Here is a 144,179-nt window from a genome sequence, read left to right as displayed (position 1 = left end):
GTTCGAGCGTAGCTTTAAAATGCGCGCATTATGTAGAGTACTGGCCACCGAGCGTTCATGCCGCGTACGAGGCCTCTATAGCGAGCGGGAAATTTACTACAGAAGCCACGTAGCTTGCGGAAAAGTCCAGCAGTTCATCAGCTAAGGTTTTGAAGAGGCTAACCTAACTGTCGAGTCGAGTCAGAATGGATCTTTCAATACAAGTCTAAGCTGAAAAACAATGCAAGTTTACTGATTCAAGCAGCAAGCTTCCATACGTTCACAGTTTAGCACATTAGTACCCTTATCCGTCAACCTATATACGCAAAATATATCAACGGAACGCTTGCCTTTACGCCGTTCGGATTAGGAGTAATGAAGATCAGTAAAGAAGGTCTTAGGCGGTAAGCTGCCTCCCGGAGGCATCTGCATAGTAGTGTTTGAATTTTGAACGTCACCAGCATGCTAATGAAAAAAGTAAACAAATTATCTCATGGATACTCATTACTCAAGCTCACGTCAATGCAAAACGCCAGTGGTCCATAACAAGAGACCCATCATATTTATATCGAAAGAGTGCATCGCCCACAACGCGGGTTAGAGCTGGAGCGGGCTGAATGTTTTGCCATTTCGCTAAGCGTGTGTGTTTTGTTCAAACAAAGCAAGGCTCTGCACTAATCGCAAGATCTCAGAGCAGGCAACCTACAACGCTGGCATAGCCTCAAAAAGCGGGCGAGGAGATCTATGCGGTTGATGGATGGGGGGGCTAAGGTTACCCAGGGGCAGCCCGCCCAATACCGGGGTTGCGTATGGCGACAAGCACGAGGACAGGGGCCGAGCGTCCCCATCAGCAATGGCCATCGAGGACACAGCCGATCACACAAGGTCCTCCCAAACGACAGAGTATTGGTTCCCGGACAAGCAAGCGACAGGATGGCCTGCAGCGGCGACAGAATGTGGCAGATGTCCCGAAGGGTCGTGTACACCGCGGAATTGCCTCTGTGTCATGATCCCTTCGTGCGCATATGCACATAAACTTGAGCGGGAATACAGTTGAGGAGGAGGAGGAAGAGGAAGAAGAGGAAAGGCTTTATTGAACATAGTGGAGGCTTGATTAGCATCAGATGAGTGGTTTCCCCATTTCAGCATCCCGTTGGCCTTTGTGCCTCTCGGACTTGAACTCACCTCTTCCACGCAAACAGCCAATGATATTACTCTGCGCCACGTGGCGATACTTTGCGCTGCTTTGGAAAGTAAATTTGACGGAGTCTTGTGGGAACTTCCTACGTTTCTCTCCTGTCACCCCAACAGGATGAGCGGAAGAAGGAAAACTTGTGGCAAGGAGTGAATGCCCCCCCCCCCCCCCCCCTCCCCACCGACATGTTTAATTCACCGACCAGGAGAGCTGCAAATAAATGGCTGTAAGAAAAGAAACACCCGCTAAGGAGGTGTGTAACGGCCACTATAATCCTCAAAAGCAGCTATTAATCCCTCAGTCACATGTCACATACATTAGTCACATACGCGCGTCGTGTGCAAACTCAGTAGATTAACAGCTGAGAAAGAGAGAAACGTGGGGATGAACCACGGCATTGCAGCGCACGAAAATGGTGCGAAAGGAACGCAAGTGCAATGTGACTTGTTTTATAGAGTGCAGGGTGTTATTTAAAGCCATTAAGAGCGCCGCCACTATCTGTTTTGCAGCGAATAAACTGTTCTGCATAATGAAAACGGCTTAGTGAAATAAGAGTGATCGGCAGCTGAGAAACGCATAAGAATGTACGACGTGCATCAATAAAACAAATTAGGGTTTAACCTCCCGGAGTGACCCATGGGCTACGAGGGAGGCCGCAGCGGAGGACTCCGGATTAATTTATACCACCTGGTTGTCTTCACCCTGCGCACTGACATCGCACAGTACAGGGGCGCGGCGCTGATCGAACCCGTGACCTTGGGATCAGCAGACGAACGACAAAGCCACTGAGCCACCGTGGGAGGTGCTGTTCTGTTGTGTTGACTGTGGAGTTGAAAGGGTAAACGTTAAGGAAGTAGGTAATTTCCTTTCATTACGAAATTTTGACGAGCTTATATGATCGTTTGTGAGCATCATAGACACTTAGCGAAATGGTGAAAATATCAAGCATACAATTTCCCGTCGCTTGTGCTCAGCAGTAACGAAACACGAAGGAAGCACGGAGTGCGATCTCTGTTTACGAAAGGTGGTAATCTGCAGCTGCCAGTTACTGCAAATAAGATCAACTTATGCGAAAAAAAAAACGAAAAAGAAACGTCAATTCGTGGTTGCGAAGTGCTTCATTTGTGGCTAAGAACACCATTTCAACCTTTGTACTTCAGCCGTATAGCATATATCAGCTCATTGGAAAAAGGCATGACACCGAAACCACCATGTTGTCATCTAAACAGCAATGCTATTCATAAAAATGCGAGCGGGCTATACCAAAACAACATACGGGCTTCGTATCCTATAGGAATTTGTTTTCTACGCCGAATTGGCCGCAGCGGTGAATCAGCGAGATGCGCTCGGTTCCCATTCCAGAGATCGTGAGTACGAATCCTGCAGTATTCATGCTTGGCAATTCCTCTTTCGTTTACAGCCAGAGTCACGCACAGAGCTGCCCTAGCAATTCAAAAATCAGGAGAGGAGAGACGGGCAGTCCTGATCGACTGTTTGAGGAAAGCCCATGTTCGAATAACCCGCTGCTTCAGTGATTGCGTTTCCATGCGTTTCCACGACTGCCGTACTCGGCCTCGCGAATGAAATGACATGCATGAAAAGCCTTACGCATCGCTCTTTCTTTGTTAGCGTTACGCGCAGCGAACGAAGGCGAACGGGTGTGGAGCGGACGGCTCGCGCTTCGCCAAGCGCCGCCATATTTCACACTGCGAGAGGGGCAGGCTGGGGACCGCTAGGGAGCTAGAGGGAAGTAGCACTAGACTAGCGAAAATTCTGCCACTTTTTCGTCATTTCGCTGCTTGAAGGCCGAGTCACACTGCGGAAGCAGACAGCCAACGCGTCCGACAAAACAGTGTTTTCGTCGGGTTGGCGATCCTGTCACACCGCGTCAACACGAACAGAGGGTAAACGTGTCGCTGTCTCCCGCCAGCCTGTGTTGGCCACATGTGCGCCGCTTGTTCAGAAACTCTATGTCACACCGGAAAAACCACCTCAATCGCGTTCCCCGGCGCTTCTCTGCTCTTGCTCGCGCGCTCTCCTCCGTGAGTGTGCACAACCGCGGAAGTTGGAGACACCTTGCGCTGTAGTAGCCACTGGCGGTTTTGCAGGATATCGGACGAACTATGACCGTGCGCGGCGGTTGAGGTGCAGCCTTGCTCGATTCTGACTCGGACGACCAGCCGCCACCGCAGAGAAACCACGCTGGATGATCGACTGGCTGAGAAGGGCGCCTGAGCGAGGCGTTTTCGAAAACTCCATGCGAAAGAATTAAACACGGGCTACATGCGTCTACCTTCTGTGCCCTGTGTCTACTTCTACACATTTTGTGTTTTGTGCTGCTGTTCCACAATGCATTATCAACCCGGCCGGTCACTACAAATCACGCCACAATCTCGGCAGATTCATTGAGTTTGTTCCACGCTGTCAGAGTACTAAAAAAAAGATATAATTGTACGCATCATTCTTGAAATCAAATGGGAACCCAGTAAAGTTATTCTGATTGCTATCTCAAAGAAAAAAATGCAGCACTGCTTTCTTCATCTCAAGTTCAAAAATAGCAGGACAGTTAACTGGTAACTCGCGCTCACCTGTGAAATACAGTCCCAACTAGCGATCTATTGAAACACATATTCCTTCAGATCACACCGTTGATATTTTGGGTCTGTTATATCCCATGGAAAACGCCTCTCTTCAATCATCGCGATCAGGTCACTTTCCTGGCAGCACGAGTACGACGGCGGCATGTTCACGCGAGCAACTGGCACGCTCGTATGCCGGCTCCTGCTCGGGTGGTTCTAGCGCACAAACCCGTCAAGAAACTTCTGGAACCCGCAGCCGAGGCAGTCCCTGGAACAGGACATTCCTTTTGGCTCCCTACAGAACCGCGTTCGTCAGAAGTGTACGCTTGCTCACAAGAATGCGACGGGGATCGAACGTGCTTCTCCACGGTGGCCGCACCCGCCAGCCGATGGTGGCCGCGGCAGCCTTCCCGTCTGTATGCACCCGCCTGCAAGACGCCGTACCGCAGCAGACAGCATTACCACGAAAGGAAACGCTCGTTTTTGCACTTTGCAAACGACGTTTCCAAGCACGAAAGGCACAAAAGCGGTAAATCACCGCAAAGTGCTTGGTTCGGTTGGTGCGGTGTCTCCAGGAAATTCGTCCGGCCGGCGAACAGCGCCAACGAGCTAATGCAGCCGACGGCAACGAGGCTACTCGAAGGCTGGAAGGCGAATACTGCTGCCGAAAGCAGCGCGCTGCGACGTTCGCCTTTCACCCGGCTCGGCGGTGCCCCACGCTTTGCAACTGAGTGGATCCTGAGGTGAGCCGAACTCTTGACATTTTTGCATGTCTGCGTACACTTTAGACGAGCCCATGGAAACATCGCAGTTCTTTCGTAGTCAGCACGTTGAAAACGGTAGAATCCTGTGTCACTATCACCATCCTGTTTTTTGACACTTGCGTAAAGTGCCAGTTTTGTGTAACAAAGTATGCAGAAGTTATACCTGCTCTCGGTACGGGGTAAAAACTTGGAGGCTAATGAAGAGACGAAATTGAGGTGAGGGCAGCCGCCGCGGTGGCTCAGTGGCTATGGCGCTCGTCTGCTGACCCGAACGACGCGCGTTCGATCCCGGCGCGGCGGCGGTCGAATTTCGATGAAGGCGAAATTCTAGAGGCCCGTTTACTGTGCGATATCAGTCCATGTCAATGGTCCTACAGTAGTCGAAATTTCCAGAGCCCTTCACTACGGCGTCCCTCATAGCCCGAGTCGCTTTGGGACGTTAAACCCACATAAAGCAAACCAATGGGTTGAGGATAGCGCAGTAATGCAGAACGTCGTGGGCCACGGCCCATTATTTCCAATTGTTGTTTTCAAAACATGTATCCTACTGTAGAAGGGATACCTTAATGCGATGGTGGGCAAAGAAGCAATCGCCTGCGTTCAGTAAAATTCTGTTTTATTCGCTGAATTGACGGCTTTTTAAAGTTTTAAATAAATTTTGTGGTTCCGGTACTATTTTTGGTAACGGTTGAAAAAATCGCTAGCGTTGAAGGGTACGTGTTGCGCATGGATTACGAAGTACCGTTCCAGATAAATTGTCCTGTGCCGGGTAGAGCCGCAGAAGCGAACACGAGCCATCCAGAATCATCGCCTTGTTCTCTCATCGCTTACAAGGCTGAATACTGTGTGCCCGCGGACAGGCCGCGTTGCCGTTTTGCGCGCTGTCGTTGTGCCATGGTTTGAGTTGTGTGTCATGTATTTTCGCACTGCGGCCACACGCAACCTGTTTGCTCCTGTTCACTGTAAGGGTATCCGCCCTGCAAGCAAGGGCTTCCTAACCGCGTGTCAGGCAAATATACTCACCCGTGTGATCCTGACTACAGTGCTCGCGTTTATGGCGGGCGCTGGGGAGAGTAGGAACTTCCTCCTGGTTAACCCTTTCCTTCCTCCTCTCTCGCCTTATTAGGACCATGGACGCTTCCTCTGCTCCAGACCCCTCGAGTTTGGAGAGGCAGCGCGATGTCCGCGAAGTGGGAGCCCAGGCTGTGTGGTCGCTGTCGTCCTGCAACCTTGGTAAGCTATGAATCACCTCCTGACCGTCATGAACGGGGAATCCTGGCTGCCGATTCTGGTGTATCTTGTCAGCGCACGTTTTCGCAGTATTTGGCGTCGATCAGCTGCTAGACAACTGTCTTGATACATACTGGCAATCGGACGGGGTCCTACCGCACGAAATCAATATACAGTTTCACCGCAAAACGGCAATACAGGCGATTTATGTCTACGTCGACTACAATCGCGACGAGAGCTACACACCTAAAAGGTACTACTTGGCTTTTGTCACTCTCAGCGGCATATAACTAGTTCATGCTGTTCTACAGAACGCAGAAAAAGCCGCCGCGCTGGCTCAGCGGCGATGGCACTCGCCTGCTGACCCGAAAGACGCGGTTTACATACCTGCCGAGGCGATCGCATTTCGATAGAGGCGAAATTCTAGAGACCGGTGTACTGTGCGATATCAGTGCACGTTAAAGAACTGCAGGTGGTAGAAATTTCTGAAGCCTGTCACTACCGCGTCCCTCATAGACTGAGGCGCTTTAGGACGTTATGCCCCCATAAGCCATAAACCAGAATGCAGACTTTTTTTTCGTACCACGTGGGAGTCGAGATGGGCCACGTAATTGCCGGGCTGTTTGGTGTCAAGGTCATGTTTGCCACGCCTGATCGAGACTGTGTTTTCTTCTCGAATTACTGCGCCTCTGCGTTGCATGCCATATCGGTGCCTGAAATCATATTCAGGGGAAGAAAAGCCTCTATGTGTTGATATTCAGGCTAGCACCTGCAGGTACGGACGGACGCTCCACAATGCAAGAGGTGTGCAGTTCGGTGAACGCTCATGTGGCCCGGAAATTTTCGAACTAAGTTCCAGCTACCTTAATGCTGCCGCATCCTACAATGTCTGTCGGCATAATTTTTCGAAGGAAACTCCTCGGGGTCTGGCATCCGCATTCAGCGTGGGTGAAGGTGCTCGGCCGCGACGTGCGGTGACAGAGCTGCGTGCACTTGCTCTCAAGGCTCTCCATTGGCGTGAAAATAAGTCTTTTTACGCGATGTTTAGATAGGGGAGCATGCGTACAACTGTACAAGAGACGATTCGTCCTACAGTGTCTGGAAATGGAAAGAAAATGTTTACCGCTTTGGGTGGGGTAAGATTTATATATGAAACGCATCGTAATGTCTGCTGCCCCTGTATTCATTTGGCCCACCGCGGTGGCTCAGTCGTTTTGATGTTCGGCTGCTGATATCGAGGTCGCGCTACGGAATCCCGCGGCCGCATTTCGCTCGAGTAGGAACTGAAATCCGGCTGTGTGCTGTTCATGTCAATTCATGTTGAAGAAGGCGGTACTAATTATTGGGGAGCCCTCCACTACGGCATCTCGCGATGATCACGTGAGGCTGTGGGACGTGAGACACCACATATTATTCCATTAGTCAAATGTTTACGGGAATCCCCCAAGGTGGAGTAAATTTGTAATAAGGGAGTAATTACTCATTGGCATCCACCCAAGCGCAGCCATACGGCTACAAAGGAAAGCTATACAACTTTCTCAGAAACTTCGTAGTTAAAGAAAAATTCGTCCTGGTCCGGGGTTCGAACCCGGGACCACCGCTTCACCGGAGCAGTCGCTCTACCAACTGAGCTAACCGGGACGGCAAGCTTATGGTAGGGCGAGAGCGAATTGATCAATAACTCGAAGTGGGAACAGTGTTGGTCAAATGTTTAGGGGAATGCCCCATGGTGGAGTAAATTGGTGGAGTAAATCCTGGAGGTGGAGTAAATCCTGGTCCGGGGGAGTAAATCGCAGAACACACTGGCGTTGGTGCATTTCACCCGCATGGAAATGCGGCCGTCGCGGACAAGATTTCATCCCGCGATCTTGGGATCTGTAGCCGAGAGTCAAAGCCACTGATCTAGCGCTGTGCGCTCAACGTAATTAACGAAAAAGGGAGTTGCAGGAAGGATGAACAGAAGCCAAAGGTGCACTGTTAGACTTCAACAGCGAGAGCCATTTTACAGAGCCCGCCTAGAGCTGGGCTCCAGTCTAACCCGACACGGCTGGCGCGACGCCCGAGCTATGGCCCAAGATAGGCTCGAACTCTGAAGCAGATGAGTAAGATAAGACAGAACTAACAAGAATGCGATAGTGGGGGCCATAATTAGCGTTACACAAGACTCGCCTGGCAAGGTTGCGAAGCTACCGCGCAGTTTAAGATAAGAAAAAGCGGATAGCGGGAGCCAAACCTAGCGCGATCCCAGTGCCAATACGCGGCAGATGTTAGAGGCATGGGATGGTGCTGTGGTGAGGTTGCGATGTTTCAGGTAAGAGGATTACGTGGGTTCGTATTTTTATTAGTGCTATGGCCGACGAAGGAGCTTTCGACCGCCGGCACGCACGGCGGCGTGAGTCGTCGCCGCCGCAGAGGGCGCCCTGTCGAGCGCGCTGCCGACTGGGAAGTCGATCGGCGCCGGAACCAGTCGGAACCAGCGTGGGCGTCATGCGAAGAGTGCCAGTGAAACATTTCAGGAATGTGTGCCAGTAAGATGCCTTGTGGTTCCGGTTGAGTTAGTTCATTCTCAGGTCTTCAGAATTCTCGTCCATTTTGTGTCGTATTTGTGTGCGCGAAAAAGTTTTGTGGAACGTGCGCTGTGGGCTCGCGTGAAGGCGAAACCTCGCTGACCTGTGAGCGGAATTCAACCGGGACCATCTTCAGCCGTACGTGGACAACCCGCAAGTGCTTGTGGGCGACTTTGACATAGAAGCGACGCATGAAGACTCTGTAGAACGAAGGAGCGACTTCAGCCGGCCGCTTGTTTCGGACGCAGCAGATCCAACGACAAAGAAGACATGTATTGACTTTCACTCACAGCGTACATGGAGCCGATTAGGTCGCACTTCAGCGACCACAAGGTCGTACTTATGGGCTGTGAAAAGCAGCGAAGATAGAAGGTACAAAATACCGACTATCTTTTTGTACGTTCTGACCACAGCACAGCGCGCCTGTTTTTTTTTTTTTATTGTAACCGTTCTGCGCTGTGTATACGCAAAGCACCAATGCAGAATAGCATAGCGTCCAGGAAACCGGATTTCGGTGGAAATTTATGCCCTAATCAACGAAGGTTCCCAGTGCCTTCCTTTATTCGCAAATGAGGCAATTGTACGTGCAACTGAAGACCAGTGGCTGATATCCGAATTCAACTGCGTGAAAGTCCCAAAGTTTCGACCATTCCTCGTGGGGAAGTGACAACTGCTGTAATAATTGGCGTGCACAGGTCTCTATAAAGGGGGGGGACGAAATTCTTGGTAGTCCCTTTCTGGGTAGAAGAGGACAGTTGATGGTAAAACTGCCGCCCTCATGTTAGGACACCTACTGGCTGCCCTCTTTTGTGCACGCCTATGGCTGTGTTGCGCCTCTCTCTCACCCATGTGTGTCCACACGCGCTTTGACGCACGACCCAAACTGCGCGACGAATAACGCCCCTGAATAGCGAGAGGAAAACTCGCCGAGTTTGTTGCCACCGTTCGCTGGCAACTCCGCGGCCCAGCGGCACGCCATATCGTGCGCAAGTCAATCGCAAAGGTAAAAAAATGCGCTATAAAAATATAACTTAGAATTTCGCACCAAACTTTGGCCGAAATGTGACTGCATAGGTTCCCAATAATTTCACGACCCGCGCATAAAGGACAAATGCATCGCGCATCTTCCTCGCGTACTGGAAGTACATTGTCTTTGCCACGTGTTGCCTCTATCGGTGCTTAGCAGAGATGGCGCCAACAGCGAGAGGCGTTGTATGCGCATTTCGGAAAAACTTAGCGGACGACGTTCGTGCTGGCGTGAGCTCTCGGCGCACGCGCCTATTCTCATTGGTTCTGGAGGCCCATGCCGTGATAAGGCGTAGATATACCACCCGGTCTGCGGTCCCACTATACTCGGTTGAACGTGACTGTCGCAATGCCGCGCTGAAGCCGTATTGTCTCTCACACGCGTCGCACACATGATTAAACCCATCCGCTGCAAATAGTCGGCATTGGCAGCCTTGTTGATAAGCCGCTGCCTCGCTGTTACATTCAATGCATCGCGGACGTGCCTTCGGGATCGCTTAGGTGCGCTGCCTGTGCAGCGTGCCATTCTCGGTGGCGCCTTTGTTCGGACTATATACGTCCCTCGCCAATACACACTGCGGCTCACAGTTGCCTTAGCGTGCTGCAGTGTTTTTGTGGTTAGGCGATGGCGTTAAACATGGTAACTGCGTGCTCTTTAAGCTTGCCATTAATGTTCCGTTCGCGCAATCCACCGCGAGCACTGACCTTCGCGCCTTGGGTGCGCGCAGCCCACAGCACACGCTGCGCCTCGGCGCGTTTGTTTCCTGCAGCCGTTGGTGCTCTTCAGACAGGACGCACTCGGGTGGAATTGTCCGTTTTCTTTTATTCACCCCACACTACGTACTAAGTCGATCACATTTGTCTAAGCGCTCGAGCGGTGTGCTGGGGAGCAGATTAAGTTAAATCTTACCGCAGCTGTTTTGCTGGGGGTACGGTGCTGGTGCCTGTGTGGTGCACATGTCTATTAGGCTTCTCGCCAGCGCAAGTATCACCAGCGAAAGTCAATGCCTACTTTAGAATTTCACTTTATTTCCACCATAGGGCACCGCTCGAGCGCTCTAAACAAGTGTGATCGACTCTGTATTTCATTCTCGGTTCTCTTGCTCAGCAGAGCACGCACAGAAGCATGAAGACTAGACACAGAGCAATACAATGCACCTCGTCGCTAGAAGTTCTCTCCTCCATTGCTGTGGAATCTGCTCCGGTCTACTTACGCCTCCGTTGTCTCCGCTACTCACGTCACATGCGGCTTCCGCAGTTCGCCCTGCCGCACTCCTGCGTAGCTGTTATGCCCAAGAGTGCAGTGTGGTTCAGGTGGTCGCTGCGTGATCTCCACAGTCAGGTCACTCCTCTGCCCCCCCCCCTCCCGACACTCCTCCGCAACTGCGCGGAATGCTCCACATTCGTACCACGAACGCATCTTCTAGGCTGAAGAGGGCGGCCGCGGTGGCTCAGTGGTTATGGCGCTCGGCTGCTGACCCGAAAGACGCGGGTTCGATCCCGGCCGCCGGCGGTCGAAATTTGATGGAGGTGAAATTCTAGAGGCCCATGTACTGTGCGATGTCAGGGCACGTTAAAGAACCCCAGGTGGTCGAAATTTCCGGAGCCCTTCACTATGGCATCCCTCATAGCCTGAGTTGCTTTGGGACGTTAAACCTCAATCACGAATGACAAGGAAGCGATTCTTGGTTTCAACGAGAACAGCGGTCACTACGCCCGCAGCTTATTTTGTTGATTGCATTCGTCGACGGCAGTCACATGAGGCACCACTAATGCGCATGAATTATAAGCATCGGCAATATAAGCCAGCGCACTGAGCTGCAATCCAGTGTTGGGTATCCGAGACAGGAAATAAGTGGTTCTGCTAGCGTTCGTAGGACATTCTTGCTTGCATTAAGTAGCCGACGTATTGATCCCTCTTCGCAGCCATAGCTTTGGAATTAAGCTAAGAAATGGAAGAACTGAGGTAAGCTACAAAAGGAGCGGCTGGCTTTTCCCGAATGGTTTCGTTTCTTTAGCCTGAAATGACAGCCGACTTCAATGATGCCATCGCTGGGTGTAAGAAAGGCCATAATGAGCGATTTATTAAACTTGTGATACTGTACCGAAATTCCATGCTGGTTAAACGCTGTCCAATGTTTCCAACGGCCTTAACCCCGAAGGGTCTCTGTTCATAACTCGCTGCTTTTTCTGAGAGAATGCTGCTCTTAGCAGTGACTTATTTGTTTCAGGAGAATTTAGCCTTTTTCGGGGGAAAAAATTATGGGACCGCATAATTCGATACCTTAAGAGGGAAACTCGAAAGCTGTGTGTGCTGGTCCCATTGCGCACGGATTGAAGTTTATGAATACGACGACATCTAAAGCACAGAGCAAGAGACTGGCAGAGTAGTATTGATGCAATGGCAATGGCGCAGAAGTCTAATGGCGTGGCCGGTGAAGCTGATCTTTTCGCGCCGCCGCGGATTCGAAATCCACTCGCGGCCACGAAGTTCTCATTTATTAGTGCGAGAGCACTCGTACGCTCACTAACCATAACCATGAATCTTGTCCTCCGATCTTACGGTTCTGAGCCGTTGCGTAGCAACTGCGACACCACTTCAATGTTCTTGCGTGACAAATATAAATAAATATATACACAAACGCAAGATATCGCCGCGACTGGGATTTGAACCCGCGGCGGCGAGAACAGATCAGCTCGGCTGTTCCGTGCACTGGAGCAGTATGCTATCGCTGCAGCCGATCACGCCTCGTGTGAAACTGCAACATACTCTCACGCTGTGCTTTGCACATCGTGGTCTTCATCAGCTTCCACATGCGGCGCGAACCGATCATATCAGCTGAACCTCGCCAGGGCTTAACCCAACGTTAGTAGATTACCTCGTCAGTTTGCAAACTCCACTGCAGTTCGGCGGCCAAACGTGGCCCCATTTGGCTCCCTCTCGTGAGGTGGCGCTTTCGACGCTGTTGGCCCGCTCCGGCCGGTCTCTCGCCACACGAACTATTATCGCTATGAGACGAGCGCACCGTGTTTCACGCCACTTTACGCTGGTAATTCCTGTATAACGGAGATATTTCCAAGATAGTGCACAAATATTATTCTGAATGTGCAACTACAGTGGCATTCAGGCGGCGCGAACGGTCCTGTGCGGCAGAGGTACGATCGGGATTTCTGAATCAGCCCCGCCGCGGTGGCTCAGTGGTTACGGCGCTCGGCTGCTGGCCCGAACGACACGGGTTCGATCCGGGCCGCTGCGGCTGAATTTCGATGACGGCGAAATTCTAGAGGCCCGTGTACTGTGCGATGTCAGTGCACGTTAAAGAACCCCAGGTGGTCGAAATTTCCGGAGTCCTTCATTACGGCGTCCCTCATAGCCTGAGTTGCTTTGGGACGTTAAACCCCAATAAACCAAACCATTTCTGAATCATTATCTATTTCGATCAGACATCTAGTTCTTGGTCGGGTATAGTTTTTTGTTTCATTTACTTCCGAAGAAACTAAATGACTTCTTTGCTTGCGGCGACCCACGACACGGTAAATGAGTCGCATGTTGCCGAAAATATCGAAACCTAAGGCCAAGTACCATCGGTTTGAAGCAAGACAGTCAACGATGCATACGTGCTTTTTAAAGGGAAATGCGCAACTACCACCGTGAAACTTTGACGTTATTGAGGTCATAAAACGCGAAAAATTACGGGAATAGCACAGGTCAGAATGAAAGCAGTTTATTTAATTTATATAGGAAAAAAACATATACATCGTAATGGGAGCCACTTATAATAGGCCAAATAGTTACAAGAGACGTGCTTTCAAAACAGAGAATAGACGTGCTAGAGAAAAAGTGCGTTCTTGTAGCGATAACAAAGTTCAGTGTCTGACAAGTGAATGCCGACACATGCTCAGCACAACCCAAGCCAGCAAGGCTGCACTTCTCTAGCTCTTCTAGCACTTTCCAGAAAATTTTTGCAGCCTTGGCGATGGTCAGTGTGAATTGCGGTCGCACATTACGTAGAACGCTGGTCTTGCCTTGGTTTCGGAGCAGACAGGTCGACAGCTCGGCCCCACCGACTCACCGACTCACGGACGCATAGCTCGGGTGCACCGACGCTGTTGCGCTTGTGTGCAACGCCGCACGAGCTGCGTCGCTCGAAACGCACTGATATAAATCTGGCAAGGACACGCAGGAGCTGCGATCAACTTGCAGCGCAGTTTAACCCAACAAAGGAACGCTTGGCACAAAAACGCTTCGCTGTACTCTTCGCTGACGTGGTCAGCGCGGCTACTCTGCCGAGAAGCCGGTCAAACAGCGACGAGAGCGCCCCCGCTCGGCGGTACAGGCAAGGGCGACATCCGCGGCGTCGGAGTTTTGCAAACTGAAAAAGTAATCTAGTAACGTTGGCTTAACCTCAGCCTAATATTGTCGCCAGGCGTACTGACGTCCGAGCCAAGCAAAGCCATGAGCAAAGCAGGCAGAACACATGCTTTCGCACACCTACGCGGTTGAACTAGGTTAAAACCGTGCCATTTTTTTATTTGTCATGTCCTCCGCCCACCTAGCACTCCCTTGCTGCGCTAGCCTTCTCCGTCCTCGCCCAAGTGGTGGCGGCAGACAGCCGTGAGGATACCGGCGCACCGACGTAAACCGCCTGCACCTGGAGTGGATGGCGCAACCAGTCTTGCCTCGCGGGATGTCAGCGAACGAGGCTGCCAGTTAAGAAAGGGATACGGCGTTTCCTGTGGTAGCGTGGTGCTACGTAATCTACAGTTGGCGCTGAGCTCCCCTTGCGCCCAGTTCCCGTCAGGGTGGGCGTCATGAAAGAAGGCACGATATCTCCACTTGTATTCTCAGCGCGTTCACACCAGGTATTCGCAGAATTGGACTGAGAAGACTTAGCGATGGAATTTAATGGAGAGCACCTGGGAGTATCTTCTGGTTTGATGACTACATTCCCATGCCAAGAAATCGTACAGAGGCAACTCAGACTAATGATCAATATCAACAAAACTATAGTAATGCGCAACAGTCTGAGAAGAAACAAGCAGTTCACGATAGGTTGAGAAGATTCGGATGTGGTAAGGGAGTACATATTGCCGCGAATCTTTGTAATGTTTTGTAGTGTTTGTTTGTTCGTGCTTCAAGGCTGCCGACACGCCGCTTTATCGCTCCGTTTGTGACGCAAGACGCGCCTAGATTTATCTAGATTGATCTCATCCAGACGGAGCCGATTCTACTTTGCGCCACAATGTTCCCAAGCTTTATCTCGAATGTTCGCTATCAGCTTTAAAAAGAGGACGGTCGACAGCGGCGGGTTTCTGTTCGACGACCGCCGAGCACGCTAGTTGCTACGCCGCCGCCGAGTGATTCAGTTCTTTGCGGGCGCAAGTCAGCCAAAATAAAGAGTTCCGTTTTGAAGACATTCTCGCTGTGTTTCTGTTCGCCCTACTGTAGTCACCACTACGGGACAATATATACCCAGAGTAAGTATTCGCCGCAGATTTAGACCATTAGAGAAGTAGACGGGAGAACAAGAGTTGGGTGGATACATTTTGCAGTCACTCTGACGTTAAAACTGGAAACGTAGCCGTGTTCCTCAGGAGGAAAGTGTACGTAGTTGTGTCGCTTGTGGTCCAGAAAGTTGGAGGTTAACAAAAGGGCTACAAATCAAATTGTCATACGATAACGCAGCAAACTTCGGAAAGGAAAATGATAGCAGGGCGGCAAAAAAAAAAGAAACATGGAGAGCAGAGTTGGTCAGTGAACAAACGCGACTTAATGACTAGCTTAAATCAAAAACGTTTATGGAGATTGGCAGGACTTGTAATGCGAAGAGGAGATATCCCAAAGTCCCTCAAAGTAACGGAATGTATTTCAGGGGAATGCAAACGTAGCAGGCGGCTGCAGACAGTCAGGGAGGAAGATAAGACTAGGAAGTTTGCGGTGATAAGGTGGCTGTAGTTAGCGCGGAACAGGGTCATTTGGGGTCAGTTTGAAAGAGTTGTGTCCTGCATTGTACGAAGTTCGGTTCGTAGTGATGTAATGATGATGATGATGACCCCCGCAAATAGCGCAAAAACGAGATTCCCAAAGGGCTAACCTGCGCTGAAGTCACAGCGAAAACAGCTCCAGCCTCTTCCTTTCCGTCGCCAGCATTTCCACATGGCTCTTGCCCAACAGGAGGACATGACCGAATGTTGAAGCATGATAGAAACGTTGGTTTGTCTGTGGTGAAACTTAGGCTTTCAAAGAAGTACTTGCAGCTGGGCTTGGTGCGTATTCGTTAAAGGCATGAGAGCGCAAAAATGGCTACACGGACAACTAAGGGAACAGGACGAGCGCTGAAGCGCTCGTCCTGTTCCCTTAGTTGTCCGTGTAGCCATTTTTGCGCTCGAAGCGCTCGTCCTGTTCCCTTACTCGTTCATGTTGCCAGTTTTGCGCTCTAATGTCTTTCACGATTATGCTTTCAAATATCGGTTTTTATTTGGCGTAGTGAACGCCTCGCGTTTGACTGTTAAACTAGTGCTTAGCCAGCCCGTAGCTGCAGTAATGAATGCGTGAAGGATTAAATTTATTTCAGAAAAAAGATGAGACTGAGTCCGGTTAGGACACAGTTCATCGTGAACCTTGACATAGACCATAGGAGCAAGAACAGAGAGTGCCAGCAAACAGTCGTCCTCGCAGCTCATTCTGCGAACACGAGAGTCCATGGGCGTCCCACGGCTTTGCTGTCGACGTGCTTGCTCCTCGGCCCTTTTAGTTGTGCTTAGATGTACGCCCACTTAACGTTGGTTCGCTCGTTGAGCGCCACAGAGCTGTTCTTTCGCATTGAACTGCAGACCGGGCTGGCATGCATAACAGTTACTCCTGCTTGTTCGGAGCATAGGTAGACCGGTTCTTCTCTGCATTTATCAGCCAATCAAAAAAAAAGATTAATTTCACTCTATAATACGCAACACGTCCGCCGCGTGGTTGAAAACCGAGTAGTGCTGCAAACTACGTGACAGCAGCTAACATCCCAGGATCGGCAACACAGGCTGCTTGCGCTGTGCAAACATGTCAGGGCATCGCGTGGACTTCTCTCAGTGCTCTGCCTGTGCAGAGTGTCACCGATTTCACTGTTATAAATCTCGCGGCCTGGCACGGAAGGAGACAATACTGTCATGTGTGCACCAAATCATACCGCTTCGTTTCTTTGAGGCACCGCGGACAGTTCATACCTCGCTCGGCCCGCTAATCTCCTGCCCGCATTGCATCCTGCCCGCATTGAAAACGAAACTGCCCGCTCCCTGGCACTGATGCACTGAATGCAGCGTTTTGTCAGCATGGTTCTTCCCTCTGGCAGCAGAAGAAAATAATGACAGGTGCAATGAAAGTGGTGGCTCCCTTGCAGTTCTGTGGGACAGGTGGCGCATGTCGCGAGTCGACAATCTTCACTGAACAACGGAGGATGTGGCCGATTTTATTTATAATTCCCATGAATAGTTACGGCCATAAACGAGGACTGTCGTACCAGCGGGCACAAACGCGGTCTCGGCGTCATATTGACAGGCATCTATGGAGCACATCAATGTTATTCGATCGACGCTGGTTTGCTACCGAATGCTTTTCTCTGGAGAGTTACACATGTCAACAGGACCCGCACGAATTGCGTACCGCCTAAGGACGTAGCTTAAGGGGTCACTCCGCGTCCAGCCGGGGTCACTCCGGCGTCCAGCTTCCGAGCTGGCTACACGGAGGCGTTTACCCGTACGCGACACGTTTTCCCAACCCGTGGCGCAGAGTCGCAGCCACGGCAGGTTCGGACGAAATAGGCAACGGCAGAGCACGCTAGGAAATAGTTTATTGCCCTAACGCGAGGTAAAGCACACTGCGGAAGAATGTTCTATCCGATAAAATAAGGTTCAGTAGCTCACCAAGTCGTCGTCGACCGGCGTTAGGTCGTTCGGGGGGTCGCTGGCAGGAAGGGGTCCGTCGGGGCAGTTCGGCCGGAGGACCGGGGCAAGAGGGAGTGTTCCCGCCGCGAGCGCCTTCTTTTAACCCCTCGGGCATTCCTCGCTTGGGACAACCGGTTGAGCTCAAGGTAAGGCATTCACCCCTTCCCTAGGGAGCCAGTGCGTTGTCGTGACGCCACGTCATTGTTGGGAACGTGGAGAGTAGCCGTGTGCCTTCTCTCCACATTCCCGGTGGCGCGCACGCTCGTCTCATGGCTCCACGCGTTCGCCTCTGGCGTGGGGACAATGAAGGACACCAGTGTATCCCACAAACTATAGTCGTACTTGTCGACATAAACATACATCCCCCTGATAGTCCCCTGCAGTGAATCCAGCCTAGTAGACGGCCAGTGAGCTTCGAGGCAGTTGTCTCGCAGGTGGTCGACGTCAAACTCTTAGAGGGCGTGCGTCGAGGATAACAGACCTCAGAACCGGCAGCTAGTATAGGATGCTGGTAGCGGCCATGTCGCTCCGTAGCTTGCCTGGCTTACACGATGAAACCAATCACTCTAGTTGAGGTTCCACTTTCCGGCCATTTCCCTCCTTCCCCGAAGTCGAGGGGTCAGGGTCGTGGACAGATTGGGCAAATGCCCTCATTTTTGCCTTCCCTCCCTCACCCTCACCGTGAAATCCTTTGCCCTACCTCGCCCTCACTCTCACTTCGTAAAATTATCTGGCCCTCCGTCGCCCTCAATTCGCTGGCATTCCTTCATCCTCACCCTCAAATCAGCTCTGCTGACATTCGGGTTATTTTTCCTTATTACAGATATGTGTCAATGAACCGAATCGCACACTAGGGTACCTGAGTTCTGATCCGCAGCGGCTTCAGCGTTTCGATGGAGGTGAAATGGAAAATGCCCCGTGCGATGTGCGATGTCGGTGCATGTTAATGATCCCCACGTCATCCTCATCATCAACATCACCAGCCTGACTATGCCCACTGCAGGGCAAAGGACTCGAGCATTTCTTTATAATTAACCCTGTCCTTTGCCAGCTGCGGCCACCGTATCCCTACAAACTTCTTGATCTCATCAGCCCACCTGAATTTCCGCCGCCCCCTGTATTCCCAAATGGTCGGAATTATTCCGCAGCCCTCCACTGCAGCACCTCTTTCTCTCATCCTCCTTTCACTCACATCTTTCTTCCTTCCCTTAAGTCGCGGTTGGGGCGTCCATCAAGCAGTGAGACAGTTTCTGCGCCATTTAATTTCCTTTAAACAACTTTCGCATTAGCCGCAAATTATTGTTCGCTGTGTCCTCTTTCCCCTGTGTCAAGCCATGTGGATCTTGCTTAGCACTTCGTAGTTTGCAGCAGCCAATGATGGCCTCAAGAAATAACACAGGGACTATATGTCAGGCTGTAGCCTATCACCCGTAAGAGCCGGTTCAGTCTGGTACTTGTGGCAGCGGTTAAATGAACTGTGCCGGGAGATCGGGGCTGGGAAAAGCGCAGAAAAGTTCGCACAACACCCTCAGTAGCAAATCGGAGGAGAATTCCGGGAAAACTTCAGCCAGGAAATTCTCATACTGAGGTATAATGGACACTGCCATAATTAATAGGGCCGACCTACCCACCGCTGCCCACTCCATAAGTTTTGAGCGAACGTAGCCAGGGGTCGGAAACTCAGGCTAGTTTCGGGCTCAACTATTTCAGCGCACTTGGTAAAAAGGCGAACTGATGTTTTAAAACGAATCATTCGCGTACATGTCACGCACGTGCACGCAGTGCGACAGGCTGCGGCGACGGCTGAATTAGTTGAGAAACCAGGATGCTAAGCCGATTTGTCCTCGCCAGCGGAGGTTCGAATCCCGCTCGAGTGTGAAGTTCTTGAGTAAAACATTGCCATGACAATGACGCGACGCTCGAAGTGGCTTTCCTCCGGTCGCTATGGCAGCGATTGCCTCCGGCTTCTGCCCACACTGGAGAATGTTATGTATAGGAGGTTTCTTACCCCTCACATAGCGACGGGCTACTACAGGCCACTTGCGGAAGAAGGGGGATTCTGACTGCTGACAGGCGGCAGGGGCCATGCCTGATAATCCGCTCACAGGTGTAATGGGGCACACACGGCAAATTGGGGAACAAAAAAACGTACTCCGAATCCAGCTGCATAAAAACTGTCAGGAACTGCGCTTAAAAATAACAACGTGATTTCCAAAGCGTGGGGAATGCAGCACACAAGACTGAGGAATTATATTCACATGAATAGGACAAAGGAGGGGGCATAGTGGAATTAACAGACTTGTAATACCGTTGTAAAAACTGAAAAATAACGCATGAACGCACACAATGTTACGCGATTGAACGAAGCTAGCCAAAAGTGGAATCCGAGATGCAGTGATCGAACTACACGGACAAAGATTTCGGAAGAGCGGGGGCAACGGTGGCTTATCTGCGGCAACGGTGGCTTATCTGCGGAGTGGAAAGGACCGGGCACAAGAAACACCGCCGGGCTGCAGACGATCGCTGCAGGGCCGGTGTGGTGTCGCTGATGCCGGTGGGCTTCGGCCGCGCATCGTCGCCGTCACAGCATTCGACGTATCAGACCCCGGCGGGAGAAAGGCTTGTCCCGCCACATCACTGGCTGGCTTCACTGTCGTCGCAAGCATCCACTTCCGATATGCAATGTGCCCGGTTCGAGTTTTTTCTGCAGCCGCGTCCTCGTAGTAGACAAAAGACGATATACAGGAACGGTGCGCAAAAGCTAAAGCTACATCTCTAAAGGAAAGCATTATGAGATCACGCGAGAGACGGACACAGAGACACGCGTACGGACGAGGGCTGATTTGCAGCTGAAGATTTATTTCGCTGACCGAGGAGCGGAAATGGGGGAGGTGACGAAGGACACAGGACTGCTCAGGAGAGCGGGAACTACCAACAACTAAAAAAAAACACAGAATGAAGCCCCAAACGAGTGGCATTTCTCAAAACCCAGCCGTGAAAAAACGACACCTGCCCACCCGCGGAGGGCAGGTATGGGGTGAGATATGGCTGAAAAAAAAAAAAACTAAAAAATTATGGGCAGACAATCGCGAAATAACACAACCCTTGAAACGCCAGAACAGGGGCTGCTGAAAAAATTAAGGCGATAAATTTGATTGGCGCACGGGAAATGGAGTAGCTTTCTTCTTTCGTCGCTAATCTGTTCCACTTCTGATTTTATTCGGAGTTTCATTTCTGGTATAGAAATTCGTCTTGTCCCTTAGCGGTTCCCTTTTACTTTCACCATTCTGTCAGATCTGGTTGTTAACTCCGCCTGTGGTATACCTGGCTGGGGCTACTGCAGTACGGCGTCCAGATGTGGCTTGTTCGTAATTCACGCACCCACTCGCTGCTTGTCGAAGGGGTAGCGTGGTAGGCGGGCACAGTGGGTTGCCTCGGGGCACGGAGGGTTAGTGCAGATCGCGCGCGCGCTGGAGGAATGCGCACCGCTTAGTGGTTTCCCTGGCCTACCTCAAATATCTTGTTTTTTAACTCTTGGCTAAAGTTAGCCTGGTCACCCTGTATATTAGGGAGATATGATTCTCGACTATACCTGGGTTTCTTTAACGTGAGTTGACATCGCGCAGTTTACACGTGGCTCTTACATTTCGCCTCCAACGAAGTTCGGCGAAATGCAGGAGCCTCGTGTACTGTGCATGTCTGTGCGCATTATATTAACACTGCATATTCTCTTGAAGTAATTTATATAAAGAAGCATCGCATAGAAATTCTGAAATGCGGCTGCCAAGTCTGGCAGAACGGCGCCCGGAGAGCACGGGAGACGACCGATGTGAAGAGGACTGCAGAGCCATCTATGAGCGTCTGGGAAAACAGCCTCACCTGGGGTGCGATTACGAGTCGCTCGAAATCGTCTCAATCGGAAAGTGTCTCAAAAAGCGTCTCATTTGCCCCTTTCCTATTGGTCGGTCGTGACCAGCGGCCATATTGTTTTTTTGCGTCACCGGCCGACGTCATAAAACGGGCAGAAGTGTTGACGTTGCTTACCTAATTATGCGAGCCGATTGAGACGATTTTTCGGGATTGGAACGAGCGGTCTCAAACCGCTCGAGACAGAAAATGGCGGTTGTTTACATGGCCGGTGGCCGCGCGAGCAGCGGTGTAAGAGGGTGCATGAAGACGGTTTTGACGTGCGGGACGAGTTGTTTCGACGTTTTGACATAGGAAGGAGCACAATGGCTGTGCGACGAACTCGCCGTTGAACTTGGAGGTGTGCGGGTGAGTGCGCGGTCAGTGGAGCGGCAAGTGCTGTGCGCGCCTTCGCCGCCGGTGGGTTTCAAGACACCGTCGGAAATGAAGTAAACGTTGGCGTAGCCCAACCGACTGTGAGCAAGTGTTTGCGGTGAGTTGCGGAGACCACTGTCAAAGTTAAGTCGCAGAAGGTGCGCGCTTTCCGGCGAGACCCCCAAGACAAGGCGGCGGCGAAGGAGGACTTCCTTCGCATAAACTTTCGCCACCGCAGTATCCCCGGCGGCGTCAACCGAGCATCATCCGAACGGAACGGCAACAACACCAACACGAATGTGAATTGCTTAACCCGAAGCGGGCGGCATGAGTTGGTTACGAGGCGTCGTGAGTGACTGTTGGCGCAGTGACCGGGCGCGTGCCGGCTCCTAATTCCCGCAGGAGATTGCAAGCTCCCAGCAGCTGCACCGGTCTGCTCCCGTGTGACGGCAGTTGCTGCAGTGTGATTATTCATGGTCGCCTGGTATTTTCTGAACAAAAATAAATAGAACCACGCATCGCCCTTAGAGCTCATTTGCCGTCGATAGCATGCAGCTAGGTGAGTTCACACTGGCGAGTCGCGGAGGTCGCCCGACAGGCTTAAATCGATTTATTACGCTCCCTCCCCGCTTTACATGTACTTCGGAAACCGTAACTAATTGACCGAAATCGGTCGCCTAGAATACTAGCGCGACGTTTGCGACTCGCCAGTGTGAACTTGCCTTGAAGCTGCCTTCGCCGGTTTTCGAGCCAAGCGCTCCTTCCAAATTGATCTCGGCAGACTCGTAGCAATCACTGCCTTTAAACAGATTTTTCCGCGCACTTAATACGTCTGCGCAGTACTTTGATTCTACGTAATGTGTAAAAATAGAGGACAACCGTCAAATCAGCTGATTTTTTTTTCTGGCTTCCATGTTTACGATGGGTGAATATGTGCGTGGAGGGATGAGGCTGAATCCTTTGAATCAGGGGGCAGCTGACGCCACCTAGCCGACGCTACCGACGCTTTTCCAGCGTCAGCGTACCCTCGCGGCAGCAAAAGTGACTGAAGAGCAAACTTAATTGCAAAATTGAGGACACTTCTTCTTTTGCTTCATGTCGTTGAGTTTTAAACACAGTTTGTTAGCGAAATAAAATATTCTTCAAATTATTAACGGCGTGTTTACAGCAAAACTTTAGCAAACGGTCTCTTATTGCGCAACTAAATGCTTCCTGGGTGGAACCCTACTATTAGACACCACAACCTCGCTGCTAATTGGTTGATTCCGCGGTCAACGACTCGCGTTGTCGTCATTTTGACGTCAGAGTCTCAAAATTGAGACAAAAACTCGTAATCGCGCCCCAGTTCTCACTACACCTAATTTAGTACAGTGTACTAGAGACCACTACGCCATCGCCGCTGCTTTTTGGTATTTATTACACTGAAAATGTATTCTATTCACATGAACTGTTTACAAAGCTTTTAGGAAACGCCACGGAAGACACCTCAAAAAGAGAGAGCAACAGAGCACAAGACGGGAGGTAAGGCTGAGCACATCAGGAAAAGGGAGTGCCACTACAGTTTAAATTCGGTCCGTAGATACACTTCCCTCGGACGAACAAAAATTTGGCAGAAATCTTAACATCCTGCCTGTCCAACTGCCAGGCTATGCAGCTCTGCTCGCAATGTCGTCGTCTCCGTCACCTACCCGCGTTCACTATTTTAAACTGCCAGTCTCTCGCACTGTAGTTTGAAAAGGTGGGCTTCATCATCTTCCATCCGTGCGGGTGGAAGCGCCATCAGACCAGCATGTAGCAAGCCACGCGAAATGGCAGGAGCTTATAAGCAGTGAAATTCAGTTAGAAGACAATGCTGTCACAATGTCATCGGGTAATGGCAATTAAGCGACCTACAAACGTTCCCTGTTCTGAGTCGAGTCTGTGCTTAGCACTTATTGTAACTGCTATGGTAAGGGTTACCGCATCGTTTTCTGAATTTTCTTGGCGTATATTAGTTTCCGTACACCGACACGACAAGAGCTGACTCATTTTAGCAGTGCATATAGATAACAATGGAATGTTATTAGTGTAGTGCACATGTATGAATGAAGTGCGTGCCATAAGTGAAGGCAGAGTGATGTTGGGGTGGTCAACTCGCAACTGTCTCGGTTTTGTCTTGCGTATTAGCTCAAACAACTCACACAGACCCATACAATAATAGAAGCATCTAGCCTCTCGTCCAACTGTGCCTTGAGAGCTTCTATATTTTTATTACTCAGTAATATCTCCAGAAGCTGCGACTAGAAAAAAAAGGAAGAGAAAAACTATTAGTGAGGGTGAGGGAGGGTCGACGATGTGTGGTTAAAGGGCGAGGGATGGCCAGCAAATCGTGTGGAGTGAGGGTGAGGGAGGGCCGGGCAATTTCTCATAATGAGGGCGAGGATGAACGAGGGCTATGTATTCAAATGTGACGGCGAGGGAGGAAAACAAAAATGAGGGCATTTGCCACCCGTGGTCAAAAAACAATTATCGCTATAAAGGTAAAGTGTTGTCTCCATGGGTGCTGGAAAAGTGTGGATGGGCTGGGAGCCCCTTCACACGCGTTGCGTGCCGCACGTGACACATGGTATTGTATGTGTGAGTGTCATTGTCACGGGTTCGGTGACTAGGCGACATCATCACCGAGTCCGGACAATGAGGGGGTGGCCGTTCGATGCCCGGCGTAGCCGGTAAGCAAAAAGCAAACGTAGTGACTGAGACCGAGGCGTGTCAAGAGGTAACAACAACAAAAAAAACCTTTTATAGCTTCGATTGAACAATGCGGCAGCTTTCACAGAGACGTAATTTACATTCTACAAAACAATTGCGGAAAGCAACTAGCAGTAAACACACTGAATTAAGTTATACATTGAATATTTATACACAGGTCAGAACACAAGTGAGAGGCCAATTAGATACAGTCGATCAAAAGTCAGAAGGTGAACAAACATGCAGTCAACCGGGAAGCGCGGCTGCAGTCCATCCACAAACACGCAGTCAGTGCGGCCCCCGAAGGCGACGTCCGTCCAGGGCAGCTTGCGGTTTCGAGGATGCGGTGCGGCGGCTCGGAGACCCGGGAGTTCGCGGCGGCAGCGTTTCCACCGACGAGCGGATTGAAGTTAGTTTCCATACGGTCCCCTTTTAAAGCCCTCGGGCGCTAGCCGGCGAGCACTCGCGGCGCCACAGCGTCGGCGTCGAAAAAACAAAACACCAAAAAGCGCAACAAGAGCACGTAGGCACCTACACTTTGACTCTGCATGGCCGCCATCTTGGAGGAGAAAAAAAATTAACGCACAACTAAAAAGAAGCCCTAGGCTTCGACTCTCGATTCGGTGACCTTGGAAACGCAAAAAAGTAAAACACAACCAAAAAGCCAGTCACGCACGCCGCAACTTCTTTCCTGCTAACGGTCAGCTCCAGACTTCGGCAGTATAGGGGTCGACCTTGAGCAGCCTCCGCTTTCGCAATGCAAGGGGGTTGTCTAAATAACTGAAAAAAGCGTGCATGCCTTCTTGCTCTTCCCGAGACACATACAAAGAAAGACTCAGATTTCTTTTATGCGCACAGAAAGACGACACAATAAGACAAGGTAGACAGGTCTTATTGTGTCGTCTTTCTGTGCGCATAAAAGAAATCTGAGCATGAACCAACTAGCCCCACAACGCATATTACTGGAATACAAAGAAACGCGGACGCATCAGTTTTATACAAACAAAAGTAATTTACAGGCTGCCGCCACTTCTGTGACAGTCATGTATCTCTAACGGAGCCCCAATAAAGGGAAGTATTTTTCCACGCTTGCCGGGGCCAGACGTTGGGTCTCGTCTCTCTACCGAGCACGGGATGCACGGTGTAGGTTCGCGTCAAAGGAACTGCACCCAAGCGGCGCCGCGACTACGACAGAAAGGGTGTGGTTGTGTACCTTAGGGTGCCTCGATGCGTGCGCGCTAGGGTACCTTAAATATATGGGCTGGTTCTGAAACCGCGAAGGCACGCTTTAGAGAGAAAAACGAAAAAAAAGACTGCATTGCCGAAATGAGTACATGAAAGCTCCTTACAGGATGGCCAACAACTGTTTTCGGAGTCGACGCTTGGAAGCCGTCTTGCTCCTTTTCATCTTGCCGTCGGCGCCAGCCTCGTCCGCTCAGGTCGTCTAGCGCCGGAGCCCATCTCGTATTCGCAGCGGACGTGCCATGTGTGGCAGTGTGGCGTCTATGCGGAGTCTCGCTTTTGTTCCCTCCATGGAAGGGGACACCCTTCGCGTTAGAGGCCACTTCTCACAAGGCTGCAATCCCGTGACGCGGGGGGAGAAGACAGCCGAGCGATGTGTTTGTATCTGGCTTTTTTCTCCCTTTTCCTTCACAGGTGTATCGCTCCGGCCGGACCGCACCGGAGCGCTCAGCTAAGGAACGTCGAGGGAACCCTGTTGAAAAAACTCTGCATGAGTTTACACGAGAACAGTGATTTTTGTACGATCACGTTCATTTTGCACACGAATGCGCAGAAATTGTGCGTTACCTGTACGCATTCTGTGCGTCCTGTGTGTACATATGCGCGTACTGTGAGCTGATAGACGTCCACGCACACTCTTTGCGTGTACAAAATCGTGGACTCTCGTGGACAACTCTCTGTGCGTGGACATATGCGTGCTGAGAGGGGGCTTGCCGAAGCTGTGCGTGCTTATGTGCATACTGAGCAAGCTCAGTGAGGCTGCGTGTGGCCATGTGTGCGTTTGCTTGCTTAGTAGCAACTTGTCGAGACTGTAAAGGCCCATTTAGGGTGAAAGCAAACAAAGTTCGAGCATTCAGTTAATGATTACTTCTCAATAATGAGCAATAAGCTCACGTTTTGCTGTTTTATAATTTTCGTCTTGGCGTAAGTACCCTTAATCATTTTCAACTTCAGCAAACAAATAACCAAAAAATTATCTTTTAGTGCAAAATGGTTCCCTTCGATACTGCAGGGACCTGTACATGACAACATGCACACTGAGCAAGAACTTGTCAACATTGCAAGTTCATTGTAAAATAATGTAAAAAACAAGCTGCTAATGACTCTTACAGCATCCTTCAGTTCTTCCTTTAACCAATTCTGAAAGTTACAGATATCTTATAGATGCATGATGAAAGCCATCCAGAGCACTTATGTTGTTGCCCGTCATGCAGACAGCCATATTTCGAAATCAGAAGCAACACAACCATTTGTTGCTTGCACACGAAAGGAGTCAATCAATGGAATAACTCTGAAAGGGCAACAGTGTTTGTTAGGTGCAACAAACAAGCTTGGGGATATAATCAGGTTCAATCAAACATGACGTGCAGAAAGCGAATTGTGAGCTGTAACAGGAATGTTACGAGGCAATTTCCAAAACCATTTCCAAAGCAATTTCCAAAGTCATTAACATAAATTTACATACACGTAAAAAGGCCATGTAAGCCTACATGAAAAGACAGTTTTGAATTCACAGTTGGTGTCAAAAGTTCAGAAATTAGTGCCCTCTCTCAATTTCAGTGACAAATCACAGATCGATTAATTAATTCCCAGTATGGCTCCAGAACAAAGCCAATGAATCTCAAATGTGCAAAGTATATATACCACACACGTTGCCTGATTAGCACCAGCATTGCATGATGCGTGACGAAGTATCACACTCTTCATTCTTCTTCAATCTCTTTTGAAATTTGCACTACCACAAAGACCATCTGGATGGGCTATGATTCCATCATATTGCTGAGAGTCACATTCGGAGACCAAGAGCAACACAACAGTGTGCTGCACATGAGTGGATATAATGCACTGGGACAACTGTGCAGAGTAAGGAACGCTTGTAAGGCGTCAGGTATTTGCTTGGGGAATGAAATCAAGTTCAGTCATGTTTCATGTGTAGAAAGGAAGATAAAAGTTGTAGCAGAACTATGAAATCCAACATCCAATACTGAACTTCCCCAGGTGATCTACACACACATAAAAAGCACGAAAGGATAAGCTCAGCGGTACTGTTAAGTTTGATGCCCTTTGAGGTTTGACTTGCGCGTCTGTATGCAACCATCAGATACCATCTTGAAGTTACCAGAATGCCCAAAACAACTTTGTTGAACTGTTCTACTCTAAACTGAAATACTTTTCCTTAAAACATTTTTTTTGCAACATGCTCTGTAGCTAATTATAAAATAAAGAAAACAAGCTGATAAAATTTTCTCATCTGAAACGTACTGATAAGTACACAAATCTGAGTGCTTTCAAGAGAGGTGACGCACCCGGTATTCAGTGTCCAGAAGCATACATAATGCTGCAGAATCCTATAGCAAGAAAATTTCTTTTAGTTGACAGATGGCTATGTCTGGTCACAAAGTCAATACCAAGTAAGGCGCATATCCTAACCTGCAATTACATGAAGCTGCACGTGCTTCATAGGCTGTAACTCCGCCAATAACTGCTACATATTTCCCACCTCTAGCACGAGTGCGGAATCAATATACAGCATGGAAACAGCAGTTTTGTTGCTTTAGCTTCTTTACTATGCTGTTTAGGCAAGAGACGAGTTGAAATATTTGCATGGGCAGTTCTCGATTGAAGTAACGTAAAAAACATCCGCACTCCTTTCTGCTGAAGCGACTGGTGGACCACTTTTGCATGTCGCATCTCGTATGACTTGCTAAGGGTTCAGACTGACACACGCACTTCGTCAAACCTTCACAGAAAACACTCTTCGCTTTTGCTATAAGCTCCGGCCACAGGCAGTAAGTGTCCCGTCACCGTTCACATCGCAAAAGAAGGCAGCGCTCGCAGGCGGTCAGTTTGAGCTGACAGCGACAGGCGTTGCAGGCACACCGCCGACTAAGTTTCCAAGGAAGCCACACTGTAGAAGGGCGCCGTCTTGTAATCGAAACACACCACAGAAACAATGGCCACTGTCGCTGCTTATGAGCCAGGCATTTTTGCAACGAAGTTAGCAGTGCAATAGGCCGAAAGGTTCGACTCATCAAACGATGGCACCGCACTGCTGACCTCATTATCGTTGTCGACCAGACATCCATAACACATATGCCCCGACGAATCGCTTAATTGGGAGCTGCTACTACTCTTGGATGAGAGCGCGCACACCGGCAGCACACACCGGTAATCCTTCTTCTTTTGCGATTCCAGCACAGTAACAGCGGCGCGCAAGACCGCCAGCAGCAGCAAGAGAAAACAAGCGACGCTCACGGCGCTGATCTCAGAAACCATGCAGCATGTCGGATAAGCTTTGGATTTGACGCGCTAGACCATGCCCACTCACGCACGCACGCACGCATGTACCGACACGCATATTCTTGCGTCCACGCGTCACAAATTTCTCAAGTTTTTAATGCTAATATGTGCACAAGAACTTAATTGTTTTTGTAACGAAAGTTTCATTTGGTTTTAGTCCTTTGCTATCGCACTGCCCAAAAGCATAGAGCCCGAAAGAGACGACCTGGAGGAATGCCTGGAGACGATGCCTTTCTAAACGGGCCGAAGGAAGCCGGAACTGGCCGAAGCGCTAGCCAACGAACGAAGCGTCTGGGGAGGGACAGCATGGCGGTCAGCGTTAATACGTTTGACGTGGTCCTCCTTTGTGGTACCGAGGGCATGAACCATCGCTGGCATGAGCATTTGTCACTCTTCCGATATGTGATGTGCCGAGAGCAGTGAAATTCGCTGGTGCGATGTACGAAAACGTGGTAAGGTGCTGAGTAAACCTGTGTTTATAGCGTGCGTCAGCGGGCTCGACGCATAGCGCGTCGTCCTTTGCGCGCCTTCACTGGAAACGCTATGCTGACGGCGGAGCTCATTTCCTCCATGGCGGAGCAGCTGGTGGGAGACCACTACCCGGGTGACATCTCGCATCTTGGGGGTAAGTTAATTTTCTTCGAACCTGTTCATTATTTCAAAGCCTTTGCGCACAACTGGCCACGTCAACACAGCTAGTACAGAGACGCGAAGACGCAGTGCCTATCGCGGCAGCACGCAGCGCTGAAAGGTTGTTTGCTGGCGGCACACGGGCATGAATGCGCGTGTAGTGTCAGTGGTCACACGGTCATGGTCAGTATGCCATGAAAATATGCACAGCTGATCCGATCGCGGGGTGCACGATATCGGCGCCGTACTGCCGCCGTACTGCCATTCATCTCTCGCCGAGAATGGAATATGTGCCCGCCAATAGATCTTCGGCCCGGGCTTTACATTCTCGCCGCATGTTACGCTGTAAGTGAAGTAACAGCGCTCGAGCAGTTTAACTACGTAGACTGCGATTCAGCTGTATGCGTTAGGATTGAGCTTCCTCCTCTTTCACTTGTATTTCACTTGTACTTTTACAAATTGTGTATTTAAGGCACGAAGCTCCGTATGATCCAGCTGCGTTCGTACTTATAGCCGAGCCAGTGTAGTCGAGCCTTGAATAGCAGAACGGTGAGATAAAAACAAATTGCTCTGAAGTTTTTCGCCTCTATTTTGGCATGCGCTTTTTCATACTTTGGCTCGGAGCTGAAATGGTACAAACAACTGCAAAATGCACACAGGTGCCCTAGCTCCATTTGCCCTAAATCCCGAAGTTGCAGTGAAATTTAAGGGTAATTGAGCCTTTAATATGTACGAAGAATAAACTTGATTGTTTCATGATTATAACCAATGGCGCAAATAAATCTGACTTTGACTTAAATATGCTGAGGTACCTCTCCAATACCTTAGTTGATGTTAAAGGAAAAAGTGTGGTTTTTCTGCAATTGGCGCTATTAATTCATCATACCTGTGAGAATGTGAAATCAGTGCTAATCATGCCAGATTTCAAATTGAGGGACGCATGCAGAATTTGAAGCAAACCAGCCTTCTACTGAAAATATCGTTCTGCTGTGGTCTGTTCTTTTGAATGGTGGCATGTATTGTAGAAACGATGCTGGATATCGATATGCAAGTGATGTCTCGTCTGAGGCTAGCTTGTGAATGATTGCCGTGGTTATGAATTTCTTGTTGCCAGGCCCACTTCGAAATGTGGTTAAACAGTCGTGTGCCTTGCATTTTGCCTTACATGCTTGATTCTAGTCCATTTTTTGCACTGTGCTGCTGTTAAATGTGTCTTTTTAACTTGCAGCAAGCTCCACATAGCTTTACCAGCAATGCCTCTTCCAAGCTCTCCAGTATAGCTGTGCCAGCCTTTCACTTGGTGCTAGGATGCCCAGCAAGCAAGCAGGCTTTTGAGGTAAGCACTGAAGACATCTTCCGACACAAGTAGCTTTTATTTTCCTAGCCCACTGCTACTTGTGTGACCCCTCGTTATGTTGATTTTGGCAAGTTAGGTTGCCTATTAAGGGCTCTCTTTTGTTTTTCACCTGCTGCTGTGGCCTACTGCATTGGTGTTCTGCTACTGAGCCCAAAGACGCGGGATTGAATTGTGGGGGCTTCGTTTCGACAAGGCGAAATGCATATTTGCTCGTGTGTTATGCAATGTCAGTGCATGTTAAAGAATCTTTGGTGGTCGAAATTTATGCACAGCCCTCCTCTATGAATGGAGCTATTGTTCAACTTTGAGGCATTAAAGGGACACTGATGGCAAGCTGAAGTTGACCTGTGATGATGAAGTTCCGCATCCTAACCACAAAGACGACACTTTTTCTGAAAGTGGAGCTTTATAAGCCAGAGAAAGCAAAACATACAATTGTCATCAGCACCGGCTGATTTCGGAAGTAAATTGCGATCCGCTGACTCCGTTTTTTTTTTGGCACAGATTCCAGAGGCTAGGCTGAACTGCCATTCACTTCAGAACGGTTATCACGGAGTCCTTTGTGTAGACTTCATGAGTTCAAATCGAGTGTCAGGAAAATTTTTAAATGTAATTTTTGCTCCAATCATTGTGTTGATGGCCTTTGCGCTGCTGTTAAAACCCGAGATAGCAGTATGGTATCCCATAAAACTAGGTTCAGGACTTGCAGGAAGTGGTTTATCACATTCCGCTAGCTTGTGCAAGAAACTACTTCAGGGATATGTGCAGGTGTCTTTAATGTGTTCCTGAGTGAGCACTAACTCGTTAGAGGGAAGGCAGCTTCTAATCTGGCACTACAGTGCCAATGTCGTGAGTGTAAAACATAAGATGACCCATCAGTGTGTACGCCTGATTTCTGTGACACTTCACTTTTAAATGTTACTGACAGCGACGCCAGAAGTCTTTGGCGTTAAATTCCACGTAAGCAGCCCAAATGCTCCCTAGCTAAGGTGTGGTCAGGCTCCGCAATCACACAGCTCAGTATGTGTGACGTCATACCAGCTGTGGAAAAGCGGGGCCCCAACTCTGCTCGTCGCATGGAGAAAAAATACATATCTCCAAGGCAACGGCTGTATGAGTAGCGAAGCCATTAGTCAATCTTCAGCGGAAAGAATTTTCTCTTTTAGATGACGTGCTTGTATATCAGTGACAGTTATTTGTTGTCCTGCCTTTCGCTGGTGTGGGTCATGTGTGTGCGCATCTTCATGCGAGCCTTGTTTTCCTTCACAAAAAATTCAATTGATAGTCCAACCTGTTTTCTTCTCTTTTCCTGTGCTGCATCTTTTGGCTGGTTTTAAATCTGTAACTGAGCTCAGACCGTGATAATTACAGCCGGAAAACAGGGCTACTGAATGTGAGCTTGGCATACATGCGTACTGTATGTGTGAAAGTGCAGTTTCCAATATTCAGAAATGCTTGATAGCCTTACAAGAATCTAAAATTTTGTTGGAATTCCTATTTGTTCTCTGTTCAAGTGTCGAGAGTTTTTCCGCTTCATCGTGTGATTAGAGCCACTTTGGTACTTAAGCTGAAATCTTTTCTTTAGCCTGCATGTTTCTCACTTTTGGGACAGAAACGTGGAGGCTAATTAAAAGAGTTCAGCTTAAAAGAGTATAGACACCTAATCTTGGTGGCATGTTTTCTTCTCTATAATGATGCGGAAGACACTACTATGCATGAATCACCATCTGGTATTCGCGTGAGACCGCTAAATAATTTATAATCAACTTTTTCTGCCATCCTGTTTCGGTGAACAATTTGACTATGGCTATGACATCAAAGAGAGGTTATAGGTCACGTGAGGCATGGAAAAACTGCACTTATAATCGCTGCTTCATCATTTTAATTCGCTACAGCGCTGACGCCAGCATTCCTTAAGAGCCAGAAGTACCAATTGTATTGCAGTTTTTCATGCCTCACGTGACCAATAACCTCGCTTTGACGTCACAGCCATCATTCAGCTGTCGAAACCGAAACAAATACAGCAGGAGAAAGAAATTTGATTATAAATTATTTAGCGGTCATAGGAGGATGCCATGTGGTAATGCAGTTTTACTTTATGCCTTATTACAAAGAAAAAAACACGTGCCAAACGATAAGGACAGCAAAGTGAGCTATGGAAAGAAAAATGATAAGTCTAACATTAAGAGACCAAAAGGGGGCGGAGTGGGTGAGGGAACAAACGCGGGTTAATGACACGCTACTTGAAATTAAGAGGAAGAAATGGGCCTGGGCGGGGCTTGTAATGGGAAGACAACATAACCGCTGGTCCTTAAGGGTAATGGAGTGGATTCCAAAAGAATGCAAGCATAGCAGGGGGCAGCAGAAAGTTAGATGGGTGGATGAGATTAAGAAGTTTGCGGGGATATGGTGGCCACATCTAGCAAAGGACAGGGTTAATGTGGAGACATGGGTGAGTCCTTTGCCCTGCAGTGGGCCTAGTCAGGCTGATGATGATCGTATGTGTCGCACCTGCTGCTTCGTGCTATCAGCTGGCCCATGCTTGGCCGACCAGACTAGCCAAATTTGTGATGTGGGTTTTCTATTGCACCTGCATTTGTGTACACAGAGGACTTGAATGGTAGCAGGCGATCCTGTGCATGTGTTCACGCCACAGCACACATGACCCACACTGAAAGCTTCTCTGCCTTTAGTAAGACAGCTGCATCAGTCTGGGGCATAACGTATCCCAGTGCTAGAGTATGAGTAAATTGCTCTGGAATTTTAATCTGGTATCAGGTAGCATAGCGCAAAAGAAGGCTAGCGCGGCTGCCTAATATTCTCTTGGGCAGCTGTGTTGGATTTTCAGTGCCTGTTAGTGTAATCCGTGAAAGTTCACTGTAACCCATTCGTTTCGATGTAAATTGGGAAGTCCTTAGAGCCCTGTACTTTTTAATGATAATAACAAGGTAATGCAGTAATTCAATTGTACCTGTTCTCTTTCAACACAGTAAAGTGCTGCTGGGTCGAGTTCACAGTTTTACTTTTTAGGTGTGCTCAGGCTGTCATCATCATCATCATCATCAGCAGCAGCAGCCTGACTACACCCACTGCAGGGCAAAGCCTCTCCTATGTCTCTCCAATTAACCCTGTCTTCTGCCAATTGTGGCCACCGTATCCCCGCAAACTTCTTAATCTCATCCGCCCACCTAATTTTCTGCCGCCCCCTGCTACATTTACCGTCTCATGGAATCCACTCTGTTACCCTTAAGGACCAGCGGTTGTCTTGCCTTTGCCTTACATTCCCTGCCCGAGCCCATTTCTTCCTCTTGATTTCAAATAGGATTTCATTAACCCGCGTTTTTTCCCTCACCCACTCCGCCCGCTTCCGGTCTCTTAACGTTACACCTATCATTTTTCTTTCCATAGCTCGCTGCGTTGTCCTTGAATTAAGCTGAACCCTCATTGTTAGCCTCCACATTTCTGCCCCATAGGTGAGTACCAGTAAGATACAGCTGTGTTAGACTTTTCTCTTGGGGGATATTGGCAACTGGCTTTCACGATCTGAGAGAACCTGCCATATGCGCTCCACCCCGTTATTTTTCTAGTTATTTCCCTCTCATGATCCGGATCAGCGGTCACTACCTGCACTAAGTATACATATCCTCTTACTACTTCTAGCACCTCGCTACCAATTGTGAACTGCTGTTCCCTTGCTAGACTGTTGAGCATTACTTTGGTTTTCTGCGTGTTCATTTCTAGCCCCACAATTCTGCTCTGCCTGTCTAACTCATTCATCATGCTTTGCAGTTCATATCCTGAGTGGCTTAGCCAGGCAATGCCATCAGGGAGTCTCAAATTACTTAGGTATTCTCCAGTGACTCTTCTCTCCAACTGTTCCCATTTCAGGCCCTGGAACACCTCGTGTAAACAGGCGGTGAATAGCATTGGTGAAATTGTGTCTCCCTGCCTGACACCTTGCCTTATTGGAATTTTATTGCTTACCTTATGGAGAACTATGGTAGCTCTGCAGTCGTTATAAATATCTTCCAATATTTTCACATAACACTCTTCTACACCCTGATTCCACAATGCCTGCATGACAGCTGTGGTTCCACCGAGTCAATTGCTGTCTGGTAGTCAATGAAGGCTATATATTGGGGTTGGTTGTATTCTGCCCATTTCTCTATCACCTGATTGATTGCATGAATGTGGTCTCTTGTTGAGTATCCTTTATGAAAGCCTGCCTGATCATTTGATTGATTGAATTCGAAGGTTGTCCTGAGTGTATTCGTGATTACCTTAGTAAATACCTTGTAGACAATGGATAGTAAGCTGATCGGTCTGTAAATCTTCAAGTCCTTGACATCTTCTTTCTTATGAATTTAAATAATGTTCGCATTCTTTCAAGCTCCTGATACGCTCGTGGTCACGAGGCAAGCGTATGCATGGTGGCTAGTTTCTCTAGCATAATCTCTCCTCCATCCTTCAACAAATCTGCTGTTACCTGATCCTCACCAGCTGCTTTACCCCTTTGCATTGTTCCTGAGGCTTTTTTAACTTCCTCCCTCGTTACTGGTGGGTGTCCCATTGCTGTGCTCTACTGCCTCTCTCTGTAACGTTCTGATTACATTCACTACTGTAGAGATTTGTGTAGAACTCTGCGGCTACTTTAACTATCTTATCCATATTGCTTATGACATTGCCCTCTTTGTCTTTTAGCGCATACATCTGGTTTTTACCTGTGATTAGTTTTCTCTTCACTGATTTTAGGCTACCTCCAAGCTTTAGAGCATGCTAGGTTTTCTCCATGTTAAACTTTCTTATGTTGGCTACCTTGCACTTATAAATAACTTCGATAGCTCTCCTAGTCCTATTCTATCTCTGAAGTTAGACGTCCTCATGCTTTGGCGTTTCTTCATCAGATCTTTCGTCTCCTGAGATAGCTTGCAGGTATCCTCTCGAATGATCTGACCACTTACTTCTGCAGCACGCTGCAATGAATTTAAATATGTATTTAAAGATAACAGTTAAGGTGGGAGATTGAGCTTTGAGATTTGCACTTCAACTCAGGAGTTATGCCGCTGCTACACAGAATACTTGATCGCCGTAGAGATATTTCATCATCTCGCACCAAACTGCTGTGGCGCCACTGTCACAGTTGATAATTTTGCTGGGAAGCTGTTGTAGCACTCACGCAGTTTTGAAAAGGTGGTATTCATTGTTTTTGTGCTATTGGCAACAGTGATAATACGCTTGCTGTAGTGTTTTGTGGCCAGCCTTCTTTTTTTTCAGTGAAATAAGTTGTACATTTCATGCTGAGTATTCTTTCAGCGATTAAATTGCTTTGATTTTATTCCTTAGTGTAAGTTGCGAGTGCTCCATGTCTGAGTGCAAATTTCTACCACTGAAAAGCCTTCAAAATCTTGATAGATGTCCACACTATTCTAGGGACTCTGTGGCCATTGGAAATGCCCATTTAGCTGCATTCAAGTGCCACTGAGTTGATGGCCATTTGAAAGCCTTCAAAATGCCTGTGTGACATGGTTATTAGATTTTGTGCAGGTTTGATGCTGAGCAGCCTGCGTGCTTGAGTCGGGTTTTCCAATGTCTGTATTTCAAACCTGATACTTTTCGAAATCATCATTAGTTCATTAATGGAAGAACTACTTGTGCCCTTTTCTGGAATTTCCAGAAAACAAATTAACTGAATTTTGTTTTGCATATACTGCTACCTTTTTGCAGGTGCTGCATAGTGAGAACCTGGATCAAGACGCCAACCTGCTGGACTTGGAGAAGCTGAAGAAATTGTTTAGCCACTGTGTGGCACCCATCATGAGGGATGTGGCATTAATAAAGCCAGTTAAGGTGACCTTATCTATGTCCTTTTGCAAGCATGCTACACACATGAGAGCCATCCCACGAAGCACCATTGCTGCAAAGCTTGTTATCTCACAACATGCATGCTGAATGAGGCAGTGACAGACAGATGAGGAGGCCTTAAGGTAGGCCATTGGCGTAACGTGTTGAGCAGTGATGTAGGAGCCTTGCAGCCATGCAAGCTATTATCGGTATCATGATGGTAACTCCATTTGACACTGTCTAGTGCTCTGTGAGCCAGACAAGGCTCTTAAACATTCTGGGACTCACCCTTGGCTCTCGGACATTCTGAAAGCCCCACCCGGCTTGCGCATATCACGCGAGGATGTCTCCTGCTGTACGAGCCTTACGCGGCTTGCGCACTTTATGTGACAGATGTCTCGCATTTGCGAGCTTGCTCGGCTTGCGCAAATTGTGTGAAATATGTCTCGCGTTCTGCGACCTCGCTCAATCGTCACAATGTGCGTGGCAATAAACACGCAAAGATAGGCACGCAGAATCCACGTTCAACATTTTCAATAGGGAAGTGCGACCTGCCAGGCTCTCTTCAAAGCATCCTCGACCGTGGAGTCGGCTGGACACGTGGAGAAGAGCACCGTGACGTCGAAGGAAACAGTAAGACCTACTGCGTTTATGGCCTTGCGGCGTTATCTGTCATAAAGCTTGAGAGTTACCAACGTGCTTACGCGATCAAAAGTTTCCGATACGCGAGTGTCCCGAAAGAAATGATTTTTCGGACCGCTCACGTAATCATGTCGCCTTAAATGCGCATAACAATGCCACGTAGCTGAGTTGCGAGGCAAAGCTACGATATTTTTTTTTCTTTCGGGGAACGCGTGTCCCGTAATCATTTGATCGCGATAGCACCTGCTGGTCCTTCCGAAAACAGGATAAAGGCGTCGTCGCGTTCTCTGTCCGTCAGATGTTCGTTCGTAGGCTGATGTAGGCAGTCATTATTTTCAGCGATGCCAGAAGTCAGGGCTCAGATATGTTTTTTTTTTCGGGCACCAGTGGCGGAAATCAACTGCCACGTTTATTCGCCGGTACTAGACAAACCCGGGCTACCTTTTTCGTAGCATTGCTAGAAATATCTGTGGCGTCCGAGTGCAGCTCACGGCCCACTGTGCTCACTGTCATGGGTGTGATCCCCAAAGATCGTACTTCGGTTCCGTCTCCGAACCGTTCCTTTACGGAGTGACTTTAGAATGACGACAGCGAACTACGAGTGGAGAAAGAAGGGAAAGCCAACGGCCAATCGGCGAGGGCCCGACCTCGCGGGAGCCCGGCCCACGACTGCCTGGCTTTTTGGGGGGCCGTGCACTAAAGTATAGGTCGTTTTAAAAAGAAATCAAATATAACAAACAAATGGTAATATATATTATTTATGAAGAAGTCGCAATACATGCACGAGTGCGCAGTAAACAATTATTTGGACGTTTCATTTGGTACATATTTCTCTCATGTCGGTGGATGGTGTCGCCCTTTCTGGTCATGAATGCCTGCGTTTCACCAGGGCTGAGACCTTTGGGCTGACTGATGGCAACGAGGGTTCCATCGATGCAGCCAACAACACCAGGAATTCGGCCGCGGTGCAAAAATTCGGCCACTTCCCGCTGCTTTTCCGCTGGCGTGGACGGAAAGATTACCCACCCTTTTCGCTTGCCTACGCTAGTTTAGCTAGCGCTACTGCGCCGATGCTGTGGCTCATTGAGGATTGCGAGAGTTGGATGGTTACCTCACTGCTGACAGAAGCCTTAAAGCTCCCGGTTGCAAAAAACCGAAGCGCACACAGAACTTTCGGTTCTGTCGGCAGTCCGGCCGGCCCCTTCGTCCCGATTTCGTCCTCAAGATCAGCACACGGCCTACGCACCAGCGCCTTACTCATTCTGAAATGGCGGCGGAAATCCTCCTTCGGTAGATCGAAGGCATCTTCCCTGTTTCTTGGTCTTCCCTGCCCAGTGCGGCCGCAAAGAGCCGCGAAAAGAAGCGGGGTCATGGGCGCCGCCATGTTTGTTTAACAGAGTGCGGCAGCGGTTGCCGCGAAGAGGAACTACTCGCCGCGGTTCCTGTGGCGGAACGGTTCCTTTCGGCGCCGTGGCCGCGCCCCGTGACGTAGACGAAAAACGCGGAGCTGCCTCCGGAAGTTTTTCGTCACGCCGGACAGGACGACGGTCGGCCAATGAGAGGAGGCGAAAGGAACTGGTTACCGAGCGGAACCGCAGTGGGCTCTGGCCCAGGCTGATGGGGCCGAAACTAAAACAGCCTGTACTATCGCTCAGTATGAGCTGCAACACACAAACTGTGGCCAGGGCCCAATTCTCGAACCACTGCCAGCCCAGAGCGGCTGAAAATTCTTGCATATAGCCGTTAATGCAAGAAAAATTGTGGATGGAATGTTTGCGCGAGTTGGGTGCCCTGTGTGCAAGTCGTCGCAGGCTGCGCGTGTAAGCACTAGCCACCAGTTGTTGTGTGCTGCACGCCCAGGTTCACTGCAGTAAATATTTCTAACGATTTGGCTAAGCCCAGAATTGGCTGCGGTTCTAATTTTCAAAATTCTTACTTTAACTACCGCAGTGCATCCGTTTTCTCTTGGGAATCGATAAATACATGCGCATGCAGCCCAGGGGAGGAAAGCGCGAGCCACTTACGTTCCGGCTAATTCGAAGAACCTCCTCACACTAGGTGGATGAATACACAACGACAGGGTTCTGATAGGAGGAAAGGTCCCTCCACCTCTACCCCTTTTGAATTTTCGAATTGCGCTGCCGTAACAATCGCCGTGCGTCCTTGTTTCCGGAACGTCGTCAGTCGTGTTATTTCGGGCGCTATCACCTGCTTTGTCACGCCGGCCACTTTGGCGCCGTGTTATTTCGTGTGTTATACTGATGTCGGTGCAGCGACAGACCGCTACGGTGGTGTTTGGTTCTGTGCTCGCGACCGTCTAAATTGCGAACAGCGCAACGAGACCCTCGAGAATGCAGCGAGCACTGCTACCTCGGAACGCTTTCTCGGGAGCCTCCGCTAGTAGCAGCGATTAACTATCATTTAGTCACTGCTGTTGATGAAACGGTAATCGTCTTTGACCCGAAGACGCGTCGACACATTGTGCGAACCGATTATGCAAATGTATATTAGCTGATTTCTACTGGTTTCGCCTATTATTATCGTGGGAAGCGAAGGCCTTGCATGGTATTAGTTTGTTTCCATGTATCTGCATAAATACTAAACAATTTTGGAATTATCTACGATTTCAAGGAACATCGAGCATGCATTAAATTGCGTAAACTCAGTATATGGGCAGTGTGATCGTTCATTTAGTTCTCTGGAAGTCAGTGTGCGCGAAAGGATGTTACGGAAATGTCAGCTGCAGCATTTCAGAATGACTTCACACCACGGCCGCGTTCGCGCAGGTTTATATCTGCATTGCACCGAATGCTCCAGCATAGACATGTAGCGACGGATTCGTCCTCGCTGCGGGATATAAAGAGACTTGCTGACAGCGTGCAGATTCCGAGCAGACTGATTTTATTCTTCACAAAACAGAAACGAATTCGAAAGGAGAGCGCGGAGTAGAGGGAGAGAGGGAGCAGAGCGCCTGGAAGTTTCGATGATGCCACGCCGCGCAGGTGTGAGGCATCTCAAGTTATCGACGAGCTTCGCTGATGCGCGAGGCATCTCGTGTGTCCGACCCTGTCCTGAGAAGTTCGTCTTTTCTTCTAGCGGTTCCTTTTTTTCTACCCCCCTTTTGGCATCTTCGCTGTTTGTTAACCCCGGCTGTGGTAATTACGTAAAGAATGTCACAAATATCATAGCGGCGAGCCCTCGTACCCTTACCGGCGCAGAGTTGGAGCTGACAAGCAATGCGCCACTGCCCCGGCAGGTGGCGCTGTTTCAGGCACAGCCACCGCCGGGCCTGTGAGACCCAGGTGGCTCTTTTCGAGCAATTCGGAAAAGAAATAGCTCCCGCAAGAGTCATTTTTGCTCAGATAGTTGTTCGGGAGGGTGCCTATTCTTTACGTTAGCTGCTGTCAATCATTTTCTTCTAAGTGATTTCTATCTTGGCCGGGTCATTCTTATTCCAGCGTCTCCCTCCTCTGTCCTAAATGTGGAGGCGGGGACAGTTAGCAGGTGACAGGAGAAAAGGGGGAAATCCCCCTGAACACTACCTGCCCCTTACCACAGTTGGTAGGTGGAGGCTTCACACAGACGCCACCGCCGCCATCAACGTAGTGCAGTTTTCGCATTCAGGGCCCTCCTAATGCTATCTGCATTTAAAGGTACAGGTATGCCGAACTATAACTGTTCGCCCCCTCAGTTCTATTTTTTCGTATGACGAAGCACTTGGAATATTATTGCGTGCACTTCTCACCCTAAATTTGAAAACTCATGGGAGAGTTCAGATGGAAACAACACACTCCAAACAAGATAAATTACGCAAGTACAGCCATAAAATTTATGAGCTTGAACACGGCAGGGCGTGGCAGATAGCCTCGACCCTACTCGTGACGATACGCAGCGGCCGCTTTCGTAAACAAAGTGGAAATGGAGGTCTGTCCTTCTGCTCTCCGGAAGCAGGCAACGCGGCATAACCCTTTCCACCACGTTGCGGAAAGCAGCCGCCGCGTATCGCCACAAGTAGGGCTGGAGGCTATTTGCCACGCGCTGCCGTGTTCACGCTCATAAATTTCATGACTGTACCTTGTAAAACGCCCAAAACGAAGCACAACATAAAACATTAAGCATTAGAAAGAAATGACCGCTTTCTTAAAAATTGAAGTTGGGCCCAAACTAGCTATGGCTATGGCCCAACAGATTCATATGTGTGATTTATGTGTTTTGTTGAATAAATGTCTGACTCACTGACAAAGTTTTAATTCTAGAAGCATTCATCTTGCCCAATTAGGCCGACAAGCAAAGCTCGAACAAAGTATAGAAGCTAATGCACATTTTAAAAGGGGAAATAATATGCCAACTGACACAGTTTTCGTAACTGAATTAAAAGAATAAAAAGGATAAATCACTGAAGAACGGGCTTAATGATTGTAAGGAAAAACAATGTTGAGATTGAAGTTCACATTGAAGTTCAAAGTTTACATGTTGAAACGACAATACATACAAGAAAAAACTCTTTTTAAAAGTTTGAAGCGAAGCCCTTTCCATAGTCATGTGCAAATCAATAGCATGATTCTAAAATAACTGACAGCACGATCATGAATCCCGAGGCGAGACAGCTGCCATAGAAGTTGGATATGCCATCGATGATTCTCAGAAGCTTTTCTTTTAACATCAATGCTTTTACAGGGCGAATGGAGGTGGGTTGAGGGTGGCGGTGGGTGGGAAGTGGTGGGGAGGCGACTTCTGGAGGGCAGCTTAACTGCCAACTGAATCTTCGTTGCTTTTTCGTTCCACTTCTGCGAGGGCTTCTGGTTTGTGGAAGCATTGTCGGTGGTGGGATAGGTGGGTTGCTAGTGGGTGGAGCTTCTGGAGGATGAAAATGGGTGGTGGGGGGGTGGAGGGTGGATCGAGGATGTCGGTGGTTCGGTGGGTGTCCCCTCTCTAGCTAAGTGGGTGCTACGTGCAGGTGCCTGGTGCTTCTGAAGGGTGGACGCTTCATTCAGCACTGCTTCACCCTGATAACGCCGGCACTTTCGCGAAGTGTCGCTCTTAGTGCTCTCGCAGTAAAATGATCGAAAACTGCTCGAACTGCGATGAAACCCGAGGACGGTGTTATTCTCCGGGGCAGTAGTTGAGTATCAAGCGCAGCTGGAGTGTACAGAGGGCAAAACGCTTGTCTGGAATACGCTCTGGGCGTGTTTCGAGCTGAACACGCGATATCTATAGATACCATTTGGCTAAAAATGGTCTGCATGCAAGCATGTGCAGTTAAACTTCTAGGATTTCGTTGTCATTTTTTGACTTCCTGGTCGCAGCGGCTGTGGGAGGTGCGGTACAGACAGTTCGCTCCTTCTAGACATGCGTTTTTCCCTCTCTATATCGGGAGAAAACCTTGTCATTCTTTTGTAATGATGCGATTTTGGACAGAGGCGCGGTTTAATGAGATCTTTTAGTACGATCATTCATTATTGCAAGGTTGGCGGTGTTCCATTCCACAGTGTGCTGTGCAACTCGGTCCAGTGCAGCGGGACCATTTAACTGTGCGATGAGTGGTGATCGAGGAGAACCGGTAGCCTGACGGCACTCCTTGAACAGGGCTGATTCCGCGGGTTTCCACATTTAGACCTGAGTACCTGAACAGATTTTCCGCTTTCGAGTGGAGAAGTACTGCAGCGTGAGGCTGGCCATCGGTTCACATTGGGAATCTTTTCCAAATAAACCACTTTTATAAAATATCATGCGGCGGGGACCAAAGTTAGGGAGAGGTAGTGAGGCACACAAGAAGTCAGGCCGGTGAGCCGCTGAACTGGAAACTGTTCATTCTGACAATTTGCTGCAGTAAAAACCGATAATGGTGCACAACTTTCTAATCCTCGAGCTGCAGTTTGTTCTGGATGTCGATCACCTGCGTTTTGTTCAAACATGTCATAGAAGTTTTCTGATAACATGGCCGAATCGTCCTGAGGGATCGTGTACACCGTGGAATTACCTCTGCTTTGTGAACCCTTCGTGCGCATACACTCGAACTTGAGAGGCAATACAGTTGAGGAGAAGCATACGAGGAAATCCTTTATTGAACGTAATGGAGGTTTGATTCAAATCAGACCGGTGGTTTCCCTATTCCAGGATCCCATTGGCCTTTGCTGCCTCGCGGACTTGAACTCACCTCTTCCACGCAAAGAGCCAGTGATAGTACTCTGCGCCACGTGGCGATAGCGAGTGCTGCTTTGGAAAGTAAATTTGATGGAGTCATGTAAGAACCTCAAACGTTTCTCTCCAGCCACCTCAACAGGATCAGCGGAAGAAGCAAAGCTTGTAGCAAGGAATGAATGCACGCCCCTGCGACATGCTTAATTTACCGAACAATCTGTAGCTGCAAATAAATGCCGTTAAGACAAAAAAAAAGGGTTGAGGAGAGGACCAACACCAACTATAGTCTTCAAGAGCTCCTTAAATTTGCGCACGGCACGCCTCTTAACACATATGCGTGTCGTGTGCAAATTAAGTGGACTATAACCGCTGAGAAAGAGACAAACGTGGGGACAAACCGCGTAATTGCAGCGCCGTGCGACATCAACGCAAGCGCAATATGACTTGTTTTTTGGAGTGCAGGGTGTTATTTAAAGCCACTGAGAGCTCCGCCACAGTACGTGACGCCGCGAAAAGACTGCTCTGCATAATGAAAAAGGCTTTGTGGAATAGGAGTGATCGGCAGCTGAGAAACACATAAGAATGTACGACGTGCTTCGATTAAACAAATTGGGGTTTAACGTCCTGAAGCGACGCATGGGCTATGAGAGAGGCCGCCGCAGCCGCGGTCTCCGGATTAATTTATCCAACCTACTGCCCTTCATCATGCGCGCTGACATTGCACAGTACACGGGCGTCTTTGTAGTTTGTATTTCGCCTTCACCGAAATACGACTGGCGCGGCGCGGATCGAACCCGTGACCTTGGGATCACCAGCCGAACGACAAAGCCACTGAGCCACCGTGGGAAGTGCTGTTCTGTTGTGTTGACTGTGGAGTTGAAGGAGTGAACGCTAAGGAAGTAGGTAATTTCCTTTCATTGCGAAAAGTTAACGAGCTTATATCTTTTGTGAACATCGGAGACACTAAGCAAAAGCTGATAGTGGCAAACAGACAATTTTCCCATCGCTAGTGCACCAGTAACGAAAAACTAAGGGAAGCACGGAATGCGATCTCTGTTTCCAACAGGTGGCACTCTGCAGCTGCCAGTTACTGCAAATAAGATGAACTTATGCGCAAAAAAAAAAACGAAAAACAACCGTCGATTCGTGGTTGCGAAGTGCTTCATTTTTTGCTAAGAACGCCATTTCAGCCTTTGTACTTCAGCTTTGAAGCTTATATCAGCTCATTGGAAAAAGGCATGACAGCAAAATCATCATGTTGTGCTCTAAACAGCAATGCTAATCATAAAAATGCGAGCGGGCTATACCCAAACAACATACCGGCTTCGTATCCTATAAGACTTTGTTTTCTGCGCCGAATTGGCCGCAGCTATGAACTAGCGAGATGCGCTTGGTTCCCATTCCAGTGGTTGTGAGTAAGAATCCTGCAGTATAGTCATGCACGGAGCTGCCCAGGCAAATCAAACATCAGGACAGGAGTGACGGGCAGTCTTGAATTACTGTTTGAAGAAAGCCCATGTTTGAATATCCCGCTTCTTCAGTGATTGCGTTTCCACGACTACCATACTCGGCCTCGCGAACGAAATGACATGCATAAAAAGCCTTACGCATAGCTCTTTCTTTGTTAGCGTTACGCGCAGTGAACGAAGGCGAATCAGTTGTGGAGCGGGTGGCTCTCGCTTCGCCAAACGCCGCCATGTTCCACGCTGCGAGGGGGGCAGGCTGGGGACCGCTAGGGATCTAGGGGGAAGTCGCACTAGACTAGCGAAGATTCTGCCGCTTTTCCGTCATTTCTCTGCAAAACTGATTTGACCCACGCTTTGTGCAACCAGCAGAAAGGTTTTTCGGCCCCATCGACAGCGGAGGGCTCCTCGTCCACTCGAAAACGCGTCGTCATTGTGAACGGCTTGGCAGCGACCAGCGCCGAACCCGCGTGCGCTGAACTGACGAACTAGTTGAGACGGCGACGAGCGGCGCTCAGCCGACGCACAAATGCAGCGAGCGACAACGAGGCTATGCTCGGAGGCTGGAAGAGGAACACTGGTGCCGAAAGCAGCGCGCTCCGACGTTCGCCTTTCATTCCGGCTCGGCGGTGCCCCACGCTTTGCAACTGAGTGGAGAGGTGAGCAGAACTCTTGACATTTTTGCATGTCGGCGTAGACTTTACACGAGCCCATGGAAACATCGTAGTTCTTTCGGAGTCTGCACGTTGAGAAGGTTAGAATCCTGTACCACTATCACCGTCCTGTACTTTTACACTTGCACAAAGTGTCAGTTTTGTATAACAAAGTATGCAGCAGTTATACCTGCTCTCAGTATGGGGCACAAACTTGGAGGCTAATGAGGAGACGAAATTGAGGTGAGGGCAGCCGCCGCGGTGGCTCAGTGGTTATGGTGCTCGTCTGGTGACCCCAAAGGACGCGGGTTCGATCCCGGCTCCGGCGGTCGAATTTCGATGGAAGCGAAATTCTAGAGGCCCGTGTACTATGCGATGTCAGTGCACGTTAAAGATTCCATGAGGTCGAAATTTCCGGAGCCCTTCACTACGGCGTCCCTCATAGCCCGAGTCGTTTTGGGACGTTAAACCCAATAAACCAAGCCAATGAATGAGGTGAGGACAGCGCATCGAACTATGGCAGGAAAAATGACAGCTGTAAGGTTCGACAGTAAAAGAGCACAGTGGGTCAGGGAACAAACGCGAGTTTAGTGATATCCTAGTCGATATCGAAAAAAGAAATGAGCAAGGGCAGGCCATGTCTTACGAAGGCAAGGTAACCGTTGGTTCTTCAGGTGACGGAGTGGAATCCAAGAGAGGGCAAGCATGGCAGGGGGCTGCGCAGTGTGTGGTTGGGGGGGGGGGGGGGGGGGTGAGATTAGGAAGTCTGCGCGGTAAGACGGCCGCAGCTGTTATAGGAGATCGTTAATGGAAGGCTATGGGAGAGTCCCTTCAGTGGACGCAGTTAAGCAGATGATGTTGAGCGAAATTTATGGACTTCTCAGTTTTTTAAAACGTTAAATGCTTGCGCCAGCGCGTTTACTCTGAGCGATAGTTTAATTCCTTCGCGAACAAGTTGAATCATAGCAGCACAAGCGCATTTAATTTGTGTGCTGCAGCCAAATTAATTTTTTAGGTGTATTTAGTATTTTAAAATATTTAGTATTTTCTGAAGTATTAAGTATTTTAAGGGTCGCTTCTAAAAACGTTCTTACTATACCTTTCAAGCCATGTTGTTAATTCCTGAGCGAAATTTTTTACCTGTTTTGATTTTTGAGAATGACAATTTCTTCGAAATGTGTTTTCCAAAGATCGCTGCTCTACTCAGTGGTCTCAGGCTGAAGGGCTAGCTAGCGGCAAAAAAGGAAAAAAAAAACGCTTTATAGGCGTGACACGATGGAAGCCGTTTGCACACGCAAAATGTGATCTTCTGCATGAACTTCTGATGCATATGCAGTTATGTGCTGCATTTTTATGACTACCCGATTATGAATCATCACTCCTCAGATGGTGAAGAGAGAGAGACTTTAATGAATAAGCCTCAGATGGTGAAGGTGTATTCGTGCTGTTTATTTGTTGTGCTTTGAGTCTCTTTGCTGAAATATCAGGGGATAGCGTTTCGACGTGAATAGCGGTTCTGACGATGTGGGAGCAGTCGGATACAAATTAACATCACCACTGACCGCCACACATAATTTATTCATTGCTAAAGGTAGTCGGGCTGTTGAAGGTTCTTGAAAACTAAAGAAAAGGTACACCACCAGATGAAATTATCAGCTCAAGAATATTAATGCCTGTGCTTTGTTTGATATAGTGAAACATAAAAAAAAAACAGTTTTCGTTTACTGTTGTGATTGGTCAGCGGAGTAATGCACGGCGCCGTTGCCCATCGTTGCCAACTGCTGTTTTCTGTAAAATTAGGTTTTATTCGCTGAATTGACGGCGTTTTTAAGTTCTAAATAAATTGTATGGTTCCAGCGCTGTTTATGCTAACGGTTGAAAAAATCGCCAGCGTTGAAGGGCATGTGTTGCGCATGGATTAAGAAGTACCGTCCCAGAATAAAGTGTCCTGCGCCGGGAAGAGCCGCAGAAGCGAACACGAGTCATCCAGAATCATCGCCTTGTTGTCTCATTGGTTACCAGGCTGAATATTGTGGGGCCGCGGACAGGCCGTGTTGCCGTTTCGCGCGCTATCGTTGTGTCGTGGCTTGAGTTGTGTGTCATGTATTTTCGCACTGCGGCCGCGCGCAACCCGTTTGTTTCTGTTCGCTGTAATGGTAGCCGCCCTGCAAGCAAGGGCTTCCGAACCGTGCCTGAGGCAAATCTACTCACCCGTTTGATCTTGACTATAGTTCCGATGTTAAGGCGGCGTCTAAGGAGAATAGAAGCTTTCTCCTTGTTAATTGTAAGGCGACTAACCTTCCCCCTTTCCTTCCCCCTTTCCTTCCTCCTCTCTCGTGTAATTAGGACCATGGACGCTTCCTCTGCTCCAGACCCCTCGAGTTTGGAGAGGCAGGACGATGTCCGCGAAGTGGGAGCCCAGGCTGTGTGGTCGCTGTCGTCCTGCAAGCCTGGTAAGCTATGAGGCACCTCCCGACCGTCACGAACGGCGACTCCTGGTCGGGGATTCTGATGTGTCTTGTCAACGCACGTTTTCGCAGGATATGGCGTCGATCAGCTGCTAGACAACTGTCTTGATACATACTGGCAATCGGACGGGGTCCTACCGCACGAAGTCAATATTCAGTTTCACCGCAAAACGGCAATACACGCGATCTATATCTACGTCCACTACTATCGCGACGAGAGCTACATACCCCAAAGGTACTTGGCTATTGTGACTCTCATCGGCATAACTAGCTTACGCTGTTGCAGAGAGCGGAGAATATTTTTCGGACGGGATGGGTCACGTGGTTTTCCGGCCCATTGGTGTCAAGTTTGCAGACGTCTATTTTGGCCCGCAAGGGTTCTCGTCCAGGAGTGCTCGCGCGGCTGTATTTGTCATCGACTTGAGTCCAAACGCATTGCCGCTCTGAATCATCACCACGATGCGCCGTTTCAGTGAAAGTGGTTTAGTGCACGAAAGGGCCTCGTCGAAGCGGCGTTTTCTTCTCGTATTAAAAGCCGCCATGTGCTAAATTTAGGGATAGCACCTGGTGTCACGGACTGATGCGCCACAGTGCAAGAGATGTGCAGTTCGGTGAACGCGCATGCGGCCAGAAAATTTTCAACCCCTTCTGCACGTGCGCTGTCCCACGTTCCAAGTTCTAGTTAATTTAATGCTGTCACATCTTTCAATGTCTGCCGGCATAGCTTTTACGAGGAAACTGGGGGGGGGGGGGGGGGGGGGGGGGGGGGGTGTTACACCCGCATCCAGCGTGTGTCAAGGTGTTCGGCCGCGACTCGCGGGGACAGAGCTGCGTGTACTTGCTCCCATGGCTCTCCACTGGCGTGAAAATGAGGAGTTTTTTACCGCGATGTTTAGATAGGCGAGCATGGGTACCACTGTACAAGAGAGGATGCGTGTCACTGTGTGTGGGAAAGAAAAAAGTGTTTGCCGCTGTGGGTGGATTTAAACATGTACCGTGTGCTGTCCCTCTTTTTTTTTTGTTTTTGCTCGCCGCAGCGGCTCAGTCGCTTTTACGTTTGGCTGCTTTTATCAAGGTCGCGCTATGGATTCCTGCGGCCGCTTTTCGCTCGAGCTGGAGTGGAAATCCGGCTCGAGCGAAATGCGGCCGTGTGCTATTTATGTCAGTCCATGTTGAAGAAGCCAGGCGGTAGAAATTACTCGAGAGTCCTCCACTACAGCGTGTCGCGATGGCCACGTGCAGCTGCGCGACGTGAGACAGCACATATTGTGCCATTGTTGAGGCAGTTCAGTGGCGCAGTCGTGTGCGGCTCACACGGCTGATACGCAGTCGTATGCGGCTTCGTGACCTCTTGGTCACGTAGCATGCTCACCTATACTGCGTTTCATACATCGCAGGCAACGCTGCGGAGGTTGCTGAAGTAGTGCGTCCACGAAACTATCTTGCTCCGTCACACATTCGTTCTTCTCGAAACTCCAGTCATTGTTTGGACGAATACAAAGAGCGGTATAAAACGATGTGGTAGCATTGAAAATGACGGTCGAAGCTGTGAGGCGCGCAGTGTTCGGGCCCTCTGGCCATAATTTTTACGGAGAGTGTACTACTTTCAGGGCGCGTATTTAGTAGAAGCGATTCGCCCAACCAACCGCGTATCATACCGCCACGTGTACTTTTTGCTTCTAGAAATCTCGATGAGTCGCAGGACGAAAATGTGGCAAGAGGTAAATCGAATTCCAGGAGGTACCAGTCACGGCACTTAAGATTTGTCGCTACCAAATATGTTTGTGTTCGCTTTGGTTGTGGGGCGAACTACTTTTTGCGTGCGGACTTAGCCTGCGGGAACAGGCGCGCTAGCTTTGGCAGCGTTGCCTGCTATGTATGAAACGGAGTATAGGCACGTGTTGTTTGCTTCCCTCACTCTGTCAATCCATCTGATCGTTTGCTTTCCCCGTCTCCCCTTGGCTTCCACCTCTCCCGGATCAATGCCTTTTCTAAAGAATCCTGCCCTCTCATTGTGAGGCCAAGGTACTGGTGCTCTGTCCCAGGATTTCACGTTGCAATGAACGCTTAGCGGTAGAGAGATGGATTAGAGGCCTGCTGTGATAGATATGAAAGGAGCCAGCACCCACTGAATTCAATTGGAAAGCACAGGGGATTTTTTTCTGGTTGTGCTACACTCAGAAACAAAAGGTTGAACCGCTGGCTTGGTTGAAGGGTAACGAACGGACGTGGTTCCTCTTCCTCAGCCTGTTCCCCATATCTCAGTATGTCAACTTCCCCGCTGCAGTAGCAATGAATTAACTGTTCAGCAGCACACTTTGTTAATCCTATTAACCGGGAATATGAAAGGTCTTCGTATTTGCGCCTTTTGGTCTTTTTCACTAGTGCCTTTACCTCCCATATTCATTCACCGTACGCGGCGTGCGTACGTTGCTGGTTCGTATCCCTCCGGCAACATATGCTCTTTTTTTCTACTAAGTTATCGCTCACGTAACGCTTTAAATTTCCCACTTTGATCAAAGCGAGCATTTAAAAAAATTCCCATGGTTTGCTTAGTATGAGTGATTATTTTTTTGTTGTGCGATGTCGGTGCGTTTATGTCTATTTTCGCACCGTGGGTTCTCCGGAAAGCATCAGATAAGGTCGAAGGGTACAGCGCACTTAAAAACGAATATTGTATGGTATCAGGGACTCAGCAGTGGACGGCTTTAAGTTAGTTCGGACCACCTGATATTCTTTAATGGACAACGACATCGCACAACACACCGCTGTTTTTGCATTTCACCCGCATGGAAATGCGGCCGTCGCGGAAAAGATTTCATACAGAGATCTTGAGATCAGTAGCCAAAAGTCAAAACCATCGATCCACCGCGGTTGTTCAACGTTATTTATGAAGAAGGGAGTTGCGGGAAGGATGGAACGAAGCGAAAGGTCCATTGTGACACTTTTACGATGAGGGCCATTTTTCAGAGCCCGGCCAGAGCCGAGCTCCATTGTAACCCTACACAGCTGGCGCGACGCCCGAGCTATAGAGCGAGATAAGCTCAAACCGCGCATAAGCAGGCGGCTTGAGATAAGACAGAACTAAGTAGAATGCAATAGTGGGACAAAACAAGAAAAAGTAGATAGCGGGAGCCAGAGCCAGCGCCATCCGGGAGCCATCACACGGCCAATGTTAGAGGTATGGTGTGGTGCTCTGAGGAGTCCGCGATGTTTCGGATAGGATAAAGCAGTGGTTTCGTAATCCTGCTGATGCTATGGCCGGCGCAGAAGCTGTCGACCGCCGCCACGCGCAGCAGCGTAAAAGCCGTCGCCGCAGCAGAGGACACCCTGTCGAGCGCGCTGCCGAGTGGGAAGTCGATCGGCGCCGGAACCAGACTGTGCATCAGCGTCATATGGAGAGTGCCCGCTAAACACTGGAGAAATGTGTGCTGTGTGCTCGCTTGAAGAGGGAACCTGGCTGAACTGTCGGAGCAGTTCAACCGGGTCTATCAGCAGCTGTACGTGAACGACGCGCTAGTAGTTGTGGGCGACTTCAATATGGAAGCGACGCACGAACACTTCGCAGATGATATGCGAGACTTCGGCTTGCAACTCGCTTCGGACGCAGAAAAACCAACGAAAAAGACGTATATTGACTTGAGCTTACAGCGTTTACATGGAGCTTAATAGCACGCACTTTAGCGACCACAAGACCGTACTTATGCGCCGTGAAAAGCGGCAAATAAAAGATGGGCGTTATGAAATATCGTCCGTCTTTTGCACTACCTTACCACAGCATAGCGCGTCTGTTGTTTATTCTAGCCGTTCTAAGCTGTGTAAGCAAAACACCAAAGCAGCACAACGCTCAGTAAACTGGCTTTCGCAGGAAATTTAGGCGCTGAGCAATAAAGCTTAGCAATGGCTGCTTTTTTATTCGCAGATTAGACTGTATTATGTGAAACTGAAAAGCAGTGACTGATATGCATATTCAATAATGTGAAAGTCCCAGCGTTCCGACTATGTCTCACGGCGAAGTAACAGCTGTTGTATTCATGGGCCTGCGCAGGTCTCTCTATAAAGCGGGGACGAAGTTCATGGTAGTGCCTTTTCATGAGTTATTGGTAGAAGAGAACAATATGAGGTAAACTGCTGCCCCCCTATTAGGACGCCCACTGCCTCACTTGCTCCCCTTGTTTGTGCACTCCTGTGTTGCGCCGCTTTCTCAGCCATATGTGTACTCACGCGCTTTGACGTACGACCCAAACTTTTCGGTGAATAACGTTCCTAATGACGCGAGCAAAACTCCCGAGACACCGCCCGCTTACAACCTGCTGGCTCAGCTCCATCTCATATTGTGCGCAAGTTAACAGAAAACTTGAATAACACATCGAGGGCTAGTTGGTTCATCGCAAGGCACCACTATGAGAGTTTTGCCTACTCTCTTGTCCGTGTGTAGCTTGCGCTGTTCTGCCTTGTAATAGCAAACGTAAAAAATGCGATATCGATATGCAGGGTGTTCGGATTTGGACTTTTAGGATTTTTAAAACAAATACAGTGAGCGCTACACAAAAGTTATTTTTTGTAAATGGGTTATACTGCCAGGCGGACGAAAACTGTGAGGATAATTGTCATCCTTATGTGAATAATTAACTAAATGGAATAACCAACATTTTATTGACTGCAGTTAATTAGCATGCAAGTTTGTATTGAAAACTTCGAGGTAGTGGCGTTTGATGACTATTCTAGTTAGTACAATTTTAGCAAAGCGCCTGTGCCTTGAGATAGGCGCGTCTAAAATTCCAGCCCAATCCGTCTAATTACTCATGCAAGAGCGCTGCACCCAGCATGAAGCTCCTCCCAGGTGTGATGCAGCTGTTGCCTATGGCACTCCGTCTGCCAAGAATGTGGACCGACAGGCAACGGTGATTACTTTTCGATCTTGGCCAGCTAAACCGAAGAATGACTGTGCGGCCGACGTGAGGCGAGACAGCGCCTCCTCTGTTTTTAAAATGCCAGCCGCATCGCCCGCTTCGCAATGGGAGCCGTCGGCACACCTCATTTCAGTTAGTTGCTGCGCTGCGGCCACACAGCAGTCGTCCGGTCTTCAGTAGTACACCATGGTGGTGCGAATGTGAGAATATTCATTTCATGGTGGTAGAACTATACTTTTTAGCATTCCGTACAAAATTTCGAATTTATACCATCAATCCCGCTACACATAGTTTCAAATCGATAATCGGTGTAATGCCTTGTAATACCCTAGTCACACGAACCCTCTAACCGCGGTTAAGCATAACCGCGGTTACAGAACTTAACTGCGGTTATCGCGAATCACGTTTCGCCGTTGTCACACGGCTCGCTACCATTCTCGGTTTCGGCGCCCAACGCCCGGGTGCAACGAACGAAGTGACGCTATGATCGGCTGAGCGAAGCAGCATTTGCAAATACTGTTGCGACCTTGCGACGGTTAACGTTGGGCTCACCCTACCGCCCATGAGTGCGTGTTTTTTTTGCCATCCATCAATATGTCTCCCACTTGTCGCCTTCCGCCAGATGACCTTCTGGCCAGAACAGCAGCTTGGGCTTGTTGGTTATTCATCTTGAAGTAACAGCGCAAAAACACAGACGGGACACATAGCAGCGCTCGTTGTGTGTTCTCGTTCTATGTGTCCCGTCTGTGTTTTCGCGCTGTTACTTCATGACGACCGTCTGGCCGTACCTCCCCCGGAGAGCGCCTGGATGGTGGGGGGGGGGGGGGGGACGTTTGGAGGCTCGCGCTCTGGTCTTCCGAAGCAGTCAGGAGCCTTGCCGGCTCACCCAAAGCGGAAGTTCTTTGTATGAGCGCGGGCGCCGAAGTCCCCTAAAGGTGCCGCGGTTGGAAGGGGCTTTGAACTGCGTGGGGAGAATCAGTTGTACTCCGGACGCCGAACGATGAGCAGCTAGCTCCGCTGACTGCTCGAGCTTTCCGAGAGATGTGCAGTTTTTGGCTATTGCTCCTGTGTACTTCTGTAAATAAATTTAGTGAGCTAAGTTTTCATCGACTGGATCAAGTCTGATCATTTATGATTAGACCATAGAATAGCGGCAGCGACGCACAGTTACAACAAATACCTTACAACGCAGTGTCTACAGTGCCGTCCGACGGCGCCGTCCGGTGGCAGCACTGCCTACACTGCCGATCGGCACACCTCCTGCAAGCCGTCCGCGCCAAGGCAACGCCTCTGCGACGGAGCCCTGGCGCCAGCGTGTGAAAACCGTGCTAGGCTTTCATGCTGTCGTAAATAATAAGCCCCGGGATAAGGGAGTGTCAAAAATGAATCCTCCTCGAGAATAGCTGATCTGTACCGGGTTTACGGTAGCAGTAATAACTGCGATACAAGCTAGGGTGTAGCAGCTGCCGCTGGTGCACCGCGGCTCACCCGATCTCTTGCACGCTAGCTCCGCTGCTAAGCCGTCGCTGAAATCGATCATATATCTTTCTTTTAGCATGAGACAATGAGGTAGTCAGTAAGGCAGTGCAACGAGTGCAAAATTTACTGTAGCGCTGGTCAATTGAAAAGCGCAGCCCACTGTGGCTTCCATGCGAAACAAGTTAGGCCTAGCGACGACTAGGGAGTAGCACACTGCCAGAGCGCCGTCGTCCGCCGCACTCGCAGGTGGCACCACCGCAGTCAGCTCGCGAAATACGGTGCAGCGAGCGTTGCGCACTTGTCGCCTACTTTAAAGATGCGGCGCAGGGAGCGGTCTTTTTTCAATATTACAGCGCTAGAATGTGCAGCTCGAGCATCGCGGGACGGTGCTGTAGTAGGCTGTTGCTGCGCCGACGGACGGCACTCTGAGGCTGCACCAAAGCGCCGTCGGACGGCACTCTACGCGCTGCCTATTTTAATGTGTTGCTCTTGAAACGTGATTTCGCGCGAAAAAAATTACGTTGCTGAAGTGCACCAGCTCGTACGCTTTTCGGAACTCGGACGCCTACGGCAGCTTTACGTCCACAGACGCCACCATATTCTCGGTTAACGACGCAAACCGAGGTCGCCAAGCTAGGTTCGCAATAACCGTGGTTAGCGGTGTAACCACGGTTTGGCTCGCCGTGTAAACAGCTGTAACAGTAGTTAGCGAAAACCGTCGTTACCTTAACCGCGGTTAACTGCCCCCGTGTGACAAGGGTATAAGTCGATCACGGTGGGATCCATCGCAAAATGATCGCGCAGTTGGAGATTGGGACGTTGTATAACATTGGATGAAGAAGAAAACTACTTAACGAAAGTACCATTTAGTACAGTAGCACTGAGGTGGTCGGGAGAGGGTTCACCGGTGGGTGTAATAACGACACTTTATTGGTGTTTCCAAGTTCTATTTATGCTCCAGAAGCGTTTTGGATTATTTTTCAGAATGTTCCCCCCGCAGAGGCATCTGCTTCATGCAGATGTTGGTGAGCTGGGATACCACGGGTTCTTGATCATCCGCAGGGACATCCCCGCAGAGGGATGATGGTGAGCAGTGAGTCACCACGGGCCCGAACACCTGCGTTTAGCCGTGCGTGGCATCGCCGTTTCCGGGGAAAAGTAGATTCTGGTCGCAGAACCGATGCCGAGCGTTTGGACCTTTAAGGCTCCTCGGCGGAGGCAACCCATCACTTAGGCCCCAGCTTCCCGTAGACGGCATCTCCGGCCTGACGCGACGGGGGGAAATCGGCAGTCGCCCTCTCGGGCCCTCCCCTCCATCTTTCACTTGCCTATCTTCTTTCTCACTACTGGCTTGGCTCCTCCTAGTTTCTCGGTTTTTCCTTTTTTCATGGGCGGCTAGGGTTAACCTTGTGGGGAGTAGCTACCCTCGGTTGCCCCATATTTGGTTATAATCGCGTGGTGTACAGCTGGCGAGGGCAGGTCTTGCTCGCATCCTCCTGTGCCGTCTCCTGGTTGGGCTCCGTGGTGGGTGGCTGCCACAGCGGCTGAAAAGGAAACATTTTATGGTTACTGCCTTTTTTCAACTGATCGCCCTACGAAATGGGGGCGCACCGAAGTGGCTCCAAATTTTTTCAAGAAAAATGCAAGCAATTTTCCAAGGTTCCACGTGGTCCACAGTTAACTCGCGGACATAGCTGCGCGACTGCTGTCACCCTTCCTGGTAACAAGAACCCTAACTGAAAGCATCGGACAAGGCTATAAAATCAAGAAACAAGCAAATGGCGACCTCCTGTTGGAAGTCCTTTACCATCATCAATATGAGAAGTTGTCAGGAGTGACAGGTTTTGGGGAAATACCAGTGACAATCAGCGAGCACCGTTCATTGAATACTGTTCGCGGAGTAATTTCTGACGATGACTTCAAGTACCTCAGCGAAGAAGAACTCCTAGACGAACTCGAAGAACAAAACGTAACAAATGCAAACAGGATCTAAATACAGGGTCTGTTCTGAAACTAGTAGGACTGGTTTTTTCCTATGCGAACGGGCGGACGAGAGGCGGTCTGCGCGTGCAGGATCGTTGAAGGGAGATATTGGGAATGCTGGGGAAAATCAGCAGTCGGCTCTCCGCCGTTGAAGAGAGCAGGTCCTTTGTACTGTGAACCCTTGTCGAAACGCCTCGTCACGCAGAATCATGGAGCATTTACTGGATCAGCGATACGCGATCAAATTTTATGTAAATCTTGGTAAAACGGGCAACGAGACTCACGACTTGATTACGGAGGCATACGATTAAACTGCCATGGGTAGGTCGGGGGAGGTCGGGGGTTCAATTCCCCCGGCCGCCGGTCCACCCAGCCGGTCAATCCAATGGGAACAAGCGGTCCCCCGGCCTAGCGCTCGGCTCTTCAGGGGTGCACCGCGTGGGAAAGGTAGCCTGCGCCGCAAAATTCCCGTCAAATGTGGGCAAAAAAAAAAAAAAAAGGGCCACAAATTGGGCTTATGCCGCACGAGGCGGACTTATGGTTGCTTGGCAGGGGAACTTATCACTCATCCGCCAAGGCAACTGTTTGGTCTAAGACCCTTTTCCCAAGCATTTCACCCTAGAAGAGCCGAGCACCAGGCCAGGGGAAATCTTGTACCCATTAAAGAAACCGGTGGGTACCCGGCGGCACTGGGGATCGAACCCAGCACCTCCCGAATGCGAGGCGGATGCTCTACCACAAGGCCACGCTTCGGTGTGTTGGAAAAGTAATGAGACAAATTTTTTTGTGACCATGAATTTTATTCTTTTTACACATCAAGGTTAGCCCCTTCAAAATAGCACTCTTCTGCATTTACACAGCGACGGAGACGTTGTTTCCAATCTTCGTAGCAGTTCTGGATGGCTTCTGCTGGAATACGTTTCAGCTCGTCTGTTAGACTCTTCTGGATATTATCCAGATCAAGTGTTTTTTGAGTGGTGCAAGCTGTTCCGAGAAGGTAAGGAAATAGTGGAAGACGACGACCGCCCCGGACACCCTTCGACCAGCAAGACCAACGAAAATGTGTAGCGAGTGAAGCATTTACTGAACAGTCATTGTAGGATGAGTATCAGAATGATTGCTGATGACATGAGCATTCCTCAAACCCAAGTTTTTGAGATAGTGACAGAAAACGTAGCCATGAGGCAAGTGTGCGCGAAGTTGGTGCCGGGAGTGTTGTCAGGAGCAAAAGGCCAACCAGAAAGCGGCCCCCGGGATCTTCTTCATCATGTGAATGAGGACCCCAATTTTTTGCCCAGCACAAGGCGGCAACGCTGCCTCAGCCCCCTACAGCCCCGACTTGGCCCCGCCAGACTTTTTTCTATTCCTGAGAATAAAATCAACGCTCAAGGGGAAACATCACGGATCGGTAGAGGCTGTTCAACAGGCAGTGACGAGGGAGCTAAACAGCATTCCTGTCCAGGCGTTCCTGGAAGCGTACGAAAACTCGAAAACTCATTGGCAGCAGCGTGTAGGTGCGAAGGGTGCTACTTTGAAAAATTCTAATCGTTTGTAGTATTCTCATCAACAAATTGTACTGAAAAAAATGAGTCCTACTACTTTCAGAATAGACCCTGTACGAGGTGTGTTGGAAAAGTAATGAGACAAATTTTTTTGTGACCATGAATTTTATTCTTTTTACACATCAAGGTTAGCCCCTTCAAAATAGCACTCTTCTGCATTTACACAGCGACGGAGACGTTGTTTCCAATCTTCGTAGCAGTTCTGGATGGCTTCTGCTGGAATACGTTTCAGCTCGTCTGTTAGACTCTTCTGGATATTATCCAGAGTACCAAAGTGACGTCCTTTCAAAGTGGGTTTTGAGCCGTGGAAATAAAAAAAGTCACAGGGACTGAGATCCGGTGAATAGGGGGGCTGGCGAACCACAGGGATACTGTTTCTTGCCAAATAATTATTAATGGACATTGCCGTGTGACAGAGTGCATTGTTGTGGTGAAGCATCCATGTCCGTGCAACGCCTTTTCGCACACGTGCAACCTGTTTCTTGAGTTTCAAGAAATTCAGGATAAAAAGTTTGATTGAGAGTTTTCCCTGGAGGCACAAATTCCTTGTGGACGATCCCTCGACGGTCAAAAAAACAAAAAACAAATGAGCATCGATTTAGTTTCGATTTCCTCATTCTTGCTTTCCTTGGACAGGAAGAGTCTGCGCTGTGCCACTCCCGACTTTGGCGTTTTGTCTCGGCATCATATCCAAAATCTACGATTCGTCACCTGTTATAGCGTGATTGAAGAATTCTGGCTCCCTCTTTAGGCACTCCAGAAGTTCAAGACACACATCTCTTCTGTTCTTCTTCTGCTCAGTGGTGAGGTTCATTAGAACCATCTTCGCGCACACTTTCCGCATACCAAAATCCTGTGTTAAGATTTGACAGACGGTAAAAAAGTTCAAATTCAACTTCTGACTCATCATTCTCACCGTGAGTCGACGATCTGTCTTTACAAGAGATTTAACTCCCTTCACATTGTCATCCGTTCTTGAGCTTGGTGGTTGTCCCGCACGAGCTTCGTCATCCACTTCTTCTTTTTGGCCTGCTAAAAAGCACTTGTGCCATCTGAACACTTGTGCCCTGTATAGTGAATCTTCTCCATAAGCCTTTTTCAACTTTTCATAGGTCACAGTAGCGGTTTCGCCAAGTTTCACAAAAAATTTAATGGCGCAGCGTGGCTCATGCTTTTTCCGGTCCATATTCAGAGCGCACATGACAGACAGAACTTGTCTTCAGACGCTCTCATTTATCGTATAGCAACTGCAGCAAGTTCAAACTGGTGCTGAGTCAAGGGCACGATCCAGCCTAACTGCCATATGAAGGGGGCGACAGCAGCGCTGTCGGTTCTCGCACAGTGTTGCCAGTCTCATTACTGTTCTAACACACCTCGTATGACGTGACAACACCGAAACACCAACGAAGCACATTGTCCTCACCTTTTCCACTAGTATACTACCCGATTCTGTGGAGATAGGGTACGCAAAGCTCAAACTAAGACCATATATACCCACTCCACGTTGATGCTACAAATTCTAGAGGTGCGGTTGCCGGGGCCAACAGACCTGCGCCAAATGGGCGTCACACGACCACCCCGGTGAAAACTGCGATGCCCATCTTTGCGTAAACTGTGAGGGCAGCCATCCGGCTATTCACGGTTATGTCCAGCCTGGAAAAAGGAAAAAGACATAACACCAAAAGTAAAAGAAAACATATCTTTCAGGGGAGAGCGGAAAAGACTTTCTTTGCAGACTCCAAGCTATTCCGCTGTGGTGCAGCAGGGCACAGCATCACAGCGGCCTTCGGCACCTGCCCAGGTCCAACACAGTGAGCCTGGAGCAGGGCCACCCGTGGCGGCAGCAGCTAGCGCTGTACCACCCACAGCACAGGCTGCGCAGTAGTTATGCAAAACTATTGATGGTACTATCGATATTATCGATAGTTGAGTCACTATCAAATTATCGATGGTAAAAAAGACTGTCAATAGTGCTATCGATAGTTAGTACTTTCGATAGTAGTATCGAGAGTACTATCGATAGTAGTGTCGATAGTAGCATCGATAGTACTATCGGTAGTACTTTCTATAGTTCTATTGATAGTACTATCGATAGCCGTATCGATACTTGTTATATATAGTACTATCGATTCTATAAAATCAACCACGCCTACCCACTGCATCCTAAACTTGGCCTCCCGAGTGTGCGGTATGGAGGTGATGGTATCAGTAACTGACAGGACTATCCCGTTTAACGAGCTCTGCAGACATTCCCTACGTAAAGTTTCTGGATAAAATGTTAGCGTGCGGATATCCCAGTTCCGAATCATGTGTGTGAAAAACATTTCTGCAGCGGTTACGTGAGTAAGACGACGTTTGCTGTGCACGATAGTGTCGTGTAAGCCAGCACAACTTGTGCTGTTTGTTCTTTCATCGGATGCTGTTCCCGCTATTTTTCCGAACTGTCACAGTGCACGTTAAATAACCACAGCTTGTCGAATTTTACCCGTAGACATCCAGTGCGGCATCCCTCATAGCTTGAGTCTCTTTGGGACGTTGAGCCTCATGAGACCATGAAACCAATCGGGTTTTGCCGATCGTTTGGTTATATCGCTGGCCAACAAATGTATAATATCAGTATTGTTGCTATCAGTAGTCTTACCATCGACAGTTTCACTATCGCTAGTAATACCATCTATAGCGGTACTATCGCTGGTAATAATATCGATAGCAATGTCGATAGTATTACTATCGATAGTGGAATATCGATAATACTATTGATAGTCTATGGTTAGAAGCACTATCGATAGTTTTTTTACACTATCGATAGTTTCAAAAAAAAAACTATCGATAATATCGGTCGTCAATTTTCCGACAGTTTTGCATCACTACTGCGCGGACCTTCAGGTCAGCGGGCTACAAGGCCCTCCCCAACTGGAGAGGTCCAACTCGAAAACAACCGTGCGGTCTGCACGGCCGTCCAGCGTATCCGAGGATGCGATGGGCACAGCTCCTCCCTCGCCACCTCTGCACCGGCGGCAAAGCTCTCTGGAGCGCAAAAAGAGAGATAAAGTCCCAATAACAGGTCCTAGAAGGCCCAGCAACCTAGTGTTTTCTTATTATTCCCTACTAGCGTATTATCATGGCATCTCTAGTTCACTGGAACGGTCGTGGACTTTTAAAGAACTACACTGACATAACAGATATTTTATATTCATTCTCTCCGGTAGCACTGTGTCTCCAGGAGGCTAGCCTGGAACCACAGAGCTCAAGCAGGCTCTCCGGATGCACTGGAGTTGTCCAGGCTGATAATGCAACTCGGAAAATCGGCCTAAAAACCTAATATGCGGCAGTTGACGTCAATCTCCTTCATTTTAGAACCATAACAATATGTTCCATATACACTGAACTTCACCTAACCGTCACACTTCACGAGAAACACTTTTAATACAGTTACCGGAGTCGTATTTTTTAGTTGGGGATTTTATTGCTCGCTACACTTTTTAGGAAAGTGAACAAACGGATCTCAGAGGCCGGATCTTAAAGACTTTATAAACTGCAGCAATGTGTGCCTCCTGGACAAGGGCAAACACACTGATTTTTAAGCAGTGGGAAAATGAGCTGCCTAGATTTACCTTTTTGTTCACCTAATGTCTTGCAGATTTTAAATGGGTTGTTCCTGGGGAAAAAACAGCGTTGAGACGAGGGTCAAAGAAAAAAGAAGATAACAGGACCAGCGCTGACTATCAACTGAAAGTTTATTGGAAATAACACGCAAAATATACTCTTTCGACAACCAAGAGCGCAAGCGCAGCACCAAAAGCCGTATACATCAAACACCTGAATCAAGATACATTAGTTCACAGTCATGAACTGTTAGAGAGGGGGTGCTCTCGCACGAGTCAGTGTTTTTGTGAATATGAAACGCTTCACTGATTTATCTTGTTAGTGTATATTTGTGTTTGTACAGGATCCTAGTTTCATTAAAAATGGGGGTACATGGTTTTTCAGAAGAATCAGGTTAGTTATTCCGGGAACAGTTCCTCTAATGCAAAACTAAATTTGAGGACGGAGACCCTTTCAAAGAAGTGTGGACTCGTAGGCGGGTATTCAAGCACCTTCCTTTTTGACCTATATAGATCTTCCCGCACGTGAATGACACTTCATACAAACCCCAACGGGATGTCCTTGACAACCCGTATGGGAGCGATCATCTTCCTGTCATTACCAATCTAACATCCTCATCATCAATCACCTTAACCAAACCACGGTGTTGAAAGTTGGCCATGACCGATTGGGTGCTCTTTCGAGAAAATGCCGCTTTGGAGGAATTCTTTTCGGACGGCCTCGATGTTGAAGAAATGAATGAGATGCTGACAGCATGTATCATTGCCGCTGCTCACCTAGCCATTCCCCAGACTTCAGGAGTGGTGCGAAAGAATAAAAAAGTCTGGTGCACATGGGAATGTAGAGAATAAAAAAAGTGAAAAAAAAAACCCTAGAGAATTTTCCGTCGATACCCCGCACAGGAAAACCTAATCAATTTTAAAAAGGCGAGGGCCAAATCTCGATATATTCGTCGTAATGCTGAGAAAACTTCATGGCAAGCTTATGTATCTTCCATAAACAGTTACATTACATCAAAAATTATGCGGCAGCAAGTTCACAAACTTGATGGCAACTTCTCCCCTTCTGTAGTTTCTTTCCTTACACCCCCTGATGCACAAACAAGTATTCACGAACAGCCCGACATACTTGGGGACCACTTCTCCCATGTATCTAGTTCGCTATTCTACACCGACTCTCTTTTGACGTACAAAAACACGGCAGAAAAACAAAGACTGCGAACGAGTGGTTACACTAACGAACCCTACAATAGTTTGATTACAGTCCACGAACTCCTTCGAGTACTAACTAACGGTAAAAAGACTGCATCAAGTCCTGACCAGGTACATTTTCAAATGCTAGCCCATCTGCATGAACCTGCGGTAGAAGCACTCTTGAAATTTTAACAAACTCTGGGTGTCGGGAAAAATGCCCGCTGCTTTGAAAAAGGCAGTTATATCGTACTATTTCTAAAACCTATAAAACTCCCAACCTCTCGTACTAGTTACAGGCCAATAGCTCTTACCAGGTGCCTTGCCATATCCTTCGAATGCACAGTAAATATTACATTAATGTTTATTGTCGAATCCCGCGAACTGCTTGACCTCCAGCAATGTGGCTTCAGAAGAGCTTGCTCAACAGTGGACCATCTTGTCCGGCTTGAAAACACTGTCCGAGAAGCATTCATACATAGGCAACTCCGTTTGGCAGTCTTCTTTAATATGGAAATGCTTATGATACCACCTGGAGGTTTGGCATTCTCAGTGACCTGACAGATCTAGGCATCCGGGGCAGAATTTTAAATTGCCTGAAAGATTTCTTGTCAAACCGCGAATTTCAAGTCCGCCTCGGTTCAGCTCTCTCGAGGAACTTCACTCAGGAGAACGGTGTACCTCAGTGATGGATTTTAAGCACTACACTTTTTATTGTAAAAATGAATACCATAGGCAAAGCAATCCCAAAGTCTATTATGTGCTCAGTTTATGTCGATGACCTCCAAATTGCATGCACATCATCCAGCCTATCAACGTGTGAAAGGCAGGTACAACTCACATTAAACAAACTTGGTAATTGGGCAGACAAAAATGCATTGCACAAAGGCCTGACCCGTTGCCACCGTGGTACAACTGCCCTGTTGTGTTGGACCTCACATTAGCACGCTTTGGTGGGGGTGTATTTGTATTGGTTCACGACAGCCTCAAAAGCACTTGCATTAGTTTGAACAGCCACGCATGCGAAACAGTATGGTGTAAAGTGTCGCTGCAAAATGGTTCGTCTGTGGCTGTTGGTGCTTTCTACAGACCGCCTGGAAGCCGCAATACATACTTGAAATGAATAATATCCTACTAAGCTTAGACGCCACGTATCTCCTCCTCGGCGGGGATTTCAACCTTCCAAATTTGCAGTGGACTGAATTGAAGCCGACGTTTAGAATCGCATCTCTCCTGTGCACTGCCTTTCGCGAATCTCTCCGCATTCCAGACCGGGGATTACTTAATCTACACAACGTGCCCACAGCACGAGTGCCTTTCGCTGCAACATGGTCAGTGTGAGAGCGCCATGTGAGCTTGTCGTCATAAATGACAGCAAGGTATTTCAAAAACTGAACTTGGGGAATAATTTGTCGCTGGTAAGTTAGAGACAGAGCAACAGTATCTTGGAGTCGAAAGACAAGGATAGCGCATTTGTTAACATTAAGGTGAGTCGTAGGCCACACAACCAACTCTCAAGCAGGTTCAGGTACGATCGCAGACGCACGTAAAGAGATTGAATATCAGAAGCAGCTGAGAAAAATGCGATGTCGTCCGCGTAGACGTACGTACGAATTTGGTGATGGCTGGGAATAGATCTCAGTAGAATATTGAAGCGTATGGGTGAAAGGATTGCTCCCTGAGGAACACCTCTAGTTTGTTTATACCTTCCAGAGTTGACACCGTGGAGTGTACAAAAAACTTCCTGTTTTCTAGGAACGCAGATATCCAAGCAATTAAGTAGTGTGTAAACTGCAGAGTCTGCTGTGTTTGCAATAATATGGTGAGTCCCACACTGTCATAAGCTTTGGCTACATCTAATGTAACCAAAGCAGCATGCATATTTTGGCGCCGCGCAAAAATAATTCGACTCTCGAGGTCAACATGTGCATTCCATATGGAACATTTTCGACGGAAACCAATCTGACGGTGTCTGGGGATATTTTCACGGTCCACAAACTCTGAAACACGTAGGAGCAAGACCCTTTCAATTAATTTAACCAGATTGGATGTCAATGAAGTAGGTCTAATATTTTCTACAGAATAGCCGCCGCCCTTATATTTAGGTAAAGGAATCACTTTGGCGAGTTTCCATTAAGGAGGAATCGAAGCATGTTTGATCGAATAATTTACTAGCTGTAATAAAGAATTAGGGGACTCCTCAAAGAGGATCTTTATCATTTTTGACGTTACCCTAATCCGGTCCCGGAGCAGCTGATGGTAACCTCATCACTATAGGGAAAAGTTCTGAAAGGGTAAGCTGGGGGTCGTGCTTAAACTTATCCACTGACGCTACAAGCACGGAGCGCAAAGGAAGTACGGACGAGAAGCGCTTCTCTAATTCTTTGGCAATGGTTTCAGTGGTTTCGATTGCTTCTTGCGGAGTCAGGACACATGAGGAAAAATTACCTGAAGCCGGTATCTTTTTCCGCAATTTTAGAAATCTGAAAAGTGCACGTCGGTTTCCTGATTTCGTTAGGAAATCGAAATGTTCCGATTCGTAATCGTCTTTCGCCCGTGAAATCGTGCGTTTAAAAGTAGCTGCAATAAACCTATGATCATGCCAGTACATGATGATGATGATGATGTCCTCAGGCTTAACGGCACATTTTCGGATGAACCAGCTCCTTTGTGTTTAACATTCAGTTCTAGTTCACGCGCCTCTGCTTGCGCCTCATTCCAAAACCGGCAAAATCCTTGCTTCCTAAGTTCACTGATACTCTCCCTGACAGCATTGATCATTTTTTTCGCTTAATCAAATCTTAATGCTGCGTTCTGCAACGCCGTGCTTACTGTTTATAATCGCGAAAATACAAGTGTCAGGAGCTTGAGCATGAAGCATGTGTCGAATTCTGACCGCGCTTTCAAAAATCCGCTGGCTTTGGATGCGGCCTCGTTACATTCTGGTGAAGCTAGGCCATGAAGAAACGAGATGAGGTGGCTATAATTCTGAGCAACCGACCACAGTGAAGTGGCCCTGAGAGTTCACCTCGTGGGACAGAACTTTAGCAAGTTTGCGCTTTCTTCTTCTTTCTGAAATGCTCTTAACAAATTAAGGCACTTTGCGGAGCACGTAACATAGTTTATCAACTCTGATATCACGCCCAGGAAATCGCGACATATTTCCATTTTCTGAGACATGTACTGCAGCACAAGGTTCAGTATGTGCGCAAGGCAGTGGAGGTGCAGTGCTCGCGGCTCCTCCTGCTGTATTGGGGCTTGCAGCCCGCCATGCTGCCTTCTCATGTTTGCAGCGCCATCATAGCCTTGCCCACGACTGCTGCCAATGATGAGATTAAAGCGATAGAGGACGTCCTTAAAAACAGCAAAAACATTGATCGTTCTGGTGTCAACAGTGTTATAAAGTCCACAGAACAGCTATGTGTTTCGAAGGTGTTTTGAAAAATACGAAGAAATATCGACGCTTGCTCCTTGGCAGATGTGTCCGCTTTTTCGCCTGTGATCACGACATGTGCCCTGCTTCACGAACCAAATTTGTTAGTGAGCGGAAGACGTCATGAGTCACTATTTCAAACATTTCGTTTAAAATGTCATGCTCGAGAAAGCCATGATTGCAGTTCTGGAGTGTCATTGCGTGAAGTTCCAGAAGCTGTCTTAGATTACTGTCTGCATCATCTTAACAACGCACTGCCAGTCCTTGGCACGTACGCTAAGTACTGCAATGAAGATAATGTCTCTATGAGTGGTTTCCTTGCGCGTTTCATTTCCTTTTACTTCCCGGTCACACAAGCAGATGCTACGTTAATCCCCGCTTTGATAGCTGCGGGTCCGCTCATGGCTGCATGATGTAGATTCGAGGCCTCACGAGTCTTAAAATATTATAAGAGGTTTCTTCTAGTTAGAAAAACCAATCGTCAGAGACATCAGTTGAGAGTCCTTATCCTTTGAAAATGGTGAACTACTAGTGGCGCGACCGGCGGCTGCTGGGGACAGCTCGGGTGAAGCAAGTTGACACTGACGGAAAGTAAGTCACTGTGACAAACGAACACAGTAGGCGGACGGCATATCGAAACAAATAACGCAGCAAAAGCCAGAATAAATCCTTAGGGACGATTGATTCGGAGTAAGTGCGAAAGCGTACGCCTTTCTCTTTTTAAGAATCAACGATTATCATATTAAAGTCGTTTACAACTGCAATTTTTCTCGCTCAATCGATTGATCGTTTGTTCTGCTCAGTCCTTTTAAGTCACACTTATATTGCTGAATAGCTGTAAATCATCTATATTTTGAGTATTTTCGCTGGCCGTTAAAGTTGTTGCGTTATTTTAAGTTGATCTAATTTTTCTGCGTTATTGGGTGTCAATATTTATTTTGCTCGATTATTTCAAGCCATATTAGCTTGTATTAAGTAATTCCTAAGCAATAGTAATTGTTACAGCCATTATTCGTAGTCACATACCTTCTTACCCTTAATTGTAGTAATATCTATTCATTGTACTACTAGCTACACAGTAATTAAGCACAATCGTTGGTGTAATTAGTGACAGCATAATACACTCAAGTAAGTGACACTAATAATGTATTCATTATAATTCTATCACACATGATGAAATAACCACGCATAAACTACTGCGCTGAAGCTGCAGACAGGCGCCGAAGGTCGATCTTCGCCGACATGGGACTCGTAATATGACCCTTTGCAAAAATCCTTTCATCACGGCCACCAAACTGGTTTTGGGTGGTCAGAAATAGGGTGCAGCAAAGGAGACACAATGCCCTGAACAATGTTAGGTTCGCTGCCTTCACGCTGCCGCAATAAAGGAATTGGGCGCAGTTCTTCCAAACCACTGCTTTTGTTGGAGAAGGGTGAAATGCAGCCCTGTCAAATTGGTGGCCAAGTAGGAGCAAAGGGGTTTGAGGCGTAAAATAATAGAATACAGAGCTGCACCCAACTTCTAGGCCTTCCCGCCATGGTAGAGAGGCATTTGCTGCATAGGAAGGTAGGTTTTCGGAAATTTGCAAATGGTGTTCAAAACAATCACTGGTTTAGTATTAGAACTACTAATCACCACTAAGGAAGTAAAAATCAATAGCTCGAATTATTTCGATGTCATTATATTGGTACTCAACTAATGAAATCTTGAACTTCAATAACTTGTCATGCAGCCTTCGCGCCTTTAATATTTTCTCCAGAACCTCGGATAAAAGCGGCGGTGTAACGATCCCTGACGGGTTAGCTTTAATCAGTAATCAGTAACATAGATATCTGCAGCTTTAGACAAACAGATTACGAGCGGCAGAGGGCTAGAGCATAAAGAACCGGACACTACTGCAACGCACACATGTATTGTTTTCTGTTCAGATCAAGGTCCTTTATTCCTTGCCACTTCGTCTCTTTACACTAAATATGCGATTCATGACCACAACTGCGCGTCCGGAAGTGTACGTTGGCCAAGCATTTAAAACACAACGGGTGATGCCGCGGTATATCCTGGCATAAACGATCATACCCAGTATCATGTGCGAAATAGAAATGAATGCCTACAAAAACTCTAACGCCGTTTTTTGCACGCACGTTGGGTATTAATTTAAAGGAGTACACGTAACTATGGGGCAGGCAAGCAGCAAGGAAACGAAGCAAGGAATGTAGTACTTACCAGGGTGTCGAACCGGAACCAAACCTGAACCCGAAACCGGAACCGAACCGAACCCAAAATTTTTTGGAACTGAACCCGAACCGGAACGATCCAAAGAAACCGTTCCGAAGCGGTTCGGGACATGGTTAAGCCGCAAATTTTTTGCAACATGACATACTTGTTTTTTCAGACAAAGTTACATGTGCCAGGGCACAGATTTGCCCACCGAAAGCTGTGTGTGCTAGGCAGAGCGAAAATGGCATCCAGTCTATGCGACAACAAAACGGAAGGAAGTCTCATGCATAGGAAGAAAGCTAATTGGCGCTTCTGCAGTGTGCTTTCGGAAATTATAAAGTATTTTACGTCAGACTGATGTGAAATCTTGGGTTTAATAGTATTCCCCTTTCACATGGCTTCCCTTTCTTTGTGTTGTGCACAATAAATATGTGAAAAATAGGCACAATGACCCAACCACGTTGTGCAACACTTTCGCTGGCATTCCTGGTCTGAGACAGCAGGTACTGAATAAGACCCCTCACGAGGACTCAGTGGCTGTGGTGCTTAGCTGCTGATGCCAAGGTCACGGGTTGGATACCAGTGGCAGGGCCGCATTTCGATGGCGCCGAAATTGAATTGGTTTTATGAGGAAATGAAATAGTGCAATAGCTGTCTCACATATCTCGGTGGACACCCGAAGTCGAGCAGTCGTGGCGGAGTGGAAACGTCCCCGTCTCGCGGCGAAATGCAAAAACGCGCGCGTGCAGTGCGATGTGAATGCACTTTGAGGAACTCTAGCTGGCCTACTTTAATCTGGAGTCCGCCACTACAGCGTTCCTGATAGACTTCGCGTGGTTTTGACGGGATATTAGTATTAATGCTATTATTACAAAAGACAGAAGTATAAATTCGTGTTCTTTTTTTTATAAATCCGAACATTCTTTGTTGCACGCGACGAAAATAAGCAAGGAATGCAGTGGTGGGATGCTTATAAAAAAAAATAAATAGCGATTGCACAAAGAAGCCACGCAGAAATGCATGCTCTCGCTGAGAAGCGATAATGACTACGCCCAGAAAGATGCTGCTGCAATGAAATGTAACGGCGCTGAAGTAATTTTGTGCTATGCGGATGCGCTGAAACTGTTCTTCTCGCAAAAAAAAAATCAGGGGGGGCCCTTAGTTGACCTAAAGTGCGGTGAGGCGAAAGCCTTGAGCGCGGTGTTGCTGCTTGTGTCACTGATGCATGGTTAAGATGTGAAGCTTCGCCTTTAAGAGTGGAACGTGGCAGCGTCTTGCAACGCTGCCAGGGAGTCCACAGAACGTCATCGCCCGTTCGGCTGTAAGCCTTGCTCGTCGGTAAATTGGTTTTTGAGGAAAGGAAATGTATCTGTCTCGCATATCTCGGTGGACACCTGAACCTCGCCGTAACGGGAAAGGAGGAAGGTGGGAGTGAACGAAGACACCTTATTCACTAGACGCGCCTTTGTTCATTCCAAACCATCGAGCTGGCATGGCGGAGTGGTTATAGCGTGCTCGTCTCGCACTCCGGAGACCCTGGTTCGATTCCCCAACTCGACCAAATTCGTACTCGGTTTTATTTATTTATCTAGTCTGACTAGAGAGGCCATGGTTAATTAAGCAATTAACTAAACTCAGTACCACTTGGAGCATCACTATACTATCCCTTTAATTGGTTGCATGGTTACTACCCAAATTACAATTGTCCCCGTTTGAAATTCGCGCTCTGTGACGTCACGACCATTTCGACCAATTGAAACAAGGTCAGTCTAGCTACGGCGTGACGGCGGCCACCCGAGGTCTCGCTTTGGCTGTCGTAGTGTTGCTTTCGCAACAAAAATATTCTATTCGTTACAAGGCAGCTTCATTACGCTGTTCTCGGACTGCTGGATCTTGAATTCTCTGATCGGCGGCTTTTATCTGACTCTCGCTGCCGCACGTAATGCAAGCCAACAGTTACCGAAACCAAGGACCATAGGGGATGTTCTTTTTTCTACGGATTGAGCTACGGCGAAGGCTGTGCAATCTTCTGCTTTCGGGGGTACTTGTGTTTAGTGTAACCAAACCTTGAGAATGTTCACCAGCGCCGCCTTGACAATAGCGGCGAACGTAGTACGACCTCTCTTACGCCGAGTGTCACATAGGAACATGATCGCACGGTGAGGGTGGAAGCTGTGCGAGAACCCTCATTCCGGTTGTTTGTGTCTGAAACTAAAGGCTTATGCTTGTTGGCGTTCTTTCGTAAAACGCTTTGACGACGGCATACGTGCAACATTCACAGCAATCCACCTCAGGTAAATCTGCTGAAGGTAGATGAGACATTTTAGAGCGCAGCTATTATGCTCCCGTTCCTGCATTCCGTGTCGTAGTCGGTTGTCCACGTAGCAGAGCGAATTAAACATCACCTGGAAAGTGGCTGCCACTGGAAGATTCTGGAGAGCTTAGCTTAATTTATGGTCGTTTAACGCGCCAAAGCGCCTCAGGCTATGAGGGACGCCGTAGTGAAGGGCTCCGGAAATTTCGACCACCTGGGGTTCTTTAACGTGCTCTGAAATCGCACAATACACGGGCCTCTGGAATTTTCGCCTCCTTAGCAATTAAACCGTCACGGCCGCGCGATCGAACCCGCGCCTCTCGGGACCGCAGCCGAGCGCCATAACCACTGAGCCACCGCGGCGGCAGATCCCGGAGATTGGCTAGCAGCGTACTACGCCGCATGCCAGGTGGCGTATTATGCACACACACACACTGGAAGAATAATTTTCCAGCGACTAACACTCACACGCACCACCGCAAGTGGCTTGCGAAGAGTTGCGCTCAAACTTCGCATTACCAACAACCGCAACTGTCTCTAAATTTTTTTACGAGTGAGTCCTCGGATGTGCGCCCACCAGATTGTGCACGCGTGTGCACATACACATGCTCAGGCGCACACATGCACGTGCGCACGCACGCATGCAAGGACGGACGCGGGCGCACATCACACACTCGCACACACTGGCACTCGCAGGCACACGCACCACGTTAATTTTTGAATTCTTGAGGAAGAATTCGGCTTACCTTCTAACGCAGTAAAGAAAACAGCTGCGATACTCTAACCCTCAGTGGGAATCGAGCCAGTGGCGGCGGGCGCAACAGAGAAGCTTCGTTTATTGATGCCTTAGGTACTCGGCCGTCTTCGAAGATTCTTTTTATTGTTGTCGCATGGAGTATTAGGAACCTGCCTGACCTCTTGCCTTACTTGATTGGGTCGAACTCAGCGATCTCGGCATATGGCCTCATGTCACCATCACCCCCTTACTACATCATCGAGATCATCAGCCTGACTACGCCCGCCGCAGGGCAAGGGCCTCTCTCATGTCTGTCCATTAACCCTGTCCTTTGCCGGCAGCGGCCACCGTATCCCCTCAAACCATCCGCCCCCCTAACTTTCTGGCACCTCTTGTTGCGCTTGCCCTCCCTTGGAATCCTCTCCGTTACCCCAAAGGACCAGCGGTCATCTTGCCTTCGCATTACATGCCCTGCCCAAGCCTATTCCTTCCTCTTGATTTCGACTAGGATGTCATTAACGCGCGTTTGTTCCTTCACCGACTCTACCCGCTTCCGGTCTCTCTACGTTACATCTATCAATTTTTTCCCATAGGTCGCTGCGTTGTCCATAACTTACGCTGAACCCTTTTTGTTAGCCTCCACGCTCCTGTCCTATGGGTGAGTACCGGTAAGATACAGCTGCTGTATACTTTTATCCTGAGCGATATTACTTAACTGCTAGTCATGATCTGAGAGAACCTGCCATATGCACTGCCGCCCGCACATAAAATTTCCGGAAGGCGCACACGTCAAGAATGGGAAACCAGTCAGGAGGTTGAGCTTGCGCAGCATTAACGTTTCGATCTTAAATGCGCAGTTCTCCGGCAGTTGTGCGTGTTTATCAGTCATACGGTTTCCCACACGGTAAGCACTGTTATTGACAGGAATATCATTAACAGGAATTAACAGGAAATTCACACGGAATTCCGGGGTCTTTCATCGCAGGCAGAAATCTTAATGTGTAAGGCATGACCTCAGTGTCCTTTTTAAAGGGCAACTGACTACCTTCTGGTCGAAAGCGTAGTTAACAGCCATCGCAGTCAACAACTTCGCCATGCTCCTCTCCTTCCGTTCTCTCCTCGAGATTTTTCTCTCTCGCGCCTCGTCGAGTAAGCTCCGCAAGGGAAAAGCACCCTTCCTCCTCCGATGCTAGCGGGAGGCGTGGTGTGGTTGAGTGAGTCGTCACATTTCTACGTCATGGCCCCGCCTTGAAAAGAATTCTTCTCATGGTTTTTGCTACCCGGTCTATTTGGAAAGGGGGGGGAGGAGAGCGGCGGGTCTCCCAAATCTCTCTATTTTGCTCTTTGGGTCACCTCGCGGTGTTTCATCGTGTTTTTTTCTCTGTCCCTCCTCTCCCCAGTTGCTTGGGTCGTGGGCGTAGCCGTCCGGAGCGAAGCGTCTTCCGCAAACCACCACATTCTTTACCGTTGTGTGAGGAAGGCTGATGCGTTGTAGCCAGTCACGACTCAACTCATAATCTCCTGGAGATCTGTGCCGGATCGTGGTTCGACTCCAGTCGTTGCGTGCGCATCCAACGACGAAACAGCGTCGTTGCATTTTCTCCGCATACTGAACGATCGAGAGATGCAATCGACTCGACCACCTAAACTTGTTAGCGAGCGCATCCTTCCATACATCTATTTGTCAACCACAGTTAGCGAGCCACCTTTTCATTTTCTTAGGCCTCCCCATAGTTTCACGACCGGAGGGGCAGGAGTTGGTTTTGTTCGAAACGCACGGCGAAATGCGGACCCGGCAACCGCCCGTTTGCTTTTATCCGTGTGTGTTTATGTGTTCTGTGTGTTTGTGTCTTTTCTCCGCTCCTAAGCTCATGTCGTTCGACGGAATCAAGGCGTAAGCAAAATACACGAAGGATAAGCGGTGTGTGTGCGGAGCGGTCGAGTGTGCGAGCGAAAGGCTCTCCTACACACGACACGGCATCCGCACAAGTATCTAAAACCTTGCTTTGTGGGGCTTTCACGGAGGAAAAAAAAACTAAGGGAGCGCGGCACGCAGAGGGCCATCTCATGACGTGATCACGGCGGGGGAGGACCGACTCTCTCAGTTTTAATATTTTTTCTTTTTATGACTAGGGTTCAAGCTATCGCCAGACGCTCCCTCCTCAGTTTTTTTTTCGTTTATGCAGGTTTGTAGGCATGTGATAATACGGAAGGCGCTGCGGAAAGCGCTGCGCAGACGACGCGACGCCCCGGCTACGCCCAACCTCCTGCCGTCAGTCAGAACGACGCACCAATGGAATACCTTTAGCAAAAGTGTCCCGTATGACGTCTAACGAACCAGAGTAGAGGGCGTGGACGTTTGCTTGTGGAAGGAAAGAACTAGCGGGCTTTGATTTGAATTATTACAGGTTCTCGGGGCGTGCATGGCTCTGGTGTTTTGCAAAGGTTATCTTCGATGCCTCATCTATGCAGTGGGCTTATTTTAAAAAAAAAAATGTCCTGACCCTGGACAGGCGCCCTTTAAGGGACTGCTGAAGTAGGCTATACACCAGACTAACATAGCATGACAACACAACACAAATAATCGCGTTGTTCAATAGATTCTCGTTGCTCTCACGTGTAGCATTTCACTGATCACGGCACAAACGTCCCCTTGGCTCGATGGCAAGCCCTAACGCGTAAGGTCCACGTTTGAAGTCTAGGAAAGGCTTTTGCGGCCTATTGAATCCGGCGTCTAGAAAGGCTAGGCAATGCTGCAGGTATATGCGTAGACGAAGTAATGACCGATCAGAACCTTTGTCAGCTGCCTTCTGGAGAAGTGGTACAGGTATTTCATGGAAAAGCGAAGATTGAGGAAATCGAAAGTATCAGCACAAATGCTCTCACGACTATGTCCAGAAAAGACAGTTGATCATTTAGTCACCTAATAAGCACAGCTGCCAGGAAGCGGTGGTTTTCGGTTTTGAAAAATAAAAATCCTGAAACAAGTTGGTGGACAAAAAGTGCACGAAAGATTCACCAGACTCTATCATTGTTGGCAAGAAATTCTGCCCACACATAAGCTTCCTTTTAAAGCGCCCCAGAGAAGTCACAGAAATTTTGTGTAACGAATTTACGTTCTTCCTCGCACATTTCAGCACTTCCAACAGTGTCACTACGCAAAGTCGCAACGAAGATGTCGCAAATTGGTGTCCGTACATACACGAAGTGCTCCCAACCTATCGAAGCCTCCTTTTAAAGCGAAAGCTTTATTGGCCTAGTCAAGCCAAGGTCGTCGGCGCGCGCAATTTGACCTTCAGGTGGAGGAGCGATGGAGATGTGGCAGCCAAGTTACATACCTTCTCTCATTCCTTCCTTTATCTCTTCCCTTGCGGTGTGGTTCAGGTGCCCACCAAGAGGTGGCAGTTACTGCGCCATTTCCTTTCCTCAAAAGCAAACAAAACAAAACATGTCGGCCATCGGCGCGTTAGCATTGACAGCGTTGTAGAGTCCGTTCATTCTGAAGAAAGGGAAGGCGCACAACTGGCTCCCTGGGTCAATGGACACCTCAATCTTGCTGTCATACACGTGGTGTTGGTGTCCGCCTGCAAAAATCTGCTTTTGCTCAACATTCCGTGCTTGGCCAAACCACCGGAAATTTTTTCTCATATTCTTTTCATATTCTTATTCAAAGCAAGAGATGGCGACGACATCAGCATAAGCCCAATCTTCATTTTACACTACTAACCAGAAGCTACGATTAGGTGTATTTTGAAGCGAAAGTTTCACTACGGGACATCGGGCTTCAATCGCGGACCGGGTATTATTGACCTGCAGCAGATTTAGAGGTCAAACCATGAAAAAGGGAAAAAGAAATTGATTCAATATCCACGACTGGGAGTCGAACCCGGGGCGGCGCGAACAGATCTCCTTTAAGGGCCGCTCAGCGGGCCCAGCGTTCACTTATTTGTGCATGAACTTGTTTCGCGTTTTTTCTTTTTCAAATCGGCAAACCACCCTTTTTTAGTAGCTGTGTTTATTAGGCGTCTCAGTGCTCATTTGCCTTTCCTGTTCGCACCTCCTGGACATACTCGTGAGGAGCCGTTATGGGCATTCTTTAACGAAGTTGCTGACACCTTAAATTTCCTCACTGTGCGCTTTCCTTTAGACTACCTCTATAGCCTCTCCAGAAGGCAGATGACTCAGGCACATGGTGACACACAGCGCAAAAGACGAGGAACCAGAGTAGGAGACACAGGACAAGAGCTGATTGGCAACTAAATGCTTTATTTGCTAAAAACCTTCTTATACACCACAACACACCACAACACACACAAAAAAAAACAGAACTAAAACACCTTTGAAAATGCGCACGACAATCAAGCGTTCTGAAGGAAATCCATCTCCTTATCAATTTAGAAAACTGATGGTTTGCTGACGCAGTTATGCTTGTCATTTTCAATGTGGAAAGCCTCAACCACTTCCCGTGTAGCCTGATCATTGTGCTTGTACAGCACTCGTGCTCGATGAAACAAAGCAGTGCACTTTTTTTTTCATCTCTTCACATCCTACACAATGTTTGACCAGATATGATAGGGTGTCCCGCTTTCTTAACTTGTTCCTATGCTCTTGTAGGCGCTTATTTAGGCACAGTAAAGTTTCTTCCGTAAAACGAAGGAACAGACGGTTGGTCTGATCGAATGCTGGACACTTCAAGTCTTCGTCAACTCGTCCGGCGACACGTTGCCGGTTGGGGCAGCAGTTCCAACTTCTTGAAAACAAATCTAGTTTATTGAAGACGAGACCAAAAATAAAGGCAACAGGAGAAAAAGGCGGTTTAAAGAAAGGCTGTCTAAAAGCGGCCGAGACTGGAACTCGGTGCGCTTCCCTGCTCTTTGTTTGCAGCGGCTGTTAATCCCTTCAGTAATTGGGCGGAGCTTTAGTAAATCTGCTCTCTGCAAATTTCGACCTATGCCGCTGCAATGGCACTGTAGATACAAGTGGGCGGAGCCCAGTGCTCGCCGGAGCCTGACTCTGGTGGAGCGCGCACTTTTCCTCGAACATGCAACCTATCGTGGCGCCAGTGAAGTCCACCGCTTAGCCAGACAGTCGGGTCGTTTCAGAAGTCGCCGACCCCACTGACCCCCACCCACTTGAGAGCTAATCTCTTTTCAAAGGGCAACGGTCGTCGGCCCTTTGCGACCCTGACAAGGCTGTTCGCGGTCTTGCTTCTCGTTCCCCGCGGCCTTGGACAGCGTCCGAAGCGCGCGACGCGGTGTCACCATTCCTAACCCCCCAGACTTCCGACGGTCACGGTAGTTACCGGCAAGAGGGGGGGAAAGGAGCTACTGGCGCCGTAGGCTTCTACCTTAACAGGCACCGTCCGATCTGGCCAATGTAACGGGCCCCGCAGGAGAGGGGCATTGTATACACCACACCTGTGCTGCAGGCAACGATCATGTCTCTGTGTGCGACACCACACCCATTACTATTGCCTGTCTCTTTCTTTCTTTGAATAGCGGGGCATATTTGCCTTAGCTTGATTCGGGCTGAAAGGAAAACACTAACATTGTACCTGCTTGCTATATTCTTTAGACCATGTGAGAGGCGGTGTACGTGTGGTAAAACGGAAACTCTTTTCTTTTCAGGCTGAAAGCCCAGCATGTGCTGAGCGGCCTGGTGCTTTAATGATTGCAGTAACCGGGAGAATATGCCCCTGTTATTACTTCGTCTCGATATCCGGCATTCTTCACCCTATACAACTGGTACTGGAAGCTGTCTCCGACGGCATGGTGGCATGATTTGGTCAAAGCACTTCGCAGGCACTAACTAACTATGCTGGTTTTTTTACCAATTTTGAGTGTTCTGAATGAGAACTGAGAAGGGTCTTTGTCGTCCTCGGGTTATACTTTCAGCATGCATGGTTGGTTTCGAAATGCAACTGGAGGTCCAGATATTGCAATTCCTCGTCCACTGGAACCTCGAAAGTGAACTGTAAACCTGACCCACACTCCCTGAACACATTCAGGATATCACCTATGCGATCTGCTGAATCACTGCGTTCTACAAAAACCAGATAATCGTCAACATATCTGAAGGACTTCGGGTGTAGTCCGTGCAGTTTTGTTTCCAAATCCTTGTCAACGTACATTAGAAAAATGTCACTCAACACAGGGGCGACGCCGGAGACGATAAACACACCTGCTTTCTGCGCAAACAACCTGCCTTCCCAACCTACAAAAGTGGAATGCAAATAAAACTAAAATTCGAAAAAAATACTATTCACGGACAATCCGCATTGTGTGACGAACGCCAACTCGTCATTACTTTCGGTTAAGAACTTTTTCACACGTTTTAGCAGGCAGTCATGCGGGAGATTGTAATACAGGTCTGTGACGTCAATACTGAAGGCCAAACAATTTCCAGGATTGCAGTTCTTTTGGAAGGTCGCGAGGGCATCGGAGTTGGCAATCGTTAGAGGGTCCCATGGACTAAGGGATAAAAGGTGCGATTGTAGATGTTTTGGCACTCACACAATGCGGATTGCAGGTGGAAAGTTTTCTCCAACTTTTACAGTTTTATTTGCATTCCACATTTGTAGGTTGGGAAGGCACGTTGTTTGCGCAGAAGGCAGGTGTGTTTATCGGCTCCGGCGTCGCCCCTGTGTTGAGTGACATTTTTCTAATGTACGTTGACAAGGATTTGGAAACAAAACTGCACGGTCTACACCTGAAGTCCTTCAGATATTTTGACGATTATCTGGTTTTTGTAGAACGCGGTGATTCAGCAGATCGCATAGGTGATATCCTGAAGGTGTTCAGGGAGTGTGGGTCAGGCTTACAGTTCACTTTCGCGGTTCCAGTGGACGAGGAACTGCAGTATCTGGACCTCCGGTTGCATTTCGAAACCAACCATGCATGCTGAAAGTATAACCCGAGGACGACAAAGACCCTTCTCAGTTCTCATTCAGAACACTCAAAATTGGTAAAAAAAAACAGCATAGTTAGTTAGTGCCTGCGAAGTACTTTGACCAAATCATGCCACCATGTCGTGGGAAACAGCTTCCAGTACCAGTTGTATAGGGTGACGAATGCCGAATATCGAGACGAAGTAATAACAGGGGCATATTCTCCCGGTTACTGCAATCATTAAATCACCAGGCCGCTCAGCACATGCTGGGTGTTCAGCCTGAAAAGAAAAGAGTTGCCGTTTTACCATACGTACACCGCCCTCATATGGTCTAAAGAATATAGCTAGCAGGTACACTGTTAGTGTTTTCCTTTCAGCCCGAATCAAGCTAAAGCAAGTATGCCCAGCTATTCAAAGAAAGAAAGAGGCAGGCAATAGTAATGGGTGTGGTGTCGCACACAGCGACAAGTTCGTTGCCTGCAGCACAGGTGTGGTGTATACAATTCCCCTCTCCTGCGGGGCCCGTTACATTGGCCAGACCGGACGGTGCCTAAAAAAGCGCCTACAAGAGCATAGGAACAAGTTAAGAAATCGGGACACCCTATTATATCTGGTCAAACATTGTCTAAGAAAAAGTGCGCTGCTTTGTTTCATCGAGCACAAGTGCTGTACAAGCACAATGATCAGACTACGCGAGAAATGGTGAGGCTTTCCACATTGAAAATGACCAGCATAATTGTGTCGTTTTCTAAATTGATAAGGAGATGGATTTTCTTCCGAACGCTTGATTGTCGTGCGCATTTTCAAAGGTGTTTTTAGTTTTGTTTTTTTGTGTGTTTTGTGGTGTATCTTTCTGCCTGTTTCCTTCATATAAGAAGGTTTTTAGCAAATAAAGCATTTAGTTGCCAGTCAGCTGTTGTCCTGTGTCTTTCTTACTCTGGTTCCTCGTCTTTTTCGCTGTGTGTCACCATGAATCTTTACCGACTAGCCCAGTTGGACGTGTTGCTAGGCTCAGGCACTTACAGGGTATTTGTTTCCTGTACTGTTGTATCGGCAACCTTTTCTGGTGTTCCTTGTCACCAGTGTTTTAAAACGTGTTAGGTGAATGTGTATTTCTTCCGCTGCAAAAAAAAAAACATTCTTTAAACTGCACACACCTACGCTGCCTGTGAAGGGATGACTTCATGCTAAGCAGATGTTTGCGCCATGGACGGTGAACTGGCCTGTGCAGTACACCGGAGACAATTACACCAGAGTACACCAAAGACAGAGTGACTGGCAAGTCGGTTTTGGGGTGACTAAAGATGTCTTGGCTTTGTATGCCTGCCCATAGAGGACAGCTTCCTGTCATAGTAGGCACATGCGTTGGTCCTCACGGCGTCTGCGTGTTTACTCTGCGCAAAGGAAATTCCCTCGCGCGACATGGACATGATCTCAAACTGCTGAAGCTGAAGGCTTTAGTAGATGCAAAATGCAAAATCTATCAGTTTTTCCCTTAGGTACCTCATAAGACAGATTCTAGCGTATACATAGCCCGTGTGCACTACTTCTGAGGGCATTTGATTTCGCGGCTCTTGCGTAACTTTATAGCCTTTTGCCGCGTACAGTAAATTAAAGTGGGCAAAGTCAAAACAACCTTGCATTAGCAAATTTTGCAGTTTTTATTTTATATGCTCATATCACAAAGAAAAATCAACAGCCATATAACTTTGAATAAAAACAATTTACTTTGAGAATTTTTTATGCTCTGGAACCGTTTCAACCGCTTCGAACCAGAACGGATTGTCGCTCCAGAGCCGAACCCGGAACTGAGTCCAAAAGGCGTAAACCCGAACCCTGACCGAACCCGAAAAAAATCCGGTTCAACACCCTGGTACTTACATTGCATAGGCGTGAAGTGTTGGCCGGCTGCCACTTGTCACGTTTCACCTTTACAGTCTACAGGAGCCTTCTTTTCGGATCTCTCGGAAATGAAAACATTCTCCAGCCATTTCGGGAATGATTTGTGCACACAACACCCCGACATGTCGTCCCTGTCTTGCGGCCTAGAAAAGATGCAATAGATGGGAAACAGGCCGCCGCATGTGCAACTGAGGCAGGCGGGACAAGGAGCGGGCACAAAAATGGCGCGTGCCCTCGCCGAGGTGGCACTAGGGTTCCTAGTATTTGTAGGGACCCTAGCGGTACTGACACTGCACTGACCCCTTCAAAGGATGTCCCCATCATCCAGGAAGCGGCAGAGGGCGGCGCGCATCGAGGCACCCGACGCGACTCCTTTATGGCGCGTCGCCGCGCCCTTTGGCAGCAGCCAGGCGCTGGCGGCTTTCAGTTCATCGATTTCGGCGTAGACAATTACGGGTTTGCATCATGCGTAGCTGAACGTGGCAGGTGCCGTTGTCAAACTCACTACGAGACAAAAGTTACCGCTATACCCAAGCTCTGGCCAAATGTTTAGGGGAATCCCCTAGGTGGAAGAGATTTGTGGGGGAGCCGTATGGTAGAGTAGCCGTATGGCTGCGCTTGGGTGGATGTCAGTGAGTAATTACACCCTTTTTACTATACCCAAGCTCTGTGCAGTTTCACCGCCAACGTTTGTCTATTCATAGGGCAGTAGTAAACTATTCAGTGATGTAAAAGAGCAGCTTTCTTATAAAAGGAATGTCTAGAAAGGATTCAGTTTTATCATCCGGCCATGATTGTCCAACGCGCTTGACAGAGGTATGTTTTCTGAGTGATCCAACATTCCTCACTCGGGAATACCGATGCGGTAATTCCGGAATGCGCCCATACCTGCCGCGGTGTCTCAGTGGTTAAGGAGCTCGTCTACCGAGCCGGAGTACCCGGCTTCGATCCCGACCGTTGGCGGCCGCGTTTCAATGGAGGCGAAACGCAGAGTGCACGTTATAGACCACTGGGTGGTCGAAATTATTCTGGAGACCTCCACTACGGCACCTTCGTCTCTCACTTCTTTCACTCTCACCTTCCTCCCTTCCCTTATGGTGCGGTTCAGGTGCCCTCCGAGGTATGTGAGGCAGATACTGCGCCATTTCCTTTCCTCAAAAACCAATTTGCCAATTTGGAATGCGCCCATCTCTTTGAAACGCCACTAGTATAAGCCGGAAAAGCGCGTTTCTAGATGGATGAGGAACATGACTTTTGTATTTCCGCTTTTTTACATTCACGTATAGGCGTGCTGCGACGCACCAGTCACGCCGAATATACTTGTTTCTCCCATTTACCCGGTTGATTGATTGTAAAACAGTTTATTCGCCGGAGAGTGCTTGGCAAGAGGGCGCGTTAAGTGGTCGAGAGTACATAGCCCTCGACGACTTTGTCAGCCCACTCCACCGCCAAAACTTGCGTTCTGGGGTCAGAGCTAGCCAGCACCATCTCCCACCGCTCGAGAGAAGGAGCGGTAACTAGATCACCCGGAGGTGGCTCTATTTTGCAGTCCCACAGGATGTGATCGTAAGTGGCTCGTTGGCCACAGTATTTCCAGTTCGGGTTGTCAAAATCTGGATAAATGTGCGCGAGGAGTGATGGGGTGCGTATCGATCTCGTCTGTAGACGACGCCACGTAACCTCTTGTTCTTTCGTCAGGCTTTTGTGCAGAGGGGGGAAAATTCTCCTCTCTAGTTTAAAATGATGGGTGAGATCATGTGTGATCATGGAGTCCTTTGTGAAATTCAGGGAGCCAGATTCATCTACTGCCCGGTCGACGAAACCTCGGGCTTTATTGTGGGCTCACTCGTTCCCCAAATTCCCCGAATGGGCTGGGACCCATATCAATTCGGAGTAATTTGGCGAGAATATGGCTTTGACGCCGGCGAACCATTCAAGCTGCGCGCCCATGTTTTCGAGCAGGAAAACGTTAGTGCAGGTAAAGTAGAAAAGTTTCGGTTCTGCGTTCGTAGAAAAAAATGCGGTTTTGAAAACTCACTGTTGAGTGTTTGCTTGCATCAGCACACACTGTAGACGCAAAATGGGGGAATATTAAGGATAAGCTACGCAAATAGGTTTTTATTTGGTGTTTCATGACAAGACGGCGGAATACCATTTATGGAACAAGCAACCATGTTACCTTGTACACGCTTCTACATCTTCCACATGGTGTGTGTGGGCGGCAGTTGAGGTTTGCGTTTCGAAGGGTATCCGACTTAATCGGGCATTCACGGTAAGTCTACACGATACTGTTTTGTTTGCCTTGTCTGTTGGCCGTCTGTTAGCAGTACATTGAGCGTAGAACGACTTTCTGCGTAGCGGCAGCCTTTTATTGCGGTTTTTAAAGAGTGTTAGGTGCAGCCATTCCGCTCTCGACCAATATGCCACGTGTCTGGGCCGTTCTGGTTTGGTTTATGGTTTATGGCAGTTAAACATTCCAAAGCGACTCGGGCTATGAAAGACGCCGTAGTGAAGAGCTCCGGAAATTTCGACCACCTGGGGTTCTTTAACGTGCACTGATATCGCATGTACACGGGCCTCTAGAATTCGCCTCCATCGAAATCTGACCGCCGCGGCCGGGATCAAACCCACGTCTTTTGGGTCAGCAGCCGAGTGCCATAACCACTGTTCTGTTTTGTGCTTTATGTGCTTTACGGGCAGCAAAACTAATCGGTGGAGAACCCCTGATAGCAAGGCCCGTCTGCCGCGCCTTTTGCTGGTGTCTGCTTTTGTGTGCTGCATGGTAGAGACGCGTCGACAAAAACTCCGATCGAGAAAAATGCCGCGAATGTCGGCCAAGATATATTTACGCGTATTTACCTGGCGAATCTGCAAACGACAGTCGCCTTCTGATGTAGATTCTCTTGATTTTAAATCATGCGTTTTTGTTTGTTCTGACAATGAAACGCTGTTTTCCGATATATATTCGTCACAATGTTTTGTGTGCCAAGTGCACCAAAACCATTAATGGTGTACTTAATTGTGGGTAGCTGTGTCTGGAGCTCAAAATATCTGAGTAAAAGTTTCTTTGGCTGCATAAACGCTCTGATACAGCATCTTTTAATGAATTTTCTAGGTAACCATCGCTTTTCTGCATAATATGATAATCTTTCTACAGATATCGTAATGGATTGCAGCTGGATGTGGCCCTGCCATTTTCACTACATTTTTTAATGACAGAACTTCGGTGTGTGGTGAACTAATAGTTGGAATTTCAAGTGCACATTTAATGTGTTACATGGTTGAAAATCATTTGGATAAATTTGTACTTGAGAACTTCATAGTTTTGAGTCGTGTTCTAATACCACGCAGACTTTTATAAATCTGATCTCGCCATTGCACAATATCTTTCCAAATCATCTGAAGATTGGGTTTAAAGTATTAAGGACGCAGTAGAAAAGCACTCTTTCCTTCTCTTGTCTGTCATTTCTTGGTTGTACTGACCAAGTTTGAACATAGATAGGCTTTTTCGACTCGATGCAAGAATCTGCGAGTGCTTTTTATTTAGTGAAATGCGCCATGCAAAAGGTGGATTTTCAAAGATCCCTTGCGTGGCCTGTGACACTTCAACTAGACAGCCTTCGGCAGTCATATGTGGTGTATTGTTAATGGGCTTTCCTTTGTCTCAGTTTGTGTGAACGAGATTTCAGAGCTCTCACTAAAAAGAGTTTTAGATGTCAAACAACTACTGCTAAAGTTGTGGAGTTTTAGCTTGAAAAAAACATGGAACTATAAAGCCAGAAACCATGTGCTTTCGCTTCGACATAGCTATACTTCGAAGCTGGTGGTTGGGTACCCTTGTTCCTCACGTATGAAAGCCCACTCGCGCTTCGTGTGAGGTTCGAACCTGTTAGGGTCCAGATGTCAGTGGTCCATGCGACAATTGATTGTGCAAAAAGATGAGGGGATGCCTTCACATCCTTTTCCTGAGACTTTAGAATTGATCTTCTTCTAATCTGCTCAGATATTGTCGTTCTGTCTCGGTCCAATTTCTTGAAGTCGGCACAGTATTCAGTTGCTGCCAAGTAATTGTAACTTTTCAAATATCCTTTTCTCGAATAATATCTGGATCGAATAACAAGCATAATAGTCTTCAAAATTTCATATTTGCATACCCCTTTTAAAGGAGCACAGTGAATAGGCCTTAGAAAAGTGAGGCAAAACTTGGCGTTAGTCTTTGGCTGGACAGGGAGTACGAGGCAGCTGAAAGATAAGTTAAAAAACTCTGCTGTTTCCTCAGTGGTGAGGAGACTGAGGTCGGTGAAAATCGGTGTTTGAGGAAAGGAAGCCGGAGTCTGGCATGTTGGGGGACCCCCAAACCGTGCCACAGTTGAAGTGAAAAAATAAAGAGAGAAAGGGGTGCTGTAGTGGAGTGCTCCACAATAATTTCAACCGCTTGGGCATCTTTAACGTGCTCTTACATCATACAGCACAGGGTGCCTTTGCTTTCTGCCTTCATCGAAACTCGTCCTCCATGGCCGGGTTCGATGACTGTGAAAAATTCCGTGTGCATTTGTCAAAAGCTAAAGGAAGCTTTCTGAAGAAAACATTTAATCATTGCTTTGAAAGAACAGTAGGGTTGTAGTTGCAGCCATGCGAATGTCACTGTTACTCGCAGATCATCTATCTGCCTTGATGGTTGCGAAAAGCAGCATACCTAAATTAGTGAATTCGTATTATAGTATTTCCCTCTGCTTGGTAGGGTAGTCTTGCAGGCCTTTTTCCGAATATGTTTTGCATTGTTTCAGTGCCTTGTGTAATCACCCTCTTTGCCACTATTACTATCTAAGTTCTTGATTTCAGGGCTATTGTATGCTCTCTTCGAAATGGATAAATTTGCGCCATTATTGCCCAGATCTGTATTCAAAGATTGTATATCATTTTCACTTGCACTCTGCAGCTCAAACCTGCATGCAACTCTGGGTGCAAGGCTCTGGCGGTGACCCTCTCATGTTGCTTCATCTGCAAATCTGTCATTCGTACAGATATTTTCATCTAGAGTGTCTTCATCCCGTGGGTGCTTGGCCGTCTTTCTGACGATGACACTGCAAGTTCTCCAGGTGAGGTCGGAAGCACCAGAAATGCTCATTCAATTTATTTCATCATGAAACTGCGCAGGAAACACCAGCAAACAACTCTTGGGTCAATAGTGAAAGCATGCATTGGCACGTAAGGTATGCATGCATAAGTGCAGCACCTTCTGAAACCGGATTGAACAATGGTGTAATCAGTTGGAATGATAGAAAACATACATCAGTGCAGGAATCATATAATTTGCTGACAAAGCATTGGCTCCATGTAGGCACCTAAACTTATTTAACTGACCTTTGAATGATGGAACCTTTTTACAGAGAACACCATGTTGAAAGCAGACTTCTATCAGCAAGGTTTTCCTTATTTTGAACCGTGATACTGAAGCAGTGATTGGTCATATGTGTTTCCGTTAACTGGTAAATTTACATTTTTGGTGTCATTTTTATTGTTATGGGTAGGAATCACGAGCATGCCTAACCATAACGAATCATTTTTACATATTGCCTTATCGTTTGAAATGGTGATAATCAATTAAGAGGATTTTGTGAAGATAAGTATTTTTTCCTCGAAAAATAAATCGCTGCTTGAGTGCAATAGACCTGAAGAGTGCATTATTCACACCACTGATTTTTACAGTCGGACAGTTGGGTCCAAATAGGTTTTAAATGTGCAAAGCCATGGTTTGCAATGGTATGGGATATGAGAATGAAAGAAAATGATTTTTAATACAGGAAGATGAAAACGCCTTCAGCTTTGAGACCATAGCCTGCTAGTGCCAGAAGCACCACTTTTGTGCATAATATGATAATCTTTCGACAGATATCATAATGGATTGCAGCTGGATGTGGCCTTCATTTTCACTACATTTTTTAATGACAGAACTTTGGTGTGGGGTGAAGTAACAGTTGTAATTTCAAGTGTGTATGCAGTATGTGTGTTGCATGGTTGAATATTGTTTGAATCTATATTTGAGAACTTCCATCTTTCCATATTCCATATTCATATTTGCATCTCCATATTTCCATCTAGCGTGCATTCGTCACGTGGGTGCTTCGTGGCCTTCCTGTGGAGGACACAGGAAGTTCCCAAGGTGAGGTTGCAAGCTCATTTCCAGAGAAGCACCAGAAATGCTCATTCAATTTCTTTCATGATACTGCACAGGAAACACCAGCAAACATCATATGGGTCAATAGCGAAAGCATGCATTGGCACATAAGGTATGCATGCATAAGTGCAGCAGCTTCCAAAACAGGATTGAACTATGGTGTAATCAGTTGGAATGATAGAAAACGTACATCAATGCAGGAATCATATAATTTGATGAGAAAGCATTGGCTCCATGTAGGCACCTCAACTTATTTAACTGACCTTTGAAAGATGGAACCTTTTTATGGAGAACACCATGTTGAAAGCAGACATCTATCGGCAAGGTTTTCCTTATTTTGAACTGTGAAACTGAAACAGGGATTGGCCATACGTGTTTCCATTAACTGGTAAATTAACTTTTTTTTGTTTCATTTTTAATGTTATGGGTAGGAATCACAAGGACGCCTAACCATAATGAGTGATTATTACATATTATTGCCTTATCGTTTGAAATGGAGACAATCAGCTAAGAGGATTACGTGAAGAGAAGTATTTTCACCCTGAAAAATAAATCACTGCTCGAATGCAATAGACCTGAAGAGTGCATTATTCACACCGCTAATTTTTACAGTCGAACAGTTGGGTCCGAATAGGTTTTAAATGTGCAAAGCCATGATTTTGCAAATGTATGCGATATGAGAATGAAAGAAAGAGAAAGAGAAGCAAATGATTTTTAATACAGGAAGATGAAAATGCCTTCAGCTTTGAGACCATAGCCTGGTAGTGCCAGCTTAGGGCTTAAGTTATCATGTGGCCTGGAGTCAAAATTGCTGTCTAGTGTAACGCGAAAACATTTAATTGTGTACCTAATCTTCGGTAGTTGTGTTGGGAGCTGAAAATGTGAGTAAAAGTTTTTTTTTTGGCTGCATGAATGCCCTGATACAGCATCCTTTAATTATTATTCAAGCTAAGCACCACTTGTGTGCGTAATATGGTAATCTTTTGACAGATATCGTAATGGATATCGGCTGGATGTGGCCCTCCATTTTCACTACATTTTTTAATGACAGAACTTTGGTGTGGCGTGAACTGATATTCAGAATTTCAAGTGCGTATACAATATGTGTACTGCATGGTTGAAAATCATGACTTGATATTTGAGAACTTCCATCTTTCCATATTCCATATTCATATTTCCATTTCCATATTTCCATCTAGAGTACATTCGTTCGTCCTGTGGGTGTTTGGAGACTCGGAAGGCAAAGCTAATCGAGAGTGCAAGCCTTAGCCTACTACGTCGCAGTGCAGAATGGCTCGAGTGCAGCTCACGACATCAAGAGGAAAGGTGAGTTTTCTTATTTTCACATTCATTATCGTAATATGGTAATCTTTTGACAGATATCGTAATGGATATCGGCTGGATGTGGCCCTCCATTTTCACTACATTTTTTAATGACAGAACTTTGGTGTGGCGTGAACTGATATTCAGAATTTCAAGTGCGTATACAATATGTGTACTGCATGGTTGAAAATCATGACTTGATATTTGAGAACTTCCATCTTTCCATATTCCATATTCATATTTTCATTTCCATATTTCCATCTAGAGTACATTCGTACGTCCTGTGGGTGTTTGGAGACTCGGAAGGCAAAGCTAATCGAGAGTGCAAGCCTTAGCCTACTACGTCGCAGTGCAGAATGGCTCGAGTGCAGCTCACGACATCAAGAGGAAAGGTGAGTTTTGTTATTTTCACATTCATTATCTGCCTCAACACATATCATTTACTAGTGGTTTTGTGGAAAGTTTCGAGGGATGGTTATGAGAAAGGCTTAGGCAAGGCGAGCAATGCGTAAAGCTTACTCGAATCTTACTGACCTGCGCCACAGTTGCAGTAGTTATGAGTTCGGCTGCTGAGAACGAGTTCGCTATAGTTTGATCCCGGCCGCGACGGCAACATTTTGACGGAAGCAAAATGCGGAGACGCCCGCGTGTACTGAAATTTTAATGTCCCTTTTAAAGAACCGCATATGGTTGACTGGTTGTACCCATGCTACATGTTTACGTTCGAATGACATCTGAGTCGAATGGCAGTCGCAAGTTGGAATGCTTTCACTCGCTTTTTTATCTCTTTCCTACGGCTTGGTTCAGCTGTCCACTGAGTTATGCGAGACAGTTACTGCGTCATTCCTTTCCTCAAAACCAAGTTTCAATTCGGACTCGGCGGACACTCACGGTGCTACACGACAATTTCCTAGTGCATTTGAAGGCTTCAGCATTCACTCACCTGGCACTGCTGACATCGAGTTTCAGTTGTGACCGTTAGCTCGTTTTGAGTGCGTACAACTACACGGCGGCGACGTCAATGGTTACAGTGGTCACACTAGACCGACAATGACACCAGCACGACCAAAAGCTACATATCATTGTAGTGTGGCATGTTTTTCAGGCCAACGGCACCCATAAATCAGGCCGGCAGATGGTCACCCTTTGTGTCCTCCCCAGATAGGCGGCTGCGCGAAAACTTCACGCTGATGAGGTGGTGGCGTGAATATACCTTCGCTTGTCTCTACCTTATCCACAATAAAAATAAGCGAAACTAGCGGCTTCGTTTCACATGCGCACACTTCAACACTCGAGCATCGGCGATAAACGGCTGCCAAATTTTGAAACTTTAACCAACGACGACCCCGTTCTGCGACGAGTAGGCTTAGCAAGTCCGCAGAGTTCGTGTGTACTTTTCTGCGATTGTGGAGAGCAAATGCACGAGTTTTACCGAATGCAAATGGTCAACGAGTGTAGTTCTGGCGATTTCTAGGTAGCATACTTCTGGGTAGAGTGATTTAAAATCAAGCACTGGTCACATCGGAGAAAGAAGAGACAATTAGAAAGAAGCATCCGTTATTCGCAATGTCAGTAAAGCAGCTATAAAGTGTTTACCAGGCGAGCAATCGCGTCTACGCTTCCTACATATTTGTCGCTCTGCGTAAACAATCATGAGTACAATCGAAACAAAGGAGAAGAGATTATTCAGTGCAAGTAAAGTGAAGATTGCATTTTATGTCACGAAAACGAGCACTAGCTGACTGTACACAACCATGTAAACAAAAGTACTGGAGTGCAGTTGTCCTCATCGGCGCACTCCTAGGGAAATATCGCACTCAAGCGGTAAATGTTCAGTGGTGTGCTGTTATCTCCAAGCAATCATTTAGCATGAACACTAGCTATTCACTAAACAAGCAGCCTAAAAAAGCGAGCAGCTGATTTCGGAATCAACAGCCACAAGCAGCCGCGCGGCACGGCTGTGGGTGGGGTGAAGCGACAGCGACGGATATTGGTCTATGAGGTCTGTGTTCACGTTTGGAAGACATTTGAGAATCTGGAATGTCTCCGCGGTGCTCCGTCGACTTGACTGACATCTGAACCGAATGCCATTGAAAAATTCGTGTAGCAGCGTAAGTTCGGCAATCAAGTCGAGTGATATTCGGTTAGAATTCATTCGTAACACCCATGTAGCAGGGGTGTTAGGTTTTCAATAAAAACCAGGTGCTGCGTGAATGAGACAAACGACAACAGATGAGAAGCTGTGGCGCAGTGTGTGAAGCAGGTTGCACTCTGAAAAACGCCTGGCCAGGTGGGCTGCTAAGCTTTCGGGGTTGGCTGCACGAATGGAAGACCAACATCTGTGAAGAGGAAGGGTTGATCATTTGATTTAAGCGCCTGTGCCTGGCCACTGGCACCTTGCACAGCTGGTCAGAAGCAGGCACCGGAACGTGTCCTGGGGTTCGTGGTGCATGTGCGAACATAGAAGTCGTGCTGCGAATACAGGCACTGTCCTAATGATCATTTTCAGGAAGGGTACAGGGGCCTGCCATTTTCTGCAGCGACAGCTGTTACTGCCGCTCCCGAGATGTGGCGTAAGGTGTTGTCCACAGATAGGAGGTGAAATGTGGAGGAGCGGAAGCGAGTGGCAAGGAGCTGTGAAGCGAGTGTGATGCGTTGCGAGTGGGAGCAAAGTTGTTCCTGTGTACTGGGGTGCAAACCGGTCAGGGGCGAACTCCACATCACGCATTAGAGCGAAACGAGCGGATTAGTCTTCAGCCCGTCGTACGATGTGATTCCTTAAATGTGCTAGAAAGTTGAGATGGAGAGATGAGATGGAAATCACCACTACAAAAAAAAAATCGCCGGACTTCTTCCTTCTAATGCGAATTTCAGCAGCAGCCAGGATGATGCGAAATTGTGATGCCAGTCCTGGTAGCACAGAAACGTGATAGCAATGTCATTTTTTGTTTAACATTAAAAAATTGAGTTTAGCTTTCTTCTAGTCCTTCTGGAACGTTATAAGTTGGAAATGACCTTTTGCTAACCTTCAAGTAACATACCTGCAACTTTCGCTAAAATGCGGAAGTAACCCTGCCAGACAAGACATCTGTCAGTTTTGAGAGTAGACAACTTCACCACTCTGCAAGGAGCAAGGAGGGCTACACTTCAACACTCAAATACAGCTCAACTCCTACGTTAACCTTATAGCGGACACGATTATACAGCCACCAGAGAAGCTTGTTCCATAAGTAACAGTGGCTGTTGGATAACATGCAAAGTTTTGCTAGACGCATAACATCGTTGCTGTACGAGCAGAGGAAAAGTTGTGAGACTTGTTGTTCAACATATATTGGTTATGTTATTTTATAGTCATTATTTGAATACTACAATAACATTTTTGTTATATAGGTTGTCCCAGCTAAATGTAACCAAGCTTTTATAAAAAAAGTGCCCTAGCCCCGTGAGACCAACTGAGGGTTGCTGCTATTCGAGTGTCCTAGTCTGCAATATTTTTTATTATGCAAAGGCTATTAATTAGCAGAGACTAATTAGCTAATTTTTAATTATTGCGTTCAGTAAGAAAGTGTCAAAGCAGGAGTTGTAGATACCATCGAAAATAACCATTTGCCTTGTTTGCAACCAAGTACCACTGATACAGCTTCTTTTATTTGCCTTAAAATAAAGCCCGTGAAATATCAAAAGAACCACGTGATAGGGCAGCAGTTTTAGCGCTCCCAGACAACCGGTCAAGCAACGGCATTCGCTTATCTTTTCAACACTGTCCCGAATGGGGTTCGGAGTTTTGCCATGGTTGATATGCGCCAGCAACTCTCGCATGGACGCTAGGGCGACCGCTTCCTCAGCACGTGACGGTGCAAGTTCGGCCGCACGGCCACATGCCTATTTCTCGAGGCGAGGTTTTCGCGTGAAAAAGAGCTCCATGCAAGCCACGCTTCACTTCCTTGAAAAGCAGCGCCCCCTTACTTTCCATGACGCATAAGCAGTTTGTAGTGATGTAGTGTCAGTGATGTAGTGTATTCTGAGTTTTCCTCAGCTGAGTAGTGTGTCTTGGCATGGATTTGCAATAAGGGTGTTCACAGAAGAGCTTTAGTTCCGTCCTGACATGACTGAAATGTAGCAGACAATATTTATTTCATGCTGTGCTCACTGCCTCGGCCTTCTCCCAACTTGTTTACACGTTTATGTGCTCCTACCATGGCGAGATTGACAACCGGCACAGTGCCCTTGGAGAGAGCAGGAGGATTTAGTAAGACATTTTTTCTTAATTTTGATGCATGGCAGACAACAAAAACAAATTGAGTTTAGCATCTCCATCATCCAGACTATGCCCACTACAGGGCAAAAGCCTCTCCCGCGTCTCTCCAATTAGGTAGGGTTTCTTCTTTTTCCAGCCGGCCATGTTTACTGTGGCCATGCCTCTCCTAAGGTGCCCATTACACCTAAATGTCCAGTGCAACCTCAGTATCCACCTGGCATTCCCAGGTGGACCGGTAGCAGGGTTTTTAGATCTGGGACAGCCTGTGTCGAGTACATTTGCAGTCCTCCATGTAGTAGGACGCATCGAAGTGGAGGCTTTCCATGCATGCTTTGCATGCTCCTTGGGACTTGTGTGCCACTTGTGCAGTTGAAACCTGTGTCATCGATATGGAATGAAACTTGAACTGATTAACTAAAACAGGAACACAAAAGCATCAGGTGCTGCAGAAGAAACATGGGCGAGATCCATTAACACTCTCATGCATCCGTCTTTGAACTGCCGAACTGAAAACCAAGAGCTAATAAATTTAGCCTCGCTTAGTTAAATAATCGCGGCCTCGTTGCAAATAGCTGAGTTACAATGGGAGTCAGTTTTCTCTCTCATGTCTGCTCGTTTGGTGTAAGTCAGTTACTGTAGGAGCTCAAATTCTGATTCATATTCTCATCTCTGCCACTTTCATCCACTCAGCTTCCAATCTCCTCCCTTTCATCGCAAGAATATTTCCTTTCCACTTGTGGAACCATATTTGGAAAAGCAGAATTGTTTCATTAGTTTCGAAGGAAGGGTGGGGAGGCAGACCTTTTCATTAGTGCACTGATCAAGGTGCTTGCATTCTGCATACACATGTAGCCTAGACAGGGTACTGCGCGTCACCTCTTTCAGTGCAGTCTTGTTGCTGGCCGTGCAGCCAAAAGCGTGAGTGGTGACATGCACGGACAGTGATGGGTCCCCTCTAGGAAACAGCCAGTTGAGGTGCAAGCTGAGCCTTGGTTTTTGTAGATAACATTGCTCGGATGCTGTCTGGACAGATGTAGATGCACATGATGATGATAACCGTCATTGACAGACAAATTTTGTCTGCTACAGGGCAGGGACTTTCCTTATCAATCTCTAATTAGCTTCACTCAGGGCCGGCTACAGCCACCCTCTCCATGTAAATTGCCTGATCCCACTGTCGCTGGGCACTAGGATGCCTTACCCTGCCACACCTGTATTCTTTCACTTCAGTTAACCCTGCTAGCCTGAATGACTTTTGGCCATTTCTTATTGCATACCCCTAAGGGAGGAAAACGAGGACTCTGCAGAAGAGTCAGGCAACACAATCTTTCCTTTGGCACTCTGAGCTGTTTTTTTTGGCCAATAACAAAAAAAATTAACTGAAAGAGGCACTATTCCAGATGTTGAAGAAACTCATTCCACTTTATTCGCTGTGCATAGTCTGCTCAAAGTACTAACACACTCAGCAGCATCACTAAGTTGCTTACATGTTTCTGCTGCTTCAAGAGAATTCGTACGGGGCTCTCCTTAACCTGCTGTGGCACAAAACTACTTTTTTGTATTTTTGTATATTTAAAATTTTTTTATATTTCTGCAACCTTCTGTGAAATGCTTTTAGGTTGGCTTTTGGCTGTCACTTTGGAGTCATTTCCAAATACTTACCTGGATTACTTTAACTTTAAAGCTCAATGTTCAAAAAAACTGGTTCTCCCTACTCGTATTCTTGTAACTTTTTTGCAGTTTCTTGTAATATTTTGGAAGCTGTGATTTCCAAGCAGTATAATGTTACTGCGATTTCAGGACGGCCCTGCTCCGTTTCTCGAATATTCTCAATAGCCTCTCCACTCCCATTTGCCCACCTGCTGGAGCCGGAGCAGAGGCAACCGGCATCCATCGTGACGGCTGACACTGCATGTGGTGTTCATGCTCCCAATGCATCAAAGTGTCCAACGGGCCTGTGCCCAAATTGAAAAACTTTAAGAGCGACAAGGGCACCGGTACAAGAGTGGTTCTGTGCAAGGTTGCCTGACGCCGAGACTTTGTCCGCATGGAAAGCACAGCTCTTTTGAAGCTCCTGGATAACTGACAATGTGCAAGTCGTGGCTGTGGCTCAAGTTCACCTTTTCCACTGAACTTGTCACCGTGCGTTCGCCTATTCAATGGTTTAGCAACACTGTTTTACTGTTTTCATGTATTTAGATAAGGTCGCCTGAGTCGTAGGTTCCACTTACAGAAAAGAGAGCTTCTGTTCAGTCTATTAAGAATTTTCATGAATTCGTAGAGAAAGCGAGCTCAAGAAGGCGTCTGCTGCACAGCTTTACTGGCAAAAAATTACGACAAATAGTGCTCACCTAAATTTGATCTTTGTAAGATTTCCCAACAAATAAAATAAGACCTCTCTTATGGTAATTTTCTTGCCGGCATTTTCAGTGCTGGTGGTTAAGTTGCTTTGGCACTCAGAGCTGTTTTGTTTGGCGAATAAAAAAAAACTAATTAAGAGGCGCTATTCCAGATGCTGGCGAAAGTCATTCCACTTTATTCGCTGTACATAGTCTCCACAAAATACTATCACACTCAGCAGCATCGCTAAGCCGCTTACAGTTTTCTGCTCCTTCAAGAGAATTTGTACTGGGCTGTCCTTTACTTGCTGAGGCATAAAACTACTTTCAATCCACTATTTGTACCCCCCTCTGCGTTCTATCTCCACTGTTGCTGCGTTAATCGACCTTAAACTCAGCGCAGTGTCAGGACCGGGAAGAGTAACCTGCAGGCACCTGGCTAGAGCGGAAGACGTGCTTCTGACACACGGAGTTCCTAGTGGGGATGACATATACTTTGGACATCGGTCAGAGAACCAAGATCAGAAGTGCACCTTACATCGTCCTGATGTACGTGCTAGTGAAAGCGTTGAGTACGTGCTAGTGAAATTGTCAAATGATAGTTTTGGCGATGAGAGGGTGTGTTTAATTTTGTAAAATTCTAACGTTTGTTATTCCAGAACTTGAAGCTCATTTTAATAATAGGCCTCACATACACTGAATTTCCCAGTCTGCAAGCATAAAGAAGTCACAGGCCTAAATTCACACCCTATTTTGGCATCATTATGAGAGACCTTCGATGTGTGTGTGTTGCAGGGTAGATCTCCAGCTATGGGATGTATGTGCTGCTTCAAGAGGATTCTTTGTCGTGTGTGCAAATTTTTGCAGGTCTCATGTAGAATTCCTGCGTCGCGTACAGAGGAAGGTCAGGCACATGCGTACATGGAGGATGCACAAGGCCCGTCAGAGTGAGTCGATGAAGTTGTTTTGGACGCATAGAAAGAAAGAAGGGAGTTACCGCACTCGGTGTCGAGCTGGAATTTCTGAGTGTAAGGTTCGTATTCACACCTTAAGGTTTTAGTCCAGCTTCGGATGCAGAGCAACATTCCTTCGCAGTTCGTATGCCAGATCGGTGCAGAGATTTTAGAACCAAGCAAACAGAAACTAACTACTATAAGAAATTTTTCTACTTTAGTATTTCAATGCCTTTCTTTTTGTTTTGTTTTTTTTTCTCATATCGGAATAGGAAAAAATTCCTTATATTCTGTTCTCAAAATGCCTGCTTGGCTTGATTTCAGAGAGCACAGGAAAAAGTTCCTCCTGATAGACAAAGTTTAGCTTCCCTCTCCATTTTTACGTACTCAAAAATTACGTGGGAAATTTTTTTTTTTGGTTCCTGCGGTGTTTCATGTAATTAGTGAGGTCGAAAACACTTGGGTTAGCATAACAAGGGCACGAATTAATTGGCTGCTTTAATTAAAGATGTGCATTAGACGGTGGAAGAATACCATGGCAGAACACTCGCAGGACGGTGTCATTTTGTTTCTTCGTGCAGTGTTTATGTCGTTGCACATGGGTGGGTGTCAGTGATGTAGTGTATTCTGAGTTTTCCTCTGGCATCTATTTCTATGCAATCGTAAAGAGTCTTAAATAGAGAATAACTGACATTTGACACACAGGATTCTGTGTGTCAACTGTGACTGCACAAGAAACACCAGCAAACAATTGTTGGGTCAATAGCGAAAGCATACTTTGGCACATAAGGTATGCATGCATAAGTGCAGTAGGTTCCAAAACAGGATTAAACAATGGTGTAATCAATTGGAATGATAGAAAACATGCGTCAATGCAGAAATGATATAATTTGATTACAAAGCATTGGCTCCTTGTAGCCACCTCAACTTATTTAACTGAGCTTTGAAAGATGGAACCTTTTTATAGAGAACACCATGTTGAAAGCAGACTTCTATCGGCAAGGTTTTCCTTATTTTGAACCGTGATACTGAAGCAGTGATTGGCCATGCGTGTTTGCGTTAACTGGTAAATTAACATTTTTTTTAGTGTCATTTTTATTGTTATGGGTAGGAATCACGAGCATGCCTAACCATAACGAATCATTATTACATATTGCCTTATCATTTGAAATGGAGACAATCAATTAAGAGCATTACATGAAGATAAGTATTTTCTCCCCGAAAAATAAATCGCTGCTCGAGTGCAATAGACCTGAAAAGTGCATTATTCACACTGCTGATTTTTACAGTCGGACAGTTGGGTCCAAATAGGTTTTAAATGTGCAATGCCATGGTTGGCAATGGTATGCGATATGAGAATGAAAGAGAGAGAAGCAAATGATTTTTAATACAGGAAGATGAAAACGCCTTCAGCTTTGTGACCATAGCCTGCTAGTGCCAGCTTAGGGGCTTAAGTTATCAGCCTGTGGCTTGGAGTCAGAATTGCTGTCTAGTGTAATGCAAAAACATTTAATTGTGTACTTAATTTTGGGTAGGTGTGTTCGGATTTCAAAATATGTGAGTCAGTTTTTTTTTGGGCTGCATAAATGCCCTGATACAGCATCCTTTAATTATTTTTCAAACTAAGCACCACTTGTGTGCATAATATGATAATCTTTTGACAGATATCGTAATGGATATCGGCTGGATGTGGCCTCCATTTTCACTACATTTTTTAATGACAGAACTTTGGTGTGAGGTGAAGCAATATTTGTAATTTCAAGTGCGTATGCAGTAAGTGTGTTGCATGGTTGAAAATTATTTGAATCTATATTTGAGAACTTCCATCTTTCCATATTCATATTTCCATCTCCATAGTTCCGTCTGGAATGCATTCGTCACGTGGGTGCCTGGTGGCCTTCCTGTGGAGGACACAGGAAGTTCCCAAGGTGAGGTTGCAAGCTCATTTCCAGAGAAGCAGCAGAAATGCTCATTCAATTTATTTCATCATGATACTGCACAGGAAACACCAGCACACAACTTTTGGGTCAATAGCGAAAGCATGCATTGGCACATAAGGTATGCATGCATAAGTGCAGCAGCTTCCAAAACAGGATTGAACTATGGTGTAATCAGTTGGAATGATAGAAAATGTACATAAATGCAGGAATCATATAATTTGATGAGAAAGCATTGGCTCCATGTAGGCACCTCAACATATTAACTGACCTTTGAAAGATGGAACCTTTCTATGGAGAACACCATGTTGAAAGCAGACTTCTATCGGCAAGGTTTTCCTTATTTCAACATTGATACTGAAACAGTGATTGGCCATACGTGTTTCCATTAACTGGTAAATTAACCTTTTTTTCATTTTTAATGTTATGGATAGGAATCACAAGGATGCCTAACTATAATGAGTGATTATTACATATTGTTGCCTTACCGTTTGAAATGGAGACAATCAGATTAGAGGATTACGTGAAGAGCAGTATTTTCAATCTGAAAAATAAATCACTGCTCGAAAGCAGTAAACCTGGTGAGGGCATTATTCACACCGCTAATTTTTACAGTAGAACAGTTGGGTCCAAATAGGTTTTAAATGTGCAAAGCCATGGTTTGCAATGGTATGCGATATGAGAATGAATGAGAGAGAAGCAAATCATTTTTAATGAAGGACTTTGAGACCATAGCCTGCTAGTGCCAATTGAGGGGCTTAAGTTATCAGCGTGTGGCTTGGAGTCAAAACTGCTGTCTAGTGTAACGCGAAGAAATTTAAACTTCAAGATCTCGGAGACTGAAATAAAATGCTTGTGGTAGTGTCACCTAAAGGAGCTGTTTCTAAGGTGGAATTAGTAATTAGTTTGCAGCATAAAGTGGTCCTTTCGGTCTCTGCAAATTCTGAAACTTCTTAGTGACAGTAGAAAGGTACAGGGCTGAGCAACTGCTGATTATTCACAAGATTCCACTGCAACTTGCCATGTTTGTTGACCATACTTAAAGAAATTTATTGGCCCCCTCTGTTCAGCCAAAGGGTGCAGTGTCTGTGTGTTCTTTACCAGGCTTTTTGACGCATTGAAACATACAATATTTAGTCACTATTTTTCTGCACCAAACTCGAAACCTGCCTCAGTGCAAGCTGTGGTGATTGTACTAACTACTGATCAGCGATGTTGCCAGAGGACAACAGGTGTGCAAGCTTGTAAAATATCTGATCTGTAATAATCATCTACTCCTCTCGAGCTTAACTTGCAATCTGCACTCGGAACACATGGTCTGTTCTGAAAGTAGTAGGACTGATTTTTTTAAACAAAATCTATTCGAGAGAATAGTACAAACGATTACAATTTTTCAAGGTAGCACCCTTCCGCACCTACACGCTGCTGCCAATGAGTTTTACAGTTTTCGTACGCCTCCAGGAACGCCTGGACCGGAATGCTTTTTAGCTCCCTCGTCACGGCTTGTCGAACCACCTCTAATGATCCGTGATGCTTCCCCTCCAGCGTCGATTTTATTCTCGGGAATAGAAAAAAGTCTTGCAGGGCCAAGTCGAGGCTGTAGGGGGGCTGAGGCAGCGTTGCCGCCTTGTGCTGGACAAAAAATTGGGGTCCTCATTCAGATGATGAAGATCTTACCGGTTGGCCTTTTCCTCCTCTGACAACACTCCTGGCACCAACTTCGCGCACGCTTTCCTCATGGATAAGTTTTCTGTCACGATCCCAAAAACTTGGGTTTGAGGAATGCTGAAGTCATCAGCAATCATTCTGATATCATTCTACGATCACTGTTTAGTAAATGTTTCCCTCGCTACACATTTTCATTGGTCTTGCTGGTCGAAGGGCGTCTGAAACGGTCGTCTTCCTCCACTCTTTCCTTACCTTCTCGGAAAAGCTTGTGCCACTCAAAAACACCTGATCTACCCATGGAAGCGTCACCGTAGGCCTCCTTAATCATGTTGTGAGTCTTTTTGCCCGTTTTACCAAGATTTGCTCAAAATTTGATCGCGTAACGCTGATGCAGTAAACGCTCGACGATTCTGCGTGACGAGACGTTTCGACTGGGGTTCACAGTACAAGCGACCTCCTCTCTTCAACGGCCGAGAGCCGACTGCCGATTTTCCCCTGCATTCCCAATATCCCCCTTCAACGATCCTGCATGAGCAGACCACCTCTCGTCCACCCGTTCACCCAGGAAAAAACCAGTCCTACTACTTTCAGAACAGACCATGTATAGTAGGCTGCATCTCGAGAACGAAGTAGCAATTGGCCCTCAGCGGAGGCTCTCCAACCAGAGATGTTAGCTTATTGTTTTGACACTGTCGTCCAATACTTTGTGCCTGCTACCCACCTGCAGTGCTATGCTAGCATGTGCTGGGTAGTTGACCATGATGTCATGACAGTAGGTCAATGCCATTTGTTGGAAGGGGCTTCCACAGAGGGCCGTTTGCTGCTTCGTTCTGCAGTTGAATCGTTGAAGATTTTACATAAGATTATGTATCATTATTTTGTTCTTAATGTGTTCGGTGGGCATCGAGCTGTGAGTGGTGAGATGTTTGGGCGTTAGGTGAGCGGCTGGAGCTTGCTGGAGGAGCAGAAAGGAAAATCACTTCACGTCTCACTGCTCAGTTATTCACTGGAGAGGCAAAACAGCAGAGGCTAGGTAGGAAAGAGGTAGAGGCGGGCCTCTGTCCATGTGCTGTGGAGGGTGGGTATTTGTGTGTTGGGAGAGAGGTTCGGAGGGGTGAAAAGGGGGAGCTGGAGAGACTGTGCAGGGTCACTACGGCTCAGGAGCCCACTCCCCACAGCGCGGGAACAAAGGCCCTTCCCTTTCCTGTCTAGTTTCTGCTGCGCTGCCAAAAAGTTGTCCCCAAGTATAGTAGTGCATGCTGTTTTACTGGTTTTGGCACCTTTGGCTCTAAATGATGCCTGCTAGCCGTTACTGCACCATCCAGTCCATCATTGCAGTGCACGACCACTTTGCTCCATGGATTATTATGCTGTGCAGGCTCTGCCTTCTCTGTGTTCTACCCACAATGTATTCCCCCACTAGATCAGTCACATCCTGCCATGTCTTGTGCCTGCAAACAAAATTGTTGCACTAATAAATCGTTTGCCATACTATTCATTTCTATGGTATTTCTGTTCTCTTCATTCTGCAGGACTACATCGCGCAACAGGGTGCCATGAACGCTGTGCCACCCGTCGGGCGAGTGCCTGGTGACTGGAGCCGACGACGGCGTCACACGGGTCTTGGACTTGCTCAAGGGAAGGCTGCTCTACACACTCCTCAACCACACGGTCAGTCAACCACACATGGTGGCCGCTTCGCACCAAGGGAGGGTGCAATACCCTTATAAATATGGTCTACAGACAGTCTATAGACTTCTTATTGACGCTATTGACTTCCTAGAGATACTGCTTTTTGTCTATTCATAGTCTATAGACTCGAATCTACTAAAAGTGTATGGCCATAAATCTATAGACTGTCTATGGCATTTCTACTTTAAGGAGAGAAGTCTATAGACACTCAATAGACTCTAAAACTTTTTTGTAAGGATATGGCCGCGAGTCTTTGTAGTGTTTGTTTGTTCATTCTTCAAAGCTGCCGGAACGTCGATTTATCCCTTTATTTGCGACGCAAGACGCGACCTGATTTATCACGATTGATCGCATCCATGCGGAGCCGATTGTACGTTGTTCTAGAACGTTCTAGTAACTTTGCACGTTTTATTCCGAAAGTTGGCTATCAGCTTTAAAATGAGCGCGGCCGAGAGCGGCGGGCATTCTGTTCGACGACCGCGGAGCACGCCTGTTGCTATGCCGCCGCAGTCTCATTTAGTCCTTTGTGGGTGCAAGTGAGCCTAAACAAAGAGTTTTGTTTAGAAGCCATTTTCGCCGTCGTCCTGTTCGCCGGACTGCAGTCACCACTACTTGACATCTGGTGGAGGTGCTAACGAATGTCCTAGCTGTCGCCCTCACTCCCTGGGAGCCGCAACTAGGCACCTAACTCTAACAGTTAAACAGCCGATTGTTAAAAGTTAGTTAACTAGGTTACTATACTTGAAACAGTTCACTGGTTTTCTGGTGTTCGCCAACGTTGATAATACTGCAATATGCTGAAAAAGCAATATTTTTACCTCAAGGAGCCTATCTTCAAGAATTACTTAAAATCTTTCCTGAAACGCCTGGCATATTTTATGTTCCTTTTAGTTCATGCCTTCTATATTCAAAAGTATGTCAGTGCACGTTAAAGAACCCCTGGTGGTCGAAATTTCCGGAGCCCTTCACTATGGCGTCCCTATACCCTGAGTTGCTTCGGGACGTTAAACCCCACAAACCAAACCAAACCTAAACCATTCTGCATGTTCCTCGTGTTGACATGGTAAAAAGGAAAAAAAATAACCGGAGGCACTTAAGGAGCCTGCAAGTAATGCAAAGGCATTGCAGTTCCATTGTAATTATGTTCCACTTCCATTGATATTATTTCATATTCATTTGTAGTTGTCCATTGTAAGTACTTGTACAAACTCTTACTGTTTAACATTTCATATTTTCCCACCTTTGACAAATCACGAGTTTTTTAATGGCACCACTTTTTAGGACCTCATTTTGGTACCATATTTCTGTTGACTCTACGTTTCTGCTGAAGTGAGATATCTGATTCTTTTTTATTCAAAACCAGCACTAGCTTTTGCCCTTTCTCGCATCTCTCCTGCACTTTGCTAGAGTTGGGAGCTTGTCTCATTTGCTCATGTTGGGCTCCAACACCACGTGTGCGATGTGCTCAGCTGAGTAGTGTGTCTTGGCATGGATTTGCAATAAGGGTGTTCACAGAAGAGCTTTAGTTCTGTCCTGACATGACTGAAATGTAGCAGACTATATTTATTTCATGCTGTGCTCACTGCCTCGGCCTTCTCCCAACTTGTTCACACGTTTATGTGCTCCTACCATGGCGAGATTGACAACCGGCACTGTGCCCTTGGAGAGAGCAGGAGGATTTAGTAAGGCATTTTTTCTTAATTTTGATGCATGGCAGACAACAAAAACAAATTGAGTTTAGCATCTGCATCATCCTGACTACGCCCACTACAGGGCAAAGGCCTCTCCCGTGTCTCTCCAATTAAGTAGGGTTTCTTCTTTTTCCAGCCGGCCATGTTTACTGTGGCCATGCCTTTCCTAAGGTGCCCATTACACCTAAATGTCCAGTGCAACCTCAGCATCCGCCTGGCATTCCCAGGGGGACCGGTAGCAGGGTTTTTATATCTGGGACAGCCTGTGTCGGGTACATTTGCAATCCTCCATGTAGTAGGACGCATCGAAGTGGAGGCTTGCCATGCATGCTTTGCATGCTCCTTGGGACTTGTGTGCCACTTGTGCAGTTGAAACCTGTGTCATCGATATGGAATGAAACGTGAACTGATTAACTAAAACGGGAACACAAAAGCATCAGGTGCTGCAGAAGAAACATGGGCGAGATCCATTAACACTCTCATGCATCCGTCTTTGAGCTGCCGAACTGAAAACCAAGAGCTAAAAATTTAGCCTCGCTTAGTTAAATAATCGCGGCCTCGTTGTTTGTTGCAAATAGCTGAGTTACAATGGGAGTCAAACTGTTTTCTCTCTCATGTCTGCTCGTTCGGTGTAAGTCAGTTACTGTAGGAGCTCAAATTCTGATTCATATTCTCCTCATCTCTGCCACTTTCATCCACCCAGCTTCCAATCTCCTCCCTTCCATCGCAAGAATTTTTCCTTTCCACTTGTGGAACCGTATTTGGAAAAGCAGAATCGTTTCATTAGTTTCGAAGGAAGGGTGGGGAGGCAGACCTTTTCATTAGTGCACTGATCAAGGTGCTTGCATTCTGCATACACATGTAGCCTAGACAGGGTACTGCGCGTCACCTCAGTCAGTGCAGTCTTGTTGCTGGCCGTGCAGACAAAGCGTGAGTGATGACATGCATGCGCAGTGATGGGTCCCCTCTAGGAAACAACCAGTTGAGGTGCAAGCTGAGCCTTGGTTTTTGTAGACAACATTGCTCGGATGCGGTCTGGAGAGATGTAGATACACATGATGATGATAATCGTCATTGACAGACAAATTTTCCTTATCAATCTCTAATTAGCTGCACTCAGGGCCAGCTACAGCCACCCTCTCCATGTAAATTGCCTGATCCCACTATCGCTGGGCACTAGGATGCCTTACCCTGCCACGCCTGTTTTCTTTCATTGCAGTGAACCCTGCTAGCCTGAATGACCTTTGGCCATTTCTTATGCATACCCCTAAGGTTGGTAAAGGAGGACTCTGCAGAAGAGTCAGGCAACGCAATCTTTCCTTTTGCACTCTGAGCTGTTTTTGTTTGGCCAATAAGAAAAAAAATTAATGAAAAGAGGCACTATTCTAGATGTTCCTTCTATTCCACTATTCCTTCTGTGAAATGCTTTTAGGTTGGCTTTTGGCAGTCACTTTGGAGTCATTTCCAAATACTTACCTGGATTACTTTAACTTTATAGCTCACTGTTAAATAAACTGGTTCTGCCTACTCGTATTCTTGTAACTTTTTTGCCGTTTCTTGTAATATTTTGGAAGCTGTGATTTCCGAGCGGCTGAATGTTAGTGCTAGTTCAGGACGGCCCTGGTCCATTTCTCGGCTATTCTCAATAGCGTCGCCGCCGCCATTTGCCCACCTGCTGAAGCCTGAGGCAACCGGCCTTCATCGCGACGGATGACGCTACATGTAGTGTTAGTGCTCCCAATGCATCAAAGTGTCCAAGGGGCTTGCGCCCAAATTGAACAAACTTAAGAGTGACAGGGGCACAGGTAGAAGATGGGACTGCGCACAGTTGCCAGACGCAGAGGCTTTGTGAGCATGGAAAGCACAGCGTCTTTTGAAGCTCCTGGGTAACTCACAATGTGCAAGTCGTGGCTGTGGGTTCAAGTTCACCTTTTCAACCCAACTTGTCACCGTCCATACGCCTATTCATTGGTTTAGCAACAGTGGTGTACTGTTCCCATGTATCGCACCATCGTACCTTTTACCATCGTACCTTAACCGACTGGATCCAATACATAACTTAGGGTTGCGTCTTTCCACTGGTGCATACAGAACATCACCCTTACACAGTCTTTATGTAAAAACTAACGAACAATCACTTGCAGACAGGAGAGCTGTGCTCACATGTTCCTATATTCTAAAAATCCATTCGCTACAGAAGCATATTTGTTACCCCATCACTACAAAGTGCCCATCTAGAACGCTCTTTAACAACAAACCTAGCTGCCGCGGTGGCTCAGTGGTTATGGTGCTCGGCTGCTGACCCGAAAGACGCGGGTTCGATCCCGGCCGCGGCGGTTGAATTTCTTTGGAGGAGAAATTCTAGAGGCCCGTGTACTGTGCGATGTCAGTGCACGTTAAAGAACCCCAGGTGGTCGAAATTTCCGGAGCCCTCCACTACGGCATCTCTGATAGCCTTAGTCGCTTTGGGACGTTAAACCCCATAAACCAAACCAAACAACAAACCGCAAGCTCGCCGGCCACTGCTTTTGCAATTTGAAGAGATAGGCTAAACCTCAGCGTACTTTCCTCCACTACTCCCTCCACTACGGCGTCTCTCATAGCCTTAGTCGCTTTGGGACGTTAAAACCTCATAAAGCACCTTCTCATTCCTGGGGAAGAGGCTGAGATTTTGTTTTACTGGTCATGAAGCTCAACATCTTTGCTCAGCCAAGGATCACTGTTGAGGTTACCCAACCTTCTTTAAAGCTTTTACCTTTAGTCGTTCCTAAATTTCTTTTCCTGTATTATTACTAGGTAGTTTAAACTTTTCAAGCCCTCTACACCACTGATCACTTTCAAAGTTTTTCTTAAAAGCTGCAAAAAACTTTTCCTATACCTTGAGTTTGGTGCACAATGGCCTGAGTTTCCTATGAGCCATTAAACCAACACAATCAACTGCCTAGGCTGCATCTCCGGAGATTTCCGCTCACAATGCCGACAGGGACGACGCCAGATTGCAGAACAGGGGCCTTGAAGGATCAGTCTACTCGCCGAGATGAGTATATAAATAATGGCATGTTCTGGTAGTTGGCACCCTATAACGTCAATAACGAGGGAACTGCTCCCGGTTTAGGCAGGATTTTATAATTTATTTTGGCATTAAATGTTGCGTAAAAATGCATGGTGGCGACTCCAAACGTTCATTTTCTTGCTGCAGGTGGTATTCGTTTTTTGTAGAAGCATAAGTGAATATTCTACGTATCGTTAGTATGCCCTATTGTCACAGAAATGTACGTTTTGTTCTAGTAAACTGCAGAAGACGTACCGCTCGCTTTTTCTATAAATCACATGAATATTTACAGTTATACGTATGCTATAAATGCAGGCACATTTCCACTTTTAATTCAGCGTATGGTAGCAGAGACGAAAATAAATGCAGCCTATAGTGGCGCCATCTGGTTGTCAGGACGGGAACCATTACTGTAAACAAGCAGACTCTCCTCTTAAGCCTAGAAGTGGTTGAATCGTCACTCTAATTTAAAAAATAAAGCAAATTTATCACTTATACATTTTCTTATAGGTGAGGTGAGATGAAGGGAAAGACCGGTGCCCCATTTATGGCCAGTGAACACACTGAAAAAGACAGAAACAACAAGAATTCAGTCCGAAGCAAGAGGTCCGGCTTCGAAGGGCGCTGCCATGTTTGTCGCCGCGCGGCGGAGTCGGCATCGTTGCTACTCTCGTAATCACTTCAGCTGTCGCGACCGCGTTTATTCGGAGTTGACCATGGTGGAAGAATATCTTCCACCGTAGAGATGATTCATACGGGTCCAAGTTTTGTTTATTCATCCTTGAAAATATTCTCTTTTCAACTTCGCTCATATTCTGCAAGCTTGACATACTGCCTGTTAAATACCATGCATTACAACGCCGCTTCCTCTTGGATTGCATTAATTGCCGCACCCTCTCATGGTCATGGTGCTCACGTTCCTGTATTTTATTAATGACAAAATACAGCTTCTCATAATTGCGACCTATGTATCCAATATCCTTTCAGTGCCAACTTCTTTTAATCACCTCAGCACTTGAAAATTGCACTTTATAAATTGCTATGACATTTGTATTTTTATTGTTGCCAAATGAGACTACCATCTCATACAGATGTGTTCCCACATCAGTAAATTCTATTTTAAAATGTTCTACCGCACTTCTTGGCACCACACCTGACTAAACGGTAATTTGAGTAAAGAGCTATCGGTTGCCGCAAGGAAAATATGGCCGATAAAATTCAGTAGACTTACCCTTTAACGCTGTTGCGTTGAAAAGACCACATGCACTTGTGTGTTGTCGCTGCAGTGCAGTGCAGCGAAAAAATTCGGCTGTTTATTTCACTACTATGGACTAACTCGTTAGCTCGGGTGTTGCAGTGAGCAGTCATTCAGAGCCAAATGTCTAAACTGCAGGGCTTCGCTGGGCTGGTTAGACTGTTTTGCGATATTCTTTTTTCAGTCGCTTTTGGAAATGCATAGGCGCTGGAACAAGGCAACAGAGGTTGAGGCGAGATACTTCCTCCGCCAGCTTCTGCTCGCCTGCCGATACCTGGGACAGCGCATCATCCACAGAGACCTCAAGTTCGGAACCTTCTTGACGTCCGCATCAACTTTGAGGGCGAGCGCAAGAAGACCCTCTGCGGAAGGCCAAACTGCATCGCCCCGGAGGTCCTGTTGATAAAGGGGCACTGCTTCGAGGTTGACGTCTGGTCAGTCGGATGCATCCTGTAAGCTTTCTGCATAACCAGGCCTCCCCACTACTACGTAATACTGTGCAGTACTGGTGAAAGGCAGACTAAAATTTTCAGAGAAAATTTTCGAACTAGATTCATTTCTGTAGATAATATTTAATTGACCATTTGCGCAAGTTTGATTACATTGTAGAAGCCTCAGTGTGTGTCTGACGTACTTTCACACTGCGTCGGGCATGGAGAGAGTTGGAGTATTATTATTAGATATTTTTGAACAGTTCTTCTGGGTTGTCAAAGGCACTATCACACGAAATTTCGGGAGCATACTTAACCATTCGACAAAAGTTTCTCACAATATTCTTTCACATATTGAGCACGTTCACAAAAGAAACAGCGCTACTTTAGCCGAAGAAATGCTAATGAGTACACAAGGCTCTATTAAAGCTTACATGTGATCCTGAAACAAGGAGCTTTACTAAACTGGATATCTTGCGAAGAATGTAAACATCTCGCAGATAGGTAAACTGTAGCGACTAAGAAATGAAAAAAATTTAGTAAGGACTTCGTAGGATAATGAACGGTGATAGAATGCGTTGCTCACATAGCTCGGATTTTAAAGCCAAAGCAAGCTGAATGCAAAGCTAGTTTGTTGTGTACTTGCGCACTCACACCAGTTAAGGGAAGGTGAAGTTAATGAGTGCAAATGTGTTAATTACGCTTGTCGCGGTGGCTTAGTGGTTACAGCGCTCGGCCGCTAGCCCGAAAGAGGCGAGTTCAATCCCAGCCGCAGCGGCTGAATTTCGATGGAGCTGAAATTCTAGAGGACTGTGTACTGTGCAATGTCAGTGCATGTTAAAGAACCCCCAGGTGGTCGAAATTTCCAGAGCCTTCACTACGGCGTCCCTCATAGCCTGAGTTGCTTTGGGACGTTAAACCCCAATAAACCAAGCCAAATGTCTTAATTAAACGGAAACCTGCATTAGAAACACTGCACTAATCTCCACATCTCAGTACAAGATATACCTCTGCAACTCAACGTGAAAGTAGACCAGCGGAGCCTAGCGGCCAAATAACGACTGTATGTGTTCGCAGCGGAGCTAAGACAACTATGGCCTCTCGCGGGCCGCCCGGCCAGCCTAAGCTTTGAGTCACGTGGCACAGCCCCAAGGAAGATGAGGATGGCGTGGAGCAGATATGGACGACTCAGACTGCATTCTGACAGCTCTTCGCCCGTTTTCCGGGCAATTGCCGACGAGAACAGAACTAACAATGTCAGGCCCTTCCAACTCCAAAGTGTCAGCTCCTTGCGCAGGCGAGTGACAGAGCTCCGTTCAGGCTGCGACTGGAGAAAACATTCAATTCGCTCTCGGATGAGTGGCAGTCTTAGGCATTATTTTTTGCTAGCGGCCTCGTGCCGAAGTATCTCACTAGGAGTGGTGTAACGGAGATGCAAAGCCGGAACGGGAAGACCGGACGGTAGGGTGATTGAAAGCGGTCTCCAAAGAGATTTACTTCGCAGGGGACGAGCAGAGCAACTGCCTCATTCTGCTAACAGATATTCTACTGGGTGTGTTTGCGCAGTAAAAAAAACAACAATGGCCACGTGCCTAGGGTCGCTCGCGAGACACAATCTTCATATTTCTAACGTCATAAGCTGTTTTTTTATACACTGCATTTTACATGTATAATGCTTGCGTTGAGAGTTTATATTTACTTGTTTTCCTGGCTATCACAGATGTGCTTGCCCCCAAAGAATGACGTGCAGTGTACGTAGGCATTCCAAATGAACGGGAGGGCCATCATTGGTCACTGCAGCACTGTCCTCTGCAGGTACACATTGCTTGTGGGACACCCTCTTTTCGCGGGTTCCACTGTGGAGGAAACGTATTCCCCCATCAAGGGAAACAGATACAGCGCACCCCCCGAGGATGAGATCCAAAGCACATGCCCTCATCCGGAGCATCCTTCAAACACAGCCAAAAAGTGACCTAGCATCGAGGCCTCCCTGGAGGATGGTTATATTGCATCCAGTACGTATTTCAATGTGCATGCTCACTGCAGGGATAGTTTACGCTAGATTGAGAGTCACTGCTGCCTTAAAGTAGAAGTACTAAATATTAGGGTGCTTTAGTGCTTAACAGGGGGTAGGTACACTCTGGAGCCCTGTTCCCAAGATTAACTCAAGCAACAATTATTTCTTGAAGGGTTAAAGAGAACTTTCACTGCCAGAGGAAAAAAGCAATGTCAGTGCAGGAGGAATATGCGGAGCAGCATAGAAATATATTAAAACACTAGGATTAAATATTTGACTCATCGTATGGGAAACAATATAGAGCAAACTATAACGAATGAGAAGAAAAAGTCAATATTGAATAAATACATACACGGGATCACTCCTGTAGCCTATTCCAGGCTACAGGCGTCAGCATCTTGGAGCTTTGATGATCATGTTGTAGTCTGGCCTCGACACACCCATTCCCACTATAGCACCTGAGTGGAAATCGGAAGGTGACTTAGTGCTCTACCTTCATGCAATGTATTAATTTATGGCTTCATTTTCTTGAAAGATATTCTAATATGAAGCTCTATGGATTCAAGTGAAAAGAATACATACAGCAGCTCATAATCTCGCTTGTACTACGTGCTATCACGTACGAGCCAGGCTGACAGACGTAGAGAAAAAAAAAATTCCGAAAACTCAGCAACCTGAGTCTAGCGAAAATGAGGGTGGATCACCCATCACAATTGAATGGCTCGATATTATGGCCATTACTATTCAAACAGTGAAAGTAGAAAAACTGAACGTGCGCGTAACCGGGAAAACAGGGCAGTGCAAAAACGAGCGGCGTCTTGTTGTCCGATAGAGAAGATAGATGGTGGCAATAGCTATGCAATATCTGCATACAGGCAATTTCGGCGGGAGACACTCTGTTTTATTGTTAGCGAATGGAGGGTCGTAGTCCTGCACCAAAACCTGAATTTTGACGATCGCAGTAGGAATACTGAGCTGTTCGTTGCATTGTTCTTATTCTTACAGGGCTCTTGCCTTCCCAACTTCCAACATCTTGCCTGGTGATGCTACCATTTTTTATGCTTTTTATACTACCAGGAGCACTGATGGCTGTCGCTGTCTTCCTTATTCTTCTGTGTTTTGCTTTGCTCCTTTGATTTTACTTTTGTATTGCATCGCAAAGTCTGTCCTGCATAGGCCAGTATGCTGTATTGCTGTGTTAATAAATAAATAAATTCATTTAGTTCAGATCTTCCGAAGATCGTTTCATATCCTTCGCAGTCGATGACAAGGCAGCCGTGGGGTAGCTGACAGAGAAGGCTCTCACATGCAGATTTGGCTTTTTGTTATCCCTACTTGAGGAATATCTGGCTCATTCTTGTAGTGACACGAGCTCCCATCGCTACCGTGTTAAAACACAAAGAAGCAGCTAGATAGTTTATGGAACCCTATGCACTCGGGGATCCATGTCGACACTATAGTGCGAGGGTACACGTTCCGGAGGACAACAAAGGCTGCGGGAGCTTTCGAGACACTAGACACGTATCGGGAGGTCATAAACTTGCGGAAGCTGAAACGCAGAGTTTACGCACCCCCCACTCAAACTCAAGCCGATAGCAAGCCACTAGATTTAGGTGCTCACAAACCTATACATACCCTAACAAAGCGCTATGCAGCAAGATACGACCCTCACAATGCAATAACAGATGTGCCTGGGCAGAGCCACAGCTTACCTGTACCACTCAACCTGGGGTCTCTCATTAACACCTATCATTCTCAGCCATTTTTTAGAGCAGTGGTAGGTCCTCTGAACGAGCTCAGACCTGCTAGAACAACTTCATCTGGTTGCCGCAAGTAGCTCGAGCACCTTTGATTTACGACGAGTTGGTTATGCAGCACAGGGAACAGGCCAGGGGGTTTTCTCTTTGAAAGACAAACTACTGCCTGAGGGTCCGACAGAGGAAAGAAACTGCTAATGCAGTGGGACGCTGCTGCAGTCGATTAGGGGGGCTGACCAGAGGCCATGGAAGTAACGAGCGCTCTCGTGTGAACCAATGCCACAACACTGAGTCCTCGGGTCCGAGCATGGGGAGTCTACACTGCCTCGGCCGGGAACCATCGGATCAGTGAAGGCTTCTGGTAAGTACCAGTGCCGCAACGCTAACTCTGATGGCCCACGGCAAACTAGGGAAAGAGAACGGTAGGGCCTATGCTTCCTCGTAGCTCGGGGACTACTGGCAGGGGTCTGTAGGCAAGATACTTCGATCTGAACTGTGGCGCCAGGTTCGTTTTTATCACGACTGGCTACACGTCGTCTGCCGCAATGAGTTTCCAGAGTGGCTTGGAGAGGAGAACTACGCTTTCTTCAAGCGGCAAGCCGCCCAGCTGACAGATGCCAAGTGGAGGGAGGTTCTAAAAGGTCTGCTCGGTGATGCTGACAAGAAAAATGATAACAGGACGAGCAGTGTGGTGGTGTTGGAAAAGGCAAATGTCCCTGTCAGGTTGTTAGATGTGTTTGAGAGAGGGCCAAAGTACGGCATTCAACTGGTTGTGCGTGGCCATGAACTGCTCGCCACAAACAGGAACATTGCTGCGAAAGTAAAAGGATAAAACAAAGAACTATGTTTGTTTGAAGGAGTGGACTGCCTCAGAAAATCTATGACGGCTGTAACTAGTCAACTGGAATGTGATGTCAGTCATGTTACCTCTTTTTTTTAATAGGAATGAGCTGTGTCTCCTTCACTCAAAGATGGCAGGTTTGTGGTTATGAAAAAAGGCCTTTACAATGAAAAATCATTGCAAGTGGTAGACAAGAATTTTATTGCCAATAAAAAGGCAGCCGTGAGAGTTAAAACCAAGTTCATTAACTTTTGTAGGGACCGGCATCTGCCGAAGCTGGCTAGTGATATAGCCAAAAGCAAACAGAACTGTCTTTCTTTATTTTTTACTGCTAGAACCCACAAACCTGACATACAGTTCCGGACTATAGTGAGCAAAAATGGTTTCTGGCAGCATAATGTTAGCCGTTTCTTGCAAAGCAAGCTCAAGCAGAAATTAAGTCTGCTTTTTGTAAACATGGAGGATTTGTTTTATTCCGTTCTGCATGCTGAGCTTTCTGGAATCTGTTCTTTCTTGTGTGAAGGTACAGGGGAAATTGCCTACCAGGATGCTACCGGTATGTCTGGAAAAGTTTTTGAATTTATTTTAATGAGCAACGCTACTTACAGAGAAAAGGTATATATGTATAGGTTCCTGTGTCACCCCTATTTTATGTGAAATTTTTTTAGCTGCTTTGGACAAGGAACTTGCACAATTGTTTGTAGGAGGACCTGTTTTAAAATTTTTTAGATATGCTGATGATTTTCTTATCCTTTTATCCACTGGTTTTCACAATTGTTTTGAACCTAATGTGTCCAGGATTTTAAGTGTTTTTAACATCAAAGGGCATGGCCTAGTTTTTACGCATGAGCTCACAAGGGAGAGGAAACTACAAATTTAGACCTAAGCTTAGCGTTCCGGGAGGACCATTTATGCTTGGGTTATTTTCCTCGTACTAACAAGGAACTGCTGCCCTTCAATGCGGCGTATCCAAAATTGTGAAGCGCGCCATCACATCTTTATGCATTGAGTCCTCGTTTTCAAAGTCCTGTCCGAACCAAATGCACGATTGCTTAAGAAATCAGATCGGTGCTGACTGCTGTCGCTGAAACCCTCCCCCAGAAAAAACACTACACCAGTCCAAAGAATCCTCAAGAAAGGGGCCCTGCAGTAAAACCTGAAGTTGTGCGTTATGTACACAAGGTGTCACACAATTTGAAGAAGGTGGCTAACGGGCACAAGGTGCCGCTCGTTTTTTCAGCCCCAAACAAGTTGAACAAACTTATACCCCGGATTTCTGGAGCGCCCTTGGTGCAGTATAAAACATCAGCGCACCGTCATACGCTGTATGAAACAAGTGGTGTAAGATGCCCCTGACCTGTGGAATGTCCTGTATCCAATCAACCAGTGTACATTCATCGGACATCCAATGTCCTTTACTGGATGTACAGACATCCGTGGGAGATCCGCCGACGTCCAACGGCTCTCACACGGACCTCCGACGGAGGTACAAATATAATTATTTAGACTGCCGACAGATATCCATCTCGGATATCCACCGGCAGATCTTTTGAGGATATTTTCAGGAAATGCATTCTTCACCATTATGAGGCAAGCCAGCACTACAACCTCCAATCAGTGCCCCTCGCAGGGCCACTGGGCTTATTAAAAGCCCGCAGAGTGTCTGAAATCGGACATACACCTTGCTCTATGTAATATGCATGAATCTGTAAAGCAATCGACCAAAATGACAAAGCATATCAAAGTCTGGATGATTTTATTATGACGTAAATGCCGTCTTCAGTCTTCACGAGGAATTCATCAAGCTGGCCATACATATACTTAACGCAGCAGGAAGGATACTGTACAGACCATGATGAATTTGTGGCTAAGCCGGGGACGTCTTCTGCAGAAAACAGTAAACACTAAGTTCAGAATATGTCATTAAAGCAAGCGAATTTGACAGACACCATCCAGTTCTATGCAGTAACTCCACCGTGCCAAGTAAATTAGTCATCTGTAGCTCTGAAAGCATGTTTACATTTTGAACAACTAGTAAGTTGTAAGCAACAGGGGTGAGAATATTTCTTGCAATACAAAATATTTTGCTTTTCCAAAAAAACTGCAAAAACAAATGCCCCACTGCAGAGCTTTGAACCAGTTCATGAAAAATGTGTTTACATTGCAAAACACCACAGCTACTCCCACAGGCAGTCACTTCCATACTGATGGTCAAAAAAAATCAAGTGTAAGAATGGGATCCTTACCACTCCGTTGCAAGCTAGCTAATGACTTAGGTTGGGCACAACGTACACTCCTAGAGAAAAGTTTGCTGGATGTCGATTTTCCGAAAATATTTATTTTTTGCATTGCCTCGCCAGGCAGTCAGCTGAAATTTGTTCAATAAGAGAGAGTATCCATGTCCCCTCATGATTCTAGGCTTTTGATTAAATTGCACTGGCTAACAGCACAGAGAAAATATTTTGCAAAACTCTCATCCCACAAATTTTTATCCATTACTGTACAAGAACACTGCAGTATAGCTAGATACCCTCCGCTGCACAGAGCAAACAGAAGGAAAGTATCCATTATGTGACAGGGTCAAACTTGCACTGCAGTTCAACTTACCTGAAGGTTGCTGCTGTACGCTGCAGGTACTATGTAGCTGCTAGCTTAGGTCAGTCACGTCCACACTGTATAGACAAGAAAATAAAGTATGAGAGAGCAACTTATACAGCACGTTGTCAATGATGCAGCAAAACACAATCTCTGTCGAAACTATAATACCCACAGGATTCACTGATGAATCACGCATCAGGGCACTGACAGCATATATGATGATCCACAGCTGCACAGGAGTAAGAAAGAGAGGTCTGGTCACAATCCAGGAACATGTGGCTCTAGGGGTGCCATATATGGTCCTGCTATCTGGCTCAGCATTGAGCCCTGAGGGCATAACATGTTTGGCAAAGTTATACCAAAGCACTGCAAGAGCTCATTGCACTCGGTGATTGGGAGGTGAAAAATGTGTGACTGAAGCTCGCAAACTTAACACAAGAGTTAAGCTGTCCTAAACAATGCTACTGCGCAGTGCAAAGTACTGTGTAGTGGATGGTTGGAGACTTCCATTCCAGCGTTCTGTTTTATCGCAATTATGAGCCTACGCGCAATTGCCTTAAGATTCACACCATGCAACTGCACACCGTCTCAACTTTTTTTCACAAACACGAGGAACGTATGCGGCAGCTAATGCATAGTGCTTGTTACTTCCACTCCGTGGCAAACAAGTTGCACAACAGAGTACAACTGCGTTAATGAGCTTTACTCATCCCACAGCAACACCGTGAAAGTAATTTTCAAGCACAGTTACTTACCTCGCAAGTGGTGACACCATGGCCGCTTCTTTCATCCAAAGCAACAAAGCACGTCTCGGCAAGGGGTCAGGTGCAATACGACGCCGGAGCTTTTTCACAAGAGCTTCAGAAGCAAACGAAGGTCTTTTCGAGCGCGTAGGTGACACATCACATTTGTAGCACAGCCAAGCAACCACAGAGCGAACAAACCGCACATTGCAGCAAAAGTAAAGGTCGAAAGCAGCACCACGCGACGAAAACCAACTAGACCATCGCGCCGCAAATAATATGCAAATATTGGCTGATGGATTGGATTGACTTTTAGGCTTACCGCTCTGCCGCGGCCGGAAGTGTCTCCTGCGACCCGGTCGCAATAACGCAAGCGTTATTTTCACCCGTGACGTCGCATCCGGTTTGAAAAATGACGCCACGTCCGGCCATTTTTTTGTTGTTTTTGTCATGTTTGAGCCGAGCTATGGTGGCTACCTTCTAGCCACCATAGCCGAGCTACAGCCGAGCCGAGCATTGCTTGCAGTAGGAGAATGGACGGACGGTGGGAGCTACGCGCGCTCGTGTTGCCCGTGAGCAATTTCTCTGTTCTTCCTGTCTTTTGGTATGTATGTACTGTATGTAATGAGTGATTGCCCGTTATATGGCATTCGGCATTTCATTTTGAACTTCCTTGCGCCCGAATATTTTGTGTTTGCAGATCACCCAGGACTAGCACTGAGCCCGCTTGCCCGGCAGTGGACACAAAGGCCCTAAAGGTGAGACTCGTCTGTTTTATCCTGAGTTCTGCTCAAAAGCTCAGTGCAGTTCGACAGAAGAGAATATGCGCTGAGTATGTTTTTGTACCTTTTGTCAGCCCGGCCAAACGCAACTTTTGGTCATGTAAAACAGGCATGGTTAGCGTGCGCCCGAAAAAAGGCGGGAAACTTTTGACAACAGTCCAGTTGAACTAACCGTTTATGCGGTGAGTTTTGTGCGCGGTCCGATTTTTTGTGCCCCCGCTAATAGGAAAGTGTATAGATTACTGATTTAATGGTTCATTTAACAGTTGTGTTGCTGTTTATCCATACGAGCCGCTTTCCGAAACAGGGGCACTAATTGCGGCGAGATAAGCGATTACGCTTTGGTGTCTGCAGCGCGTAAACATGTTCTTTTAAATTTATTTCCATTTCAGAAAACGGCACTTGAAAAACCGAAATGCAGTTTACTTGTATGCACGGACCTTCCCGATTCCTGCATCCCTATTGAAAAAAAATGTACAAGATATGTATGAGAATTCTGTACGCAATTATTGCTGCGTACACCCTATGAGGACGTACACCTTATGAGGACGTACACCCCACGAGGACGTACACCCTACGAGGACGTACACCCTATGAGGACGTACACTCTACGAGGTCGTACACCTTAAGAGGTCGTACACCCTAAGAGGTCGTACACCCTAAGAGGTCGTACACCGTAAGAGGTCGTGTAGTCAACGAGGTCGTACAGCTAGAAGGTGTGCAATGCATACTCGAGGCATGATGGCATAATTCCAAGTCATAAAACTAAAGGGTAATATGAGAAAGATATTAGTTTCAGACTTATTTTCATGATGTACTACAAGAATCATAATGCTTGGATCACGGTACCACAATTTAATTACCCATCGACCAGGCATCACAATCTGGACACGAGTTGAGATGTAAGCTTCAGGTGGGATTAGCCTTGTGGTTGCTGCTGGCAATTGCTCCACCGTAACGACACTTACAATAACAAAATCATATAATCAGACACTAACCTATCAACACAAATAGTCACTCGTGCTGTCACCATCTGGGGACTACCGTCCATGTCCAGAATGTACTTTAAAAAAAGACGCAAGGCCTCCTATCTACATAATTTGTTCCTGCACAGGAAAACATTGTTCTGTAGGGAACGATATTGGTGAGCATAGCAGGGCAAAAGATAGACAATCTTTCACCCTGCTACGCTCACCAGCAATGTTGGCCATGCATGAAGCCCATGAAAAAGAGAAATGTCACAATGCCTGCACCACGGGCAATGGTCGGCCTTGTGAATCCACATTAACCTGTTGGTATTTGCATTCAAGATTCATAAAATTGAACTACTTGAACATTAGAGAAGAAGGCTTAGGTTAGAATTTATTTCTCTTATTACATAACAAACTTGGTTTGGATCCCTCATCATACTTAACGCCGGCACCAACCAGACAAACTCGTCAACACCATTCCACTTCTCTAACCCCTATATTCGCTAGAACAGACAAGTTTTCGTTCTTTCCACGCACAATAACAGATTGGAATCAGCTAGTTAAACCATTGTCTCATGAGTTGTAACCAATTATTGTGTTGTTCTTTTTTTGAACTGTTGCGTTTTTTGCTGTTTGATTGACTTGTTCGCCCACCCTGCTTGGACTCAGTGTCCGCAGTATTTTGTAAATAATAATAAAAAAAATAAAAAAAATGTCTTCAAAATATGCATCATAATGTTGCTGCACCACGCATGCGTAAAAAGGATGGTGCTGTAAAGCTCAGCTTGAAGGACTGCAATGCTTTCGCGGACATCCTTTATTAATGCATGTCGCGCAGCATTGAGGCGAGATGTTTGTTCAGGAACTTTATCCTCTCGTCCTCACTGTGCTTTTCATTCGGGTGTCCCTGCACATATGCACCATAAGCCCCTACAAAGAAAAAAAAATACAAATCAGAAAACCGATTCAAGTCACTGTGATTGAAGGACAAGAAATCTCGAAATGCAGCTGAAAAAGAAAAGTGGCAAAATTCTGTCCTTCGCAAAAAAGCAGATAAACACAAGCCACTGTTAATCACACATTGAATCGGTGGTCTTCAGCACAATGTGCCCTTTGTAAGCATGACAAAATGAAGTTTTGTTCCAATTCTAAATAGCAAGCAGGCTTGCTAGTTAACATATACTGGCTATTCAAAACAATTAATTCTGTTAGGAATGACTGCTGCACAGAAATTAGACATCCTACAGATGGATGCAGAAAGAAGTTAAATTGATGCAATCACTGAAAATGCCAAGAACGCCTGCCTTGAAAGTACAACACTTTTATTATTCACTTCTAAAAAAGACACTTCGGGTCCATCACTGGATTCATATGTGGGGGACGCGATGAAAGGGAACCGTGCCTCTCTCTCTCGCTTGTTTCCTCCTTCCCACTTATGTTGTTCCCTTGGAGCGAAAAATAACCCAGTCTGCACGACATCTCAATGCTGTCCTGACGTCCTTTATTCTGCCTCTTGAATGAACCTAGTGCGCCTATACATACATGCAGTGATAAGATGGCCGAAGCCACTACGGAGCAGCTCGGTGCAACTCACATAGGACAAAGTGTCACGCGTCACCGCACACCATATTTTGCTGTTCCTAGCAGCTATGTTTGAAAAGAAAAACAATGTGTAAAAGAAAACAATCGAGTTATCAGATAGTTTTACCACAGCATGGTCCGCTTTCGCAGATGAGTCGCAGACAAAACTATGCCTGCGCAATGGCCGATGTGCGCTCTTCAAGGCGATCAAAGCACGTGCAGATAGCTCAACGCGGGCGCGGTTTACGGTAGCAGTATGCGAATCGCCTCCACGTAACAAAGAGGGTTCAGCTTAAGTTAAGAACAATGCAGCGAGCTATGGAAAGGAAAATGATAGGTGTAACCTTAAGAGATCGGAAGAGGGCGGAGTGGGTGAGGGAACAAATGTGGGTTAATGACATCCTTGTTGAAATCAAGAGGAAGAAGTGGGCTTGGGCAGGGCATGTAATGCGAAGGCAAAATAACCGCTGGTCCTTAAGGGTAACGGTGTGGATTCCAAGAGAAAGCAAACGTAGCAGGGGACGGCAGAAAGTTAGGTGGGCGGATGAGATTAAGAAGTTTGCGGGGATACAGTGGCGGCTACTAGCAAAGGACAGGGTTAAATGGAGAGAGACATGGGAGAGGCCTTTGCCCTGCAGTGGGTGTAGTCAGGCTGATGATGATGATGCGAATCGCACTACGCTAAAACTATTTAAAATGTTACCCTGCAGCTATGAACATGTAATCTAGCATCAATCAGATGAATGCGGCAGTATACTAAAGCGGCGGCGTGAAGTGCCGCCGCTGCACCAGTACAGTCACTTTCTCGAGAGTTCCAATTTTAGCGTCGCATGCGAGGCACCTGTATGACTTTGCGCGCATCGTGCACTGTTCTTACTGTTCTCACTCAACATGACGATGCAAAACTGAAGTTGCGTGCAGTTGACTATGCCGAGCAATGACATGGAATTCATGGCCGGCACCAATTGTGAATGTTTGTGCCATGCGCATACCCAGCGTACCCTCCCCGCCGCAGGATGACCAGAGTAAATCCCTGCGTGCTGCAGGCCTATTTCGCTCCTGTTTTCATGACTCTGGGAAGCAACGGGCACCAGGCCAGCATACATATGTTCACGAGGGATAAAACGCAGCTCCCGAGAATTTTGTTCCCATGGAAATACGGAGTTCCGGTGCAGGCCTGGCGCAGACTTCTTGTAATTTGGCATAATGTAGCAGCATGTAGCAGGCTATGCCTTTTGGCACAGTTTGGCGCAGCAATCACATCACTGTGCATGTGAACATATGCCATATTCTGTCCTCATGGCGAAAACATCCAAGTTCACACATAGTAGTTGCCTGTGTCCCCATTTTTTTTGTTTATACACAGCGGGTGCCATAATGTAGTGCTGAAAGGCTACTAGTAAAATAAAAATAGCAAAAGAGACTGATAACACTGTTTTAAAGAATAAAGCAGGAAGGCAATTACGTTACCATTCAAGATTTCAGTGACGGAAAAAAGAACCTGACATGGTTTAGCTGAAAGCTTGACATATTCAAGCCTTTACAATTCGTTGAATCACATTGAGATTTCATTTAAGCAATGTAAGCCTACTCACTCCGCACTGCTTTGAGCTTTTCGGGCGTCAGTGCTGGCTTTGCCTGGGCCCCGTCTTTCAGCTTGTATTGGCAAGCTCTTCCAGTAACGCTCCTGTTTTTCAGCGTCGCAGAATCCCAGAAGTAGCGCATGATTTCTCGGGCAAACTGCGAGTCTGTACTTGCCGCGCACATCCACTTCCATCTCTCAGCGTCTATGAAAAAGTTATTGCCAATGTGGACCTAACAAAAGAAGCAAAACATTTTAGTGAACTCAATTGAAAACTCCAACTCAATGAAAGTACTCAGTTCTAACTGAGCGCTGTGAGAAAAGAGGAGGTTAGAGAGAGCATCATTTTCTTATCTTTATTCGAGAAATCTGCCAAGCTTCTTGTTCACACTACTGCCCAAGACAGCTACGTTTTGCTGACTGATAAAAGCAGCCACTGCCACTAACCTCAGAACCACCATTCAACTGTAGTCTGTCATGGGCAGAGCAGGCAGCATAAAGTTAGCGGCGCTTTACCAAGTCACAAATGAGAATGCTTTAATAGCGTTGCATTAGGTGCACAGTGCTCGCCTACACATCACACTTTTTTTCTTGACCTTCCATTTTGCTGAAGAAAAAAAGGGCAATGCTAAAGCTGTTGTCAAATGCACCAATGTCGGCCATTTACACGCTATAAAAACATTTCAGTTCCCACCTGAGCATGTGAGGGGGGACATAGGTTTCGAGAGCCAAAAATTTGCGAAAATAACATTTTCGTCATATTTCGACTCGCGTAAGTCCAAGGCAGGAAAAAAAAGCCGGTCCACACACCTTTCCCAAAAATGTGGAGAAAGGGCAGACAGGACGGGAGGCGAGGGTGGGGATAATAGGTGGAGGGGGACACCTTCAATCTTACCAACAAAGAAACATCTAGGAGCTTCTTTTGTTGGGCTCTGCCCTGCCCTCCAAATGCTCAGATGTGGGCTGCACCAGCATAGCAAAAATCGCATGCAAGCTTCCACTGCCTACTAGGCACAGTTCCAATTGGTAGCGCCTTATCTCAGTACTGGGTGGGTGAAACAGGCGAGCGAAATGAGTTTTCATCTCATCTCTTTATTTTGAATTTTCAAAGTAATAACTCATTTGCATGCTTTGATTTGAATAATTCTTTTTACACTGTTCTCTGGAACGCATGCTGATTCAATTTAATGTGATTAATAGGCACCGAAGAAAACATCGCAGCGGCCTTTTAAAACCAGTCCCCCCCTTTTTTTAATTAAGGCACATTTTTAAATTTAAGCTTCTTGTATACCTCGTGAACTACACTGACATTTGACATTATAGCCATCATTTGGCTTTTCAAAGAATGTCAATTATAAAGTATTTAGTTGTTGGGAAATACCAGCTGTTTTTCATCTATTGAGATGTCTTAAACATTAATAAAAAGGAGAAAATATGCAACTAAAATTTGGTGTCTATTATCATCACCCACACAAATATAAGTGAAAAGCAGTTTGTTGTAAAGTGTAAAATTGAGCTTGCCTTTCCATCCACAGCCACGAAGAGTGGAGCCTTTGAAATGGTGTCGCCTCCAGCAGCTGCTGGCTGGAGTGTCTGCAATTTATACACATTTTAGTAGAAATCAAAGCCGCATATCCTCTTTCAATGCTTACAAACAGGAAGAAAATTTGCCAACATGACCAGCAGCTCACTCTTGAGTCTAGCATGGGCGTACTGAAGTAAACTTTGCACCACAATTAGCATGAAATTACTCATTAGCCTTCAGGTCAAAAGAATGCAGTGAGCGCATCAGCGACAATTTGAGCATATGGATGGGAGTACATGCAACAAGTTGCGGACAAAAGAAACGGGTGTGCCAAAGAGGGCGTTCATAAGCAGAGGAGTTACCAAGGGTTGAGGTCTTGGGGCTCGAGACCTCTAACCAAAATAAAGTTCACAATATGGCATCTTCATGTCTACTCGGAGCAGCACTAATTATGATCGCCAGTCAGCCTCCACAGCTGCTGTTAAACTAAAATAAGAGGCAGCAAAATAAGGGCAAGAGTCCTACTTCTTATGAAGCCAGAGGAGAGAAGAAACAGTGAAAGCTTCATTTAAGCAAGCAAGAAGGCTACACGTAACTATGGGAGAGGGGAAATGACAAAACATGCAAGCAGCAATGACCAGCGTCACACACAAGAACGCGCACCGACTGCATTATCGTTACACGTGGGTGCATGAGCCATGAAAGCATTTCTGATAGTAAAATCTACATATACACTACACACAGTGACAGCAACTATATTCAATGCCTTCAGGTTTTGATGGCTCTTCTTGGTCCAAGACTACCTGCACTACAGAACACAGGCTAAAAAAAAAAAGAGAAAATCCAGAATTCAGCAGCCGAAGTGGTATAATAAAAGCTTCATTTGCACAGCATGACTGGCAGGTTCCATCCTGCTGTGGTCCGGTTTCTCCTGCTACTTCCTCCATCGCTTTGAAAGAACAGCAATCATCATCGGCACCAAAGCTGCATGCAGCTATTCATATGTGTAAAAAGGGACTAGCAGGCAGCTCCTGCGTGTGCTTCGAAACTAAGGTATTCCTCTCATCTACAAGCCATTTTCAATGCTCGGGCACTGACTCCTATGTTTCAAAACTTTGTTGCCACGAAAAAAGAATTGAACTGGTTGTTTATCAGGAGACCTAATGACTTCATGATTTGAACAGCACGAACTACAAGGGACAAGAAAAGAAGGGACACAGGACGAGCGCTGACTCGCAACTAAAAGGTTTATTCACTGAAACCTTCTTATATGAAGAAACAATCAACGGGAAAAAACAACATAAAAAAACTAAAAACCATGAAACGCAACATTCGTCAGGTGCTCCCGAGAAAATTCATCTCCCTATCGCAGAGGAAAACAGATGGTTTGCTGACGCAATTCAGTTGATCCCCTGCGATGTGAAAAGCCTCGACAACTTCTCGTGTCGTCAGGTCACTGTGGGTGTATAGTACACGTGTTTGATTGAATATTGCAGTGCATTTTTTCTTTTTCATGACTTTACATTCTAGACAATGTTTGACCAAATGTGAAAGGTCATCACCGTTGTTTAAGTTGTTCCTGTGCTCTTGCAGGCGCTTGTTAAGGCAACGCCCTGTCTGACCAATGTAACGCGATCCACAGGAAAGGTGCACACTGTATACAACACATGTTTTACAGGCCACAAACTTATCCCTGTGCGCAACGCCACATCCTTCTTTTTTCTTCTTGGCCTCTTTCTTTCAATGGCAGGGCATATCTGTTTGAGCTTGACGGGGGCTGAAAGGAACACGCCAACTTTGTACCTACTTGCTACGTTCTTTAGTCCGTGGGAGACGCGGTGAACATATGGCAAAACGGCAAATTTCTTCTTTTCAGGCTGGACGTCTGTCGTAAGCGGAGTGGCCTGACGCTTTAATGACTGAATTAAACGAGAACACGCCCCTGCTATCATCTGGTCTTGATATCCAGCAAACTTAACCCTAGACAACTGGGTCTGGAAGCTATCTTGAATGGCGTGATGACAGGATTTGGTCAAAGCACTTCGCAAGCAGGAACTGATTATGCTATTTTTTACCAATTTGGAATGACCGGAGAGAGAATTAAGAAGTGTCTTTGACGACCTCGGGTTATACTTCCAGCAAACATGGTTCTGCTCGAAATGCAGCCGCAGGTCTAAAAACTGCAGTTCGTCGTTAACTGGTGCCTCAAAAGGGAACTGTAACCCCGACTCACACTCCCTGAACACTTTTAGAATGTCAACCATTCGAGCCGGAAAACGCCCACGTTCTACAAAAATAAGATAGTCATCGACATATCTGACGGTCTTGAGATGTAGGCCAGACAGGTTCTTTTCCAGATCCCTGTCAACGTACAACAGAAAAATGTCACTTAAGACAGGGGCCATGTCACAGACCTGTATTATAGCCTTCCACATGACTGCCTGTTAAAGCGTGTGAAAAGGTACATTACAGAAGATAATGACGAAGTGGCGTTCGTAACACAATGCGGGATTTCTGTGGGAAACTTCCTAGAATTGCTACGGTTTTATTTGCATTCCACTTTCATAGGGTGGCAAGGCAAGCTATTTGCGCAGAAATCAGGAGTGTGCATCGGGTCCAGCGTCGCCCCTGTCTTAAGTGACATTTTTCTGTTGTACGTTGACAGGGATCTGGAAAAGAACCTGTCTGGCCTACATCTCAAGACCGTCAGATATGTCGATGACTATCTTATTTTTGTAGAACGTGGGCGTTTTCCGGCTCGAATGGTTGACATTCTAAAAGTGTTCAGGGAGTGTGGGTCGGGGTTACAGTTCACTTTTGAGGCACCAGTTAACGACGAACTGCAGTTTTTAGACCTGCGGCTGCATTTCGAGCAGAACCATGTTTGCTGGAAGTATAACCCGAGGTCGTCAAAGACACTTCTTAATTCTCACTCCGGTCATTCCAAATTGGTAAAAAATAGCATAATCAGTTCTTGCTTGCGAAGTGCTTGGACCAAATCCTGTCATCACACCATTCAAGATAGCTTCCAGACCCAGTTGTCTAGGGTTAAGTTTGCTGGATATCAAGACCAGATGATAGCAGGGGCGTGTTCTCGTTTAATTCAGTCATTAAAGCGTCAGGCCACTCCGCTTACGACAGACGTCCAGCCTGAAAAGAAATTTGCCGTTTTGCCATATGTTCACCGCGTCTCCCACGGACTAAAGAACGTAGCAAGTAAGTACAAAGTTGGCGTGTTCCTTTCAGCCCCCGTCAAGCTCAAACAGATATGCCCTGCCATTGAAAGAAAGAGGCCAAGAAGAAAAAAGAAGGATGTGGCGTTGCACACAGGGATAAGTTTGTGGCCTGTAAAACATGTGTTGTATACAGTGTGCCCCTTTCCTGTGGATCGCGTTACATTGGTCAGACAGGGCGTTTCCTTAACAAGCGCCTGCAAGAGCACAGGAACAACTTAAACAACGGTGATGACCTTTCACATTTGGTCAAACAATGTCTAGAATGTAAAGTCATGAAAAAGAAAAAAATGCACTGCAATATTCAATCAAACACGTGTACTATACACCCACAGTGATCTGACGACACGAGAAGTTGTCGAGGCTTTTCACATCGCAGGGGATCAACTGAATTGCGTCAGCAAACCATCTGTTTTCCTCTGCGATAGGGAGATGAATTTTCTCGGGAGCACCTGACGAATGTTGCGTTTCATGGTTTTTAGTTTTTTTATGTTGTTTTTTCCCGTTGATTGTTTCTTCATATAAGAAGGTTTCAGTGAATAAACCTTTTAGTTGCGAGTCAGCGCTCGTCCTGTGTCCCTTTTTTTCTTGTCCCTTGTATTCGCGCTGTTCAAATCATGAATATCTACCAACTCGCCCAACTGAACATTTTGCTAATGACTTCAGTAACACAAAAAGATGCCCGCATTTGTGAAGCTTTCAAGAGACACAGAGCCTCTTACTTGAATCTGCGACCTGGGTGAAGGCTGGTGCTCTTCTGGCTCTTGCGGGTTGGCCTGCCTGTTGCATAAGGATGACAGCCGAAAGTTTGGTGGCACCTCTTGCCTCTCAGGGGTGCCTGAAGTTCTGCTTGTGTTCGGAGGGGCAATTACTGGCCCCAAATATTCAGACACAGGGCTGGCCTCCTGCTGGTAGCTCTCACAAGCCTCTTGGGGGAGTACCATCTCCATGACTGAATCTTGGGAGCGGGCTGCTGAGTTTGGACTCTGCAACCCTCGGTTGGTTGGGTCAAAATCAGTCTCCTAAAAGTGGTGTCAAGAAAGCGTTCAACACATCGAAGAGCAAAGATATTTCAGTGAATGCCTCGAATCGGCATGGCGTTGAATGGCTACAGGATTGCCATGTTGTGCTACCCATAGGCAGGCAATTATTTTGTAGAAATAGCCACCTTACATTGGCTGTACAATCTCTAGAATCATACTGTGATTTCCTATCGGTGTGCTTTAAATCTTTCAGTCTTCTCTTCGGGACCCTGATCTAGGAAGGCATTAAAAATGAAAAATTAGTTTAAAGATGTTGCCAACCATGGGTTATGTTAGCTAGTTAATTCTTAGAGCACATCGAGACACAAGTGAGCAACTGGGTTTTACCTAAACATAAAAAGCGACACAAATATGCTGCACATATAGTATGAGGTTCATTACACTGAATGTATATCTGTAGATGAGAGATAATGCAATGTTATTGTACTGTGATTCATACCTCAGATGGCTGCCTCGAAGCTGCTTGCGTTTTCTTGCATGCTAGTGCAGCCATCACGTTGTGTTCCAGTTGCCCTGCAGAAGCCATGAACACAATGACCAATTGGACATTCCACAATAAGAGCTTTCAGTGGGCATTAATCGATATTTAGCACAGTTTCCAGCCATGAGATTTAAATGTCTGATATTTTCGCCTCAGAAATACCCAAGCATGGCTTGCAAAATGCAACAGATGAGAAATTGTTCCTAACTCCCTGCCAATCAAATCCAGGAACCCCTTGCAGCAATGATTTATAGTCAGTACTCACTTCACTGCAAGATAATGGTTTAATATCCTGCTTGTGCACTTCCAGAGCAAAGTCATACACTAAATGCTCAGTCAAACTGCACACTAGACACAGGTTTTACTGAAAGCAAAGTACATATTTTTTATTTCCAAAAATAAAAATTACTGCATTGCCGACATCTTTCTCATGCTGCCTGCTTCAAACAGTGCAAAAGCCACTTATTTTTTTTTCCTTTCTGGGACAATCAGATGTCTGCAATATTAATTAGCCACTTACTTATGGTCGTGCCCATGAGCTCCTGGAGCTCATGATTTCGCTGCACTTCATCCAGCCGGGCCCTCTCTGATACCTTGAGTTTCTCTTCAAGCGTGTTAAGATCCGCTTTTCAGCTCTCCTCAACAGTTTGCCAGGCACCACGTCATCGTCGCTGTCTGTGTCAGACTGACAGGCTTGTGCCCGCTTTTTGGCGATATGCTTCATTGTTGCTCTTTTTGCAGAAGCTGCACTTTTTTTCATTTCTTTTGCTGTGGGGTTCAGCTGATGAGCCTTGAAACAAATACGAAAACAAAATTACAGTAATGCATTAAATGCAAAGGCTACAGAATTCACATGAGCAGTAAGGCTACCTCTAATGGTCGACTGATGACCCGGTGGCTTGCCTCTTCTATCACTGTGCGTGGCACACTCTTCCGCTTCTTCATCATCCTTTTGATGAGGTCTGCCTTGTCAACTGCAAAAGAAATTAATTTTACTGAGTAATATTTGCAAGCCTTGAAGGACTGTGCAAGTACAAACCATGTGACAAAAACCTTACTGAGGTTTTCTCCCACAAACCGAGCACAGCTATTACATCCGTGTTTAAAGAAAACAACATCTATTCTGCGGGCAGCCGGCCAAAATGCGCCGCTGAAATATTGGCACTCATCGTTTTTTTTTATGCTTAGTTTAAGCATTTTCTCTGTTCTTTTTCTCACGGTTCTCTGTTCTTTTTCTCACGGTCCAAGACACCCTTAAAGCAGCGCAGCAGCAGCTACTAATTTGTTATATCAAAGAGGAGCCACTAATTGTTGTCGTCCCGACTCTGCCTGCTGTGTATGCATGTGTGTCGTGCACATTACGGCAGATGGAGCCACTGCCCCAGCAACTGACCCAGTAGCAACAGTTACGTGTGCGTCTGTGTGAACTGACAGAGATGCTGCTGAGCTGTGGTGTGTGTGGCCAGACAATGATTGATGTAAGAATGTAACCAGTGTGAATTAAAACCATTGCTACGCTAAAGGAACACAACACTGCTATTGGCAGCTACACAACGTGAAGTGAAAGCCACTCAATGTAATTTTCATTACCTCTTTTGGCTAGCAGAACTTCGCACTCTACTCAATATTGGCCATTGACAACAGCCAAGAGCAGCAGCAGTGAGTGATCAATCTGCTTCTGTAGTAGTCTGACCTCTGGTGAAATACGCTTACCACCAACGGCTGCAAGCACATAGCTCGAAACCACCAGCAATGTAAAGCCTCGTGGGTAGTGCAGAAGGGATACACAAGTGGCCCTTTATGAAGTCGAAGATAGAAGTGCTGCAGTCGCAGCGAATTTGAGCACATGGAGCAAGCTGCCCCATAATACTTCCAAAATTTTCACGGGCTTTTATTTGTGCTAAAAAAACAAGCTTGAGCCATGCAAAGGGTAGTTTTTCAGAAGCATCTATTCCACACCATTTTCATGGCACTCAACAACTTTCCAAATCTTAATTGAGCATTTAAAGAACCATAGACACAAATTTGAGTCACATGTTTTCTTCTTGCAAAGGATGTGTTGGCTTTTAAAATACAGATGGTTCACAATGTGGTATTCAACCACTACGACTAAATTATTTATAATTCAATTTCTTCTTGAAGCTTTTTCTGGGTTTGGGTTCATCAACCAAGCGATAGCAATGACAAGTAACAGTGTGTGTTCAGGTCATGACAGCTGCTAAAAACTAAGGTTGTTAATTTGTTTTAATTTCTGCAACACAAACAAGCCTGCTGCAACAGGCGGTACGACGCATCAGCAGTCATATTGGCTTTTTTTTTCATGCTACACGACTGAAACATGAACCACATGTCACAGCAATCAAATGGCTGATGAGAGCAAAACTGAACCAGCATAAAGAGGAAATCTAATTATAAATCATTTAGTGGTCGTAGCCTAATACCACAATGTAATTCATGTATACTAATGTCTAGCACATCATCTGAAAGAACAGAACACGCAAGCAAAAATTTTTGGTCTAACTCTTCAAACCCATATTAAAAGAGTGAATTATTAATGTCGACTATAAAGTGAATTTTGGGGTTTAACATCCCAAACGGCAGATGGGCTTCAAAACGCCATAGTGGCGGGCTATTGAATAATTTATCCCACGGCAGAATAATTTATACAATTTGGGGTTCTTCAACGTCACACGCTCTGTCATCACTGCACATGGGGGGACCTTGTGCATTTCACTCCCATTGAATCGCACGGCTCCCGCAGCGGGGATTGGGCCTAGGATCTACTAATTATTAAAGTAGGAATTACAAGAAAACACTGACAGATGACACTGACACTACTCCTTACAATGTTCACTTCATCCCAATTCAAAAGAATTATTGGATTTTCTTTTCTTTAATCTTTATCCAGCCTAGCTCAGACAGCAGCGTGCCCTTCGATCAATGCAAACCACTATAGACTAATTTTTTATTCAAACCGTGGCAGCTGTATTTTTGTGATGACAATCAAAAATGCCCGTGTGCCGTGAAATGTCAGTGGGTAGTTGAAAATAATTCGCGGCAGGCAGGTATCTAAGGAGGAGTAAAGAAGGGGCTCAATTTGCTTTGCAGTGCTACTGTACAGCTGGCATCTCAACAAGCACCCCCCTCCCTCCTTCCAGGAACAATACCTTTGGTGCCCATGAAGCATGTCAAGAAGCTACAGTGTGTGTGTAATTGCCTTAGCCCTTCCTCCACCAACCTGCGCCCTGAAGCTGGGAGTAGGACACCAAATAATATCCATGAAATCACATGAATACTTCCAGTTGTATGTTCTTGATTGGTACCTTCAGTTGTGGTCTGTTAGCTATAAGGTGTAGCCTTTCGATTTTCAGCTCCCCCTCTACACCATCGTCTTTCGCCGCTCTGCATAATACCTATGGCTGGTTAAAAAGAATGAATTTTTAAATTCGTGCCCTTCATATACGCGGGCGCAGCCAGCAGCTACACGATCACGCTGCCGCACTGTGAACATCAAAAGCAATAGCAATGTACAGGAAATATTCAATAAACGTAAACAAACGATATGGTGCTTAATATTCTAGGCACTATAATATACATGCAACATGACTAACATGGTGTAAAGTGGAGAAACGCGAAACGTGCAGATGACATCGTAAACGTGAGGAGCTAAGTTACAACTTCAAGCAATCCAGAGCTAAACGCACGCGGAACGCCAACCAACAAGAAGCACAGAACCCAAAATGACTGACGGTCCCTGGCAGGGCCGTGCCTTGTCCTCGGCCGCTGCCGGATACGAGAGGAATGGCTATCCACGACCGACAACCCACTTTGCGAATAGTTTCATGCCAAAATTAACAAATTTTTTAGCAGAACTGGATTAAAGAAATTTAAACTTTGGCGGCGCGCACATTATCTTTCTCTTTCCTTGTTTCTGCTGCGTACATGACGTCTCGAGACATCATCGAAGTACGAGATCGAATGCGAGTGGCTCGAGTTCGGACATCATTCGAACCCAACGACATTCAATGTCCCATGCGCCAGCTCATTAAAGATATTTGATGCTAACGCTATTCAATTTGAATGATATTAGCTACTGAGACAGCGGTATAAGAAAATCGACATCTGAAATGCGTACTTACGTCCTAGAATCACAACATCGCCGTCGTAGAATCCTTCTTCGCCTTCATGGCCGCCATCGCCCGGCCGCCAATAAATTTTCCTGTTGTTTGTGACTTCCCACACGTCCTTTGGTTCGAAGTCCTTGACCATTGAAATATGCACAATGGCTTTTGCGCCGTCCTTGTATTCAACGTAAGCGTACGATGGTGCTGTCATCTTCGACCGCGGTCTTACTGCGATGAAAGGTAACACAGCTAAACGGCAAAAACAGCGCGGGCGAGGCCTGAGCACACTAGCACACAAACAACAACGACGACGAACGAGCATGAGACGAGCACGCAAACATGTGGCCACATGGAGGAAAGAAAAAAATCATGTGACCGGAAAACGGCCCCGCCGCTGGGGGCAGCACGGAGAGATGCCTCCCCTATTCATGGCGCACGAGCAGAAAGTTTGCCAGATTCGTCATCAAATTAGCCAACCTTGATATATCCCTATTATCTTTGTTCAACAACTTAATTCTGAGACGGTACAAGCTTTTATCCAGCTCGCTGTCCAAGCACCTATATTTCCGACCATAGAGAGGAGCGGCGTCGTCTGCTCGAGCAGACGACGTTGGGCGCTCGCCTGCTCTGCGCCTCGGAGCAGGCGCACACAAAGGTTTTAAGAGCCGTGTCATGTAATCGTGCCACAAGTAGCAATCCCTGATTCAGGACCGAGCTGAGCTTACAGGTGTGCAAACAATGCGAAGGACCCGACTGTGCTCCTTTCGAATGAGACTGCAGAGACGCACATGCTTCGGTCCATTGTCGTGAATATTTCGCGTATTTGGCTACTGCAAGAAAATTATAATTACATGGCTGCAATGGGAGCTACACAACCTACATGAAGCAGGCCTAGCTCTTTAGTGTTCCCAAAGACGGAACTAGCCTGGAAGCATGGCGAGAGGCTATTTCCAGTAGCAACCGCGTTTACCTTACTAAGCAGGCGAAAAGAATTTTGTCAGCGAGACAAGTGCGATGAAGTATGAGTCAGTCTCCTTTCACTGTATCTATTTTAAAAAAAGTGGTTTGGTTTGGTTTATTGGGGTTTAACGTCACGAAATGACTCAGGTTGTAATGGACGTCGTAGTGAAGGGCTCCGGAAATTTCGACCACCTGGGGTTCTTTAACGTGCACTGACATCGCACAGCACACGGGCCTCTAGAATTTCGCCTTCGTCGAAATTCGGCCGGAAAGGGTGGGGCTGCCCCTTAATCTGTATGAACCGGAATCCCCGGAAGTTATTACCACGTCCTGTTTCTTTCACTACTTACTTTTGTCATGTTACACCAATTAGCCCGCAGTACTCTCGCTGCTACCAGATTTCGAGACCGGTTGTAAACGGCACTTGTTGAGAGGGTTAATACTGCATTTGCTTGCAGAGCAGGTGGCTCGCCTTAGCTGCTTTCTTCTCGCGCTCGTACCCCTGCTGGGAACACAAAGGGATAGAGAGCAAGTATTGTGCCTTTACTAGAGGCTGGAGCTGAAAGGGGATGCGACCATGGTGCCCTAAGCTGCCCTAAGCCGCGCTTACATCAATGCCAAATAATGCACCTTGAGTATACTTCGTGTGGCGCTTCGCCCTTAGCTTTTGCTTTGCCTTCTTTTTGTTTTGTTGGTTTTGTTTGGTTCTTGGATCCTGTGGTACACTTGCGCCCTTGTCGTTCCCTCTGTTTTTTGTTCTCCTCCCTGTAAAGAATTAAAGAAGTATAGACACCTAATTTTGGTGGCATGCTTTCTTCTCTACAATGATGCGGAAGACACCACTATGAATGAACCACCGTGTGATATTCGCCTACGACTGTCAAATAATTGATAAACAATTTTTTTTTCTGTCGTGCTGTTTCGGTTTCGGTTTCCACACCCGTACGATGGCTGTGACGACCATCCATATAATCGCTGCTTCATCGTTTTAATTTAATGCAGTGCTGAAGCCATTCTTCAAGAGCCGGAATGACAACAAATGTGGAAGCAGCGATGATATGAACGTTTTTCATGTCTCACTTGACCTGTAAGTACACGTTGATGTCGTAGTGCTGAGTCGGCTGTTGAACCGAAACCGAAACAGCACGAGAAAGAAATGCGATTATAAATTATGTAGCGGTAGTAGGAAGAATACCAGGTGGTAACCCATGTATCATAATGCCTTACGCATGAATACAAACAAGAAAACATGCACCCAAAATTTAGTTTTTTGCACTCTTTTAATGTTCAGTTGAAACCCTGCGCTCGTGCGTGGCGCTGTATAACATCTGACGTGTGCTCTATGCATAGAGTTAATATAACCAACTATGTCTCTATGTCTTGCTAGCCCAGCAAATGTCGAAGTGCTGGCTTCGTTGTAATATCCTGTCGTTGATTCTGGTCGATTTCTAATTTGTATTTACCTTTTGTTGTAGGGTGAAGGCATTTGCCGTTATCGATGGTTCGTCTTACCTGCACTTGAACAAGTTGCGCTTTGACTTTTCGTGTGTCTTTTTTTTTGACTCTACACAATGTGCGATCGCTCGGAGAGGAAGAGGCGCAAAGAATACCTGCACGAGGATCATGAATTTTCTGTGCCTGCATCGACGCGTCGCTACAGGCAGCGGCTAGAGGTCGTGAATGAAGCAGCCGCAACGGACGACGATACTGCCGAAGCTTCTGTAGCCTCTGGCGCTGTCACCGGTGGCTCGCCGTGTCCGTCAAGCAGCACTGAGAACAACGTGCCACCATCTCACGAAGACGACGAAAGCGCGTGTAGTGCCGGAGTAGGGGAATCCATGCACTATGAGGAAACTCTTGGTGCTACTCTGGATGAATACGGAGACGAAACTCTTCCCGGCTCCTCAACAACAAAAGCGGCCGCCATCGTGATGATTTTAGCCTTCGTGGTTGCACATGGGCTGCCATGGGACGCCGTTGACGGCTTGCTTCGGCTCATCAACGGACTGTTTGGTCTTGAGCGTGACGTACTGCCTCGGAGCAAATACCTGCTTAGGAAGCTATGGGCGCCTCAAGTGAGCGGCAGTGTAGAACACCACTACTATTGCGATGTTTGCGGCAGCCTTTTGCGCAGCGACTGTAGTGTGCCAGATCAGATGCGGTGTGACACGTGCAAAAGAGCGCTAAGAAAATCGCAGCTGAAAGAACGAGGTTGTTTTTTTTCTATTCTTAACTTGAAAAAGCAACTTCTTCACAAAATCGAAACATGCAAGGATTTGATACTACAGCAAATGAGAAAGATAGAACAAAATTTTACAGAAGATGGAATCTGGGATATAACAACTGGAAATCTCTACAAAAACCTCCGGAGCCAAGGACACATCTCTTCTGGCGACCTCACTGTTACCATTAATACTGATGGGAGCCCGGTGTACAAGTCCTCAAAGACGTCGGTATGGCCGATACAGCTGATAATCAATGAGCTTCCTCCAAAGCTTCGCCAAAAAACTCCAGTCCTGGCTGGTCTTTGGTTCGGCCCGAAGCATCCAAATATGGGTGTCTTCATTGACAAATTTGTCGAAGCTATTACATCCGTTGGGACGCTTTTGTGGACATGTGGCCAAGAAACTATAAGGTCAACTGTCCACGTGATTTGCTGCACACTGGATGCTCCTGCTCGTGCTGCAGTGGCCAACTACGTCCAATTCAACGGAAGGTTTGGTTGCCCATGGTGTGAAACATGCGGAGAAATGGTTCAAGGTATGATTTTCATTGTTTAACTATAATGAGAGGTCTTACTTGCATGATATCATACATCACTGTCTAAACATCAACCATGCAGGCCCCCACTTATCGTGGTACACAAGTGCTTTTATGAAATGCTTTAAGGACAAAAAGACGCGTATTTGGCAGCAAAACCATAATATGCCGCATCAAGAATTCGCATCGATTTTGTTAAAATCATTAAGGTGACTGTTAGAAATACATGCAAATATTCACACAGCAACATTTTTACTTATGCTATTGATTATATAGCATATCAATAGTCCATATAATTAAACAATAGATTAATGTCTCTTGTTAGCCATAACCGTTTACAATGATGGCTTGATTTTGTGTCACGGTATGCCTATCGCCACCTTTTTTTGTTTCAGTTTTTACTTTCAAATTTTCTTATCAAAGTTCGTTCCAGAACTAATTTCAAGTGCATGATTTCAGGTGCTCGGTGTTACCGTGAGGTTACCATAAAGAACCCAAGGACGGCAGCCGGTGTGCTTCAGGATATGGACCGGGCCCTTGAATATGGTGTACATGTGAATGGTCTGAAGGGGCCGTCGCCTCTGATCAATTTGAAAAATTTTGACGTCGTCAATGGCCTGGCAGTGGAGTACATGCATTGTGTCTTGCTTGGCGTTGCCAGGCAGATGACAGAGTATTGGCTGGACTCGACGAATTCTCATGAGCCTTTCTACATCGGTGAGTATTCCACTTACCAACCTCAATTCGTGATTGGACGGTATCACAGCATCATTTGTTTTATTCCTTTTCAAGCTATTTTCATGATACTACGGTATCGCAGTGTATACACAGTTTTACGGGGGGAGCGACTCTCAGGCTGGTACCTAGCTGTACTGCGACTGGCTTGCCGTTGCCATTCCCCATTAGCACCTTTGTTTCGATGAAAAGAAGCAATGTTATATGCAACATACAGATCATGTGAAGCCTAGACCTTAAAATGCCACATGCGCATGACACTGTCAGCAGCACGTACTTTGTGTAACAGCACGCTGTAATGTAGTTTTTCCTAATGCAATGGTTCATGCTTAATTATATGGCTTGCTCGTAGGTGCATATTATTCGCTATTTTTTGCAGGCACTCCATCAACCGTAGCCACTTTGGACAAGAGACTTTTGAGTATCCGGCCACCTCACAGCTTCACACGGCTTCCGAGATCCCTGGTTAACCGGTGTTTCTGGAAGGCCAGTGAATGGAAACACTGGCTGCTGTTCTACTGCCTCCCAGTAACGCTTGGAGTTTTGCAGCCACGATTTTGGAAACATCCAGCTCTGTTGATGGAAGGAATCTACTCTTTGCTGATGATGGAGATATCAACAGCACGTCTTCAGCGTGCAGGTAAATTGGACCCATCCCACTTTTCCAAAGGAAGCATGATTACTACATGCTTTTATTTTCATAAAATGCGTGCAGTGAAAGTGAAACAAGGTGCTTAAATTTACCTGTTTCTTAGGTACGCAGATGCGATCTTCAAAGTCTGAAAATTAATTTCGCCGATTGTGCACGAGTCTATGGATGTTCATTGTTCGATTACATTGGCCTTCATGTGCATTAAGACAACAAGAAAATTGAAAGCTTTTTTCATAATTACATAAAGAGCTTAAGTAACTCATTTGAGCAGCTATTTTATATATTTCTTTTGAACACCTTATATGTGACAGAGAAACATGAGCATGAATTTGTTTACTTTTATTATTTTATTTACTATAGGTACATGACTTTTCTTTTTCAGAAAATCTGCTGACAGCGTATGTCTCAAAAGCAGAAGAACTGTATGGGGCCCGCTTTATGACATTCAACCTTCATCAACTTTTGCACCTCACTTCAAGTGTCAAAAATCTCGGACCACTATGGGCTCATTCAGCTTTTCCGTTCGAAAGTGGCAATGGTAAAGTGACAAAAATGGTTAATGCTGCAAAGGGGGGCCCATCTCAAATCATAGAGAGAGTAATCATTGAGCAGGAATTAGAGCTAGCACTCCAGATGCTTTCTATGCCAGAAAAGGTTATGTCTTTCTGCTCTAGCTTGGTGGCCAATGGGACTACCAAGAAAGCTCTTCGGGTTGGTGACGTGTGTCTCTTTGGTGCACCAGTAAAGGGATCTCTGACACCACAGGAGCTACATGTGGTGTACAACACATTGAGTGTGCCGATCAGCATCATAAATGAGTATCACAGAATCAGCTTCGAAGGCACTATAATCAACAGTGAGCAGTACAGAAAGGCAAAAAAAAGCGACTCCTCTGCTGTACTGGCTTCGTATGGGGATTTTTTGCTTGTTCGCCACATCCTGCATGTGCTTCAACCAGATGTTGAACCTTCTGAGACAGTTCTTTTCATTTGTCAGAAGTTAGTTGTGGAGCAGAGCGGTGTAGAATTTCCTCCACACATTAGAGAGTGCGTCCGCTCACCTGTTACAACGTGTGCTGTGCTCAGGCCCTCAGATATTGCAACGCCGTGTTTGTTCATTGATATGAAGACTGAAGGACGATGTTATGTTTGTACACTGCCGAACATTATTGAGCGTGATTAAGCGAGGAATATGGTTTTAAGGAGTCACAATCGTGAAAACAGCGGAAACTGTACAAAGCACGTAAGAATGGGCAAGAATGTGCAAGTTCCTTGTTTTATGTGATGTCATTTCATCCATATTAACCTCGTTTTATTTTGTTGTTTACTTGTATCCGCTGTTTGACTTGCTTTGCAGAGAATCCAGCAGTAAATCCTTGTCACTGCTTTAATTAACAGTATATTGTAATTAGCCCAAACTGCATATATGGAGTCTTGCTTGATGTGTTGATGGGGCTCCTCTAGCTACCTGTCAAGGTTCTAGAGGACAGTGCTGCTCAGTGAGAGATGTACTATTGTAAGCCATCGTACGACGCAATTTCTCATCGGCGCCTACCCCCGTCGAGACGGCGGCAGTCGTCCCCTCGACTCAAGAGGCTCACGTGAATCTGGCTCGGTGCCCCGGTCGGTCCAGAGTGCACACCGCATCGCCTGCCTCGAGTGGCGCTCACGTGAATGTGGCTCGGTGCGTTGGTCGGTCCTCCTGCCTATCCTCTTCCATTTCATCCCGGCGCCGTCAGGACGCCGTTTGTGTTTGTGATGCTTTGTGTTTTCGCGAGTGCAGCGCGTCGACTCATCAGCGTCGGCGGCAAGAAGCGCAGCGAGAGTGTGTGGTGCGCGAGCGATCTGAGCGGACGTGCGTGTAAGACAGTGCGAACCCTTTTGAAGTGCGCGAACTTGAATTGTAACCACAATATATCCGTTTTTATTCCCCAAAAATTGTGTGTGCGTGGGTATTCTTACCCGCTCCCCCTTCCCTTTTTTGGTCATCACTAACATATCAGAAGTGGGATCAAAGCCAACAAGAACCGGAGAAGAGTGCGAATTCAGTGACTTGGGCGTGTGCACAGAGCGAATCATGAGCGATACACCTGGAGAAGGAGTGGACACCAGCGACGCCCAGGATGGCGCTAGGGCGAGCGAGAGCGTTACTGTGACGGAGCTGCTGAGCGCAATGCGTGAAAAGGACCGGCTTCTGACAAGCCTATTGGAGCGACTCGACCTTCCATCAGGAACTCCAAGCACGGCAACACCCAGCTATCATATGATGCATGACCTGAGTAAGAACATCGCGGACTTCGAGGGAGGTGGAGACGCAGCATCGGCTAAGGAGTGGCTCAAAAACATCCAAATGACGGCGACCTTGCACCGCTGGCCAGAAGAGTTTCGGTTAGAAACGGCCAAATGCCATCTCGTTGGACCTGCCAAGGACTGGCTGCGTTCACGCGTCGAGGTGTCCACGTCTTGGGAAAGTTTCTCATACCACTTCCGCCGCACCTTCTGTGGACAGACCCGAGCGGCAGAAAGGTGGAGAAAGAGATGCAGGAGCGCGTGCAGCAGCGCAACGAGAGCACGACGACATACTTCCACTCGAAGGTTCGCCTCTGTCGGGAGGCAAATCTCGACTTCTGCGACACCCGTGAGCAAGTGTTGACTGGCTTACGTTGAAGACAACTTTGTACGATGCTACTAGGACGCACCCACGAAGACGACGACAATCTCCTCCACGACATCATGGAGTTTGAGCGCATTGATCGTGAGCGGGAGCAGAGATTCGGCAGTACGCACAAGAAGAGGCCTTTCGGCGCGACCACCACGAGTAGCCCAACAAGACTTCCTGCACGGAAGAGCACCTACCAGTGGCCGAGCAAGGACTGGAGACCACCCCTGATGAACGATAAAGGCGAGATGAAGTGCTACAACTGCGGCCTATTCGGGCACATCTCCCGCGACTGTCCAGGCGAAAGGCGTGAGATGCGATGTTTACGTTGCGGAAAAAGCGGGCACACTCAGCGTCACTGTTCTGAAAAAACTAAAAGCAACGAGACCAATGCAGTTACTGACTCCGAAGAGGAGAAAATCGTTCCGGGAGCTTTACTCAAGCAAGTGACATGGAATGGGACCACGGAACTCGTCGGCATGATTGCTAACAGGAGCTCTGGGTGCCTCTTGCGCGCGTCGGCGGTGGCACGCTGCGGCGCAGTGCTGACAAGATTCCACAGCGCTCTACGGTTTCGGCAGCCAAGGCACCCCGTCCGCAAGAGCGATTGGAAAGTGTTACGCCGACCTGCAAATCGACGGCGTCACAAGCAAGAACATTCCAATTTTTGTTGTCCCGGACGATGCTTTGTCACTCGATTTAATCGTGGGCAGAACTGCCATACATAGCTTACGGAAGGCTTGGTGGTTGCCTCCGCTTTTGGCGTCAGCAAGAATGCCCATTCTGCCATTTAGAGCCGGTGAATAAGTCGAAATTGCGTGTGCAGACTACTGACAAGAGTGTCCTGCACCCTAACACAATCAACTGGATCTCACTGTCGATGGCATCTGACCTTTCCGGGCCGGTTTTGCATGGTACCTTTGGGAACGAAAATCTTCTTGAAATGAAAGATGGGGAAATCACCGTGCCGGTTTTTACGAGCGGAGACCAAGAAGTGGTTATCAGAAAAGGACAGCCATTCGGGCGCGTAACAGAGGATGTTGTTGGTGTACCTGAAGAGCTTGATGCCGAGTGGACGAGCCAGAGATTCTCTGTGTGAGAGCAGATCGCCAACCAATTGAGGAGCAACAGGTGGAGGTGGGGCCCTCAGTGACCACAGAGCAGAAGGGTGAGCTTCTTTGCCTCCTAAACGAGTATCGGGAGTGTTTCGCCAACAATTTGAGCGAGCTTGGATGCACGGCCGTCCTGAAAATGGACTCCCTGCTTGAAGACAGGTTTGAAGTGTGTATTACATGTGACCTCGCCGATCAAGTAAATGTTCTTCAGAGAGGAGATGAAGAACTGCGAGAACTTATAACCGTTCTGGAGTAGCCTGGGAGCGCACGTACCAAAGAAGAGAAGGCGAAAGTAAAAGACTACAGCCTTAGAGAAGGCAGGCTAGTGAGAGAACTCGAACAAGACGGAAGAACAGTGTTCTAGTTCGTACTACCCAAGTGCACGAGAAAGGCATTTCTGGTACAGTCTCATGGTTTGATGGGACATTTCGCAGTCGACAAGACAGTCTCCAAACTTCAAGAGAACTTTTGGTTTCCGTGAATGAGGAATTACATCCGGAAGCATATTTCTCAATGTTTCCAGTGTATTTACAACAAAGCGCCTGCCGGCAGATGAGCTGGTCTTCTACATCCGATCCCACCAGGTAAACGACCGTTCGAGGCAATACACATGGATCACATGGGGCCGTTCGTCCCAAGCAAGAAGCGCAACCAGTATCTACTTGTATTCATTGACAACCTCACAAGATTCGTGAGACTCATCGCTACACGCGACACTTCAACGAAGCACGTGCTCCGTGCACTGGAAGAGTTCGTCCTTGAAAGGGGCCTTCCATGAACTATTATTACCGATAGAGGCAGTTGTTTCACATCGCGCGCCTTCGAAGAATTTTGCACTGCACGATCCATACACCATGTGCTCAACTCGACACGCCACCCACAGGCAAACGGCCTCGTGGAGAGAGTGAATAGAACCATTCTGCCGGTCCTTACGACTTCAATGGACGACCCAAGCCAGCGCGACTGGGACGCAAACCTTGGCAAGGCAGAGCGCGACATCAATAATTCCGTTAACAAGACATCTGGGAAAACACCGTTCGAGATGCTGTACAGATACCAGCCGAACTTTTACGGCGCCGCGCTGAAAAGAATTGTGAGCAGCGACGACTCCCGGTCCGGGAATCTCAAAGAAATGCGAACTCGTGCTCGGCAGCGCATTCTCGCCGAACAGAAGAAGGGCAAGACAGCCTACGACCGCAGACACTTCCCAGCGCGTCTCTTCAGTGCCGGCGACATCGTATTCATGACCAGAGCGCCTAATCAGACAGGGAAGCCGACGAAGGCTCAGCCGAACTACAGAGGGCCTTTGTTGGTCACTCAGGTCTTACCGTCAGACACGTACAGGGTGACCGAGCTTGATCAGGGCAAGAGCACCCGTTTTGCGACCACAGCTCACATTTCGCAGCTAAAAGGCTGGACGTCGACAACATCTCAAGATTGTCTCGAAGACGATGAGTTGTCAGCTGAGGAAGAAGAGAATGGGACTGAGGCGGACAGTATACCGCTTCCGAGGCGTTCAACACGCAAGCGAGCGGTGAAGAGATAAACAGCATTTTACGAATCGTTTGAGCATGCAGGCAACTTCTGCTGACTGATGTTCCCGTCAGTTAAATATTTTTTACGTGTGTGTACTGTTTCTGTTCGTTCTAAGCTTTTATTCGTTGGTTTTAACGAGGACGTTAAATTCTGTCAGGATGCCCGAATGTAAGCGATCATACGACGCAATTTCTCATCGGCGCCTACTCCCGTCGAGACGGCGGCAGTCGTCCCCTCGACTCAAGAGGCTGACGTGAATCTGGCTCAGTGCGCCGGTCGGTCCAGAGTGCACACCGCATCGCCTGCCTCGAGTGGCGCTCACGTGAATGTGGCTCGGTGCGTTGGTCGGTCCGGAGTGCATACCGCATCTCCTGCCTATCCTCTTCCATTTCATCTTGGTGCCGTCAGGACGCCGTTTGTGTTTGTGATGCTTTGTGTTTTTGCGAGTGCGGCGCGTCGACTCATCAGCGTCGGTGGCAAGAAGCGCAGCGAGAGTGTGTGGTGCGCGAGCGATCTGAGCGGACGTGCGTGCAAGACAGTGCGAACCCTTTTGAAGTGCGCGAACTTGAATTGTAACCACAATATATTATCCGTTTTTATTCCCCAAAAATTGTGTGTGCGTGGGTATTCTTACCCGCTCCCCCTTCCCTTTTTCGGTCATCACTAACACTATCATGAATGTTTTCTTATTTTGGTTTGTTTTGTTGTAGCATTGATAACAGCTAGGTTGATTTTTAAGGCGGAAGCCTTTAATGCCTCATCGCTGTAAGGAGGAGTTGTTGACAAAAATGTCACGCTTTTCAATTGGTCGAAGTGGTCATGACGTCACAGAGCGCGAATTTCAAACCGGGCTAATTGTACTTTGGCTAGTAACCATGCAACCAATTAAAGGGATGGTATAGTGATGCTCCAAGTAAGAGGGTCTGAGTTCAGTTAATTAACCAATTAGCCTACTTAACATTTCTAGTCAGGCCAGAAAGATAAATAAAACCAAGTAGGAAATTGACCGAGTTGGGGAATCGAACCAGAGTCTCCGAAGCGCAAGACGAGCACGCTAACCACTCCGCCATGCCAGTTCGATGGTTTGGAATGAACAAAGGCACGTCTAGTGAATAAGGTGTCCTCGTTCACTCCCATCTTCCTGCCTTCCTTTAGGCTAGGTTAAGGTGTCCGAGATATTCCAGACAAATACATTTCCTTTTTTCAAAAACTAATTTACCGACAAGCAAGGGGTAGAGCCGAATGGGCGATGGCATTCTGTGGATTCCCTGGCAACGTTGCAAGACGCTGACGTGTTCCACTATTGGAGGCGAAGCTTACATCTTAACCACACATCAGTGACACAAGTAGCAACACCGCGCTTAAGGGTTTCGCCTCGCCGCACTTTAGTAGGTCAACAAAGTGCACCCTTAATTTTTTTGTCCCTCTGCAGTGCTGTGGGGTATATCTGCTTCTTGATGTTATCATTGTTATTTTATGTATTGTCTTCTGTAAATAATATTTGATGTGTTTCTCTTATATGTAAGTAAACAAATTTTCTACTGTTACCATGTATGTGATTTTTTAAGACGTAATAAACACACATTTTCCGCATATCTTTTCATGATTAATAAGACCGAGTCAATGCAATACTTTATGATCACTTGCCATATTTGACTGATTAACTGATTATAATTTTCAACTTTCTATATTTATTCAGTGTCTTAAGCAAACTTGAATGAAATTGTTGTGAAATTTTGCCTGTGAAATTATACATTCAACAGATTAAGGACGAACAAACTATAGGTACGAATTTAGTGGTGTTGCATATAGCCACACAGTTTGGTTACCTTAACATCAGCTACACAAGTGATCGATCGATGCATTCTATTTTTTCATGCCCAGTGCGATTATTAGACGTTTTTTAACTGCACACCCAGGCCTTCCGAGTGACAAGTGGGATCCTCTACGGTCTTTGTGGATGAGGCCTATATGATAGCCTTCAATAAAAGGCAATGTATGACGCCAGTGCGATTTTACGCCAGCTGTATGACGTCTTTACGACGCTGCGTACGAGCCCTACAAGGTTCAGTCTGCTGTACGAGACCGTGTATGACGGCTACGAGTTTTTACGCGATAATTGAACGAGATCTCTAAGATGTCTCGTTCATATGTACGAGACGTGGTGCATATGAACGAGACAACGTAGAGATCTTGTACAGTTGTACGAGGCATCATAGAAGCTTTACGAGACATCATAGAATTCTTGTACAAATCGCCCCATCTCGTAGATATCTCATTCATAACACATACATCTCCTAGAATTCTCGTTCATTTCTCATACATTTTTTCAGTAGGGCGAGTCCGGCGTTCGCTTGCTGGCGCAGAGGCTGAACAAAATGGGACGATAGAATGCGGAAGCAGCAAAGGCTTTAAGGCGCCGCTAGGTGAGCTCTCCACCTCCTGTGAATTTTAAAACTAGTGCTGTGCCACCTGCACTGAGCTTCAGTATTACACGGGGAAGGTGATTGGACCCAAAGCTAACTAGCATGGAGCGAATGAGGCTACTGGAAAAGCAAGCTTTCTTTTATTAAGAGCTTATTACAGGTGATACTGCAGAGTCCTTAAGAAGGGGAACATTGTGGACAAAGTGCTTGATGTCCTTTGATATTTTGGAAGCTTGTGAGTTGCATAAAGCTCACAAGGCACTGTTGCAGTGTGTGACAGGTCATTGTGGTAATGATGATTATGTGGCCATTTGCTTTGCACGGGTGAGTGGCAGTTTTTCGCCCTGGCTGTCAAGTAGAAAGAAAAAACAAAGAAAATGTGGGAACATTAACTCTTAATGTGGCTTTCACCTGCAGACACCAGGTGAACAAAGCCTGCCCGTATAGTGAACAAAGCAACTCTGCTGTTACGGATCTAACAAATTATAATTTTGAAAGTGGGCCTCCTGCTGTGAAACCGGGAACGTTTGTGCCCCTAGAGACAAGCAGAGGCGAGAAGCCATAGGCGAATGTAGGTAGGACAGGTAGCTGAACGAGGGAGTAGTTCCCATATTTGAAGAACACATGGAAAGACAAGGACGAGGCGTTGTTTGTGTTGTTCCTTCTATGTTTGTCTCTTTTTTTTTCCCCACAAGTTAAAAGTCGATATTTGTTGTAGTTTCACTTTTTGAGGCAGCCAAAAGATAGAGCACAGGGATGACTCACACGGCATTAGTGTTTTCGTTTCGTTCCTACTGTTTTGTGTACTTGCACCTCTTGACCTCAAATGCGGCATTGTCATGATCTTACGTGGCGCTATGCTGATAAAGGATTTGTGCGGCACACCTATGGGTGTGTGGCGTTCAGGTTCAAGCACCAACGCAGGGCTTCCAGTGCAGCACGAATTATGAGAGGAAAAAAAGCCTCAAAGATGGGGATGGGCAGTTTAGCTCTTCAGTTTGCTTTTTGTGAAAAATTCTGTGGCAGGAGGTTACATGTCAG

The 144,179-nt window shown here is 46.9% G+C and overlaps 2 protein-coding genes, 2 long non-coding RNA genes and 1 pseudogene across 5 annotated transcripts; 4 read left to right on the top strand and 1 right to left on the bottom strand.

The window, feature by feature from the left end:
* The first annotated feature begins 97,149 nt into the window (after positions 1 to 97,149).
* LOC149355410 (uncharacterized) lies at positions 97,150 to 110,225 on the top strand. The gene is made up of 5 exons (XR_016289718.1): positions 97,150 to 97,220; positions 100,430 to 100,568; positions 106,772 to 107,039; positions 108,834 to 109,033; positions 110,041 to 110,225. It is a non-coding gene; the product is annotated as an uncharacterized LOC149355410 (long non-coding RNA).
* Positions 110,226 to 115,348: 5,123 nt separating this feature from the next.
* LOC149355409 (uncharacterized) lies at positions 115,349 to 116,247 on the top strand. Its single transcript, XR_016289350.1, has 3 exons — positions 115,349 to 115,546; positions 115,675 to 115,732; positions 116,149 to 116,247. It is a non-coding gene; the product is annotated as an uncharacterized LOC149355409 (long non-coding RNA).
* A 1,282-nt stretch (positions 116,248 to 117,529) lies between these two features.
* On the bottom strand, positions 117,530 to 130,403 carry LOC149355408 (uncharacterized). Of its 2 annotated transcripts, XM_089583783.1 has the most exons (8): positions 130,312 to 130,403; positions 127,043 to 127,146; positions 126,693 to 126,962; positions 126,131 to 126,204; positions 125,371 to 125,670; positions 121,412 to 121,483; positions 119,904 to 120,123; positions 117,530 to 117,657 (listed from the first exon to the last, which is right to left on the bottom strand). In XM_089583783.1, the coding sequence occupies exons 3-8, from the start codon at positions 126,706 to 126,708 to the stop codon at positions 117,548 to 117,550; spliced, it is 792 nt and encodes a 263-aa protein (XP_089439909.1). In that variant the 5' UTR covers positions 126,709 to 126,962; positions 127,043 to 127,146; positions 130,312 to 130,403; the 3' UTR covers positions 117,530 to 117,547. The 2 variants fall into 2 exon arrangements, with proteins under 2 accessions (XP_089439909.1, XP_089439910.1); XM_089583784.1 differs by lacking the exon at positions 130,312 to 130,403 and having other exon boundaries at positions 127,043 to 128,053.
* A 2,151-nt stretch (positions 130,404 to 132,554) lies between these two features.
* Positions 132,555 to 136,585, top strand: LOC149355407 (uncharacterized). The gene is made up of 4 exons (XM_089583782.1): positions 132,555 to 134,016; positions 134,476 to 134,733; positions 135,131 to 135,391; positions 135,786 to 136,585. Exons 1-4 carry the CDS (start codon positions 132,828 to 132,830, stop codon positions 136,583 to 136,585), a joined length of 2,508 nt encoding a protein of 835 aa, XP_089439908.1. The 5' UTR covers positions 132,555 to 132,827.
* Positions 136,586 to 137,479: 894 nt separating this feature from the next.
* LOC149355406 (uncharacterized) lies at positions 137,480 to 140,722 on the top strand (annotated as a pseudogene).
* Positions 140,723 to 144,179: the final 3,457 nt, after the last annotated feature.

The sequence above is a fragment of the Amblyomma mixtum genome, chromosome 3 (genome assembly GCF_055824585.1).
Source record: "Amblyomma mixtum isolate Tamu chromosome 3, ASM5582458v1, whole genome shotgun sequence".
Taxonomy (NCBI): domain Eukaryota; kingdom Metazoa; phylum Arthropoda; class Arachnida; order Ixodida; family Ixodidae; genus Amblyomma; species Amblyomma mixtum.
The sequence above is the reverse complement of the archived record's forward strand: the minus strand, read 5'-3'. Positions and strand labels throughout refer to the sequence as shown.

What these genes read in the sequence shown, in the direction of transcription:
- LOC149355408 (XM_089583783.1), bottom strand. An exon ending in CACCCAGGTCGCAGATTCAA is followed by an intron (nt 121,484 to 125,370) that starts GTAAGAGGCTCT and finishes TATAAATTGCAG; the next exon opens with ACACTCCAGCCAGCAGCTGC. An exon ending in TCGTGGCTGTGGATGGAAAG is followed by an intron (nt 120,124 to 121,411) that starts GCAAGCTCAATT and finishes TTCTTTTGTTAG; the next exon opens with GTCCACATTGGCAATAACTT.
- LOC149355407 (XM_089583782.1), top strand. Translation starts at nt 132,828, where the DNA reads ATGTGCGATCGCTCGGAGAGGAAGAGGCGCAAAGAATACCTGCACGAG. An exon ending in TCATGAGCCTTTCTACATCG is followed by an intron (nt 134,734 to 135,130) that starts GTGAGTATTCCA and finishes TATTTTTTGCAG; the next exon opens with GCACTCCATCAACCGTAGCC. An exon ending in AGCACGTCTTCAGCGTGCAG is followed by an intron (nt 135,392 to 135,785) that starts GTAAATTGGACC and finishes TTTCTTTTTCAG; the next exon opens with AAAATCTGCTGACAGCGTAT.